The sequence below is a fragment of the Entelurus aequoreus genome, linkage group LG17 (assembly GCF_033978785.1).
Source record: "Entelurus aequoreus isolate RoL-2023_Sb linkage group LG17, RoL_Eaeq_v1.1, whole genome shotgun sequence".
Lineage (NCBI taxonomy): Eukaryota > Metazoa > Chordata > Actinopteri > Syngnathiformes > Syngnathidae > Entelurus > Entelurus aequoreus.
In genome coordinates this window covers 14,365,827-14,501,014 of record NC_084747.1, presented here as the reverse complement: position 1 = coordinate 14,501,014, position 135,188 = coordinate 14,365,827, and the positions used below count along the sequence as shown (strand labels likewise).

The 135,188-nt window shown below is 39.9% G+C and overlaps 5 protein-coding genes across 8 annotated transcripts; all 5 read left to right on the top strand.

The window, feature by feature from the left end:
* Positions 1-30,249: 30,249 nt before the first annotated feature.
* On the top strand, positions 30,250-32,952 carry LOC133632552 (oocyte zinc finger protein XlCOF22-like). The gene has a single exon (XM_062025024.1). The coding sequence runs from the start codon at positions 31,229-31,231 to the stop codon at positions 32,207-32,209; it is 981 nt and encodes a 326-aa protein (XP_061881008.1). The 5' UTR covers positions 30,250-31,228; the 3' UTR covers positions 32,210-32,952.
* Positions 32,953-39,105: 6,153 nt separating this feature from the next.
* Positions 39,106-112,461, top strand: LOC133632483 (gastrula zinc finger protein XlCGF57.1-like). Of its 3 annotated transcripts, XM_062024926.1 has the most exons (3): positions 39,106-39,411; positions 91,126-91,722; positions 110,184-112,461. In XM_062024926.1, the coding sequence occupies exons 1-3, from the start codon at positions 39,297-39,299 to the stop codon at positions 111,062-111,064; spliced, it is 1,593 nt and encodes a 530-aa protein (XP_061880910.1). In that variant the 5' UTR covers positions 39,106-39,296; the 3' UTR covers positions 111,065-112,461. The 3 variants fall into 3 exon arrangements, with proteins under 3 accessions (XP_061880910.1, XP_061880908.1, XP_061880909.1); XM_062024924.1 differs by lacking the exon at positions 110,184-112,461 and having other exon boundaries at positions 91,126-93,199; XM_062024925.1 differs by lacking the exons at positions 39,106-39,411; positions 110,184-112,461 and adding an exon at positions 90,272-90,490 and having other exon boundaries at positions 91,126-93,199.
* On the top strand, positions 55,051-57,574 carry LOC133632549 (zinc finger protein 501-like). Its single transcript, XM_062025021.1, has one exon. The coding sequence runs from the start codon at positions 55,367-55,369 to the stop codon at positions 56,348-56,350; it is 984 nt and encodes a 327-aa protein (XP_061881005.1). The 5' UTR covers positions 55,051-55,366; the 3' UTR covers positions 56,351-57,574.
* On the top strand, positions 64,857-85,582 carry LOC133632563 (zinc finger protein OZF-like). Its single transcript, XM_062025036.1, has 2 exons — positions 64,857-65,766; positions 83,946-85,582. The coding sequence occupies exons 1-2, from the start codon at positions 65,174-65,176 to the stop codon at positions 84,670-84,672; spliced, it is 1,320 nt and encodes a 439-aa protein (XP_061881020.1). The 5' UTR covers positions 64,857-65,173; the 3' UTR covers positions 84,673-85,582.
* A 3,930-nt stretch (positions 112,462-116,391) lies between the features above and the next one.
* Positions 116,392-126,367, top strand: LOC133632481 (gastrula zinc finger protein XlCGF57.1-like). 2 transcript variants are annotated; one of them, XM_062024918.1, is made up of 3 exons: positions 116,392-116,597; positions 123,696-124,064; positions 125,600-126,367. In XM_062024918.1, exons 1-3 carry the CDS (start codon positions 116,495-116,497, stop codon positions 125,605-125,607), a joined length of 480 nt encoding a protein of 159 aa, XP_061880902.1. In that variant the 5' UTR covers positions 116,392-116,494; the 3' UTR covers positions 125,608-126,367. The 2 variants fall into 2 exon arrangements, with proteins under 2 accessions (XP_061880902.1, XP_061880901.1); XM_062024917.1 differs by having other exon boundaries at positions 123,696-126,367.
* The last annotated feature ends 8,821 nt before the right edge of the window (positions 126,368-135,188 follow it).

The following is a 135,188-nucleotide window of genomic DNA, read 5'->3' as shown; positions in this document are numbered from 1 at the left end:
GGTCAGACCGTGCCCATCTTAATCACATGGCTAATTTCTATATAATAAATTGCGATGTAACACAATTGTATATCTTATATGCTCAGACAGTAATGTGTTTATATAAGTTTAGATTGTGTTATGATGTTTGTAATGGGGAAATACGTAAATGTGTCTTGTTTTCATTATTGCATTTAAGACAATATTAAAATGCCTTTATTTTGAAAAACAACTGCTGCGGAGTAGAAAACGGAAGTTGCTGGATTCTAGCGCATGCGCAAATGTACTTGAAGAAAAGAAAAGACGAAGACCGCAGGCTATGGTCTTTCGGAGATTCTTCGAATTCACGATCTTAAAGTCATATGATTCACAGCAATTATAGCAACAAATATCTCAATTCGTGTTTCCCAAAGCCACGAAATGTGCATTGAGTTTGGAGCGATATCTGAAGGGAAAATTGAAGACGTGATAGAAGATGGACGACTACTGCTATGCTAAGATGGCGACGTCCGCTAAAAGAGAACATGAAAGAGAATCAGCGCCACCAACGGAGAACAATCTGAAAAGCGAAGATGAAGGTGAGTGTGTTGCGTTCCCTCATTTGAAAGCTGTTTGAATTCCAAGCCCTAAAAATAGAAATTAGCCGACTTTGTTGAACAATGTAAACAAAGAACCTCGATCCAAAATGGCGGAAATGTCTGTTAGAAGTTACCGGTCGGTTAGAAGGGCCGGCCCGTGCCATAGGCCGTATAGGCAAATGCTAAGGGCGCCGTCCATCAGGGGGCGCCACGCCAGTGCCAGAAATGTTGGAGAAAAAAAAAAGTTGGTACTATTATTTCTAAATACAAAAAATAATCCCACGTTAATTAAAATGCAAAGTAAAGCCTATTTAATAGAAATATTATTTGTTACTACATTACGCCCCCCTTCCCCCGCACGGTGCGCCCCCTCCCTTCCCGTATCATGACTCTTTTTGGACGTCACCACATCAAAAAATCAACACAAGATGTCAAAACGGCCAAAACTGTCAGGTGCCCAGGGAAGAAAAAATAGAAAAGAAGAGGAGGAGAAACGAGAAAAAGACAGAGGTAGCAGGTAGGTAACGTTAGCCTACATGAAATTATTTGTCTTGACAGAATGTGATAGTAACCTGGCTTTTTAGCATTAAGCTAATGTTACATGATTCGGCAATTGCTAATCAATAAATAGCTAGTTCTGTTTTAACGTCGGATTAATATTGTGGAGGGGGCTAAATTGTTATGGAAAATAATAATGTAACGTTAGGTAATTACAGTACTCCCACCTTACATTCCTCAGGGACATTTGTATTAGATCTTTTAAGCAGGTGTTTTTTGTTTACAGTGTTATTGCCTTCTGGTTAGCTAATGTTTGCCCTGCAGGTAACAGTCACTTTTCCACCCCTTTATATATTAGGTATAGTTGTAAGCCTAGTTGTTAAAGGCCTACTGAAACCCACTACTACTGACCACGCAGTCTGATATATATATATATATATATATATATATATATATATATATATATCAATGATGCAATCTTAACATTGCAGCACATGCCAATACGGCCGGGTTAACTTATAAAGTGCAATTTTAAATTTCCCACTAAACTTCCGGTTGAAAACGTCTATGTATGATGACGTATGCGCTTGACGTCACCAGTTAAACGGAAGTATTGGAACACCATTGAATCCAATACAAAAAAGCTCTGTTTTCATCTCAAAATTCCACAGTATTCTGGACATCTGTGTTGGTGAATCTTTTGCAATTTGTTTAATGAACAATGAAGACTGCAAAGAAGAAAGTTGTAGGTGGGATCTGTGTGTTAGCGGCTGGCTGCAGCCACATAACCAGGAGGACTTTGACTTGGATAGCAGACGCGCTAGCCGACGCTAGCCGCCGACCGCACGGATGATCGGGTGAAGTCCTTCGTCCTTCCGTCGATCGCTGTAACGCAGGTGAGCACGGGTGTTGATGAGCAGATGAGGCCTGGCTGGCGTAGGTGGAGCGCTGATGTTTATCATAGCTCTGTGAGGTCCCATTGCTAAGTTAGCTTCAATGGCGTCGTTAGCAACAGCATTTTTAAGCTTCGCCAAGCTGGAAAACATTAACCGAGTAGTTACAGGTCCATGGTTTAATAGTATTGTTGATTTTCTGTCTATCCTTCCAGCCAGGGGTTTATGTATTTTGTTTCTATCTGCATTTGAGCCCGATGCTATCACGTTAGCTCCGTAGCTAAAGTGTTTCGCCAATGTATTGTCGTGGAGATAAAAGTCACTGTGAATGTCCATTTCACGTTCTCGACTCTCATTTTCAAGAGGATATAATATCCAGTGTTTCCCATAAACTGCCAAGATACCTGTGGCGGTGGGGGCGTGGCTATGGGCGTGGTCACCATGACATCATCGATTCATTTGCATAATTTACTACAATGATATGATTTTCTCTAAAAAGGCTAAAAAAATGTATACATACTAATTAATAATAACAGTTTTGTTTTAAACGTCCATCCATACATCCATTTTACAATATAATTACAACACTTTATGTACATATTTATATACAGATTTGAACAATAAGTTATTCACTGAAATATATTTATTAATTGTGGTTCTTACAAAAAATATATCTTATAAAATATAAAAGCTAAAATGTCTCAAAGCTCTGCCCCTTTAATTAGTGCATACTAAATAATTTAACTTTAGACTACTACTACAACCATATTATTTACCAGCAACATAAAGTGAAACAGAGGCAGAGGTGTCCTGCCACAGTCAGTAACAAATAAACAGAAAACAGTAGTGGTCAAATACAAATAAGGCAACAAGAGAAGTATCCTACACTTCTCTTTTGTAAAGTAAATCTGAACAGCCGATATGGGCATCTACATTAACTATATGATTTGCCTGAGAAGCTGGACAGGGAAAAAAAATAAAATAAAATAATTTTTTTTAAATTTGTGGCGGACGTAATTATTTTGTGGCGGGCCGCCACAAATAAATGAATGTGTAGGAAACACTGGTATCCGAGGTGGTTTAAAATACAAATCCGTGATCCACAATAGAAAAAGGAGAAAGTGTGGAATCCAATGAACCCTTGTACCTTAGTTACGGTCAGAGCGAAAAAAGATACGTCCTCCACTGCACTGTAGTCCTTCATTCTCACTTTCCTCATCCACAAATCTTTCATCCTCGCTCAAATTAATGGGGTAATCGTCGCTTTCTCGGTCCGAATCGCTCTCGCTGCATTGTAAACAATGGGGAAATGTGAGAAGCCTTTCAACCGGTGACGTCACGCTACTTCCGGTAGAGGCAAGGCTTTTTTTTATCAGCGAGCAAAAGTTGCGAACTTTATCGTCGATGTTCTATACTAAATCCTTTCAGCAAAAATATGGCAATATCGCGAAATGATCAAGTATGACACATAGAATGGATCTGCTATCCCCGTTTAAATAAAAACAATTCATTTCAGTAGGCCTTTAAAGTGCACATCATTCATGTTAATTAAGCAATATCACATGAGAGGGAATGCTGTTTTTTAATTTGAGCACTGCTGTGATTCGGTTAAAGATAATCATAACATAACATTCTCATATAATATATTATACTGTTACTTTGCATTCTGCTATTCAGCATTTCACTGTAATGATGGCAATAAATTGAATCTAATCTAATTTGCATATCAGTTAACATCATACATATATCTCTTTGGTTTTTCATCTATATTATATCATTTCATTTTATTCCTGGAATCATATGTTTTTATTATTAGACTGTAATAGTCAATGGTGTCACATACTCCTCTCTTCAGATGCACTGTTGAAGTTTCTAAATCCCACCCCTGGGCCATCTACCACATCTACCGCTGCTGCCTCCACTTCAGCAGCACAACCCAGCCATGATGCAGCAGCATCAAGCGCTCCTCCTGCTGCACCAATAGACCCTGCTGACTGGCCTTCGGCTTTAACTGAAAAAGTACGAACAGAGTTAGTTCACAGAGGTCCATTTGTAATTGATAGTGACTTCACATTCCCGAAACAGAAAGACGGACGAAGGTGTCAGCATGATTATTTAAACAGACTCTTAATCAATGGGGAAAAGGTGAGAAGAACCTGGCTTATGTACTCGAAAAAAGAAGATAGCTTGCACTGCTTCTGCTGCAAAATGTTTTCCAAGAGAGATTACAAACTGAGTAGGGAAGGTCTGAAGGACTGGAAAAATGCAAGCCACTTGCTCAAGGTCCATGAGGAAAGCCAGGAGCATAATGCTCACATGGCAACATGGAAGGACTTGGAGGTCCGTTTTGCGAAAGGACTCACAATAGATAAACAAGAGATGGCACTTGCTGAGGCTGAGAGAAAAAGGTGGCGTGAAGTTCTACATCGTTTGGTGGCAATAATTCAGTCCTTAGCTGAAAGAAACGTGGCTTTCAAATTCAGGGGGTCCACGGACACATTAAATAAACCAGACAATGGCAATTTTCTGAAAGAAGTGGAGCTTATGGCCAAATTTGATCCAGTGATGAAGCAGCATGTCAGTAGAGTAGAAAGTGGAGCTGGCAGTCACGTACATTATCTGGGAAAAAGAAAAACAATCCAAAATGAACTGATTGACTCCATCAGTTCAAGAATACTAAAACGCATTGTGGAAGAGATCAAAACATCAAAGTATTTCTCCATCATTTTAGATTGCACACCTGATCTGAGTCATAAGGAACAGCTCTCTGTCATAGTCAGGATAGTGTCACAAGAAGACATACCACAAGTTAAAGAGCATTTCCTGGGCTTTCTTGTTGCAGAGGAATCAACAGGAGATCATTTGTCAACTCATCCTAAAACAGTTAGAGGAGCTTAACATTCCTTTTGAAGACTGCAGAGGACAGTCTTATGACAATGGGGCCAACATGAAGGGAAACAATAAAGGGGTTCAGGCAAGGTTGCTTTTTTTGTCCCATGTGGTGCCCACACTTTAAATCTGGTAGTAGCTGATGCTGCAAAAAGCTCACCAGATGCCCTTGGCTACTTTGGGCATTTAGCAAAGTTATTCAAGCTCTTCTCAGCCTCCACCCATAGGTGGGGTGTCCTCCTGAAACATGTTAAAACCACTTTGAAATCATGGGCTGAGACCAGATGGGAAAGCAGGATAAAAAGCATTGAGGCAGTCAGATATCAGGCTCGGCAAGTCAGAGAGGCTCTTCTGGAGGTGAGGGAAACAACTACAGACACTGTGGTGAGAGTTGAAGCCCAGTCTTTGGCTGAGGAGATTGGATCCTATCGTTTTTGCATTTGTACAGCCATCTGGTATGACATTCTCAGCAAGATCCAGTATGTGAGTAAACTCATGCAGCTCGATGTGGCTGTCGACTTGCTGAAGAAAACCAAAGATTCCCTCACCAGCTACAGAAACACTGGATTTTCTGATGCACAGACAATGGCAAAGGAGATGTGTGATGAAATGAATGTGGAGGCTGAACTCAAACAAAAGCGATTGAGAACCACCAAAAGGCACTTCGGTTATGAGTCTCCAGATGAGCCCATACAAGATGCACTTAAAAAAATGGAAACCACATTTTTTAATGTGGTGGTGGATACAGCCATCTCTTCACTCGATGAGAGATTTCAGAGCCTTGGAGAGGTGAATGACAAGTTTGGAGTACTCCTCAATTTCCACAACTTACAAAAAGAAGAGCTGCTACAGCAGTGCCAAACCCTGAGTACTACTCTGACCCATGACAGCCAGCTGGACATTGATGGCACAGAACTTGCAATGGAATTGCAGAATTTCCCACCATTGCCATCAAAGAACATGACAAACATGGAACTCTTGAGCTTCCTGCATGAGAAGAAGCTGGCAGAAATTTACCCCAACATGGAGGTTGCTCTGAGAATCTCTGCCACTCTTCCTGTTACAGCGGCTGCTGCTGAAAGAAGCTTCTCTAAGCTCAAACTCATTCAAACCTACCTGAGATCTACTATGATGCAAGAACGTCTCAGTGGACTTTCCATCATAAGCATAAATCATGTGGTCTCAAATCAGTTGTCATAGGATGATGTTGTAGATGACTTTGCTGCAAGAAAGACTAGGAGAGTAAGGCTGTAGCAGGTGATGTGAGGTTGATGAGGGGGTGGTGTACAGTCATTTGTAAGTCATTCTAGTTAATGCAATATTAAAAAGCACAAATAGAGAACTCTGTAGGATTCCCTTTTTTTGTAATATAGTTGTTAAAGTCATACTGGTTTGATATCTTGTTTTGTGCAGTGCCTTATTTATATAGTATTTTTAATGTATTTTATGCAACTTGTTGACACATTTTATTTTGTGTTTATGGATGTAAAAAATATTGTATTTCGTATATTCATTTTTTATTTTTTGTATTCATTTATTTATTCATTTTTTTTTATCTTGTTAACTATTCTGATTGTTGATTTGCTTTCTTTAAGTAAAAAAAAAGGTCAAAGACAAAGCTATTCGGTTTCTTGTGAGTATATACACTTCACTGCCGATGTGGGGGGCGCCACCTAAAATTTTGCCTAGGGTGCCAGATTGGTTAGGGCCGGGCCTGACCGCAGTAGTAAACAGTAGGCAAGCAACGATACTTGGTATAATCCTGCGTGAATCCGCCTTTATTGACCGTGATCCTGTGTGTCTGAGAATGTGTGTGTGTTTGTGTACGTTACACAACATGTACTAAAGAACTCTGCAGACCCTTTTTTTTTTTTTTTTATACATTTTGAGTTTGTGGATAAAAACATTTTGTCCCTGAAATAGTCATTAAACTTGTTTAATGTGTATTTTACCTCACATTCAAACTGCACTTTCATGTACTTTTATTAAATATAAAACTCCACAATCGGGGCACCGCTTGCCTTTTTCCAAGCTCTGGTAAAAAGTACTGACGTTTTCAAGTCATTAAAGAATACAAATTATTATTTGAAAATATTGTTTAGTAAATGTTAACTTGAAATAAAAATCCTACAGTATTCAATACACCACTAATACTTTGTTTCCTGCAGAATGTTTGTGGTGACAAGCAAAACAAAACTAAAGAACCTTGAGAGGAAAAAAGGTTGTTCTTTTTACCCCCACAAAATGTACAGAAAAGAAGCAAAACGATGGTCTTAAAACCAGGTACGGCCTGAAGCGTGGGTGACCTGTACCGTTACACCTCTAGTAAACACAATTATAGATATGAACAAAATGACAGTTGTCAGCTGTGAGCATATATTACCTCCATCAAACATGGCGGAAATGTCTGTTACAAGATACTGTGGTAGTAAATAGTAGGGATGCAACTGTACTCGCTATTATCCTGCACGGGACAATACGCTTTTAATGTAAAAAATATATATATATATTTATATTAATCGAGATTGGATGGCATTTACTTTGTATTTTTTTGTTTAGCACTTAGCAATAGTGCTTCTTGCTTTATCTGCTTATCAGTCAGCTTCTAAAACTTGTAGCTCATCCTCCTTATATTCAGGCTCAAAAATATAAGGTTCTGGATCATAATTAGTCCCAAAGTATTCTTTGATGGCACTCATGAAGTCTGCCTTTATTAGTAATAGTTGGTGGTGTTGTTGAAGGAAATAGCGAACGTTGTTATGCGTCTGTGAAAATAATGCGCCGCCGTTTGCTTAAAATGATAAAAAATTATAAAAATACGTAAATATTACATGTTATTATGAATGTGCCTGTTATTACATCACATATATACTTACAGCGTGTATATAAAAAGTTAATGGAAGCTTTTGGCAATTTGTTAGTTTTTTATAGGCGAAATAGAGTGCATCCCCATTACCTGCATTGTTAGCTGACTTTTGCTAACGTTTATTTATGAGTTAGAATGAGTGATGGGCAGTAGTGCACAACAAGTAGCGACGTTATGTAGCTTAACTACAGTTCCCAGTAGCGTGGCGTTAGCCTCACTCCTTTTTGAACCCGTAGTGATTCCTGTAGCTTAGCTATTTTCCACCCATGTAGTGACGTAGCATCCATCAAACGCTACAAAGAGAGAAAATAGACTGCTAATCAAGGGCTGGGAAAACACCAAAAAATATTGCTATAATAATTGTAATTTATTGTTACTATGATTGTTAGATTACGTGTTATTTATGTGTTACTAATGTATATCTGGTTGTTCTTTTAGATTATATTCAATATTTAGTTTTGGTGGTACTGTTTTTACGTTTCCAAAATAATAAATAATGGTGTTATTTATCGTGATTCCAAAATCACTCAAAATAATTGTCATTATGTTTTGCCATAATTGTCCAGCCAGTTTATCGTGAAGTCCTTTCCAATACCTCGTCTAGGGCTGGACGAGGTATTGGAAAGGACTTCACGATAAACTATGTATCACGGTACTTGAGTCACGATACAATAGTCTATTCTAATATTGTGACATGGAGTTTTACTGTGATTTTTACAAAGTCACTGAGAAATTTAAATGTAAAGAGCTTAAAGTAAATGTGGTAAATATGTACACTAGATGCCAGTTATAATTTATTGGACAAATTGTGTCAAAAACAAAGTAAATGAAATTATAATTCTTTTTCTTGAATTTAATATGTAAAAAAGTCCTCTACTTCTTAACTACAGACTTCTTTCAGATAGAATGCACTACAAAGACAAGATATTTGATGTTCAAACTGATAAACTTTTTTTTTTTTTTTTGCAAATAATAATTTACTTAGAATTTCATGGCTGCAACACCTGCCAAAGTAGTTGGGAAAGGGCATGTTCACCACTGTGTTACATCACCTTTTCTTTTAACAACACTCAATAAACGATTGGGAACTGAGGAAACTAATTGTTGAAGCTTTGAAAGTGGAATTCTTTCCCATTCTTGTTTTATGTAGAGCTTCAGTCGTATTTTACGCTTCATAATGCGCCACACATTTTCGATGGGAGACAGGTCTGGACTGTAGGCGGGCCAGGAAAGTACCCGCACTCTTTTTTTACGAAGCCACGCTGTTGTAACACGTGCTGAATGTGGCTTGGCATTGTCCTGCTGAAATAAGCAGGGGCGTCCATGAAAAAGACGGCACTTAGATGGCAGCATATGTTGTTCCAAAACCTGTATGTACCTTTCAGCATTAATGGCGCCTTCACAGATGTGTAAGTTACCCATGCCTTGGGCACTAATGCACCCCCATACCATCACAGATGCTGGCTTTTGAACTTTGCGTCGATAACAGTCTGGATGGTTCGCTTCCCCTTTGGTCCGGATGACACGATGTCGAATATTTCCAAAAACAATTTGAAATGTGGACTCGTCAGACCACAAAACACTTTTCCACTTTGCATCAGTCCATCTTAGATGATCTCGGGCCCAGAGAAGCCGGCGGCGTTTCTGGGTGTTGTTGATAAATGGCTTTCGCTTTGCATAGTAGAGCTTTAACTTGCACTTACAGATGTAGCGACCAACTGTATTTAGTGACAGTGGTTTTCTGAAGTGTTCCTGAGCCCATGTGGTGATATCCTTTAGAGATTGATGTCGGTTTTTGATACAGTGCCGTCTGAGGGATTGAAGGTCACGGTCATTCAATGTTGCTTTCTGGCCATGCTGCTTACGTGGAGTGATTTCTCCAGATTCTCTGAAACTTTTGATGATATTATGGACCGTAGATGTTGAAATCCCTAAATTTCTTGCAATTGCACTTTGAGAAACGTTGTTCTTAAACTGTTTGACCATTTGCTCACGCAGGTGTGGACAAAGGGGTGTACCTCGCCCCATCCTTTCTTGTGAAAGACTGAGCATTTTTTGGGAAGCTGTTTTTATACCCAATCATGGCACCCACCTGTTCCCAATTAGCCTGCACACCTGTGGGATGTTCCAAATAAGTGTTTGATGAGCATTCCTCAACTTTATCAGTATTTATTGCCACCTTTCCCAACTTCTTTGTCATGTGTTGCTGGCATCAAATTCTAAAGTTAATGATTATTTGCACAAAAAAAAACGTTTATCAGTTTGAACATCAAATATGTTGTCTTTGTAGCATATTCAACTGAATATGGGTTGAAAAGGATTTGCAAATCATTGTATTCCGTTTATATTTACATCTAACACAATTTCCCAACTCATATGGAAACGGGGTTTGTATAAATAAAGTGAGCAAGTTGTAACTAATCGACGGCCTCGTCCTTCCGACCAAAGAGCGGAGCTTTATGGACCCAGTGTTACCCCCGACAAAACATGGGCCCTGGAGGGAACGTCTCCCCTGCGCTCCTCGACCACGGTCTGGGAGCCCACAAACAGGAAAGGTGTAAAGCAACCCTTGCAGAGCGGCTCCCTTTTTAAAGTGTCACCTTTATTGTTAGTTTAGAAGCCCAAATACCTCCATATTGCACTTCACGCACCCTCTTTATTAACCAGTAGAATTGTCCTTTGTTGCCTTTCTTCCTCTCCACCATGTTATTGCTTGTATGCACTTTGTGTGTGCGTTTTGACACACTCAACATTAGCGGCATTCAGATTAAAGAACGGTATCAGCATTGAGATTAAAGAACGGTACAGGTACCTTTCAAAAGTGGTATAGTACCGATTTCAATTGATTAGTACTGCAATACTTTATTAGTAGCAGTATACTGTACAACCCTACTACACACATATACAGTACATAGACGAAATTGTGTTTTTGTTGTTTGTGTCTTGCAGACGTCCAGCAGCTGATCGGTAATCCAGAAGAAGTTTCCCCTCAGTTAGGGGGGAGCTCCACTTTGAAGCAGGAGACTCCACAACCACCCTGCATTAAAAAGGAAGAGGAGGAACTCTGCATCACTCAGGAGGGAGAGTGTCTTCTAGGACGAGAGGAAGCTGATTACACCAAGTTTCCACTGAGTATTCTCTCTGTGAAGACTGAAGATGATGAAGAGAAACCACAAGTAGACAACCTCTTAGCTCCACTATCAGATAGTGAGGCTGAAGACGAGGTTGAAGAACCTTTGAGCAGCGATACAGACTGTGAAGGTGATATGAGGACTCACATTGACAACAAACACTCTGAATGCTCTACAAAGAAGACAGGTGAAAAATGTTTGAGCTGCTCAGTTTGTGGCAAAAGCTTTTCTCAAAATAGCTATTTGACTCAACACATGAGAACACACACAGGTGAAAAACCATTTAGTTGTTCAGTTTGTGGCAACAGCTTTTCTCAAAATAGCTCTTTGAAGCGACACATGAGAACACACACAAGGGAAACACCATGTAAGTGTTCAGTTTGTGGCAAAAGCTTTTCTCAAAATTGCTCTTTGGAGCGACACATGAGAACACACACAAGGGAAAAACCATGTAAGTGTTCAGTTTGTGGCAAAAGCTTTTCTCAAAAAAGCCATTTGACTCGACACATGAGAATGCACACAGGAGATAAACCATTTAATTGTGCAGTTTGTGGCGAAAGCTTTTCCCGAAATTTGACTCAACACATGAGAACACACACAGGTGAAAAACCATTTAATTGTTCAGTTTGTGGCAAAAGCTGTTCTGTTAAAAGATATTTGACTCAACACATGAGAACACACACAGGTGAAAAACCATTTAATTGTTCAGTTTGTGGCAAAAGCTTTTCTTTTAAGGGCAGTTTGATTGAACATGAGAACACACACAAATGAAAAACCATATAAGTGTTCAGTTTGTGGCAAAAGCTTTTCTGTTAAGAGAATATTGACTCGACACATGAGAACACACTGGACTAAGACCATTTAATTGTTCAGTGTGTGGTAAAAGCTTTCCTCTAAGCGGCTCTTTGTGTCGAGAACACACACTGGAGAAAAACCATTTAGTTGTTCAGTGTGCTGTAAAAGGTTCCCACATAATGCAGCCGCAGTAAAACACATAAGAACACACAAGGGAAAATAACCAATTAGCTGTTTAGTTTGTGGTATGTTGCTCATATGTGGCGACATCCACCCTACCCAGGACCTTCTCACTGCTTCTTTCACAAATATCTGAGGTATTCATACAAACTTGGATTATTTGAAGCATAATCTTATCTACTCATGACCCCATGTCTTCTCTGTATCTGAAACCTTCCTGAACAGTAAGATAGATGATGCTTCAAGTGCTTGGTTACTCCTTCTTCAGTCCAGGGACCTGGGGCCTCATGTGTAGTTTGCGCACGCTCAAAAACCTGCACTACACCCTTTTTCACTGCAAAGTTGAGATGTATCAAAACTGACGTTGACGCATAAGTGATGCTGGGTAACTGTTCCCATAAAAAAGTGCCAACTTTTACTCCTCAGACTGATTTATGTGCAAATCAAAGACATATGAACAATTAACCCCCAACCCAACCCCCAACCCAACCCCCACCTCCCTCGACATTCGGGCATAACAGGTTCAATCCGGCCCACAAGATGAGTTTGCGAAGTGTAAAATTCAGCTGCATTTTTTTAATGAAAGAAACTGCTGTTCTAAATGTGTCCACTGGATGTCACAATAGCAATTCTGTTAGGTAAGCAAAAACGTTATACAGGGGTGAGCAAGTATACCAAGCAAGAGGTACACGGTAAAGCGGGGCTGTGACTCCTCCCCCTCCACCCAACAGGAGTAAAATAACCCATCAGCATAGTTCTGTGAAAATGATTGTCTTCTGTGCAAATGTAAAGAAAGTGAACAGTGTGTGATTTACTGCAATACTGTCAGTCTTTTAACTTTTTATTTGTGCTTTGTTGAAATTGTTCACACATTGCACAGCTTTTATTTTCCTATCAATACACATTATGTCTAGAAGACAGGAAGTAACTCAACACTCTTGAATAGTTTCTACCTCAGTGTGTATGGTTTGTTGAGTTAGCACAGGATTAATATGTGGAAATGACAAATGAGGTAGTTGATACATAGAATAGTTTTTATTCATGCTTTATTTTGTTTTTTGTTCAATCCTAGATGGGTTGTGACTTAAAGTTTAATTGCTTTGTAGAAACACTGAGATTAAGTCTAAATTCATTGTGTTCTTCAAGCATACTTGCCAACCTTGAGACCTCCGAATTCAGGAGATGGGGGGGAGGGGTTAAGGGGGCATGATGTCACTAAGATGACAAATCAAAACAACACTAAATTAAAGTGCACTTTTTGTACAGAACGCCACTACAATAGTTTAAAACAACTAAAGTGCACTTTTGTGCATGATGTCACACAAGATATTTCAATAAGTGTCAAATAAAAATGAGCTGCATAATAGGAAATCAAATAGTGCATGTGGTAGGTTCATGCGGACGTTATCTCCTTCTGTTGTTGACTATTTTTTTCATACGGTGTTGATCTTGAAATGTTTGCCTCGGCATTTTTATGGTGTGGGCGTGTGGCACCGAATGGAGATGTTGACATGCTGAGTAAGCACTCTTCATTCTCTAGCGGGTGACTTTTCAAATGATGCTACACATTAGCAGTAATGCTACTTTTTGTAGCAATGCTTTTTCCCCACACTTGACAAATTACGGTTGTCTGTTCGACATATTCCCACTTGAAGCCAAACCACCGCCAGACGATGGACCCCCTGCTGTTTTTCTTGGGAATTAATTCTTCCTTCATTTGCTACCAGATTTGCAACTTCTTTCTCTCGTATTACCACTCGCACCACAGCTAGCTTTAGCCATGCTGCTACCTCTCTGCTGCGCGAGGGCGTATACGTATGTGACATATGACGTGACAGTATGCTACATATGTAAGAAGGTGCGCTCGCTGCCTGTGAGAAGGAGAGACGAGAAAGAGTGGGAAGAGCCTGCAGTGTAATGTCCGCAGCTAAAAGCAACTGCGTGAGAACGTATACTCAAATATCCCGGTATAGTCATTTTCTATATCGCACAGAGACAAACCCGCGATGTATCGCATATATCGATATATCGCCCAGCCCTAGCTCATCCTCCTTATATTCAGGCTCAAAAATATAAGGTTCTGGATCATAATTTGTCCCAAAGTATTCTTTGATGGCACTCATGAAGTCTGCCTTTTATAAGTAATAGTTGGTGTTGTTGTTGTTGAAGGAAGTAGCAAACGTTGTGATGCATCTGTGAAAATAATGCGCCGCCGTTTGCTTAAAATGATGAAAATACGTAAATATTACATGTTATTATGAATGTGCCTGTTATTACAGTACATATATACTTACAGCGTGTATATACAAAGTTGCTGGAAGCTTTTGGATATTTCAGTTCCCAGTAGCGTGGCGTTAGCCTCTCTCCTTTTTGAACCCGTAGTGATTCCTGTAGCTTAGCTATTTTTTGACCCATGTAGTGACGTAGCGTCCATCAAACGCTACAAAGAGAGAAAATAGACTGCTAATCAAGGGCTGGAATGAAGACAAAAAATATTCCTACAATCATTATAATTTCTTGGTGTTGAAGGAAATAGCGAACGTTGTGATGCGTCTGTGAAAATAATGCGCTGCCGTTTGCTTAAAATGATAAAAAAATTATGAAAATATGTAAATATTACATGTTATTATGAATGTGCCTGTTATTACATTACATATATACTTACAGCGTGTATAAAAAAAGTTGATGGAAACTTTTGGCTATTTGTTAGTTTTTATAGGCGAAATAGAGTGCATCCCCATTACCTGCATTGTTAGCTGACTTTTGCTAGTGTTTATTTACGAGTTAGAATCAGTGATGGGCAGTAGTGCACAACAAGTAGCGACGCTATGTAGCTTAACTACAGTTCCCAGTAGCGTGGCGTTAGCCTAGATCCTTTTTGAACCCGTAGTGATTCCTGTAGCTTAGCTATTTTTCGACCCATGAAGTGACGTAGCGTCCATCAAACGCTACAAAGAGAGAAAATAGACTGCTAATCAAGGGCTTGGAAAACACCAAAAAATATTGCTATAATAATTGTAATTTATTGTTACTATGATCGTTATTTTACGTGTTATTTATGTTACTAATGTATATCTGGTTGTTCCTTTAGATTATATTTAAAATTGAGTTTTGGTGGTACTATTTTTACAATTTGTGATTCCAAAATCACTCAAAATAATTGTGATTATTATGTTTTGCCATAATTGTCCAGCCCTAGACGAGGTATTGGAAAGGACTTCATGATAAACTATGTATCACGGTACTTGAGTCACGATACAGTAGTCTATTGTAATATTGTGACATGGAGTTTTACTGCCATTTTTACAAAGTCACTGAAAAATGTAAATTTAAACAGCTTTAAATGATGTTGTAAATATGTACACTAGATGTAAGTTATAATATATTGTACAAATTGTGTCAAAACCAAAGTAAATAAAATGATCATTGCAATTGTATAGAAAGTGGATCACATTTTTTGCATTTAATATCTAAAAAAGTCCTCTACTTCTGAACTACAGACTTCTTTGAGATATATATTATCTTTATTAGTTTTGTGATGTACACTATATTGCCAAAAGTATTTGGCCACCCATCCAAATGATGAGAATCAGGTGTCCTAAACACTTGGCCCGGTGTATAAAATCAAGCACTTAGGCATGGAGACTGTTTCTACAAACATATGTGAAAGAATGGGCCGCTCTCAGTGATTTCCAGCGTGGAACTGTCATAGGATGCCACCTGTGCAACAAATCCAGTCGTGAAATGTCCTTGCTTCTAAATATTCCAAAGCCAACTTTATTATAAGAAAAAAAAAGAGTTTGGGAACAACAGCAACTCAGCCACCAAGTGGTAGGCCACGTAAACTGACAGAGAGGGGTCAGTATTGTAGTGGATTGTCCGAAGCTTAAACAGGCAACAAAAGTAGTTTAGTACAAACAGTTTATTTACCCATTAGTCAAAAGTGCAAGTCAGATTGAGTTGTTGACAACCGTCCTCCGGAGGACACAAGAATCAAACAAAATCTCTCCCTTGTCCTGGTCTCCTCTCCATTTTTATCTGTCCTTCGTGCGTCAGTCAGTTCTCTTCTCGTGCGTCACAGATTTGTTGTTTTTGATCTGTCTGTTCCATAACAACCTCGTATCTCTTAGTCATACTTAGACAATTTAAACATTCTGTAGACAGGTTGGCATGACTCCATATTCACTTTTGTCCCACATCCTGGTCCATTCAATGGCACAGAATAGAAGAGGAATGAAATGAGCAGACATTCTTAATACACACGAAATATAGTTCAAAGGTCAGAAATTCCACAACAGCATAGTGCAAAGACTTTCTGCACAGTCAGTTGCTACAGAGCTCCAAACTTCATGTGACCTTCCAATTAGCCCACGTACAGTACGCAGAGAGCTTCATGGAATGGGTTTCCATGGCCGAGCAGCTGCATCTAAGCCATACATCACCAAGTCCAATGCAAAGCGTGGGATGCAGTGGTGTAAAGCACGTTGCCACTGGACTCTAGAGCAGTGGAGACGCCTTCTCTGGACTGATGAGTCACGCTTTTCCATCTGGCAATCTGATGGACCAGTCTGGGTTTGGAGGTTGCCAGGAGAACATTTTACATTTCAGACTGCATTTTGCCGAGTGTGAAATTTGGTGGAGGAGGAATTATGGTCTGGGGTTGGTTTTTCAGGAGTTTTTCAGCCCCTTAGCTCCGGTGAAAGGAGCTTTGAATGCTCCAGGACACCAAAACATTTTGGACAATTCCATGGGATGACACTTCCAGTTCATATGTGAGTAAAGGCAGGTGGCCAAATACTTTTTTTTTTTACAATATAGTGTATTTCAATATTGTCGAAGCAAATGTTTTCTACTTTCTGTGACTCTAGCTTAGCTTTTCTGAGTCTATGACAAGTCATGTAAACATTGATCCATCATTCTGGCAAGGCACTAAATGAATGGCCATGAAACACTACACACTAGGGTTGTCCCTATACCAATAATGTAGTACTTTAACTTTAACTTACATGTATAGATACTTTTCCAAATAAAGGGAACTACGAACATTTTCAATATTGGGTTTATTTTAACCAAAAATCTTAAACTACATTGAACACTTACAGTCAAAGAACAATTTTACAAGGTTAAAAAACAAATTAAAAGGCATTAAACACATCGGGCTTTTCTTGTTGCACTCAAATAACAGTTTACAATTTCCCATATTACATATAGTCTGCTATAATCAAGGATTAGATTAGAACAAAAAGTTCTACTGACATATTAAATGATTCATGATTTATGGTTGCCACTCCTGGTCTGTGCTTTAAAGGCCTACTGAAAGCCACTACTACCGACCACGCAGTCTGATAGTTTATATATCAATGATGAAATCTTAACATTGCAACACATGCCAATACGGCCGGGTTAACTTATAAAGTGCAATTTTAAATATCCCGCTAAACTTCCGGTTGAAAATGTCTATGTATGATGACGTATGCGCGTGACGTCAATCGTTGAAACGGAAGTATGCGGATACAAAAAACTCTGTTTTCATCCCAAAATTCCACAGAATTCTGGACATCTGTGTTGGTGAATCTTTTGCAATTTGTTTAATGAACAATGGAGACTGCAAAAAAGAAAGTTGTAGGTGGGATCAGTGTATTAGCGGCGGACTACAGCAACACAACCAGGAGGACAGAGATGGATAGCAGACGCACTAGCCGCCGAACTCACCTTAACTTCCTCCGTCTCGCCGACAGCATCTGTGATCGGGTGAAGTCCTTAGTCGCACCGTCGATCGCTGGAACGCAGGTGTGCACGGGTGTTGATGAGCAGATGAGGGCTAGCTGGCGTAGGTAGATAGCTAATGTTTTTAGCATAGCTCTGTGAGGTCCGGTTGCTAAGTTAGCTTCAATGGCGTTGTTAGCAACAGCATTGTTAAGCTTCGCCAGGCTGGAAAGCATTAACCGTGTAGTTACATGTCCATGGTTTAATAGTATTGTTGATCTTCTGTCTATCCTTCCAGTCAGGGGTTTATTTATTTTGTTTCTATCTGCATTTAAGCACGATGCTATCACGTTAGCTCCGTAGCTAAAGACCTTCGCCAATGTATTGTCGTGGAGATAAAAGGCACTGAATGTCCATTTCGCGTTCTCGACTCTCATTTTCAAGAGGATATAGTATCCGAGGTGGTTTAAAATACAAATCCGTGATCCACAATAGAAAAAGAGAGTGTGGAATCCAATGAGGACTAGTACCTAAGTTACGGTCAGAGCGAAAAAAGATATGTCTTACACTGCATTCTAGTCCGTCACTCTAACGTCCCTCATCCACAAATCTTTCATCCTCGCTCAAATTATGGGGTAATCGTCGCTTTCTCGGTCCGAATCGCTCTCGCTGCATTGTAAACAATGGGGAAATGTGAGGAGCCTTTCAACTGTTGACGTCACGCTACTTCCGGTACAGGCAAGTTTTTTTTTTTATCAGCGACCAAAAGTTGCGAACTTTATCGTCGATGTTCTCTACTAAATCCTTTCAGCAAAAATATGGCAATATCGCGAAATGATCAAGTGTGACACATAGAATGGATCTGCTATCCCCGTTTAAATAAAAAAAATTCATTTCAGTAGGCCTTTAAGAAAAATACAATTATTAATGATTAATTAAGTACTAAAAACGAAACTATGAATAAATGTACACAGATAAGCCATGTAGCAGGTAAAACACATTTATTAAAGACAAAACACAAAATGTAGAAATGTCTTACAAAATGTAGTCATTTCACTTGCATTAGTTGACTGCTAATTGGGCAGTTTTAACTGTGCTAATATTTGGCATCAAGTTCTACGTATCTACATGTGCACAGCAGGGGAGCTGGTTAACTTATGAGAGTAGTATGTGTGTTTGTGAGAATGTCAACGTGTTGTCTGAGTGACGTCAGTGAGTGAGCGGGCGAGTAAAGAGAGAGCAGCAGGACAGGTGTAACAACTACATTATACCTGTCACTATTTAAACTCCTTGTGCAGATCTGAATGCTTATTATTTAAATGTTGACCTAAGTCTGAAGCAAAGGTGGTAATACTAATCACCACATTTGGCAAGGCATGTTTTAAAGCAGCTGTTGTGAGAGTAGTGTATGTGTGTGTGCACCTTTAAGAGTGGCAGTATGTGGGCTGAGTGACGTGAGTAAGTGTAAGACCCAGTGTTACCCCCGACAAAACATGGGCCCTGGAGGGAACGTCTCCCCTGCACTCCTCGACCACGGTCTGGGAGCCGACAAACAGGAAAGGTGTACAGCAACCCTTGCAGAGCGGCGGCTCCGTGTTTAAAGTGTCACCTTTATTGTTAGTTTAGAAGCCCAAATACCTCCATATTGCACTTCACGCACCCTCTTTATTAACCAGTAGAATTGTCCTTTGTTGCCTTTCTTCCTCTCCACCATGTTATTGCTTGTATGCACTTTGTGTGTGCGTTTTGACACACTCAACATCATGCGCCTCAGCTCTGTAGTCACCGCCACACAGCAACATTCAGATGAAAGAACGGTTCCGGTACTTTTCAAAGGTGGTATAGTACCGATTTCAATTGATTAGTACAGCGGTACTTTATTAGAAGCAGTATACTGTACAACCCTACTACACACACATACAGTACATAGAAGAAAGTGTGTTTTTGTTGTTTGTGTCTTGCAGACGTCCAGCAGCTGATCGGTAATCCAGAAGAAGTTTCCCCTCAGTTAGGGGGGAGCTCCACTTTGAAGCAGGAGACTCCACAACCACCCTGCATTAAAAAGGAAGAGGAGGAACTCTGCATCACTCAGGAGGGAGAGTGTCTTCTAGGACGAGAGGAAGCTGATTACACCAAGTTTCCACTGAGTATTCTCTCTGTGAAGACTGAAGATGATGAAGAGAAACCACAAGTAGACAACCTCTTAGCTCCACTATCAGATAGTGAGGCTGAAGACGAGGTTGAAGAACCTTTGAGCAGTGATAAAGACTGTGAAGGTGATATGAGGACTCACATTGACAACAAACACTCTGAATGCTCTACAAAGAAGAGAGGTAAACAATGTTTGAGCTGTTCAATTTGTGGTCAAAGTTTTACTAAAAAGAGCCGTTTGACTCGACACATGAGAACACACACAGGTGAAAAACCATTTAAATGTTCAGTTTGTGGCAAAAGCTTTTCTCGAAATAGCCATGTGGCTCAACACATGAGAACACACAAAGGTAAAAAACATTTAACTGTTCGATTTGTGGTAAAAACTATTCTATTTTGAGCAGTTTGACTCGACACATGAAAAAACACAGAAATGAAAAAACATTTAATTGTTCAGTTTGTGGCAAAAGCTTTTCTGTTAAGAGCCATTTGACTCAACGCATGAGAACACACACAGGTGAAAAACTATTTAATTGTTCAGTTTGTGGCAAAAGCTTATCTCAAAATAGCTGTTTGACTCGACACATGAGAACACACACAGGAGAAAAAACATTTAGTTGTTCAGTGTGCTGTAAAAGGTTCACACATAATGCAGACGCAGTAAAACACATAAGAACACACAAGGGAAAATAACTGTCCATCCATTTTCTAACACTTGTCCCGTTCGGTATTGCGGGGTACAACACTCACATTTATCCCCTGGGCCCATTTAGTGTTGCCAATCAACCTATCCCCAGGTGCATGTTTTTGGAGGTGGGAGGAAGCCAGATTACTCGGAGGGGGGTAAAAATAACTGTTTAATTTGTGGTATGTTGCTCATATGTGGTGACATCCACCCTACCCAGGACCTCCTCACTGCTTCTTTCACAAATATCTGAGGTATTCATACAAACTTGGATTATTTGGAGCATAATCTTATCTACTCATGACCCCATGTCTTCTCTGTATCTGAAACCTTCCTGAACAGTAAGATAGATGATGCTTCAAGTGCTTGGTTACTCCTTCTTCAGTCCAGGGACCTGGGGCCTCATGTGTCAAGTTTGCTCAGGCTCAAAAACCTGCACTACACCCTTTTTCACTGCATAACAAACTGCCAACTTTTACTCCTCAGACTGATTGATGTGCAAATCAGAGACATATGAACAATTAACACCCAACACCCACAACCCAACCCCCACCTGCCTCGACATTCGGGCATAACAGGTTCAATCCGGCCTGCGAGATGAGTTTGCGAAGTGAAAAATTCAGCTGCATTTTTTTAATGACAGAAACTGCGGTTCTAATTGTGTCCACTGGATGTCGCAATAAATGTTTTATTTGTGATACGTACATTTTCAGAATGTGCTTGTTCTATTTTGGGCCGAAGTAAAACAAAAAAAACAATCTGAATTTGTCGTACTTGTATTTTTAAGTTATCATGCCATGGTTTTATTTGTCCCGCCCACGTGGAAATAGATTTTCCTCCATGCGGCCCCTGAGCTAAAATGAGTTTGACACCCCTGCTGTAATGTGACTCATGTGAGCAGGTTACTGTATAAACACAATTTGTTATAAGTTACAAAAATGTGTTCATTTCTCAGAGACACATCAATGTCAGGCTGACAATCGCTCTTCCGCTTTCTCCAAACACGAGAACAAAGCAGCTCCTACTGACTTGTGATTGGTCAGACCGTGCCCATCTTAATCACATGGCTAATTTCAATATAACAAATTGCGATGTAACACAATTGAATATCTTATATGCTCAGACAGTAATGTGTTTATATAAGTTTAGATTGTTTTATGATGTTTGTAATGGGGAAAGACGTTAATGTGTCTTGTTTTCATGTTTGACATTTAGCATGATAGCTGTTAACTGGCGATTAGTGATGTTAAGTGCCTAAAATGGTAGTTATTGATTAGCAGTGTGATGAGGGCTTTCTGCTGGTGAGTGATTAGCACTACAGTTAGAGCCACCTATCGCTAGGTAGAAATGAGCAGTTTCACCAACATTTTTATGTGAAACCATATTACTAACTGTCTGGTGTTTTACAGGATTCATGGAAGTTTATTGTCATACCAGCACACGATACACATGAGATGGCACACAATTTAGTATCACATGAACAATCGCAAAAAGCCGCTGCCTGACCAGGGCTCAGCAAATCTGTAGAGACTTTTCCCACCCCCACCAAGGACTGTTTTCACTGCTGGACTCTAGAAAGAGGTTCCGCACTCTCCGTAGCAGAACCTCCACGTTCTGTAACAGCTTCTTCCCTCAGGCCACAAGACTCTTGAATGCATCATAATAATCCCCTCAATTCCCCCCAAAAACAGATTAACTCGCTGGAATAAAAAAGACAATATAACATACATCCATAAACGTGGATGCATATGCAAAAGTGCAATATATTTGTCTGTACAGTAATCTATTTATTTATATCTGCACCTTATTGCTTTTTTATCCTGCACTACCATGAGCTAATGCAACAAAATTCTGTACTTATCTGTACTGTAAAATTCAAATTTGAATGACAATAAAAGGAAGTGTAAGTCTAATAGGATTGGTCCTGGTGGAGATCTACACTCTTAGTTATTTTCTTGTTTATTCAGAGTAATGATTTGATATTCTAAAGGTTTTTAACTAAAACAACTAAGTAGGTTGAAAAATATTTCTGTTTCGTGTAGTATTTAAAATGTATAATATTTTTCTTAGATGTATGCCCTTTTTCTGGTTTGAACAACAGCCATCGAAAATGTCTTTGCACGTGCTTGTATATATATATTTTTTAGTTTCAAAAAGTAGTTGTCGATTATTTAATGTTAGATACTGTAACAAACAGTTCAGGGTGTCCCAAGTTACCGGACAGTAGAGATGCGCGGTTCGCGGACACAACCGCGGAGTCCGCGGATAATCCGCGGGTCGGGCGGATGCATGACGAAAAAAATAGATTTTAAATAGATTCGGGCGGGTGGCGGTTGAACCAATTCGGAAATATATATACATAGTTAAATGTTGTTACCCACATACGAAAAACGAGCAGCACTCCTTGAAACAAGCAATTATTCATCAGGCACTGCTGCAGCTGTCACGCCGGGGGTCCTTAACGGCACGCGACTGTCCTGTTTCGCGCCTGTACAAAAAAAAACAATCGATTTCTTCAGATTCCAGCAGCTGTCAAAGACGAAGTATCCTTCCAGCGACGGGCAGTCAAAGCCGAAGTGCTATCGATCGCTGTCAATGACGGACGAGGAAACATGACCACGGAAGTAAATTGGGGGGGTTGTAGGGGGAAGAAATTTGGCGTGACACAGCACACCACAACACAACACAACAGCAGAAGAAGAAAAAGATAAAAAGATGGCAACGTGGTATGCGACAAACTAAAAAAGGAAATACTAAAGAGCAGGGGGAAAAAATAACAATAATAGTCAACACTTTCTTAATGGAAATGACAATAATATTATAATAGTAATAAATAATATTATCACGCATTAATATCTCTTAGCCTCTAATGCGTGGCCAAGAGACATTCGTTGTGGCTTGTGCAGCCTTTTGAGACACTTGTGATTTAGGGCTATATAAATAAACATTGATTGATTGATTGATTCAATGCGTGGCACGCATTGAATGTCTCTGCTGCATTGGATCAGTCTCCTTTCTTTAACAGGCAAAAGCTTCCTAACCTCACTAATGCCTTGCATCGTCTATATTAGATATATAACAACGGGTGGGTGGCGGGTGGCGGGCGGTTGTGGTTTTGATAAAATGTTAGTTCGGGTGGATGGCGGGTGGATGACGACTTTTGTGATGCGGTTGCGGATGAAATAATTGCCTAGCCGCGCATCTCTACCGGACAGTGTTATGTAAGGAGGAGGAGTTTTGTCCCTCCAGAGTTGCCATAGGGCTGTGACGTAGGTGGGGGAGTGGTTGTTGAAGAAGGTGTGAAGATAACATTAAAGAACATATTTATTTTTGTTAGCCACGCAATTGTTATCTGTTTATATAAAAACTAGTCATTTAAAGGGGATCTCTAAATTAGACAGAGACACAACTATCAGCCAACGACACAACATTCTTTTTGAAGGACTCTTCTCAAATTCCTCTTGCCTTGGAGTGATTCATGTATTCTCTTTGGCTTCTGGTCTCCGTCTGAATGTGAATACGTGTGAACTAACGGCTGTGAAGAGATGTGAAATGATGTCTATATGTACAATTCCAGTTAAGGATAATATTAATTACCTAGGAATACTTATCACTAAAAATCAGAGCTCAAGATCGGTCTTGAACTTTGTAGAAAAACTAAGAAAAGATTTAACCAATGGCCACAGAGAGATTTATCCTTAAAAGGCAGAACCTTGCTTTCCAAAGCAGAAGGTATCTCCAGGATTACGTATAAGGCTATTTCTTTAGATGTTAACCAAAAAATATGTGAGACTATTGACAAAATATTTGTTGAATTTATTTGGAAAAACAAAATTCATTATATAAAGAAATATGTTATAATGAACAATTACAATCAGGGTGGTCTAAACCTTCTGGATTTCACTACACGAAACAACACCTTCAAGATTAATTGGATAAGACACTATTTGGAAGACCCTACCTCAATTTGGAACTTCATTTCTCATCATGTATTTTCTAACCTTGGAGGCCTAAAAGTTTTGCTATTGTGTAACTACAACATTGATAAGATTCCTGTTGCTCTTTCAAACTTCCACAAACAAGCCCTTCTGGCATGCTCTCTTATATACAAGCACTATTTCTCACCTACCAAATATTTCATTTGGAACAATAAAGACATATGTTACAAAAGGAAATCTCTTTTCCTCAACAATTGGTTCAAGAATGATATTATTTTAGTGAGTCAGCTTTTCAATAAGGAAGGTCAACTTTTTAATTACCAATAGTTTCTCAACCAATTTGCCATTGTATTTGATGCCATTCCAACAGGTGTTGTTATGTCGTACAGGGCTTACTCGTCTCCTCTTTCTGCTGTAAGACTTGACACTCCTGTGGGGAAGCTTTGCTTTGATCAGAAAAATAACAGAAAAACCCGCAGCTTATTCCAAAATGATTGTGTGTCTGTCTCCTATGTAATTGCGCTCTGGAATGATATTGTGAATGACATCTGCTGGGTCAAAACGTGGTCCCTTCCTAACAGATATTTACTTACCAACAAAGTCAAAGAGATACCTTTTTAAAATCATTCCTGGTTATTACCCTGTAAAGACTGTGATGGTTAGATACAAGAAGGACATTGATGTTACCTGCACCTTATGTAACATGCATCCAGAGACTGTTTACCACCTGTTTTGGACTCGTGAAAGCACTCCATCACTATGGCAGGCATCTGTCGCTTCATCCTGGACAATATTCATGACAAATGTGTGCTTTGTTTTAAAAACGTGCTATTTGGATTTACACTGTATGAAAAACAATTTGAAAATTTACCATGAATTGATTTACGTGGACCCCGACTTAAAGGCCTACTGAAAGCCACTACTACCGACCACGCAGTCTGATAGTTTATACATCAATGATGAAATCTTAACATTGCAACACATGCCAATACGGCCAGGTTAACTTACAAAGTGCAATTTTAAATTTCCCGCTAAACTTCCGGTTCAAAACGCCTTTGGAGGATGACGTATGCGCGTGACGTTGAGAGATCCACGGAAGTGTTTGGACCATATTGGACACAATACACAGAGCTCTGTTTTCTTCGACAAAATTCCACAGTATTCTGGACATCTGTGTTGGTGAATCTTTTGCAATGGAGGCTGCAAAGAAGAACGTTGTAGGTGGGATCGGTGTATGCGGCTGGCTGTAGCAACACAACAAGGAGGACTTTGACTTGGATAGCAGACGCGCCAGCGGCGAACTCACCTTGACTTCCTACGTCTCCGGGCCGCCGACCGCATCGTCAAACGCTGGAACGCAGGTGAGCACGGGTGTTGATGAGCTGAGGAGGGCTGGCTGGCGTAGGTGGAGCGCTAATGTTTTTATCATAGCTCTGACGAGGTCCCGTTGTTAAGTTAGCGTCGTTAGCAACAGCATTGCTAGGCTTCGACAGGCGTCGAATACACATTAACCGTGTATTTACATGTCAAGTGTTTGGTTCGGTGTCTCCTGATAGTAGTATTGTTGATCTTCTGTCTATCCTTCCAGTCAGGGGTTTATTTATTTTGTTTCTATCTGCATTTGAGACAGATGCTATCACGTTAGCTCAGTAGCTAAGTGTGTCACCGATGTATTGTCGTGGAGATAAAAGTCACTGTGAATGTCCATTTCGCGTGCTCAACTCTCATTTTCAAGAGGATATAGTATCCGAGGTGGTTTAAAATACAAATCCGTGATCCACAATAGAAAAAGGAGAGAGTGTGGAATCCAATGAGCCAGCTTGTACCTAAGTTACGGTCAGAGCGAAAAAAGATACATCCGGCACTGCACTCTAGTTCTTCACTCTAATGTGCCTCATCCACGAATCGTTCATCCTCGCTCAAATTAATGGGGTAATCGTCACTTTCTCGCTCCTAACATCTCTCGCTCCATTGTAAACAACAGGGAATTGTGAGCAGCACTACCGCTTGTGACGTCACGCTACTTCCGGTAGGGGCAAGGTTTTTTTTATCAGCGAGCAAAAGTTGCGAACTTTATCGTCGATTTCCTCTACTAAATCCTTTCAGCAAAAATATGGCAATATCGCGAAATGATCAAGTATGTCACATAGAATGGATCTGCTATTCCCGTTTAAATAAAAAAAATTCATTTCAGTAGGCCTATAAACAAGTTGAAAAACTTATTCGGGTGTTACCATTTAGTGGTCAATTGTACGGAATATGTACTGAACTGTGCAGTCTACTAATAAAAGTTTCAATCAATCAATCAAAAAAGGAGTTTTACCTTTGCAACCTCATTATACTATTGGCTAAGTTTTATATTCATAAAAGTAAGTTTCTCAATACCCGACCTGTTTTTTGTGCCTTTAAAAAAGAATTAGAACTCTACATTAAAACACTCTCTACCTCTAACAACCAAAAAGCTGTGAAAACGATGATGCTGTGTTCCAATTTAAGTTATTTACCCAAAGGGAATAAGCGGTAAAAAATGGATAGGATGGAATATTAAAATGCCTTTATTTTGAAAAACAACTGCTGCGGAGTAGAAAACGGAAGTTGCTGGATTCTAGCGCATGCGCAAATGTACTTGAAGAAAAGAAAACAAAAGACGAAGACTGCATGCTATGGTTGTTCGGAGATTCTTCGAATTCACGATCTTAAAGTCATATAATTCACAGCAAATATAGCAACAAATATCTCAATTTGTATTTTCCAAAGCCACGAAACGTGCATTGAGTTTGGAGCGATATCTGAAGTGAAGAATGAAGACGTGATAGAAGATGGACGACTACTGCTATGCTAAGATGGCGACGTCCGCTAAAAGAGAACATGAAAGAGAATCAGCGCCACCAACTTCCAGCAAATCACCAACGGAGATAAAGACGAAAGATGAAGGTGAGTGACTTGAGATCCGTAATTTGAAAGCTATTTGAATTCCAAACCCGAAAAATAGAAACTATAGCCGACTTTGTTGAACAATGTAAACAAATAAGCTGTTAGCATTTTTACTTCGACCCAAAATGTCGGAAATGTCTGTTAGAAGTTACCGCAGTAGTAAACAGTAGGCAAGCAACGATACTTGGTATAATCCTGCGTGAAGCCGCCTTTATTGACCGTGATCCTGTGTGTCTGAGAATGTGTGTGTTTTTGTGTACATTACACAACATGTACTAAAAAACTCTGCAGACACTTTTTTTTAATCAATTTTGAGTTTGTGGATTAAAAACATTTTGTCCCTGAAATAATCATTAAACTTGTTTAATGTGTTGGTACACATTATTTTACAGTACCTCAAATTCAAACTGCACTTTCATGTACTTTTATTAAATATAAAACTCCTCAATCGGGGCACCGCTTGCCTTTTTCCAAGCACTGGTAAAAAGTACTGACGTTTTCAAGTCATTAAAGAATACAAATTATTATTTGAAAATATTGTAAATGTTAACTTGAAATAAAAATCCTACAGTATTCAATACACCACTGATACTTTGTTTCCTGCAGAATGTTTGTGATGACAAGCGAAACAAAACTTAAGAACTTTGAGAGGGAAAAAAAGGTTGTTCTTTTTACCCCACAAAATGTACAGAAAAGAAGCAAAACTGTGGTCCTAAAACCAGGTACGGACCGAAGCGTGGGTGACCTGTACCGTTACACCTCTAGTAAACACAATTATAGATATGAACAAAATGACAGTTGTCAGCTGTGAGCATATATTACCTCCATCAAACATGGCGGAAATGTCTGTTACAAGATACTGTGGTAGTAAATAGTAGGGATGCAACTGTACTCGCTATTATCCTGCACGGGACAATCTGCCTTTAAATGTAAAAAATATAAATATAGATATTAATCGAGATTGGATGGTATTTACTTTGTATTTTTTTGTTTTATTTTGCACTTCTTGCTTGATCTGCTTATCACCCAGCTTCTAAAACTTGTAGCTCATCCTCCTTATATTCAGGCTCAAAAATATAAGGTTCTGGATCATAATTTGTCCCAAAGTCTTCTTTGATGACACTCATGAAGTCTGCCTTTATTAGTAATAGTTGGTGATGTTGTTGAAAGAAATAGCGAACGTTGTGATGCGTATGTGAAAATAATGTGCCGCCGTTTGTTTAAAATGATAAAAAAATGATGAAAATACGTAAATATTACATGTTATTATGAATGTGCCTGTTATTACATTACATATATACTTACAGCATGTATATAAAAAGTTGATGGAAGCTTTTGGCAATTTGTTAAGAGTTTTTTATAGGCCAAATAGAGTGCATCCCCATTACCTGCATTATTAGCTGACTTTTGCTAGCGTTTATTCATTAGTTAGAATCAGTGATGGGCAGTAGTGCACAACAAGTAGCGACGCTATGTAGCTTAACTACAGTTCCCAGTAGCGTGGCGTTAGCCTCGCTCCTTTTTAAACCCGTAGTGATTCCTGTAGCTTAGCTATTTTCGACCCATGTAGTGACGTAGCGTCCATCAAACGCTACAAAGAGAGAAAATAGACTGCTACTCAAGGGCTGGAAAAGAAAATATTGCTATAACCATCTTAATTATTGTTACTATGATTGTTAGATTACGTGTTATTTATTTGTTACTAATGTATATCTGGTTGTTCATTTAGATTATATTTAAAATTGAGTTTTGGTGGTACTGTTTTTACGTTTTCAAATTAATAAATAATGGTGTTATTTATCGTGATTCCAAAATCCCTCAAAATAATTGTGATTTTTATGTTTTGCCATAATTGTCCAGCCCTAGACGAGGTATTGGCAAGGACTTCACGTAAACTATGTATCACGGTACTTGAGTCACGATACAATTGTCAGGGTTGTCCCTAACAGTTTGTTTGTTTTTTGCTATAGTGTTTAATTAAATCATGTTTTCCTGTTCAATGCCTGCCGTCTCTGCATCTTGGGGTTCGCCACCTACAAACTCTGACAACAATAGTCTATTGTAATATTGTGACATGGAGTTTTACTGCCATTTTTACAAAGTCACTGAAAAATGTAAATGTAAATAACTTAAAGTAAATGTGGTAAATATGTACACTAGATGCCAGTTATAATTTATTTGACAAATGTGTCAAAAACAAAGTAATAAATAAAATAATTATTTTTCTTGCATTTAATATGTAAAAAAGTCCTCTACTTTTTAATTACAGACTTCTTTCAGATAGATATTATCTTTTTTAGTCTTACAAATCTGTATTTCAATATTGTCGAAGCAAATGTTTTCTACTTTCTGTGACTCTAGCTTAGCTTTTCTGAGTCTATGACAAGTCATGTAAACATTGATCCATCATTCTGGCAAGGCACTAAATGAATGGCCATGAAACACTACACACTAGGGTTGTCCCCATACCAATAATTTAGTACCGTACCGGTGGTACTTTAACTTTAACTTAAATGTATGGATACTTTTCCAAATAAATGTACACGGATAAGCCATGTAGCAGGTAAAACACATTTATTAAAGACAAAACACAAATGGTAGGAATTTGTTTCAAAATGTAATAATTTCACTTGCATTAGTTGACTGCTAATTGGGCAGTTTTAACTGCGCTAATATTTGGCATCAAGCCAAGCAGCTGTGTGCGCGTCTACGTATCTACATGTGCACAGCAGGGGAGCTGGTTAACTTATGAGAGTAGTATGTGTGTTTGTGAGAATGTCAACGTGTTGTCTGAGTGACGTCAGTGAGTGAGCGGGCGAGTAAAGAGAGAGCAGCAGGACAGGTGTAACAACTACATTATACCTGTCACTATTTAAACTCCTTGTGCAGATCTGAATGCTTATTATTTAAATGTTGACCTAAGTCTGAAGCAAAGGTGGTAATACTAATCACCACAAGGTGTGTTTTAAAGCAGCTGTTGTGAGAGTATTGTATGTGTGTGTGCACCTTTAAGAATGGCAGTATGTGGGGTGAGTGATGTGAGTAAGTTAGGAGAGGTAGTGGTAGCATGTGCAGGAGTGTTAATAGCATGGTGGATGTCCGGTTGTGCCCTGTGGAAATAATAAATAAAGTGAGCAAGTTGTAACTAATCGACGGCCTCGTCCTTCTGACCAAAGAGCGGAGCTTTATGGACCCAGTGTTACCCCCGACAAAACATGGGCCCTGGAGGTGTACGTCTCCCCTGTGTTCCTCGACCACGGTCTGGGAGCCCACAAACAGGGTGTAAAGGTGTAAGGCAACCCTTGCAGAGCGGCGGCTCCCTGTTTAAAGTGTCACCTTTGTTAGTTTAGAAGCCCAAATACCTCCATATTGCACTTCACGCACCCTCTTTATTAACCAGTAGAATTGTCCTTTGTTGCCTTTCTTCCTCTCCACCATGTTATTGCTTGTATGCACTTTGTGTGTGCGTTTTGACACACTCAACATCATGCGCCTCGGCTCTGTAGTCACCGCCGCACAGCAGCATTCAGATGAAAGAACGGTAGCGGTACTTTTCAAAGGTGGTATAGTACCGGTTTCAATTGATTAGTACCGCGATACTTTATTAGTAGCGGTATACTGTACAACCCTACTACACACACATACAGTACATAGAAGAAAGTGTGTTTTTGTTGTTTGTGTCTTGCAGACGTCCAGCAGCTGATCGGTAATCCAGAAGAAGTTTCCCCTCAGTTAGGGGGGAGCTCCACTTTGAAGCAGGAGACTCCACAACCACCCTGCATTAAAAAGGAAGAGGAGGAACTCTGCATCACTCAGGAGGGAGAGTGTCTTCTAGGACGAGAGGAAGCTGATTACACCAAGTTTCCACTGAGTATTCTCTCTGTGAAGACTGAAGATGATGAAGAGAAACCACAAGCAGACAACATCTTAGCTCCACCATCAGATAGTGAGGCTGAAGACGAGGTTGAAGAACCTTTGAGCAGCGATACAGACTGTGAAGGTGATATGAGGACTCACACTGACAACAAACACTCTGAATGCTCTTCAAAGAAGAGAGGTAAAACATGTTTGAGCTGCTCAGTTTGTGCTGAAAGTTTTACTAAAAAGAGCCTTTTGACTGTACACATGAGAACACACAAAGGTGAAAAACCATTTAATTGTTCAGTTTGTGGCAAAAGCTTTTCTCAAAAAGGCCATTTGACTCAACACATGAGAACACACACAGGTGAAAAACCATATAAGTGTTCATTTTGCGGCAAAAGCTTTTCTAAAAAAAGCTCTTTGACTGAACACATGAGAACACACACAGGCGAAAATACATTTAAGTGTTCAGTTTGTGGCAAAAGCTTTTCTATTAAGAGGTATTTGACTGAACACATGAGAACACACACAGGTGAAAAACCTTTTAGTTGTTCAGTTTGTGGCAAAAGCTTTTCTCTAAAATGCCATTTGACTCCACACATGAGAACACACACAGGTGAAAAACCTTTTAGTTGTTCAGTTTGTGGCAAAAGCTTTTCTGATAAGGGCCATTTGACTCAACACCTGAGAACACACACAGGAGAAAAACCATTTAGTTGTTCAGTTTGTGGCAAAAGCTTTTCTGATAAGAGCCATTTGACTCAACACATGAGAACACACACAGGAGAAAAACCATTTAGTTGTTCAGTTTGTGGCAAAAGCTTTTCTGATAAGAGCCATTTGACTCAACACATGAGAACACACACAGGAGAAAAACCATTTAGTTGTTCAGTTTGTGGCAAAAGCTTTTCTGATAAGAGCCATTCGATTCAACACATGAGAACACACACAGGTGAAAAATTTAGTTGTTCAGTTTGTAGCAAAAGCTTTTCTGTTAAGAGCCATTTGACTGAACACATGAGAACACACACAGGTGAAAAACCATTTAGTTGTTCAGTGTGCTGTAAAAGGTTCCCACGTAATGCAGACGCAGTAAAACACATGAGAACGCACAAGGGAAAATAACCAATTAGCTGTTTAGTTTGTGGTATGTTGCTCATATGTGGTGACATCCACCCTACCCAGGACCTCCTCACTGCTTCTTTCACAAATATCTGAGGTATTCATACAAACTTGGATTATTTGGAGCATAATCTTATCTGCTCATGACCCCATGTCTTCTCTGTATCTGAAACCTTCCTGAAAAGTAAGATAGATGATGCTTCAAGTGCTTGGTTACTCCTTCAGTCGAGGGACCTGGGGCCTCGTGTTAAGTTTGTGCACGCTCAAAAACCTGGTTTGTTGAGTTAGCACAGGATTAATATGTGGAAATGACAAATGAGGTAGTTGATACATAGAATAGTTTTTATTCATGGTTTTTGTTTTTTGTTCAATCCTAGATGGGTTGTGACTTAAAGTTTAATTGCTTTGTAGAAACACTGAGATTAAGTCTAAGTTCATTGTGTTCTTCAAGGTGTTTTTGAAGGGTTTTGTTTCCTCAAAATGTTTAACTAACTTGAAGTGTTTTGTCAAGAGGATTGTTTGTGATATGTACATTTTCAGAATGTGCTTGTTCTATTTTGGGCTGAATTAAAATAAAGAAAACAATCTGAAGTTGTTGTAGTCGTATTTTTATTTTTATTTTTTTTATTTTTTTATTTTTATTTTTTTTATAATGTCCTGCCCAGCTTCTCGGGCAAATCATATAGCAGATGTAGATGCCCATATCGGCTGTTCAGATTTACTTTACAAAAGAGAAGTGTAGGATACTTCTCTTGTTGCCTTATTTGTATTTGACTTTATTAAATGTATTTATATTATCATTTGGTGCAGCCGGGCCGGAGCAGGAGGGGATAGAAAGAGAGAAAAAGGAAGACAGAGGGGGGAATTGTGGGGACAAGAGGGGGATTAGACAGAGAGACAAAAACAACAACAGCAAACACAACAACAACAACAGAGCAACATCAGCAAATACGACATATACAAATATGATGGTAAAAGTAATAGCAAATAAGCAGTTAGCGAAAATTTTAAAAAAAATACAGAAATGACAATGAGCATTATTACACTAAAAATGGAGCAATATGAATACCAATATAAATAGTGCTATTGATAATAAACAATACCAGTACTTTACCTTTATTATCAACAATACAATTGTTCAAATGCAACAATACATATACATAATGATAACTTGAGATACGAAAGAATGCAGAAAAATAGAGGGGAAGAAAGAGAAGCAACCTACATTAACCTTGTAGATTGTTATAGTAACAATAGGTTAAGCTTTGTCAGTGTGCCATGTGTTATACCCAGTTTACCCTAGGGCAACAACGTTAATATATGTTTGATGAAACGTGATTATGTGCATGAGTGTATGTGTGCATATGTACTTGTATATGTACAGTATGTGTATGTGTGCTTGTACAGCGAATGTATATGTACAGTATGTGTATATGTGTGTTTGAACAGTGAATGTATATGTACAGTATGTGTATATGTGTGTTTGTACAGTGAATGTATATGTACAGTATATGTATGTGTGTGTTTGTACAGTGAATGTATGTGTAGTATGTGTATGTGTGTGTTTGTACAGTGAGTGTATATGTACAGTACGTGTATATGTATGTTTTTACAGTGAATGTATATGTACAGTATGTGTATACAGTATGTTTGTATAATGAATGTGCGTGTGGATGTACGAACGTTGAGTGTGTAAATATGTACTGTATTTATTTGTATATGTATGTGGGAGCGTAGGTACCTATGTATGTCTGTATGTATGTGTGTGAGTATATGTGAATTTGCATGTACAATACATTTGACTCCCAGTGTGTGCGGGAGCCAGAGTACGGCCCCAGCCTCCCCGAGAACCCATCCCACAAACAGTAGGTGTGTTGCCCAGGGAACCAGGGGCCACCGCCCCCATGCAGCCAAGCCGGACAGCGACAGGAACCCCAGAGCCTGGCCCACCGTGCCGCCCACAAGGGCCAGCAGCAGGCCGCAGACAGACGCACCCGGCAGAGGACAAGGCACGAGAAAAACAGGGGGCAGCCAGACCCCAAGCCAGCGAGAGACCACACCCCACACGGACAGAAAGGCGGGACGCCCCGCCCGAGGGGCCCGGAGACCCCCCGCAACTGGACGGGAAGACCGCCCCCGCCCCACCGGCAACAGGGCCCCCACGAGCCCCCCCCCCACCCCCCCCCCCACCCCCGGAGAGCGCGGTTAGGCCAGCCCACGGCCACCCCACCCAAGCCGGCCGCCACAGGACCACCCAGCACGGGGCCACAGGAACCACCCACCCCACCCGCAGGGACCCCAACGATGGAGATGGAACAACCAGCAACCGCCCCGCCGAGTCCCCCCCTGAGGTAGGGGAATAAATAAATAAAATAAATAAATACATAATAATAATAATAATATTAATAAAATATATTTAAAAAAAAAATAAAAATAAGGAAAAAAAATGAATAAATAATTAAATCTATTTATAAAAAAAAAAATAAATAAATAAATAAAATCAAAAAAAGAATTAAAAGAAGATCACAGACATGCTGACACACAAGGTCGCTACCCCAACAACTGGCCGACTCGCAGCACCTCGGAATACCCTGCAGCACCAAGCCACCACAGTAGACGCAGGGACCAGACCCAGCAGGCCCCAACCAAGACGGCCACCCGGAAGGGATGGACGGCGGGACCCAGGAGCTCCAGACACGCAGTCCGGATGCAGTAGCCTGAGGCGCCGACCCCCACCCGACAGGCAGGCCCAGAACGTACCCCCAGAAATATACATACATATATATATACATACACATAAACATACACATGTACACATACACACACATACACATGCATACACATACACATATATATACATACATACATACATACATACATACATACATACATACATACATACATACATACATACATACATACATACATACATACATACATACATACATACATACATACATACATACATACACACACACATACACATACATATACACAGTTTGTCAGCCCCGACAACCACCACGTGCGCGCGCTGCCACCAGTCACAACATCAGCCACCCCCCTGCACCAGACCCAGCAGCCACGGGCGCCCACACCACAAACAAACGGCAGCAGAAACAGCAGCCACAACACCCCCAGACAGCCAGCACCACCCAATCAAATCAAAGCGATCAAAAAAAAAAACGCGACCGGCAACCACACGCCAACAGGATCACAGATACCAGCCAGCGCCAGCCCGCCAGCAAGCCCAAACGCCAACACGCAAACAAGAGACACCAACACCCCCCCCCCCCCCCCCACACACCAAAAGACCCCACCACCCCAACCCAAACCCGCACAAACACACCACCGCCCAAACAACCGAGACACAGTATCCAGACCAGACACAGGCGCCGTGCCGCCACCACATCAAGTCGCCAACAGAGACCCCACAGCGCAAGAACGGGCACGGACCCCACCCAACAGGAAGCGAGACCCGCGCGACGCCACACACAAATAAATAATAAGATTAAACAAAAATAACAATAATTAAAAAAAAATATAATAATAATAATAAAATGAAATACAAATTAAATTAAAAATAACAAATACAAATAATTAAATAAAATAAAGTAAGTAAATAACACAAATTATTTAAAAAAAAAAAATAAATAAAAAAATAAATAAATAAATAAATATATATATATATATATACATACATATACACATACACATACATACATACACACATACACACACACACATATATATATATATATATATATATATATATATATATATATATATATATATATATATATATATATATATATATATATATATATATATACATACACACATATACACACACATATATACACATAAAAAAAAAATAATAAATTAATAAAAGCCTGGCAGGCCACCAGAATGCAGTCCCCGGAATCCGCGCCGGCCGACGAGGCAATGAGGGGTGCGCCGAACCCCAACCCCCCCACATGCATGTGTACAAGGCCCCCAAAGTGTCTACTGTGTAGTTAAAATTAGGAGGTCAGCCATTACAGCCGACCTCCAGTCCCTATTGATGCGTGTACTGTAGCGTGAGTGAGATATGTATGCTTGTGGGAACTAATAATGCGATTAAAATTGGGGGACATCAAGGTCTTGGTGGGTCCCAACCAAGCCGAGCCCTCCAAATCCTAAGTGTCTAATATGCAGCTAAGATTGAGGGATGGACGAGCAGGGGACAAGACAGGAGGACCGGAGCCCCATAGGAGGCATCCTCAACCCCCCGCCATGCCTCCCCGCAGGACAATCCCCCAAAGTCCTATATTTGTGTGACTGTGTGCGCTATAAGTAGGAGGAGTAGAGGGCCCGGACATCCCCCCCAGTCCATGCGGCCGACAACCAGGAACTACGGCCAGGAAGCCGCCCCCCCCACGGCCCGTGACCCACACCAGACCACTTTAGCGTGACGTCACGCGAGCCCACCCCCCGCCAAACAAAGCCAGCCCCCGCCCGCCCCAACCCAACCCCGCAGAGCCCATACCAGCAACCAAACGCAGAAAAACTGCACAGCCCCATGCCCAATGCAAACACCGCATCCCGGCCATCCACACAGCAACGCACCCATACGAGTTCCGGCCAGGGGATGGCGCCCCCCAACCGGGGAAGAAGCCAATGCACCCCGTCCGCACGCCAGCCCCCAAACCAGCCGGCAAGCCAACGCCAGCCAGCCCCCACAACCCCACAAGCGCACAGATACCAGCCACAGTCCCCCAACCACTCCAACCCAACACAGCGACGCCAACCGCCGGCAGTACCACAGCAACCATCACAACCACCGCCCGTCCACAGTACAAACACCCGCGGCCGCCGAAACCTGAAACAAAAAAAAAAGCGACCTACCCCGTAAACCACAACAACGCACACCCCCAGCTACCACAGAGGCCGCCAACCCACCTACCCCAACTCATCCACATACAGGCCAATCGATCCACCGGACATCCACACCCATACACACACCTACACATATATACACACATACATACACACATACATACACACCTACACATATACATACATATATGCATATACACATACACACATACACACACACACACACACACATATATACACCTACATACATATACATATGCACACATATACACACACATACATACACCAAAACAAAACAAAAACAAAAACAAAAAATATAAAAAATAAAAATAAAAATAATAATAATAATAATAATAAATAAAATAAAATAAACCCTTTAAATGAAATAAAATAAAAATAAACATGAGGCCTGGTTGCCAACAGTGTCCAGCGACACCAAACCCCGCAGCCATACCCGCACGTCCAGGCCCCCCCGCCCACCACCCACCAGGCACCCCATCCGGCAAAAAGCCATAAGGGCCCAGCCCCGCACCCACAGCCGGCATGCCATGGCATCTCTGCAGGCCAGGTGCCGCGATCAGCAATGCACACCGGGGCAGCGACACACACACATGTACCTACATACTTACACACAGATTCCACCATACATACATACAAACGTGTACACACACACACACACACACACACACACACACACACACACACACACACACACACACACACACACACACACACACACACACACACACACACACACACACACACACACACACACACACACACACACACACGAAGGGTTTTGTTTCCTCTAAATGTTTAACTAACTTGAAGTGTTTTGTCAAGAGGATTGTTTGTGATATGTACATTTTCAGAATGTGCATGTTCTATTTTGGGCTGAATTAAAATAAAGAAAACAATCTGAAGTTGTTGTAGTCGTATTTTTAAGTTATGATGCCATGATTTTACCCGTCCCGCCCACGTGGAAATAGATTTTCCTCTATGCAGCCCCTGAGCTAAAATGAGTTTGACACCCCTGCTGTAATGTGACTCATGTGAGCAGGTTACTGTATAAACACATTTTGTTATAAGTTATAAAAATGTGTTCAGTTCTCAGAGACACATCAATGTCAGGCTGACAATCGCTCTTCCGCTTTCTCCAAACACGAGAACAAAGCAGCTCCTACTGACTTGTGATTGGTCAGACCGTGCCCATCTTAATCACATGGCTAATTTCAATATAATAAATTGCGAAGTAACACAATTGAATATCTTATATGCTCAGACAGTAATGTGTTTATATAAGTTTAGATTGTGTTATGATGTTTGTAATGGGGAAATACGTTAATGTGTCTTGTTTTCATGTTTGACATTTAGCATGATAGCTGTTAACTGGCGATTAGTGATGTTAAGTGCCTAAGATGGTAGTTATTGATTAGCAGTGCGATGAGGGCTTTCTGCTGGTGAGTGATTAGCACTACAGTTAGAGCCACCTATCGCTAGGTAGAAATGAGCAGTTTCACCAACATTTTTATGTGAAACCATATTACTAACTGTCTGGTGTTTTACAGGATTCATGGAAGTTTATTGTCATAGCAGCACACGATACACATGAGATGGCACACAATTTAGTAGCACGTGAACAATAGGATTGGTCCTGGTGGAGATCTACACTCTTAGTGCTTTTCTTCTTTATTCAGAGTAATCATTTGACTTTCTAAAGGTTTTTTAACTAAAACAACTAAGTAAGTTGAAAAATATTTGTGTTTCTTGTAGTATTTAAAATGTATGATTTTTTCTTCGATGTATGCCCTTTTTCTGGTTTGAACAACAGCCATCGAAAAAGTCTGTGCACGTGCTTGTATTTAATTTTTTTTATTTTTAAAGAGTAGTTGTCGATTATTTGGTGTTAGATAATTTTGCCAACCATTGTTTTAAAACAAGATTAAAATGCCTTTATTTTTGAAAAACAACTCCTGTGGAGCAGGAAACGGAAGTGGCTGACTTCTAGAGCATGCGCAAATGTACTTGAAGCAGAACAAAAAGACGAAGACCGCATCCTATGGTTGTTCGGAGATTCTTCGAATTCACGATCTTAAAGTCATATGACTCACAGCAAATATAGCAACAAGTATCTCAATTGGTATTTTCCAAAGCCACGAAACGTGCATTGAGTTTGGAGCGATATCTGAAGTGAAGATTGAAGACGTGATAGAAGATGGACGACTACTGCTATGCTAAGATGGCGACGTCCGCTAAAAGAGAACATGAAAGAGAATCAGCGCCACCAACTTCCAGCAAATCACCAACGGAGATAAAGACGAAAGATGAAGGTGAGTGACTTGAAGTTTTGTCATTTGAAAACTATTTGAATTTCAAGCCCTTAAATTAGAAATTAGCCGACCTTGTTGAAGAATGTAAAGAAAGAGCCGCCATGATTGTTAGCTTGAAGAAGGCAGTGGAGTTCACATCAGAGGAGATGAAAGAATGCAAAAGTCAAATGAAGAAACTGGAAGAGCAAAACATCCATCCATTTTCTACTGCGTATTCCCTTCGGGCGCCGGAGCGTGTCTCAGGTTCAATCGGGCGGAAGGCGGGGTACACCGTGGACAAGTCGCCACCTCATCGCAGGGCCAACACAGATAGACAGACAACATTCACACACTAGGGCCCATTTAGTGTTGCCAATCAACCTATCCCCAGGTGCATGTCTTTGGAGGTGGGAGGAAGCCGAAGTACCCGGAGTGAACCCACGCAGTCACGGGGAGAACATGCAAACTCCACACAGAAAGATCCCGAGCGCAGGATCGAACCCAGGACCTTCGTGTTGTGAGGCAGACGCACTAACCCCTCAACCGCTCCCTATTTTTGGCAAGCGCCACATTTAAAATATTTAGCTTGCATTACTAAGCTAAGTTATTCATCGAGTCTATTAAGTTATTGGATGGATGTTAGAGTGGACATAACAGCCACTATCTCTAAGTCATCCTCCATCTTGTAAACACTGTAGCAGCTAGTGAAAGAATAAAATGATGTTGTTGTGCCAGGATTTGGTTTCAAGCATTTTTCAAATGTATTTCCTAGTTCTTAGTAGGGCTGAGTTAGGGCTGGACAATTATTCCCATTTTAATCTCAATTTGGATTAAGACATGTCACGATCATAAAAATGGCCCGCTGAACTTGCATGCAAATTCTTGAGTCTGTAACGGCTAAAGGGATGAGTGAGCGTATGATTGAAAAAAAGACCATGTCTACTAGAATGTGCTACTTTTTATTTGACACAGTGCTAGTATGTCTAATCAGTAATCACTGAACTCAACAAAAAAGTAAGACCACATGATTTTCGCTTCAATGTAACTTCGGAATTGGCCACTAAAACAGAATCTGCTGGTAAACGCAGAATTTCACGGAAATACAATCAATCAATCAATCAATGTTTATTTATATAGCCCTAAATCACAAGTGTCTCAAAGGGCTGTACAAGCCACAACGACATCCTCGGTACAGAGCCCACATACGGGCAAGGAAAACTCACCCCAGTGGGACGTCAATGTGAATGACTATGAATGACCTTGGAGAGGACCGCCCCCCCTCTAGGGGAGACCGAAAGCAATGGATGTCGAGTGGGTCTGACATAATATTGTGAAAGTCCAACACATCAGCGAAAGTCCTGTCCATAGTGGGGCCAGCAGGAACCATCCCGAGTGGAGACGGGTCAGCAGCGTAGAGATGTCCCCATCCGATGGACAGGCTAGCGGTCCACCCCGGGTTGGGAGCAGAGTAGAAAAGAAAAGAAACGGCAGATCAACTGGTCTAAAAAGGGAGTCTATTTAAAGGCTAGAGTATACAAATGAGTTTTAAGATGAGACTTAAATGCTTCTACTGAGGTAGCATCTCTAACTTTTACCGGGAGGGCATTCCATAGTATTGGAGCCCGAATAGAAAACGCTCTATAGCCCGCAGACTTTTTTTGGGCTCTGGGAATCACTAATAAGCCGGAGTTCTTTGAACGCAGATTTCTTGCCGGGACATATGGTACAATACAATCGGCAAGATAGGCAGGAGCTTGACCGTGTAGTATTTTATACGTAAGTAGTAAAACCTTAAAGTCGCATCTTAGGCGCACAGGAAGCCAGTGCAAGTGAGCCAGTATAGGCGTAATATGATCAAACTTTCTTGTTTTTGTCAAAAGTCTAGCAGCCGCATTTTGTACCATCTGTAATCTTTTAATGCTAGACATAGGGAGGCCCGAAAATAAAACGTTACAGTAATCGAGACGAGATGTAACGAACGCATGGATAATGATCTCAGCATCGCTTGTGGACAAAATGGAACAAATTTTAGCGATATTACGGAGATGAAAGAAGGCCGTCTTAGTAACACTCTTAATGTGTGACTCAAACGAGAGAGTTGGGTCGAAGATAATACCCAGATTCTTTACCAAGTCGCCTTGTTTAATTGTTTGGTTGTCAAATGTTAAGGTGGTATTATTAAATAGATGTCGGTGTTGAGCAGGACCGATAATCAGCATTTCCGTTTTCTTAGCGTTGAGTTGCAAAAAGTTAGCGGACATCCATTGTTTAATTTCATTAAGACACGCCTCCAGCTGACTACAATCCGGCGTGTTGGTCAGCTTTAGGGGCATGTAGAGTTGAGTGTCATCAGCATAACAGTGAAAGCTAACACCGTATTTGCGTATGATGTCACCTAGCGGCAGCATGTAAATACTAAAGAGTGCAGGGCCAAGAACCGAACCCTGGGGAACTCCGCACGTTACCTTAACATAGTCCGAGGTCACATTGTTATGGGAGACACACTGCATCCTGTCAGTAAGATAAGAGTTAAACCAAGACAAGGCTAAGTCTGACATCCCAATACGCGTTTTGATACGCTCTAATAAAATATTATGATCAACAGTATCGAAAGCGGCGCTAAGATCAAGAAGCAGCAACATAGATGACGCATCAGAATCCATCGTTAGCAATAGATCATTAGTCATTTTTGCGAGGGCTGTCTCCGTAGAGTGATTTGCCCTGAAACCGGATTGAAAAGGTTCACAGAGATTGTTAGACGCTAAGTGTTCATTTAGCTCAGGGGTCACCAACGCGGTGCCCGCGGGCACCAGGTCGCCCGTAAGGACCAGATGAGTCGCCCGCGGGCCTGTTCTAAAAAATAAAAAAAATAAAAAAAAAATTAACTTTTTTTTTTTTTTTTTTTTTTCTTTTTTAAATTAAATCTACATAGAAAAAATACAAGATACACTTTCAATCAGTGCATCAACCCAAACAACCTCCCCCATGCACACTCATCCACACCCACTCACACAAAAGGGGTTCTGCTACCAATATTATGGTTCCCACAACATAGACAACACATCTGCAAGGGACACAACACATCTGAAGCACACATGATTGTATAGGCTGCTGGTCCACTAGCATTTTCATTAATTACTATTTTTTATGTAATTTTTTTTAATATTGTTTTACTTTCTTTTTTATCCAAGAAAGTGTTTTTTATTTATTTATCTTATTTTATTTTATTTTTTTAAAAAGGGCCTTATCTTCAACAGACCAGGTTGTCAATGAAATTAGATTTGTTTAAAGGGTTTTTTAAACCAGGCCCAGTCCAGATAATGTCCAAGTCGGACTCAGCAACACACACCTTCATTCATGTACACAGAAAAAAATTAGGGAACACAACAGATTGCATATAATTTATAAACAAAATTACATTTTCAAAATAAGCATTTATGTACAGTCCAGATTATGTCCAGGTCACTCAAATTAGGGAACACAACAACAGATATCATATAATCTATAAACATAATTCTACTTTCAAAATAAGCCTTTGAGGACTTCTCATCTTTTTTTAAATGTTTTTTGGCATCATTATCGTTTTCAACCATGTAACTTTCTAAAGTTAGAAAATACTGAATAAATGTTTTAAAGAAAGTAATACTAAGTGAATATCTGTTTTTGGCCTTAAAAATAAACATTTTACCGAGTACTATAATTAAATTGACTAAATCATGATTGTCAATGAACTCTCCTAAAATAACAGAAACCACATTAAGCTTCATAAACAAACCAATCCTTAAACACATTTTTTCAACTTCCACCCAAAACAAAGACACAATATGACAATACCAAAACAAATGCAGGGTGGATTCAGGCTCCTGACAACAAAATTGGCAATCATCTGACTCTGTCATATTCCATAATTTTAACATTTTCCCTGTGGGTAAGAAGTTATAAATCATTTTAATTTGAAAATAACGATTTTGCACATCGATAGTGGTTTTATAGATTAGTTTGAATATGGCATCCCATGGCAACGGGCAGTCAAAAAAGTCCTCCCATTTTCCATTTGTGTTGTATGAGGCAGCCTTCAAAGATTTCTTTATTAAATAAAAATTATATATTTTTCTATTTATTTTAGTTCCTTTTTGCCAACTAGAATTTCTTATTAGAGGTTTACAAACTAATAATTTAGTAGTTCCATAATTAATTATTTGTTTCCATCTTTTCCCAATTACTCCAGTTAGTTGATAAAATGAAAAGCTTGAGCAAGCATCACCATACATAGCTCTAAATTCATCATACTTCATAATTTTACCATTCTCATTGATAATATCATTGACAAAAATGATTCCTCTTTCAAACATATTTTTCCAAAAGAAAGGTTTTCCATCTATTACAATATTAGAGTTCATCCATATTAACTGCTGCAAAATATCGTCTCTTTTTTCTGGCACATAAAATTGAAAACACCACTATGAGTGGATTGTTTCCTTTATGATCCCCGCCATGTTTCCCAGCAGACTCTCTGGGAGGGGATCACTTGTAAAAAAGGATACAATTTCTTTTGATACAGTACATGTTTTTTGTCCAACAGGACATTTGTGTACCACTCAATGTTTAAATACATCTTTGGAACAATTGATGCTTTTAAAGACAGACACATAGCTTCAAGGTTGAGAAGTTTCAGGCCCCCATATTCATACTCTTTGTACAAAACCTTTCTTTTAATCTTTTCTGGTTTGCCGTTCCAGACAAAATCGAAGAACCTCCGCTCATAAATCTTAAAAAAGTTTTGTGATGGAGCTGGTAATGACAAAAACAAATAAATAAATTGAGGAATAATTAACAAGTTGGCAATAGACATTTTACCATACAAGGTTAGGGATTTCCCTTTCCATAATTGCATAATTTTGTCCAGCTTTCTTAGTCGATTATCATAATTTACTGAGCCTAGATCTTCCAGATTTTCTGGGACAACAACACCAAGTATGTTAACTGGTCCATCTGTCCACAAAACAGGCACTTTGCATTCCATTCGAAAGGACGTTCCCTTTATATTTCCGATCCTTAACATTTTACATTTATCATAATTAAGCTTAAGGCCAGATTGCTGTGAAAATATGTCCAAAAGATTAAGAAGGTTCCGCAAACAATGAGGAAAAATCTTATCTTTGTGAATCAGCCTTTTCTGACATGAACTTCATCAAGAACACGCCTCACTGATGCACATCTGCAAGACTCACTCAGAGTTGCAGTGTCAAGTTACACACCAGAGTACAACACACTAGTTAACAGCATGCAATGCCAGGCTTCCCACTAACTGACAAAGAAACAGATAACAGATTTGGCGTCCAGTTCAAAGTGTGACATGATTTAAAAATTTGAGAGTTTACTTTTGTATTTTACATGAGTTATTATTTGTACAAACATGGTGCAAAGTAATTCATGATTTGTTAAAAAATGTTAGTGGCTAGCTAGTTAAAATGGGATATTGTGATTTCACAAGACTGTCTTAGAAGTGATCATTTGAAAATGTTCAATTTGAAAAATGTGCACTTAGAGAAAATATAAAAATAAAGTGTTGCATATTGATATTTATCTGTTTCTATATATATTTATTGTGAGAAATCCTTAAGATGATCAGTGTTTCCACAAAGATAAATATCATTAATTATTAATAATAACAGAGTTAAAGGTAAATTGAGCAAATTGGCTACTTCTGGCAATTTATTTAAGTGTGTATCTAACTGGTAGCCCTTCGCATTAATCAGTACCCAAGAAGTAGCCATTGGTTTCAAAAAGGTTGGTGACCCCTGATTTAGCTGCTGTGCGACAATTTTTTCGAGGATTTTCGAGATAAACGGAAGGTGGGACACAGGTCGGTAGTTTACCATGAGGTCAGGATCGAGGTTAGGTCTTTTGAGTAGAGGATGAATAACCGCTTTTTTGAATGCTAGGGGAACAGTGCCAGAGGAAAGTGATAAGTTTATGATATTTAACACTGATGGACCTAATAATACAAAAAGCTCCTTTATAAGTTTCCCAGGAATTGGGTCAAGTAAACATGTTGTTTGTTTTGTCCCATTTACACATTTTGACAATTCCTCCAATGTTATTTCATCAAAGAGAGAGAAACTATTTTGGAGGGCGTTATCCGTCGTATATACAGTCGTATCTGTGTTAATAGAACCCAGTTGTAGCTGAGATGCATTGTCTTTAATCTCCTTTCTAATGAGTTAAATTTTCTTATTAAAGAAATTCATAAAGTCATCTGCTGAGTGGGTGGAGCTACTGGGAGGAGTCCCTTGTTGGGTTAGCGATGCTACTGTACTAAACAGAAATTTAGGATCATTTTTGTTGAGGTGGATGAGATTTGAGTAATATCTAGCTTTAGCTGAGGTAAGCATGCGTTTATAAGTTATTAAACTATCACACCATGCTTGATGGAAAACATCAAGTTTAGTCGCACGCCATTTGCGTTCCAGCTTTCTACATGATAATTTCTGGGCTTTAGTTTCTTCTGTAAACCATTGGGTACGCCTTTTAGGGGCCCTTTTTAGCTTTAGCGGTGCTACACTATCAATGGTGTCGCGCAGGGCGTCGTTAAAGTTGTTAGTGAGGTTATCAATAGAGCCCACATAATTTGGGAATGGTACCATTACCGAAGGCAGTAGGTCAGTAAGAGTCGTCGTTGTGGCAGCATTAATGTTGCGGCTGCTATAGTAGTTATTATTATTATTATTAGTTTGTTGACAATGAGTCAGAACTTCGAATTTTATAAGGTAATGATCGGACATTACTTTAGTGTACGGGAGTATCGTAACTTTAGAGGTGGTGACACCCCTGACAAGCACTAGATCTATCGTATTACCGTTGCGATGCATGGGTTCATTTATTATTTGTGTAAGACCACAGCTATCAATTATAGTCTGGAGGGTCCGATGGGGTATTCATATGGATATTAAAGTCCCCCATTATGATTATATTGTCGGCGTGCGTCACTAGATCAGCAACAAACTCTGAGAATTCACTGATGAAGTCCGAATAGGGCCCAGGGGGGCGGTAGATAACAGCCAGGTGGAGAGGCAGCGGTGTGACAAACCTCAAAGGGAGCACCTCAAACGAGTTATATTTATTATTTAGGTTAGGTGTAAAATTATAGTTTTCATTGTATATTAGTGCGACACCCCCTCCCCTTTTAAGAGGACGGGCAACATGTGCATTGGTATAGTTAGGAGGAGATGCCTCATTTAGCGCAAAAAAATCGTCTGGTTTGAGCCAGGTCTCGACGAGACCAACGACGTCAAGTTTGTTGTCTCTAATGACCTCATTAACTAATAACGTTTTGGAAGATAATGACCTTATGTTTAAAAAGCCCATATTATAGGTAGTGGGCTGTTTTGAGGATTGTTTGTTGAAATTATCCGAAGTAGCAATATTAATAACGTTGCGTTTATTATGCGTAGTGCACTTTAAATAGTTTCGACCATATCTAGGAATTGATACGACGGGAATTGTCCGATTGTTTGCTAGATGTTGCGATAAACTGAACGCATCATAGTTAGCCACCTCAGTAGATTGCATGTCTGCCTCTGACACGGTCACAAAAGAAAAAACATTATGTGAGTTGTGTTTTATTCTAAGAGAATTGCTATGTGTGCAGGGATTATCCAGCCTGACGCCGGCTAGTTCTAGTTTAAATGGCTTCTTACCCGGACACTCCACGCTTCTTTGGTTAGCTTTTCCCTTTGTTGTTAGCCCCGCTCGGCATCCCCGCTTCTGCTTCCGCTCACACCGCTTACGTCGTCTCCATTGGCGGTCACCGCTAGCACTTGACTCCGCTGCTACAAAGGCCGCTCGATGTAGCCCGCGAAGTATTCCCATGCTAGCGAGGAGGTCCACCGTACATGCATCTTTCAGTCTATAACGACCCGATCCATCCACATCCAGAATTGTCTGTCGGTCGTATGTGATCACAGAGTGTTCACGCTTTGAGCCAGCCATGAAATTGACAGAAATGACAAAAGCTCACTTTTATTATATAACAAAAAAATAAAATCTAATAAATAAAATAAATATTGACTGTTACCCCCCTACAAAAATAAAATAAATAAATATTGACTGTTGTTACCCAAAGTATATTAACTAGGATTTATCAGAAAAACTAATATATACAGTAACACAAAAACAACCTGTCTCTGTGTTAACTATAGAGGCTTCGCAGCTGACGTCATCAGCCACGCCCATTAGCTTGGCGGCCATCTTGCCGGTCACCAGTTCAGTGCCGGTCAACGACTCACACACGCTTTCTTGTTAGATCTGCTGCTATTTGAGCTTGGAAATGCCGGAAACCTGCTGTGCTGTTGGATGTAGCAATAGACGAGGCGATAAACCAAATCTTAGCTTCTATAGATTCCCGGCAAACAACAAAAAACGCGATAAATGGATCGCGATGATTTGTCGTGAACGATGGAAACCTACGATTTACACAAGGATATGCAATGAACACTTCATATCAGGTATGTAAACAAACTATTCACCCCTGATTTGTTTCACAAAATGTGAAATAATACAATATGGGATGATACAAATATGATTGTTGAAAATGCTGGGTGCATTTTCCTTACCTTGGTCATGAGAAGAAATCGATTCTTGTTTGGAATCTGCCATATCAGCCCATTATGCACAAAACCTGCTGTAAAATACTTGTAGGCATCCAGACTCTTGTATGCCTTAAGGTCCTTTCCAGTGTACGGAGATGGTGAATCGACGAGGTAATTATAAATGTCTGGATATGAGAGATCAGGCAGGTCGGCTGTTGCAAAATGCTCAGGTGATTTTAGCATGCTTCTCGGTAAAAGGTACGGATCCGTTGTGCCAACAAGGTTCAACTTCTCTCGGTAACGTTTCTTGGACTCTTCATCCAAATGCACAACTTCATTGGATAGCAAATCAGCCATAATTCGGATGAAATCGGTGAAAATGTAGCGCAGAAATCAAACTGAATCTGTACGAACACGTAGGAACGAGCTGACCGGTTGACCGGTTGACCGGCAAGATGGTGGCATAACACAAAGTCACATGATAAAACCACGTGACTGCAAAGCCTCTATAGGTGTATAGATAATAATAGTGTTAAATAAAATCAGTCCCTTGGGCACAAAACTGAAAATAATACAGCTCTCCAAAAAGTGCACTTCTGCTGCTATTTGACATAACTGTTTGTTATGATGCTTTGACATTTTTGCACTTTATTTATTTATTGAAAGAAAATTCTATGAAGAGAAAAGTTGTTTGCAAATGTGGTTGCAATGCTAAAAAATGAAAAGTTAAAGCTAAAAAAAGAAATACAATTGATTGAGTTTCAATCTTTCTTTATAGGGGGAAAAATGTGAAGTTATGAGCTAGGGAAAATAACAACTACACTACCCAGCATGCAACGGGAGTGACAAGCATGCGCGGTAGCCCCGAAAAGTGTTGTTGCATGTCGTCACCCGGCAGCTAATTATGAGGTTACGAGCACGCTGTGAAAGTAAACGTCAAGAACTCAGCCAACACGCCTCGTCTGCATTATTTATAATTAGACAGACAACACATATACAGTGTGATTTTGATTTGTTTACAAGGAAAGAAAAACAAAAGTTAAAAAAGGGATATGTGTTGTATATATATATGTATGTGCTGCGGTTGCTTTAAGAACGTTGCGACAGCTGCCGTAAAGGAGGTGCGTTGCTAGCCTGGTTGCTATGTTTCCGGTTGGTCGTAAAAGTGTTGGTCATGTGTTTGTACCCTGCTCAAATCTCTCAGTAAAGTTATTCATTGGATTATACCTTTTGTTTTGAACTTTATTACACCTTGGAGCGCTTTTTCCGGTCTCTTGTTTTCCTGCTTTCGCTATCTGCTCCTAATGACTGAGCTACGTGACGTCATTTCTTGTGATGTCACACGGAGCATTTCTGGTCGGGACGGGATTCCAGGGATTCGAATAAAGAACCAACTCTTTTTCTTTACTATAGTGGTCTTGATAACGGGTACCGGTTCTCAAAAAGGGATTCGAGTCTGAGGACTCGGTTCTTTTCTTATCGAACAACCGGGAAAACCGGTTTCGAGTATCTTCCCTAAATTATGGTGTTATTTATCATGATTCCAAAATCACTCAAAATAATCTTCATTATTATGTTTTGCCATAATTGTCCAGCCCTAGACGAGGTATTGGCAAGGACTTCACGATAAACTATGTATCACAGTACTTGAGTCATGATACAATAGTCTATTGTAATATTGTGACATGGAGTTTTACTGCAATTTTTACAAAGTCACTGAAATATGTAAAAAACAGCTTAAAATAAATGTTGTATATAAGTCATACTTGCCAACCCTCTTGTCCCAATACCAATAATTTTGTACTGGTACTAAATGTATAGATACATTTCCAAATAAAGGGAACTACGAAAAATGTCAATATTGGCTTTATTTTCATCAATCAATCAATCAATGTTTATTTATATAGCCCTAAATCACAAGTGTCTCAAAGGGCTGCACAAGCCACAACGACATCCTCGGTACAGAGCCCACATACGGGCAAGGAAAACTCACCCCAGTGGGACGTCAATGTGAATGACTATGAGAAACCTTGGAGAGGACCGCATATGTGGGTAAACCCCCCCCCCCCCCCCCCCCCCCCCCCTCTAGGGGAGACCGAAAGCAATGGATGTCGAGTGGGTCTGACATAATATTGTGAAAGTCCAGTCCACAGTGGATCCAACACATCAGCGAAAGTCCAGTCCATAGTGGGACCAGCAGGAAACCATCCCGAGCGGAGACAGGTCAGCAGCGTAAAGATGTCCCCAACCAATGCACAGGCTAGCAGTCCACCCCGGGTCCTGACTCTGGACAACCAGCACTTCATCCGTGGCCACCGGACCTGTGTCCTCCCCCTCCATAAGGGAGAGGGGAGCAGAGGAGAAAAGAAAAGAAAAGAGAGGGCAGATCAACTGGTCTAAAAAGGGAGTCTATTTAAAGGCTAGAGTATACAAATGAGTTTTAAGATGGGACTTAAATGCTTCTAATGAGGTAGCATCTCTAACTTTTACCGGGAGGGCATTCCAGAGTATTAGAGCCCGAATAGAAAACGCTCTATAGCCCGCACACTTTTTTTGGGCTCTGGGAATCACTAATAAGCCGGAGTTCTTTGAACGCAGATTTCTTGCCGGGACATATGGTACAATACAATCGGCAAGATAGGCAGGAGCTTGACCGTGTAGTATTTTATGCGTAAGTAGTAAAACTTTAAAGTCACATCTTAAGTGCACAGGAAGCCAGTGCAGGTGAGCCAGTATAGGTGAAATATGATCAAACTTTCTTGTTTTTGTCAAAAGTCTAGCAGCCGCATTTTGTACCAACTGTAATCTTTTAATGCTAGACATAGGGAGGCCCGAAAATAATACGTTACAGTAATCGAGACGAGATGTAACGAACGCATGAATAATGATCTCAGCGTCGCTTGTGGACAATATGGAACGAATTTTAGCGATATTACGGAGATGAAAGAAGGCCGTTTTAGTAACACTCTTAATGTGTGACTCAAACGAGATAGTTGGGTCGAAGATAATACCCAGATTCTTTACAGAGTCGCCTTGTGTAATTGTTTGGTTGTCAAATGTTAAGGTGGTATTATTAAATATGTGTTGGTGTCTAGCAGGACCGATAATCAGCATTTCCGTTTTCTTAGCGTTGAGTTGCAAAAAGTTAGCGGACATCCATTGTTTAATTTCATTAAGACACGCCTCCAGCTGACTACAATCCGGCGTGTTGGTCAGCTTTAGGGGCATGTAGAGTTGAGTGTCATCAGCATAACAGTGAAAGCTAACACCGTATTTGCGTATGATGTCACCTAGCGGCAGCATGTAAATACTAAAGAGTGCAGGGCCAAGAACCGAACCCTGGAGAACTCCGCACGTTACCTTAACATACTCCGAGGTCACATTGTTGTGGGAGACACTGCATCCTGTCAGTAAGATAAGAGTTAAACCCAGACAAGGCTAAGTCTGACATACCTATACGTGTTTTGATGCGCTCTAATAAAATATTATGATCAACAGTATCGAAAGCGGCGTTAAGATCAAGGAGCAGCAACATAGATGACGCATCAGAATCCATCGTTAGCAATAGATCATTAGTCATTTTTGCGAGGGCTGTCTACGTAGAGTGATTTGCCCTGAAACCGGATTGAAAAGGTTCACAGAGATTGTTAGACGCTAAGTGTTCATTTAGCTGCTGTGCAACAACTTTTTCGAGGATTTTCGAGATAAACGGAAGGTGGGACACCGGCCGCTAGTTTACCAAGAGATCAGGATCGAGGTTAGGTCTTTTGAGTAGAGGATGAATAACCGCTTTTTTGAATGCTAGTGGAACAGTGCCAGAGGAAAGTGATAAGTTTATAATATTTAACACTGATGGACCTAATAATACAAAAAGCTCCTTGATAAGTTTCCCAGGAATTGGGTCAAGTAAACATGTTGTTTGTTTTGTCCCATTTACACATTTTAACAATTCCTCCAATGTTATTTCATCAATTTGTTTTGTCCCATTTACACATTTTAACAATTCCTCCAATGTTATTTCATCAAAGAGAGAGAAACTATTTTGGAGGGCGGTATCCGTCGTATATACAGTCGTATCTGTGTTAATAGAACCAGTTGTGACTGGGATGCGTTGTCTTTAATCTCTTTTCTAATGAGTTCTATTTTCTTATTAAAGAAATTCGTAAAGTCATCTGCCGAGTGGGTGGAGCTACTGGGAGGAGTCCCTTGTTGGGTTAGCGATGCTACTGTACTAAACAAAAATTTAGGATAATTTTTGTTGAGGTGGATGAGATTTGAGTAATATTTAGCTTTAGCTGAGGTAAGCATGCGTTTATAAGTTATTAAACTATCACTCCATGCTTGATGGAAAACCTCAAGTTTAGTCGCGCGCCATTTGCGTTCCAGCTTTCTACGTGATAATTTATGGGCTTTAGTTTCTTCTGTAAACCATGGGGTACGCCTTTTAGGGGCCCTTTTTAGCTTTAGCGGTGCTATACTATCAATAGTGTCGCGCAGGGCGTCGTTAAAGTTGTTAGTGAGGTTATCAATAGAGCCCACATAATTTGGGAATGGTGCCATTACCGAAGGCAGTAGGTCAGCAAGAGTCATCGTTGTGGCAGCATTAATGTTGCGGCTGCTATAGTAGTTATTATTATTATTATTAGTTTGTTGACAATGAGACAGAACTTCAAATTTTATAAGGTAATGATCGGACATTACTTTAGTGTACGGTAGTATCGTAACTTTAGAGGTGGTGACACCCCTGACAAGCACTAGATCTATCGTATTACCGTTGCGATGCGTGGGTTCATTTATTATTTGTGTACGACCACAGCTATCAATTATAGTCTGGAGCGCCACGCCACGCACGGAGGGTCCGATGGGGTATTCATATGGATGTTAAAGTCTCCCATTATGATTATATTGTCGGCGTGCGTCACTAGATCAGCAACGAACTCTGAGAATTCACTGATAAAGTCCGAATAGGGCCTTGGGGGGCGGTAGATAACAGCCAGGTGGAGAGGCAGCGTTGTGACAAACCTCATAGTAAGCATCTCAAACTAGTTATATTTATTATTTGGGTTCGAAGTAAGGTTAAAGTTTTTGTTGTATATTAGTGCGACTCCCCCACCCCTTTTAAGAGGACGGGCAACATGTGCATTCGTATAGTTAGGAGGAGATGCCTCACCCAGCGCAAAAAACTCATCTGGTTTGAGCCAGGTCTCGGCTAGACCAACGACGTCAAGATTGTTGTCTCTAATGACCTTATTAACTAATAACGTTTTGGAAGATAATGATCTTATGTTTAAAAAGCCCATATTATAGGTAGTGGGATGTTTTGAGGATTGTTTGTTGAAATTATCCGTAGTAGCAATATTAATAATGTTACATTTATTATGCGTAGTGCACTTTAAATAGTTTCGACCATATCTAGGAATTGATATGACAGGAATTTTCAGATTGTTTGCCACCTCAGCAGAATGCATGTCCACCTCTGACGCAGAAAAAACATTATGTGAGTTGTATATTATTCTAAGAGAATTGCTATGTGTGCAGGGATTATCCAGCCTGGCGCTGGCTAGTTTAACATAGTCCTTATTAGCGCTTCTTTGAGGATTAGCCTTTAGCTTTGTTAACAGAACATCTTACACTACATTAAACACTCACAGTCAAATAACAATTTTACAAGGTTAAAATATAAAATAAAAGGCATTAAACACATTGGGCTTTTCTTGTTGCACTCAAATAACAATTTACAATTTTCCATATTACATATAGCCTGCTATAATCAAGGATTAAATTAGAATATGAATTAAGTTTGACTGAGATATCAAATTTTTCATGATTTATGGTTGCCACTCCTGGTCTGTGCTTTAAGAAAAATACAATTATTAATTATTAATTAAGTACTAAAAACGAAACTATCGATAAATGTACACAGATAAGCCATGTAGCAGGTAATCCAAAACACAAATTGTAGGAATTTGTTACAAAATGTAGTCATTTCACTTGCATTAGTTGACTGCTAATTGAACAGTTTTAACTGCGCTGATATTTGGCATCAAGCTAAGCAGCTGTGTGCACGTCTACGTATCTACATGTGCACAGCAGGGGAGCTGGTTAACTTATGAGAGTAGTATGTGTGTTTGTGAGAATGTCAACGTGTTGTCTGAGTGACGTCAGTGAGTGAGCGGGCGAGTAAAGAGAGAGCAGCAGGACAGGTGTAACAACTACATTATACCTGTCACTATTTAAACTCCTTGTGCAGATCTGAATGCTTATTATTTAAAAGTTGACCTAAGTCTGAAGCAAAGGTGGTAATACTAATCACCACATTTGGCAAGGCGTGTTTTAAAGCAGCTGTTGTGAGAGTAGCGTATGTGTGTGTGCACCTTTAAGAGTGGCAGTATGTGGGGTGAGTGACGTGAGTAAGTGAGTGTGCAAGTAAGGAGAGGTAGTGGTAGCATGTGCAGGAGTGTTAATAGCATGGTGGAAGTCCGGTTGTGCCCTGTGGAAATAATAAATAAAGTTAGCAAGTTGTAACTAATCGACGGCCTCGTCCCTCGGATCAAAGAGCGGAGCTTTATGGACCCAGTGTTACCTCCGACAAAACACGGGCCCTGGAGGGAACGTCTCCCCTGTGCTCCTCGACCACGGTCTGGGAGCACACAAACAGGAAAGGTGTAAAGCAACCCTTGCAGAGCGGCGGCTCTGTGTTTAAAGTGTCACCTTTATTGTTAGTTTAGAAGCCCAAATACCTCCATATTGCACTTCACGCACCCTCTTTATTAACCAGTAGAATTGTCCTTTGTTGCCTTTCTTTCTCTCCACAATGTTATTGCTTGTATGCACTTTGTGTGTGCGTTTTAACACACTCAACATCATGCGCCTCGGCTCTGTAGTCACCGCCACACAACAGCATTCAAATGAAAGAACGGTACCGGTACTTTTCAAAGGTGCTATAATACCGATTTCAATTGATTAGTATCACAATACTTTATTAGTAGCAATATACTGTACAACCCTACTACACACACACATACAGTACATAGAAGAAATTGTGTTTTTGTTGTTTGTGTCTTGCAGACGTCCAGCAGCTGATCGGTAATCCAGAAGAAGTTTCCCCTCAGTTAGGGGGGAGCTCCACTTTGAAGCAGGAGACTCCACAACCACCCTGCATTAAAAAGGAAGAGGAGGAACTCTGCATCACTCAGGAGGGAGAGTGTCTTCTAGGACGAGAGGAAGCTGATTACACCAAATTTCCACTTAGTATTCTCTCTGTGAAGACTGAAGATGATGAAGAGAAACCACAAGTAGACAACTTCTTAGCTCCACTATCAGATAGGGAGGCTGAAGACGAGGTTGAAGAACCTTTGAGCAGCGATAAAGACTGTGAAGGTGATATGAGGACTCACACTGACAACAAACACTCTGAATGCTCTTCAAAGAAGAGAGGTAAAAAATGTTTGAGCTGCTCAGTTTGTGCTAAAAGATTTACTCAAATGAGCCATTTGACCCGACACATGAGAACACACACAGGTGAAAAACCATTTAGTTGTTCAGTTTGTGGCAAAAGCTTTTCTGTTAAGTGCTATTTGACTGGACACATGAGAACACACACAGGTGAAAAACCATATAAGTGTTCAGTTTGTGGCGTAAGCTTTTCTAAAAAAAGCAATTTGACTAAACACATGAGATCACACACAGGTGAAAAACCATTTAACTGTTCAATTTGTGGTAAAAACTATTCTTTAAAGAGCCGTTTGAGTCAACACATGAGAACACACACAGGTGAAAAACCATTTAGTTGTTCAGTTTGTGGCAAAAGCTTTTCTGTTAAGAGCCATTTGACTGGACACATGAGAACACACACAGGTGAAAAACCATATAAGTGTTCAGTTTGTGGCAAAAGCTTTTCTGATAACAGTTATTTGAATCGACACATGAGAACACACACAGGTGGAAAAGTATTTAAGTGTTCAGTTTGTGGCGAAAGTTTTTCTCAAAATATCTGTTTGACTCGACACATGAGAACACACACAGGTGAAAAACCCTTTAATTGTTCAGTTTGTGGCAAAAGCTTTTCTCAAAATAGCTGTTTGACTCAACACATGAGAACACACACAGGTGAAAAACCATTTAATTGTTCAGAGTGTGGCAAAAGCTTTTCTGTTAAGGGCCATTTGACTGGACACATGAGAACACACACAGGTGAAAAACCATATAAATGTTCAGATTGTGGCAAAAGCTTTTCTAATAAGAGCCATTTGACTCGACACAAGAGAACACACACAGGTAAAAAACCATTTAGTTGTTCAGTGTGCTGTAAAAGGTTCCCACGTAATGCAGACGCAGTAAAACACATGAGAACACACAAGGGAAAATAACCAATTAGCTGTTTAGTTTTGCTCATATGTGGTGACATCCACCCTACCCAGGACCTCCTCACTGCTTCTTTCACAAATATCTGAGGTATTCATACAAACTTGGCTTATTTGGAGCATAATCGTATCTACTCATGACCCCATGTCTTCTCTGTATCTGAAACCTTCCTGAACAGTAAGATAGATGATGCTTCAAGTGCTTGGTTACTCCTTCTTCAGTCCAGGGACCTGGGGCCTCATGTGTCAAGTTTGTGCACGCTCAAAAACCTGCACTACACCCTTTTTCACTGCAAAGTTGAGATGTATCAAAACTGACGTTGTGATGCTGGGTAACTGTTTACATGACCAAGTGCCAACTTTTACTCCTCAGACTGATTGATGTGCAAATCAGAGACAAATGAACAATTAACCCCCAACCCCCACCTCCCTCGACATTCGGGCATAACAGGTTCAATCCGGCCCGCCAGATGAGTTTGAGAAGTGTAAAATTCAGCTGCATTTTTTAATTAAATAAACTGCTGTTCTAAATGTGTCCACTGGATGTCGCAATAGCAATTCTGTTAGGCAAGCAAATAGTTTATACCGGGGCGAGCAAGTATACCAAGCAAGAGGTACACGGTAAAGCGGGGCTGTGACTCCTCCCCCTCCACCCAACGTAAAACAGGAGTAAAATAAGCAATCAGTAACCCACTTAAAATGCAGCATGAGACACTGCACACTGATATAGTTCTGTGAAAATGATTGTCTTCTGTGCAAATGTAAAGAAAGTGAACAGTGTGTGATTTACTGCAATACTGTCAGTCTTTTAACTTTTTATTTGTGCTTTGTTGAAATTATTAATACATTGCACAGCTTTTATTTTTCTATCAATACACATTATGTCTAGAAGACAGGAAGTAACTCAACACTCTTGAATAGTTTCTACCTCAGTTTGTATGGTTTGTTGAGTTAGCACAGGATTAATATGTGGAAATGAAGAATGAGTTAGTTGATACATAGAATCGTTTTTATTCATGCTTATTTTGGTTTTTGTTCAATCCTAGATGGGTTGTGACTTAAAGTTTAATTGCTTTGTAGAAACACTGAGATTAAGTCTAAGTTAATTGTGTTCTTTAAGGTGTTTTTGAAATGCACCATTTTTCCCCTCTAAATGTTTAACTAACTTGAAGTGACTTGTCAAGAGGGTTATTTGTGATATGTACATTTTCAGAATGTGCTTCTTCTATTTTGGGCCGAAGTAAAATAAAGAAAACAACTTGAAGTTGTCGTAGTCGTATTTTTAAGTTATCATGCCATGATTTTGCCCGTCCCGCCCACGTGGAAATAGATTTTCCTCCATGCGGCCCCTGAGCTAAAATGCGTTTGACACCCCTGCTGTAATGTGACTCATGTGAGCAGGTTACTGTATAAACACATTTTGTTATAAGTTATAAAAATGTGTACAGTTCTCAGAGACACATCAATGTCAGTGTAGCTGCTGACAGAAGCAACATGTATATTTGATATAAAATGTCATAGTTGGTGAGAATAAATAAATACAATGCATAAAGATAAGTTCATATTGTACACATAATGTGATTAAAAAGGTATTTCTTTGGGTTTATTCATGCAAGTTTATGTTAACTTTATTTTTGTTACAAACCCATGTCAATTGAGTGGGGAATATATTTTTTGATTCCGGTTTGGTCACGTTGTTGGGGGGCGAATTAATATGTGAGGGAATTAAGGAAGCAGCATGAGACGACAAGTGTTTGATGTGGAAGACGTTGATGGAGTCTCGGATTGAAAATAAACTTTATTCCCTTGGAGTTCATGAGGCCAACAATCTCGACCTCAGTCTCAACATCTCCTTTCGTGCTGTCTGGCAAATATGCCCTACTCAAAGTATCCGCTAGTAGCATTTCTCGCCCAGGCAAATACACAACATTTATGTCATACTTTTGTAGCCTAAGTAGCATCCGCTGCAATCTTTTAGGTGCACTAAGGAGTGGCTTTTTGAGAATATTCTCTAGTGGCTTGTGATCACTCTGCACTGTCACTTTCCTGCCATAGGTATACTGATGGAACTTCTCCATACCAAAAACAATAACCAAACATTCCTTCTCTATCTGCGCGTATCCTCTTTCGGTAGGAGTGAGAGCTCTACTACCAAACGCCACAGGATTGCCTTCCTGAGTTAAAGGCCTACTGAAACCCACTACTACCGACCACGCAGTCTTATAGTTTATATATCAATGATGAAATCTTAACATTGCAACACATGCCAATACGGCCGGGTTAACTTATAAAGTGACATTTAAAATTTCCCGGGAAATATCCGGCTGAAACGTCGCGGTATGATGACGTATGCGCGTGACGAAGTCAGAGTAATGGAAGTTATGGTACCCCGTAGAATCCTATACAAAAAGCTCTGTTTTCATTTCATAATTCCACAGTATTCTGGACATCTTTTGCAATTTGTTTAATGAACAATGAAGGCTGCAAAGAAGACAGTTGTAGGTGGGATCGGTGTAGTAGCAGCGGACTACAGCAACACAACCAAGAGGACTTTGTTGGAGCGCTAGCCGCGCTAGCCGCGCTAGCCGCGCTAGCCGCGCTAGCCGCCGACCTCACCTTGACTTCCTACGTCTCCGGGCCGCCAAACGCATCGGGTGAAGTCCTTCGTCCTTCTGCCGATCGCTGGAACGCAGGTGAATACGGGTGTTGATGAGTAGATGAGGGCTGGCTGGCGTAGGTGGAGAGCTAATGTTTTTAGCATAGCTCTGTGAGGTCCCGTTGCTAAGTTGCTAAGTTAATTTCAATGGCGTCGTTAGCACAGCATTGTTAACCTTCGCCAGCCTGGAAAGCATTAACCGTGTATTTACATGTCCACGGTTTAATAGTATTGTTGATTTTCTATTTATCCTTCCAGTCAGGGGTTTATTTTTTTGTTTCTACATGCAGTTAAAGCACGATGCTATCACGTTAGCTCGTAGCTAAAGCATTTCGCCGATGTATTGTCGTGGAGATAAAAGGCACTGAATGTCCATTTCGCGTTCTCAACTCTCATTTTCAAGAGGATATAGTATCCGAGGTGGTTTAAAATACAAATCCGTGATCCACAATAAAAAAAGGAGAGTGTGGAATCCAATGAGCCAGCTTGTACCTAAGTTACGGTCAGAGCGAAAAAAGATTCGTCCATCACTGCCTCTCAAGTCCTTCACTGTAACGTTCCTCATCTACGAATCTTTCATCCTCGCTCAAATTAATGGGGTAATCATCACTTTCTCGGTCCGAATCTCTCTCGCTCCATTGTAAACAATGGGGAATTGTGAGGAATACTAGCTCCTGTGACGTCACGCTACTTCCGGTACAGGCAAGGCTTTTTTTTATCAGCGAGCAAAAGTTGCGAACTTTATCGTCGATTTTCTCTACTAAATCCTTTCAGCAAAAATATGGCAATATCGCGAAATGATCAAGTATGACACATAGAATGGATCTGCTATTCCCGTTTAAATTTAAAATAATCATTTCAGTAGGCCTTTAAAGCAGCCCCTAGGCCAGTGTCTGACGCATCTCACTGTAGTGTCAGTTCCATATCCTGGTCATAATACTTTAACACCGGTGCCTTAGTTATTTTGTCTTTAAGTCTCTGGAATGCTGACTCTTGCACATCTGTCCATTCCCACATATTGTCTCTGTGTGTAAGTTGTCTCAAAACTTCACAGTCATCAGATAGATGATCGAAAAATTTGGACAAGTAGTTTACCATACCTACAAGCCTCGGTACCCCTTTAACATCAGTTGGACGGGGCAGTTCGCTAATTGCTCGCACTTTATCAAGGTCAATCTGAAGACCATCTGCAGTCAGCAGATGACCAATGTATGGCACTGACTGTTGCCTCAGTTTAAACTTGTCTGCATTTAGTCTAATGTTTTTCTCCCTGCATCTAGTCAGGAAACACCTCAAGGTTGCATCATGATTTCTTTCTGCTTCTTCCTTTGTCTCACCTTCCCCAGTAATAAGCACATCATCAGCAATAACATATATACCATGCAGACCCTCAAGCGCCTGTATGAGTTTCCTTTGAAAAGCTTCAGGAGCCGGACTGATTCCCATCGACATTCTGAGGCAACGGAACCGGCCAAAGGGAGTATCAAAGGTTGTGACGTAGCTGGATTCTTCGCTCAGCTTCACATGCCAAGAGCCATGCTTGACATCGCACACTGTGAACACTTTTGCTACGAGTCGGTGGTGGCGGGCGCCTTCTTGTACGCCGTGGCCTGCTGGGGCAGCGGGCTGAGAGCGAGGGACGCAAACAGACTGGACACGTTGGTAGAGAAGGCCAGTAACGTGGTGGGAGTGGAGCTAGACTCTCTGGCGGTGGTGTCAGAGAGGAGAAGTCTAGCAAAGCTCCTAGCTTTATGGACAACACCTCACCACCCACTACACTCGGACCTTGCGGGGAGAATGAGCACGTTCAGGGGAAGGCTCAGACTCCCAAGATGCAACACGGAACGACACAGTAGGTCCTTCATGCCGACAGCCATCAGACTGTATAATGCATATGTTCCTTTTTGACTGCACTTAAATGTAGACTATATGTAGAATATATTTATAATATTTATATATTATATATATAATATATTATATGTAAAATATTATTTAGTTATTTAAAAGGTATTTTAAATAACTAGTTATTTAAAAGGTATTTTATTTTTTAAAGTCCGGCGCATGCGCAAACACATCGAACAATGGTCCAATGCCAAGATGGCGGACTAAGCGGCGTGGCTTTCCGTTTCCGGAGAAGTTTCACATTTACGATCTTATAGATTCAAAAATAGCATCAAATACCTCAACTATTCACCTTTTCTTAAGCCCAGGAAACGGACTTTGAGTGTGGAGCGACGGCGTCTTATCTGAAGTGAAGATTGAAGACGTGATAGAAGATGGACGACTACTGCTATGCTAAGATGGCGACGTCCGCTAAAAGAGAACATGAAAGAGAATCAGCGCCACCAACGGAGAACAATCTGAAAAGCGAAGATGAAGGTGAGTGTGTTGCGTTCCGTCATTTGAAAGCTGTTTGAATTTTAAGCCCTAAAAATAGTAATTAACCGACTTTGTTGAACAATGTAAACAAAGAACCTCGATCCAAAATGTCGGAAATGTCTGTTAGAAGTTACCGCAGTAGTAAACAGTAGGCAAGCAACGATACTTGGTATAATCCTGCGTGAATCCGCCTTTATTGACCGTGATCCTGTGTGTGTGAGAATGTGTGTGTGACTGAACTACTGTATTCGTCCTAACTGGGAGATTAAACACACCCACTAATTTAATCAGAAAAAGGCATTTTTACATGTAAATATTTTTGTACTAAAAACTCTGCAGACACTCTTTTTTAAAATCATTTTTGAGTTTGTGGATAAAAACATTTTGTCCCTGAAATAATCATTAAACTTGTTTAATGTGTTGGTACACGTGTACTTTTAATAAATATAAAATCGGGGCACCACTTGCCTTTTTCCAAGCACTGGTAAAAAGTACTGACGCTTTCAAGTAATTAGATTATATAAATAGTGTATTATTTGAAAATATTGTTTAGTAAATGTTAACTTGAAATAAAAATCCTACAGTATTCAGTACACCACTGATACTTTGTTTCCTGCAGAATGTTTGTGATGACAAGCAAAAAAAAAGAGGAAAAACCCCCACAAAATGTACAGAAAATAAGCAAAACTGTGGTCCTAAAACCAGGTACGGACCGAAGCGTGGGTGACCTGTACCGTTACACCTCTAGTAAACACAATTATAGATATGAACAAAATGACAGTTGTCAGCTGTGAGCATATATTACCTCCATCAAACATGGCGGAAATGTCTGTTACAAGATACTGTGGTAGTAAATAGTAGGGATGCAACTGTACTCGCTATTATCCTGCACGGGACAATCTGCCTTTAAATTTAAACAAATTATATGAATCGAGATTGGATGGTATTTACTTCGTAATTTTTTTGTTAAGCACTTAGCAATAGTGCTTCCTGCTTTATCTGCTTATCACTCAGCTTCTAAAACTTGTAGCTCATCCTCCTTAAATCCAGGCTCAAAAATATAAGGTTCTGGATCATAATTTGTCCCAAAGTATTCTTTGATGGCACTCATGAAGTCTGCCTTTATTAGTAATAGTTGGTGGTGGTGTTGAAGGAAATAGTGAACGTTGTGATGCGTCTGTGAAAATAATGCGCCACCGTTTGCTTAATCTTAAGGCCCAAGCTGTTTGTTTCCATGCTTTATTTTTTCTCTTTCCTATTTGGGCTAATTGGACCATAATTAAAATAAAAACTAAGAATCATCTTTGATAGGATGTACTTAGTCCATAAGTAACAAACGTGTACTTCATGTTTAGTGACATGACAATTCTTATTTTTACACTTTTGTTTTCCCCCAATTCCATTGTATGTTATACTCTTCTGACAACACCAGATGGCAGTATAAGTGTTCACATAAGGGCCAAAAGACCCCAATTCAGTAGTGTACACAATTTTGGAAATACGAGCTAAAAGGTGTTGTCCACGCATGTGGCCACTAAGGCCTTTAGAGGTGTTAAAATGATGATAGTCTATTGTAATATTGTGACATGGAGTTTTACTGTGATTTTTACGAAGTCACTGAAAAATGTAAATGTAAAGAACTTAAAGTAAATGTGGTAAATATGTACACTAGATGCCATTTATAATTTATTGGACAAATTGTGTCAAAAACAAAGTAATAAATAAGATAATTATTTTTCTTGCATTTAATATGTAAAAAAGTCCTACTTTTTAACTACAGACTTCTTTCAGATATATATTATCTTTTTTAGTCTTACAAATCTGTATTTCAATATTGTCGAAGCAAATGTTTTCTACTTTCTGTGACTCTAGCTTAGCTTTTCTGAGTCTATGACAAGTCATGTAAACATTGATCCATCATTCTGGCAAGGCACTAAATGAATGGCCATGAAACACTACACACTAGGGTTGTCCCCATACCAATAATTTAGTACCTTTACCGGTGGTACTTTAACTTTAACTTAAATGTAATAAATAAATAATAAATAAATGGCTTATACTTGTATAGCGCTTTTCTACCTTCAAGGTACTCAAAGCGCTTTGACAGTATTTCCACATTCACCCATTCACACACACATTCACACACTGATGGCGGGAGCTGCCATGCAAGGCGCTAACCAGCAGCCATCAGGAGCAAGGGTGAAGTGTCTTGCCCAAGGACACAACGGACGTGACTAGGATGGTAGAAGGTGGGGATTTAACCCCAGTAACTAGCAACCCTCCGATTGCTGGCACGGCCACTCTACCAACTTCGCCACGCCGGATACTTTCCAAATAAATGTACACAGATAAGCCATGTAGCAGGTAAAACACATTTATTAAAGACAAAACACAAATTGTAGGAATTTGTTACAAAATGTAATAATTTCACTTGCATTAGTTGACTGCTAATTGGGCAGTTTTAACTGCTAATATTTGGCATCAAGTTCTACGTATCTACATGTGCACAGCAGGGGAGCTGGTTAACTTATGAGAGTAGTATGTGTGTTTGTGAGAATGTCAACGTGTTGTCTGAGTGACGTCAGTGAGTGAGCGGGCGAGTAAAGAGAGAGCAGCAGGACAGGTGTAACAACTACATTATACCTGTCACTATTTAAACTCCTTGTGCAGATCTGAATGCTTATTATTTAAAAGTTGACCTAAGTCTGAAGCAAAGGTGGTAATACTAATCACCACATTTGGCAAGGCGTGTTTTAAAGCAGCTGTTGTGAGAGTAGTGTATGCGTGTGTGCACCTTTAAGAGTGGCAGTATGTGGGGTGAATGACGTGGGCAAGTAAGGAGAGGTAGTGGTAGCATGTGCAGGAGTGTTAATAGCATGGTGGATGTCCGGTTGTGCCCTGTGGAAATAATAAATAAAGTGAGCAAGTTGTAACTAATCGACGGCCTCGTCCTTCCGACCAAAGAGCGGAACTTTATGGACCCAGTGTTACCCCCGACAAAACATGGGCCCTGGAGGGAATGTCTCCCCTGCGCTCCTCGACCACGGTCTGGGAGCCCACAAACAGGAAAGGTGTAAAGCAACCCTTGCAGAGCGGCGGCTTCCTGTTTAAAGTGTCACCTTTATTGTTAGTTTAGAAGCCCAAATACCTCCATAATGCACTTCACGCACCCTCTTTATTAACCAGTAGAATTGTCCATTGTTGCCTTTCTTCCTCTCCACCATGTTATTGCTTGTATGCACTTTGTGTGTGCGTTTTGACACACTCAACATCATGCGCCTCGGCTCTGTAGTCACCGCCACACAGCAACATTCAGATGAAAGAACGGTACCGGTACTTTTAAAAAAAGGTGTCATAGTTCTGATTTCAATTGATTAGTACCACAATACTTTATTAGTAGCAGTATACTGTACAACCCTACTACACACACATACAGTACATAGAAGAAAGTGTGTTTTTATTGTTTGTGTCTTGCAGACGTCCAGCAGCTGATCGGTAATCCAGAAGAAGTTTCCCCTCAGTTAGGGGGGAGCTCCACTTTGAAGCAGGAGACTCCACAACCACCCTGCATTAAAAAGGAAGAGGAGGAACTCTGCATCACTCAGGAGGGAGAGTGTCTTCTAGGACGAGAGGAAGCTGATTACACCAAGTTTCCACTGAGTATTCTCTCTGTGAAGACTGAAGATGATGAAGAGAAACCACAAGTAGACAACCTCTTAGCTCCACTATCAGATAGTGAGGCTGAAGACGAGGTTGAAGAACCTTTGAGCAGCGATAAAGACTGTGAAGGTGATATGAGGACTCACGCTGACAACAAACACTCTGAATGCTCTTCAAAGAAGAGAGGTAAAAAATGTTTGAGCTGCTCAGTTTGTGCTGAAAGTTTTACTATAAAGAGCCATTTGACTCAACACATGAGAACACACACAGGTGAAAAAACATTTCAGTGTTCAGTTTGTGGCAAAAGCTTTTCTCAAAAAAGCCATTTGACTCAACACATGAGAACGCACACAGGAGAAAAACCATTTAGTTGTTCAGTTTGTGGCAAAAGCTTTTCTGTTAAGAGCTATTTGACTGGACACATGAGAACACACACAGGTGAAAAACCATTTAGTTGTTCACTTTGTGGCAAAAGCTTTTCTGAAATGAGCCATTCGACTCGACACATGAGAACACACACAGGTGAAAAACCATATAAGTGTTCAGTTTGTGGCAAAAGCTTTTCTCAAAAAAGCCATTTGACTCAACACATGAGAACACACACAGGAGAAAATTCATTTAGTTGTTCAGTTTGTGGCAAAAGCTTTTCTGTTAAGAGCCATTTGACTGAACACATGAGAACACACACAGGTGAAAAACCATTTAGTTGTTCAGTGTGCTGTAAAAGGTTCCCACATAATGCAGACGCAGTAAAACACATAAGAACACACAAGGGAAAATAACCTATTAGCTGTTTAGTTTGTGGTATGTTGCTCATATGTGGCGACATCCACCCTACCCAGGACCTCCTCACTGCTTCTTTCACAAATATCTGAGGTATTCATACAAACTTGGATTATTTGGAGCATAATCTTATCTACTCATGACCCCATGTCTTCTCTGTATCTGAAACCTTCCTGAACAGTAAGATAGATGATGCTTCAAGTGCTTGGTTACTCCTTCTTCAGTCCAGGGACCTGGGGCCTCATGTGTCAAGTTTGTGTACGCTCAAAAACCTGCACTACACCCTTTTTCACTGCAAAGTTGAGATGTATCAAAACTGACGTGATGCTGGGTAACTGTTTGCATAAATAATTGACAACTTTCCTCAGACTGATTGATGTGCAAATCAGAGACATATGAACAATTAACCCCCAACACCCACAACCCAACCCCCACCTCCCTCGACATTCGGCCATAACAGGTTCAATCCGGCCCACGAGATTGGTTTGCGAAGTGTAAAAATCAGTTGCATTTTTGTCGCAATAGCAATTCTGTTAGGCAAGCAAATCGTTTATACCGGGGCGAGCAAGTATACCAAGCAAGAGGTACACGGTAAAGCGGGGTTGTCACTCCTCCCCCTCCACCCAACGTAAAACAAGAGTAAAATAAGCAATCAGTAACCCCACTTAAAATGCAGCATGAGACACTGCACACTGATATAGTTCTGTGAAAATGATTGTCTTCTGTGCAAATGTAAAGAAAGTGAACAGTGTGTGATTTACTGCAATACTGTCAGTCTTTTAACTTTTTATTTGTGCTTTGTTGAAATTGTTCACACATTGCACAGCTTTTATTTTTCTATCAATACACATTATGTCTAGAAGACAGGAAGTAACTCAACACTCTTGAATAGTTTCTACCTCAGTTTGTATGGTTTGTTGAGTTAGCACAGGATTAATATGTGGAAATGACAAATGAGGTAGTTGATACATAGAATCATTTTTATTGATGCTTTATTTTGTTTTATGTTCAATCCTAGATGGGTTGTGACTTAAAGTTTAATTGCTTTGTAGAAACACTGCGATTAAGTCTAAATTCATTGTATTCTTCAAGGTGTTTTTGAACATGTACTTTTTTCTTTCTTTTAAATGTTTAACTAACTTGAAGTGTTTTGTCAAGAGGATTATTTGTGATATGTACATTTTCAGATTTGACTTGTTCTATTTTTGGCCATAGTAAAATAAAGAAAATAATCTGAACTTGTCATAGTTGTATTTTTAAGTTATCATGCCATGATTTTACCCGTCCGGCCTACGTGGAAATAGATTTTCCTCCATGCGGCCCCTGAGCTAAAATGAGTTTGACACCCCTGCTGTAATGTGACTCATGTGAGCAGGTTACTGTATAAACACATTTTGTTATAAGTTATAAAAATGTGTTGTTCAGTTCTCAGAGACACATCAATGTCAGTGTAGCTGCTGACAGAAGCAACATGTATATTTGATATATAATGTCATAGTTGGTGAGAATAAATAAATACAATGCATGAAGATAAGTTAATATTGTACACATAATGTGATTAAAAAGGTATTTCCTTGGGTTAATTCATGCAAGTTTATGTTAACTTTATTTTTGTTACAAACCCATGTCAATTGAGTGGGGAATATATGTTTTAATTCCGGTTTGGTCATGTTGTTGGGGGGACAATTAATATGTGAGGGAATTAAGGAAGCAGCATGAGACGACAAGTGTTTGATGTGGAAGACGTTAATGGAGTCTCGGATTGAAAATAAACGTTATTCCCTTGGAGTTCATGAGGCCAATGAGGTATGATTACTTCTGATATGTTTGTGAAATCTATGTGTTTTGTTTTTTGGATGTCAGACTAATTGTAAGTTCTGTTTGCTTATTTTATTACTTCTGACGGCATTATATTTGGCATCGTTGGTAACGTGAAGAAGACTTGGCTGAAATAAATGTCTGTGAGAAAAACGAACAACTTGAGTCTTGATTAAGACCTCGGAGGGAGTAACACTGATAATGGGCCACAATTTACAGGTCAGCGATTTGATGAGTTTTCAAAAAAAGTAAGGGTTTCAGCTAAGGCTGTCAATGTTAACGCATGTGATTATTAAAAAGAATATATTGCGTTACCATAAATGAATGATGATTAATCACAGTGTTGGTTTTGACCGGCGCAGGAAGGCAGTGCGCATCGCACAGGCAGCGATGACGTCACACACCAGTGGTAGAGGGATGTGCTCTGAGCCCACTTTCTCTTCAAAACAAACCTCGATGGAACTTCAGATAAAAGTGAGGTTATTAGTCAGTAATGCAGCGACAAACTTTCTTATCATCGGCACACATCAAGTTTAAAATAGAATCAAAGAATCAGGACGCACTTTGTCCTGTATGTTTATTAAGTAAGTGGCCAACAGAGCCCATTATTTTGTTTTCATGTTCCCGGGTTGGTGTAAAAGAAAAAGGTCAATGGTGACGTCACACGGCAGTTTTGACACAGCAGTTTGGCTACAGTCGCCAACACGCACCGAGCAGGCATCTTGTCAGTGCAGCAGATAACTAAAGTCAGTGTACAAAAGTGAAAATAGAAGTGTTCTGCTGTCTATGCTTGCAATAAGAGCAATATTTATGTGAGCGTGTTTGTTTCCTCACTGAGTGCAGTTGGTCCTGTTTCACTCTAGTCCGTTATATTCCCAACCATAAAGAGTGGACGGTTAGAGCAGTATTGTTGCTCACTTGTACTTTATTGTCAACTTCAGTGCAGTTACAATTCCAGGTGACTCACTCACACTAGCCCGCTTACTTCCTGTACATTGTGTCTCACTCTAAATGTTCCCCCCTGCAACATGTATTAATATGCTGAAGTATCAACATAACAATCATATTGTAACATCCTTTGTCTTTTTTTATAGTTTTTTTCCCCAAAAGAGATTACTTTACCCTAACCCTATCCTGCCTAATTATATAGAAAAAAACATAGTATTGCAAAATACAATAAAACTTAGATTGTAGACATTCGATAAAACAGTTACAGTAGAAAATGAAAGTATCATCTTACTTACAAACCAACCCAGGATAAAAACAAAAAATAATAACAGTATCACCTGTCATTCTTTACTTTTACAGTATGGTTTTCTTTTCGTCTTAACAGAGAAATTTCACATCAAATAGCAAGATATTTGCATCTTCCCTTTTTGTTTCCTAACACAACCAAAATAACATGTAACCCAGCAACTTGTTACAACTGTTTTCAAGCTTCAAAAGTCATTGTGTATAGTCTTTCAGAAAATGTGGACGAAAAACTCTACGACCTGCTCTGGTCACAGCAACCGACTGGTCATCTCTACGTTGTTGAATATCCATCGTAGTCGTGTCACTGAACAGGTGCTTCATGGCTGCGCCTGAGGTGTCGACGGTTCCTCCGCAGAACAGCACCTAACTCCAACTTCACCTCGTAAGACCTGGCATGCACCTCCTTCACCACCTTTGCGACTTTCCAGACTTTACACGGCTCGAAAGGCTGGACTCTAACACTGTCTCCACTCTTGAGACCATCGGTTGTTGAATATCCGTCGTAGTCGTGTCACTGAACAGGTGCTTCATGGCTGCGCCTAAGGTGTCGACGGTTCCTCCGCAGAACAGCACCTAACTCCAACTTCACCTCGTAAGACCTGGCATGCACCTCCTTCACCACCTTTGCGACTTTCCAGACTTTACACGGCTCGAAAGGCTGGACTCTAACACTGTCTCCACTCTTGAGACCATCCAAGTCCTTGACTGAGCGGTTGTAATATCTTTCCTGCCTCAGTCTGTTGCCTTTCAATCCCTGCTCACAGTCCATGACCCTTGGTGTCAAGAGGGTATCTTTTGTTGGCAGTAGGGTCCGAGTCCTCCTACTAAACAGTCTCTGTGCAGGGTTTGTCTCCAGGCCTTGACTGGGTGTGTTACGATGATCCAGCATAGCCAAGTACGGATCTGGCCCGGCAGCTTCAGCTTTTAGCATAAGTCGCTTGGCTGTCTTTACGGCGGACTTGGCCATCCCATTGCTCTGTGGGTATCCCGGTGATGAAGTTCTGTGCACAAACTCCCACCTTAGGCTGAATCTCTGGAACTCTTCGGACGAATATTGTGGCCCATTGTCTGACACAACCACATCCGGTATGCCATGTCTTGCAAAGTGAGCCTTCAGTTTATGAATTACAGTGCTGCTTTTTGTGTCCGGCAGGTAATCTACCTCCCAGAAATTGGAGTAATAATCTACTGTAATCAAATAATCCCTGTTTTTCCATTTGAACAAATCCGTTACAACTTTGGCCCATGGTCTAAACACCATATCATGTGGTTTAAAGGCCTACTGAAACCCACTACTACCGACCACGCAGTCTGATAGTTTATACATCAATGATGAAATCTTAACATTATAACACATGCCAATACGGCCGGGTTAACTTATAAAGTGACATTTTAAATTTGCCGCTAAACTTCCGGTTCGAAACGCCTCTGAGGATGACGTATGCGCGTGACGTGGCCCGGCGAACACGGGTATGCCTTCCACATTGAAGCCAATACGAAAAAGCTCTGTTTTCATTTCATAATTCCACAGTATTCTGGACATCTGTGTTCGTGAATCTGTTGCAATCATGTTCATTGCATTATGGAGAAGGAAGCTGAGCAAGCAAAGAAGAAAGTTGTCGGTGCGAAATGGACGTATTTTTCGAACGTAGTCAGCAACAACAGTACACAGCCGGCGCTTCTTTGTTTACATTCCCGAAAGATGCAGTCAAGATGGAAGAACTCGGATAACAGAGACTCTAACCAGGAGGACTTTTGACTTGGATACACAGACGCCTGTAGAGAACTGGGACAACACAGACTCTTACCAGGATTACTTTGATTTGGATGACAAAGACGCAGACGTGCTACTGTGAGTATGCAGCTTTGGCTTCTAAACATTTGATCGCTTGACCGTATGTGCGCAACTTTTTTTTTGCGTATGTACGTAACTTTTTTAAAATATATAAGCTTTATGAACCTTGGGTTAGGTGAACGGTCTTTTGGGCTGAGTGATTGTGTGTGTTGATCAGGTGTTTGAATTGTATTGGCGTGTTCTATGGAGCTAGGAGCTAGCAGAGGAGCTAGGAGCTAGCATAACAAACACGCAGGTGTTTTTATGCAGGATTAATTTGTGGCATATTAAATATAAGCCTGGTTGTGTTGTGGCTAATAGAGTATATATATGTCTTGTGTTTATTTACTGTTGTAGTCATTCCCAGCTGAATATCAGGTCACCCCCGGCTCTCACAGCATCTTCCCTATCTGAATAGCTTCAACTCCCCACTAGTCCTTCACTTGCACTTTACTCATCCACAAATCTTTCATCCTCGCTCAAATTAATGGGGAAATTGTCGCTTTCTCGGTCCGAATCTCTCTCACTTCATGCGGCCATCATTGTAAACAATAGGGAACTTTGCGTATATGTTCAACTGACTACGTCACGCTACTTCCGGTAGGTGCAAGCCTTTTTTTAATCAGATACCAAAAGTTGCAATCTTTATCGTCGTTGTTCTATACTAAATCCTTTCAGCAAAAATATGGCAATATCGTGAAATGATCAAGTATGACACATAGAATAGATCTGCTATCCCCGTTTAAATAAAAAAAATCATTTCAGTAGGCCTTTAAGTGTCTTTCTTGGCTGCTTGGGGTCTACTGATCTACAAATGTCACACTTTGAAACAAAAGTCTTTACCTGGTCATTCATACTATGCCATATACACATTCACGTGCTCTCCTGAGACATCCCTCAACTCCTAAATGTGATGAATGAATGCGGCGTGTAAGATCAGTTCTCAGTTTATCAGGAATAACTGCCCTTTCGCCCCTAAATACAATACCATCCTGTACACTAAGTTCATCCTGAAATGATAAACGGGTTATACTTGTATAGCGCTTTTCTACCTTCTAGGTACTCAAAGCGCTTTGACAGTATTTCCACATTTACCCATTCACACACTGATGGCGGGAGCTGCCATGCAAGGCGCTAACCAGCAGCCATCGGAGGCAAAGGGTGAAGTGTCTTGCCCAAGGACACAACGGACGTGACTAGGAAGGTAGAAGGTGGGAATTGAACCCCAGTAACCAGCAACACTCCGATTGCTGGCACAGCCACTCTACCAACTTCGCCACGGCGTCCCTTGAAAAATAGCGGTGAATGTCAAGTTGCAGCTCCTGTTTAGTCCTTGGCCAACCTGATAGAATAAAGCCTTCCACTTTCTGCAGTTTAGCATCCTCCCTATTGGCATCTCTAATGGCAGCTAATCTCTCAAGCGATATAGGCAAGTATTCCACCATGTTTACAGTCTCGACCTCAGTCTCAACGTCTCCTTTCGTGCTATCTGGCAAATATGCCCTACTCAAAGTATCCGCTAATAGCATTTCTCGCCCAGGCAAATACACAACATTTATGTCATACTTTTGCAGCCTAAGTAGCATCCGCTGCAATATTTCAGGTGCACTAAGGAGTGGCTTTTTGAGAATATTCTCTAGTGGCTTGTGATCACTCTGCACTGTCACTTTGAATGCGGTTTTACCGCGGCACCGCCGCTGTATATAATCGGTGGGCCAGCTCTAGTGTTAATTTGATATCGCTTCAAGGGCCAAGTGAAATTACACGGCGGGTCAAATGTGGCTTGCGGGCCAGAGTTTGACACCCATGAGATAGATGATCAAAAAATTTGGACAAGTAGTTTACCATACCTACAAGCCTCGGTACCCCTTTAACATCAGTTGGACGGGGCAGTTCGCTAATTGCTCGCACTTTATCAAGGTCAATCTGAAGACCATCTGCAGTCAGCAGATGACCAATGTATGGCACTGACTGTTGCCTCAGTTTAAACTTGTCTGCATTTAGTCTAATGTTTTTCTCCCTGCTTCTAGTCAGGAAACACCTCAAGGTTGCATCATGATTTCTTTCTGCTTCTTCCTTTGTCTCACCTTCCCCAGTAATAAGCACATCATCAGCAATAACATATATACCATGCAGACCCTCAAGCGCCTGTATGAGTTTTCTTTGAAAAGCTTCAGGAGCCGGACTGATTCCCATCGACATTCTGAGCCAACGGAACCGGCCAAATGGAGTAGCAAAGGTTGTGATGTAGCTGGATTCTTCGCTCAGCTTCACATGCCAAAAGCCATGCTTGACATCGCACACTGTGAACACTTTTGCTACGAGTCGGTGGTGGCGGGCGCCTTCTTGTACGCCGTGGCCTGCTGGGGCAGCGGGCTGAGAGCGAGGGACGCAAACAGACTGGACAAGTTGGTAGAGAAGGCCAGTAACGTGGTGGGAGTGGAGCTAGACTCTCTGGCGGTGGTGTCAGAGAGGAGAAGTCTAGCAAAGCTCCTAGCTTTATGGACAACACCTCACCACCCACTACACTCGGACCTTGCGGGGAGAATGAGCACGTTCAGGGGAAGGCTCAGACTCCCAAAATGCAACACGGAACGACACAGGAGGTCCTTCATACCGACAGCCATCAGACTGTATAATGCGTATGTTCCTTTTTGCATACTTGCCAACCCTCCAGATTTTACCGGGAGATTCCCGGAATTCAGTGCCTCTCCCGATAACCTCCTGGAAGAAATTTTCTCCCGATAAACTCCCGGAATTCAGCCGGAGCTGGAGGCCCCGCCCCCTCTGTCATGTTCGTGTTTGAAGGATGAGGCTGTTGATAGCAAGTGACTTAACTTTTAATGCTCCATGTTCTCAACAACATACATGTGTCTTTTAATGCATTCTTGCTCTACCACTTTATGTGGTACGGTAAGCAGCATACTAACCAGTACTGCCCCCTAGCGGTCATACCTGTAATAACATCTGATCACAACATCCCCCTTTTTCTAAGACAAAATGTATTGACCTAACTAATCACATTAGCTGGGTCAGTTATTTTAACAAATTCTCATTTAGTCTAACTCTGACACATATGTGCAGTATGAACAATTTCAAATTGCATAGGCTATCTCAAATCTAAGCCAATACTATTTATAACACTTTCACAACAATCAATATACATTTTGTTCAACATATTTAACATGCATATTGACTTTTCTTTGTTTACAAGTTCAGTCTATCAGGTCTTTTGATTTCTCTTGTGGACCTTCTTAACTCAGGTTCATTTGGAGTAGGTGTGTTACAGTCAGCGTTACAGTCCATAACAGGTGTGGGTATTACCTGAGATTCACCACAAGTTACACTAAGCTCACCAACAGTCCCTTGAGGAGTCTTTAACAGACTGCGACGATTGCGTCTGAGGATTTGTCCATCATCAGTTCTCACCGTGTACGATCTTGGAGCAACTTCTTGCAGGACTGTTGCTTTTGTACTCCATCCATCAGTATCCTCAATCCTGACTGTGTTGTTGGTAGTCAGTGGAGGAAGTCGCTTGGTTGTTTTGTCATAAAATGACTTTTGCATCATCTTCTGTTGTCGTAGCTTATGTTCAATATTTGAGGGATTATTTTGCTTTATTATATTGTTTGAATGACTCGGCAAGGTTGTTCGTAGCTTCCTCTTCATCAGCAGTTCAGCTGGTGATAGTCCGCACTGAAGAGGTGATGCTCTGTAGCTCAATAAAGCCAGATACGGATCAGAGTCACTGTCAGCTACTTTCTTTAGGAGTTGCTTTAGAATGTGAACTCCTTTTTCCGCTTGCCCGTTTGATTGTGCATAATGTGGGCTTGACGTCACATGCTGGAAATCATATTGCACCGCAAACTTCTGCCATTCTTTGCTGCTGAAGCATGGGCCGTTGTCGCTCACTACAGTGTGTGGAATGCCATGCCTGGCGAATATAGATTTAGCATGTGTTATTACACAAGTTGACGTTAAGCCTGCTAGTAGCGCCATTTCAGGGAAGTTTGAGTAGTAATCTACTACCACTAAATAGTCTTTACCTCTGAGATGAAACAAGTCCATTCCTACTTTGTGCCATGGTGCGGTTGGCACCTCAGCAACCACCATAGGCTCTTTGCTCTGCTTGTTCCTGTGTTTCTGGCATGTTTCACATTTATTTATGAGTGTTTCAATGTCTTTATTCAGTCCGGGCCAGAAAACCGACTCTCTCGCCCTCCTTTTGCATTTTTCAATGCCGAGATGGCCTTCATGTATCCTGTGCAAAATGTCCATTCTCAAAGCCTGTGGAATAACAATTCTGCCTTTTTTCAACAGCAGTCCCTCCACAGTACTGAGCTCACCTCTGACGTGATAAAATTGTGGACATGAGCCAGCCGGCCATCCCTCATCCATGTTCCTCATGACATGTTGTAACTCAGCATCCGTTGCTGTAGCCTCAGCGATTTGTCTTGACTTTGTGTCTGACACAGGCAGTGTAGCAGACACCATGTTCACATGACACTGTACGTCCTCATCTGTTGCACTCACACTGTCGCCTGTAGTTGCTCTGGATAGGGCATCAGCAAGGATTAGGTGTTTACCTGGAGTATATATCAGTTCAAAATCATACCTTTGCATTTTCATCATCAACCGTTGAATCCGCGGTGACATTTCATTCAGATTCTTTTTGATGATGGCAACCAGCGGTCGGTGATCAGTTTCAACTGTGAAGGACGGCAGGCCGTACACATAGCTATGAAACCGCTCCAAACCATATGCCAGTCCCAAACATTCTTTTTCGATCTGAGCGTACCGACATTCCGATTTTGTCATAGCCCGAGATGCATAGGCTACCGGTTTCCAGTGCTCACCCTCAGCCTGGAGTAGAACGGCACCAATACCATCTTTGGAAGCATCGGTTGACACTTTTATCCTCTTTGTGTGGTCATAAAATGACAACACAGGTGCTGTAGTCAGTGTGTTTTTGAGTTTTTGCCACTCATGCTCATGTTTCACTGTCCATTTAAAATCACAGTCCTTGTGCAGAAGCTCTCGTATGCAAGATGTCTTTGCTGTCAAATTGGGAATGAATTTACCTATAAAATTGACCATCCCCATGATGCGTAGCACACCGGTTTTGTCTGTGGGCCTTGGCATGTTCTGTATTGCACATATTTTTTCTTGATCTGGTTGGACACCACGTGCAGACAGCTTGTCTCCAAGGAAAAGGATCTCCTGAACACCAAACTCACATTTACTTTTGTTTAGTTTTAGTCCATACTTTTTTATGCGTTCCATAACTCTGCTTAGTCTCTCATTGTGCTCTTGGGCTGTGGATCCCCATATGATGATGTCATCAATGTAGACTCGAACTCCATCCAAGCCCTCGATGATCTGCTCCATCGCTCTGTGAAATATTTCAGGTGCTGACTTTATTCCAAAAGGCAGTCTGAGAAAACAGTGTCTGCCAAAGGGCGTATTAAAGGTACAGTACATTGTGCTGCTTTCACTCAGTTTCAGCTGCCAGAAACCTTGTGAGGCGTCAAGCTTTGTGAAGTAGCTGGCACCTGACATTTCACTGATGATCTCTTCACGTGTAGGTATTTGATAATGTTCACGCTTAATGCTCTCATTTAGATCTTTAGGGTCCATACATATTCTCAACTCACCATTCTTTTTCTTTGTGATGACCATTGAGTTGACCCAGTCTGTAGGCTCATTAACCTTTTTGATCGCCCCCAGCATGATCATTCTGTCGAGTTCCTTCTTTAGGCTGTCTTTCAGTGGGGCTGGAACTCTGCGTGCTGCATGCACAACTGGTTGGGCATCTTCTTTCAATTGTATTTTATATGTGAAGGGCAAAACACCAAAACCCTTGAAAACATCTGAAAAGTTCTGAACAATTGTTTCCATAGAGTCATTTTTTGGGATAATGCTATACACTCTTTTCACAAGTGCTAGTTCTTCACAGGCTCTGTCACCCAGAAGTGATTCACGTCCCTCATTCACAACAAAGAAGCATAGGTGGTGCACTTTTCCTTTAACTGTGACACTCAGCCTGCATGTGCCCAAACATTTAATTGGTTGTCCATTGTAGTCTTTAAGTCCAGATTCTTTTCTTTTTATTTGTGGCTTGTTTTTCATTGCCTTTACATCACACATGCTTATTAGATTTGCTTTTGCACCCGTGTCCAATCTCATGGTGACTACAGTCCCATTTATCATTAGAGGAGCTATCCATTTATCTTCTCCAGTGACGTCATTTACATTGTCTGGTTTACTTATTTGTTCACTTTCCAAATTTACCATGCCAACAAAGAACGTGTCACTGAGATCAGGCTCATCTACTATGTTTACAGTTTTTCCTTTCTTCCCCTCTTTCCATTTGGAGAAGCACTGTTTAGCAAAATGATTCTTGCCTTGGCAACTTGAGCATTGCTTACCAAACGCTGGACATTGTCGGGGCTTGTGCTTTGTGCCGCAGCGCTTGCAGCTTATCATCACGTCCTCCGTCTGCCGTGCAGGCCGGGTCTGTGTGCGCTGTCTCCGCTGATACGACACTGCTCCTACCGCTGCCGCGTTGTCGCTCTGCGCCGAGGCGACTGCAGACATCTCGCTGAACGTCCTCACGTGCTTTTGGGACAGCTCACTCGCCTGGCAGATCTTAATGGCTCCCGCCAGCGTCAACTCCATCTCTCGTAGTAGCCTCTCTCTGACTTTTTTATCCTCCACGCCGAAGACTATCTGGTCCCGGATCATGGAGTCCTTCAGCGTCGCGAAGTTGCAGGACTGCGCCTTTAGCCGCAAGTCCGTCAGGAAGCTATCAAATGGCTCTTGCTGCCGCTGCGTACGAGACCGAAACACGTACCTTTCGTACGTCTCGTTCTTCTTCGGAGAACAGTGAGCGTCAAATTTGCTAAGCACTACATCCAACTTTCCATTATCGTCAGGATTGTCAAACACAAACGTGTTAAATACTTCTATGGCCTGTGGCCCTGCTATTGTTAGCAGCAGCGCTACCTTTCTCGCCTCCGGCTTTGTCTCGTGTCCCATAGCCGCAATGTACAGGTGAAACTGCTGTTTGAAGGTGCGCCAGTTCTCGTCGACATTCCCCGTTAGTTTCAAACTCTCCGGTGATTTTAAATCCATGTCGTCAAGTCGAGTTTACTCCTGGTACCATGTCATGTTCGTGTTTGAAGGATGAGGCTGTTGATAGCAAGTGACTTAACTTTTAATGCTCCATGTTCTCAACAACATACATGTGTCTTTTAATGCATTCTTGCTCTACCACTTTATGTGGTACGGTAAGCAGCATACTAACCAGTACTGCCCCCTAGCGGTCATACCTGTAATAACATCTGATCACAACACCCTCCAGCTCAATGCGGACCTGAGTGTGGACAGCGGCGACAGTCTGTTTTCACGTCCGCTTTCCCACAATATAAACAGCGTGCCTGCCCAATCACGTTATAGCTGTAGAATGATCGAGGGCGAGTTCTTGGTTTCTTATGTTGGTTTATTGTTAGGCAGTTTCATTAACGTCCTCCCAGCGCGGTAACAACATACAACAACAGCAGTCACGTTTTCGCTACCGTAAAGCAGTTTGTCTGCCGTAAACAGCAATGTTGTGACACTCTTAAACAGGACAATACTGCCATCTACTGGCTAGCCTCCGGTACACTGAAATTCAAGTATTTATTTTATTTATATGTATAATAAAAAAAATAAAAAATAAAAAATATATATATATATATATATATATATATATATATATATATATATATATATATATATATATATATATATATATATATATATATATATATATATATATATATATATATATACCTAGAATTCACTGAAATTCAAATATTTCTTTTATTTATATGTATAATAGAATAAATATATATATATATATATATATATATATATATATATATATATATATATATATATATATATATATATATATATATATATACATAGCTAGAATTCACTGAAAGTCAAGTATTTCATATATATATATATATATATATATATATATATATATATATATATATATATATATATATATATATATATATATATATATATATATATATATATATGAAATACTCGAGTTGGTGAATTCTAGCTGTAATATACTCCTCCCATATTAACCACGCCCCCCTCCCCCAACCACGCCCCACCCCACCCCCACCCCCCACCTCCTGGAATCGGAGGTCTCAAGGTTGGCAAGTATGCTTTTTTGACTGCACTTAAATGTAGAGTATATGTAGAATATATTTATAATATTTATATATTATATATATAATATATTATATGTATTATATTATTTATTATTATTCTTGTCTATTGTGAGCGAACTGTGGTGCTGAATTTCCCCCAGGGATCAATAAAGTACTTTCTATTCTATTGTATTCTATTCTATTGTCGATTTTTGTTTCATTTCTATCTCCAAAGTATTTGTTTTCGCGATAAGGAGCACTTCAATTATTAGCCAGAAATGTAAGAAAAGATGAAAAGGGCCGCTAGTTATTTAAAAGGTATTTTATTTTTTAAAGTGCAGTTGTCGATCGGAAGTTGCAAAATTCCGGCGCATGCGCAAACACATGGAACAGTGGTAAAGCGGAAAGTCCAAGATGGCGGACTAAGCGGCGTGGCTTTCCGGAGAAGTTTCACATTTACGATTTTATAGATTCAAAAAAAGCATCAAATACCTCAACTATTCACCTTTTCTTAAGCCCACCAAACGGACTTTGAGTGTGGAGCGATGGCGTGTTATCTGAAGTGAAGATTGAAGACGTGATAGAAGATGGACGACTACTGCTATGCTAAGATGGCGACGTCCGCTAAAAGAGAACATGAAAGAGAATCAGCGCCACCAACGGAGAACAATCTGAAAAGCGAAGATGAAGGTGAGTGTGTTGCGTTCCCTCATTTGAAAGCTATTTGAATTCCAAGCCCTAAAAATAGAAATTAGCCGACTTTGTTGAACAATGTAAACAAAGAACCTCGATCCAAAATGTCGGAAATGTCTGTTAGAAGTTACCGCAGTAGTAAACAGTAGGCAAGCAACGATACTTGGATTAATCCTGCGTGAATCCGCCTTTATTGACCGTGATCCTGTGTGTGTGAGAATGTGTGTGTGAGTGAACTACTGTATTCGTCCTAACTGGGAGATTAAACACACCCACTAATTTAATCAGAAAAAGGCATTTTTACATGTAAATGTTTTTGTACTAAAAACTCTGCAGACACTCTTTTTTTAAATAATTTTTGAGTTTGTGGATTAAAACATTTTGTCCCTGAAATAATCATTAAACTTGTTTAATGTGTTGGTACACGTGTACTTTTAATAAATATTAAATCGGGGCACCACTTGCCTTTTTCCCAGCACTGGTAAAAAGTACTGATGTTTTCAAGTAATTAAATTATATAAATAATGTATTATTTGAAAATATTGTTTAGTAAATGTTTACTTGAAATAAAAATCCTACAGTATTCAGTACACCACTGATACTTTGTTTTCTGCAGAATGTTTGTGATGACAAGCAAATAAAAGAGGAAAACCCCCACAAAATGTACAGAAAATAAGCAAAACTGTGGTCCTAAAACCAGGTATGGACCGAAGCGTGGGTGACCTGTACCGTTACACCTCTAGTAAACACAATTATAGATATGAACAAAATGACAGTTGTCAGCTGTGAGCATATATTACCTCCATCAAACATGGCGGAAATGTCTGTTACAAGATACTGTGGTAGTAAATAGTAGGGATGCAACTGTACTCGCTATTATCCTGCACGGGACAATCTGCCTTTAAATTTAAAAAAATTATATGAATCGAGATTGGATGGTATACACTTTGTAATTTTTTTGTTTACCACTTAGCAATGGTGCTTCTTGCTTAATCTGCTTATCACTCAGCTTCTAAAACTTGTAGCTCATCCTCCTTAAATCCAGGCTCAAAAATATAAGGTTCTGGATCATAATTTGTCCCAAAGTATTCTTTGATGGCACTCATGAAGTCTGCCTTTATTAGTAATAGTTGGTGGTGGTGTTGAAGGAAATAGCGAACGTTGTGATGCGTCTGTGAAAATAATGCGCCGCCGTTTGCTTAATCTTAAGGCCCAAGCTGTTTGTTTACATGCTTTTTTTTTATTTCTCTTTGCTATTTGGGCTTATTGGACCATAATTAGAATAAAAACTAAGAATCATCTTTTGATATGATGTACTTAGTCCAAAAGTAGCAAACGTGTACTTCATGTTTAGTGACATGACAATTCTTATTTTTACACTTTTTCCCCCAAATTCCATTGTATGTTATACTCTTCTGACACCACCAGATGGCAGTATAAGTGTTCACATAAGGGCCAAAAGACCCCAATTCAGTAGTGTACACAATTTTGGAAATACGAGCTAAAAGGTGTTGTCCACGCATGTGGCCACTAAGGCCTTTAGAGGTGTTAAAATGATAAAAAATGATGAAAATACGTAAATATTGCATGTTATTATGAATGTGCCTGTTATTACATTACATATATACTTACAGCGTGTATATAAAAAGTTAATGGAAGCTTTTGGCTATTTGTTAGAGTTTTTTATAGGCGAAATAGAGTGCATCCCCATTACCTGCATTGTTAGCTGACTTTTGCTAGCGTTTATTTATGAGTTAGAATGAGTGATGGGCAGTAGTGCACAACAAGTGGCGACGCTATGTAGCTTAACTACAGTTCCCAGTAGCGTGGCGTTAGCCTCGCTCCTTTTTGAACCCGTAGTGATTCCTGTAGCTTAGCTATTTTCGACCCATGTAGTGACGTAGCGTCCATCAAACGCTACAAAGAGAGAAAATAGACTGCTAATCAAGGGCTGGAAAAAAATATTGCTATAACCATCTTAATTTATTGTTACTATGATTGTTAGATTACGTGTTATTTTTTTGTTACTAATGTATATCTGGTTGTTCTTTTAGATTATATTTCAAATTTAGTTTTGGTGGTACTGTTTTTACGTTTTCAAATTAATAAATAATGGTGTTATTTATCGTGATTCCAATATCCCTCAAAATAATTGTGATTATTATGTTTTGCCATAATTGTCCAGCCCTAGACGAGGTATTGTCAAGGACTTCATGATAAACTATGTATCACGGTACTTGAGTCACGATACAATAGTCTATTGTAATATTGTGACATGGAGTTTTCATGCCATTTTTACAAAGTCACTGAAAAATGTAAATGTAAAGAACTTAAAGTAAATGTGGTAAATATGTACACTAGATGCCAGTTATAATTTATTTGACAAATGTGTCAAAAACAAAGTAATAAATAAAATAATTCTTTTCTTGCATATAATATGTAAAAAAGTCCTCTACTTCTTAACTAAAGACTTCTTTCAGATAGATAATATCTTTTTTAGTCTTACAAATCTGTATTTCAATATTGTCGAAGCAAATGTTTTCTACTTTCTGTGACTCTAGCTTAGCTTTTCTGAGTCTATGACAAGTCATGTAAACATTGATCCATCATTCTGGCAAGGCACTAAATGAATGGCCATGAAACACTACACACTAGGGTTGTCCCCATACCAATAATTTAGTACCGTACCGGTGGTACTTTAACTTTAACTTAAATATATGGATACTTTTCCAAATAAATGTACACAGATAAGCCATGTAGCAGGTAAAACACATTTATTAAAGACAAAACACAAATGTTAGGAATTTGTTACAAAATGTAGTCATTTCACTTGCATTAGTTGACTGCTAATTGGGCAGTTTTAACTGTGCTAATATTTGGCATCAAGCCAAGCAGCTGTGTGCGCGTCTACGTATCTACATGTGCACAGCAGGGGAGCTGGTTAACTTATGAGAGTAGTATGTGTGTTTGTGAGAATGTCAACGTGTTGTCTGAGTGACGTCAGTGAGTGAGCGGGCGAGTAAAGAGAGAGCAGCAGGACAGGTGTAACAACTACATTATACCTGTCACTATTTAAACTCCTTGTGCAGATCTGAATGCTTATTATTTAAATGTTGACCTAAGTCTGAAGCAAAGGTGCTAATACTAATCACCACATTTGGCGAGGCGTGTTTTAAAGCAGCTGTTGTGAGAGTAGCGTATGTGTGTGTGCACCTTTAAGAGTGGCAGTATGTGGGGTGAGTGACGTGAGTAAGTGAGTGTGCAAGTAAGGAGAGGTAGTGGTAGCATGTGCAGGAGTGTTAATAGCATGGTGGATGTCCGGTTGTGCCCTGTGGAAATAATAAATAAAGTGAGCAAGTTGTAACTAATCGACGGCCTCGTCCTTCCGACCAAAGAGCGGAGCTTTATGGACCCAGTGTTACCCCCGACAAAACATGGGCCCTGGAGGGAACGTCTCCCCTGCGCTCCTCGACCACGGTCTGGGAGCCCACAAACAGGAAAGGTGCAAAGCAACCCTTGCAGAGCGGCGGCTCCCTGTTTAAAGTGTCACCTTTATTGTTAGTTTAGAAGCCCAAATACCTCCATATTGCACTTCACACACCCTCTTTATTAACCAGTAGAATTGTCCTTTGTTGCCTTTCTTCCTCTCCACCATGTTATTGCTTGTATGCACTTTGTGTGTGCGTTTTGACACACTCAACATCATGCGCCTCGGCTCTGTAGTCATCGCCGCACAGCAGCATTCAGATGAAAGAACGGTACCGGTACTTTTCAAAGGTGGTATAGTACCGATTTCAATTCATTAGTACCACTATACTTTATTAGTAGCAGTATACTGTACAACCCTACTACACACACATACAGTACATAGAAGAAAGTGTGTTTTTATGGTTTGTGTCTTGCAGACGTCCAGCAGCTGATCGGTAATCCAGAAGAAGTTTCCCCTCAGTTAGGTGGGAGCTCCACTTTGAAGCAGGAGACTCCACAACCACCCTGCATTAAAAAGGAAGAGGAGGAACTCTGCATCACTCAGGAGGGAGAGTGTCTTCTAGGACGAGAGGAAGCTGATTACACCAAGTTTCCACTGAGTATTCTCTCTGTGAAGACTGAAGATGATGAAGAGAAACCACAAGTAGACAACCTCTTAGCTCCACTATCAGATAGTGAGGCTGAAGACGAGGTTGAAGAACTTTTGAGCAGCGATACAGACTGTGAAGGTGATATGAGGACTCACACTGACAACAAACACTCTGAATGCTCTACAAAGAAGAGATGTAAAATATGTTTGAGCTGCTCAGTTTGTCCTAAAAGATTTACTAAAATGAGCCATTTGACTCGTCACATGAGAACACACACAGGTGAAAAACCATATAAGTGTTCAGTTTGTGGCAAAAGCTATTCTCAAAAAAGCCATTTGACTCAACACATGAAAACACACACAGGTGAAAAACCATTTAGTTGTTCAGTTTGTGGCAAAAGCTTTTCTGTTAAGAGCAATTTGACTGGACACATGAGAACACACACAGGTGAAAAACCATATAAGTGTTCAGTTTGTGGCAAAAGCTTTTCTCAAAATAGCTGTTTGACTCAACACACGAGAACACACACAGGTGGAAAAGTATTTAAGTGTTCAGTTTGTGGCAAAAGCTTTTCTCAAAATAGCTGTTTGACTCAACACATGAGAACACACACAGGTGAAAAACCATTTAATTGTTCAGAGTGTGGCAAAAGCTTTTCTGTTAAGAGCCATTTGACTCGACACATGAGAACACACACAGGTGAAAAACCATATAAGTGTTCAGTTTGTGGCAAAAGCTTTTCTGATAAGAGCCATTTGACTCGACACAAGAGAACACACACTGGACTAAGACCATTTAATTGTTCAATTTGTGGCACAAGCTTTTCTCATAACGACTCTTTGTGGCGACACATGAGAACACACACTGGAGAAAAAACATTTAGTTGTTCAATGTGCTGTAAAAGGTTCACACATAATGCAGATGCAGTAAAACACATAAGGACACACAAGGGAAAATAACCAATTAGCTGTTTAGTTTGTGGTATGTTGCTCATATGTGGCGACATCCACCCTACCCAGGACCTCCTCACTGGATTATTTGAAGCATAATCTTATCTACTCATGACCCCATGTCTTCTCTGTATCTGAAACCTTCCTGAACAGTAAGATAGATGATGCTTCAAGTGCTTGGTTACTCCTTCTTCAGTCCAGGGACCTGGGGCCTCATGTGTCAAGTTTGTGCACGCTCAAAAACCTGCACTACACCCTTTTTCACTGCAAAGTTGAGATGTATCAAAACTGACGTTGTGGTGCTGGGTAACTGTTTGCATAACCAAGTGCCAACTTTTTCTCCTCTGACTGATTGATGTGAAAATCAGAGACAAATGAACAATTAACTGTCAGTATTTTAACTTTTTATTTGTGTTTTGTTGAAATTGTTCACACATTGCACAGCTTTTATTTTTCTATCAATACACATTATGTCTAGAAGACAGGAAGTAACTCAACACTCTTGAATAGTTTCTACCTCAGTTTGTATGGTTTGTTGAGTTAGCACAGGATTAATATGTGGAAATGACAAATGAGGTAGTTGATACATAGAATAGTTTTTATTCATGCTTTATTTAGTTTTTTGTTCAATCCTAGATGAGTTGTGACTTAAAGTTTAATTGCTTTGTAGAAACACTGAGATTAAGTCTAAGTTCATTGTGTTCTTCAAGGTGTTTCTGAAAATGCACCATTTTTCCCTTCTAAATGTTCAACTAACTTGAAGTGTTTTGTCAAGAGGATTATTTGTGATATGTACATTTTCAGAATGTGCTTCTTCTGTTTTGGGCCAAAGTAAAACAAAGAAAACAATCTGAAGTTGTCATAGTTGTATTTTTAAGTTATCATGCCATGATTTTACATGTCCCGCCCACGTGGAAATAGATTTTCCTCCATGCGGCCCCTGAGCTAAAATGAGTTTGACACCCCTGCTGTAATGTGACTCATGTGAGCAGGTTACTGTATAAACACATTTTGTTATAAGTTATAAAAATGTGTTCAGTTCTCAGAGACACATCAATGTCAGTGTAGCTGCTGACAGAAGCAACATGTATATTTGATATATAATGTCATAGTTGGTGAGAATAAATAAATACAATGCATAAAGATAAATTCATATTGTACACATAATGTGATTAAAAAGGTATTTCCTTGGGTTGATTCATGCAAGTTTATGTTAACTTTATTTTTGTTACAAACCCATGTCAATTGAGTGGGGAATATATTTTTTGATTCCGGTTTGGTCACGTTGTTGGGGTGCAAATTAATATGTGAGGGAATTAAGGAAGCAGCATGAGACGACAAGTGTTTGATGTGGAAGACATTAATGGAGTCTCAGATTGAAAATAAACTTTATTCCCTTGGAGTTTATGAGGCCGACAATCTCGACCTCAGTCTCAACATCTCCTTTCGTGCTGTCTGGCAAATATGCCCTACTCAAAGTATCTGCTAATAGCATTTTTCACCCAGGCAAATACACAACATTTATGTCATACTTTCGCAGCCTAAGTAGCATCCGCTGCAATCTTTTAGGTGCACTAAGGAGTGGCTTTTTGAGAATATTCTCTAGTGGCTTGTGATCACTCTGCACTGTCACTTTCCTGCCATAGGCATCCTGGTGGAACTTTTCCACACCAAAAACAATAGCCAAACATTAATTCTCCATCTGCGCATATCTTCTTTCGGTAGGAGTGAGAGCTCTACTACCAAACGCCACAGGATTGCCTTCCTGAGTTAAAGCAGCCCCTAGGCCAGTGTCTGACGCATCTCACTGTAGTGTCAGTTCCATATCCTGGTCATAATACTTTAACACCGGTGCCTTAGTTATTTTGTCTTTAAGTCTCTGGAACGCTGACTCTTGCACATCTGTCCATTCCCACATATTGTCTCTGTGTGTAAGTTGTCTCAAAACTTCACAGTCATCAGATAGATCAGGGGTGTCAAACTCAAATACAGAGTGGGCCAAAATTTAAAACTGAACAAAGCCGCGGGCCAAAGTTGAACAAATTCACCTTTTAATAGGGACCCAAACAAGTTTTGCATTGAATATTGAACAAGCAAGGCTTATATAACTTCATAGTGACATGCAAAATCCAGTTTCAAATAATAATAATTAAAAAATATCAATGGCATATCAAATACAATTTAAATAAAGATTGAATGCCTCTTTTCTATTTGCAGCCTTCTGAAGTAAATATCAACATTAACTTTTTCCACAGGCTAATAAATTTGAAAATAAAATAACAATGAATAAACCAACCATTCAGGACTTTAAACGGCTCAGTTTGCAACACACTGATCTAATCTGATGTGCCCAAGCCAGATACCTGCCATCTTTTCTTGGATGCTAGTGCATTAATGTCGGGGCTCAGGCTTTGAGCTGAGGCAACCTTCATTATCGAACGAAGGTGCACAGTCTTGGGGGCGTGCCTTGCCTTTAACGTCCTCTATGAGCTGTCGTCACATCCGCTTTTCATCCTTTCTAACATTGTGCCAGCTCAGTCAAGATATGTGCGGCTTCTGTGCGCATCCTTGACCAACAGCGATACAGGTTACACTGAGCGTGCACGTATAAACAACTTTAACACTGTTAGAAATATACGCCACACTGTGAATCCACACCAAAAAAAAAGAATGACAAACACATTTCGGGAGAACATCCGCACCGTAACACAAAATAAACACAACAAAACAAATACCCAGATCCCTTTGCAGCACTAACTCTTCTGGGACGCTACAAAATACACCCCCCCCCCCCACCCCCCCCCACCCCCCACACACACACACACGCACACACCTTGTAGCTGTTTATCAAGTATGCGTTGCATTCACTTGTGTGTGCGTCCAGAAGCCGCATATATTATATGACTGGGCAAGCACTCGTTGGACTGGGTGAAAAGCGGACGTGACGATTTTCGGGAGGGGCACTGAAATTTAGGAGTCTCCCGGAAGGGTTCGCAAGTATGAGAAATAGCGGTGAATGCGGTGTTATCGCGGCACCGTCGCTGTATATAATCGGTGAGCCAGCTCTAGTGTTAATTTGATATCGCCTCAATGGCCAAGTGAAATTACACGGCGGGCAAAATGTGGCCCGCGGGCCAGAGTTTGACTCCCATGAGCTAGACTCTCTGGCGGTGGTGTCAGAAAGGAGAAGTCTAGCAAAGCTCCCAGCCATTATGTACAACACCTCCCACCCACTACACTCTGACCTTGCGGGGAGAATGAGCACTTTCAGTGGAAGGCTCAGACTCCCAAAATGCAACACGGAACGACACAGTAGGTCCTTCATACCGACAGCCATCAGACTATATAATGCATATGTTCCTTTTTGCATACTTGCCAACCCTCCCGGTTTTACCGGGAGACTCCCGGAATTCAGTGCCTCTCCCGATAAACCTCCCGGAAGACATTTTCTCCCGATAAACTCCCGGAATTCAGCCGGAGCTGGAGGCCACGCCCCCTCCAGTTCAATGCGGACCTGAGTGGGGACAGCGGCGACAGTCTGTTTTCACGTCCGCTTTCCCACAATATAAACAGCGTGCCTGCCCAATCACGTTATAACTGTAGAATGATCGAGGGCGAGTTCTTGGTTTCTTATGTGGGTTTATTGTTAGCCAGTTTCATTAACGTCCTCCCAGCGCGGTAACAACACACAACAACAGCAGTCACGTTTTCGCTACCGTAAAGCAGTTTGTCTGCCGTAAACAGCAATGTTGTGACACTCTTAAACAGGACAATACTGCCATCTACTGGATAGCCTTCGGAACACTGAAATTCAAGTATTTATTTTATTTATATGTATAATAAAATAAATAAATATATACATATATATATATATACCTAGAATTCACTGAAATTCAAGTATTTATTTTATTTATATGTATAATAAAATATATATATATATATATATATATATATATATATATATATATATATATATATATATATATATATATATATATATATAGCTAGAATTCACTGAAAGTCAAGTATTTCATACATATATATATATATATATATATATATATATATATATATATATATATATATATGTATATATATATATATATATATATATGTATATATATACATATATATATATATATATATATATATATATATATATATACATATATATATATGTATGAAATACTTGACTTTCAGTGAATTCTAGCTATATATATATTTATTTATTTATTTTATTATACATATAAATAAAATAAATACTTGAATTTCAGTGAATTCTAGGTATATATATATATATATTTATTTATTTTATTATACATATAAATAAAATAAATACTTGAATTTCAGTGTTCCGAAGGCTATCCAGTATATATATATATATATATATATATATATATATATATATATATATATATATATATATATATATATATATATGTATATATGTATATATGTATATATATATATATATGTATATATGTATATATATATATATGTATATATATATATATATATATATATGTATATATATATATATATATATATATATATATATATATATATATATATATATATATATATATATATATATGAAATACTTGACTTTCAGTGAATTCTAGCTATATATATATATATATATTTTTTTTTTTTATTATTATTATTTTTTTATTATACATATAAATAAAATCGAGTTGGTGAATTCTAGCTGTAAATATACTCCTCCCATCTAGAGGGGGGGTTTACCCACATATGCGGTCCTCTCCAAGGTTTCTCATATTCATTCACCGACGTCCCACTGGGGTGAGTTTTTCCTTGCCCGTATGTGGGCTCTGTACCGAGGATGTCGTTGTGGCTTGTGCAGCCCTTTGAGACACTTGTGATTTAGGGCTATATAAATAAACATTGATTGATTGATTGATTGAAGTAGAGGACTTTTTTACATATTAAATGCAAGAAAAATAATTATTTTATTTATTACTTTGTTTTTGACACATTTGTCAAATAAATTATAACTGGCATCTAGTGTACATATTTACCACATTTACTTTAAGTTCTTTACATTTACATTTTTACCCAGTCCCACCCCCAACCACGCCCCACCCCACCCCCCACCTCCCGGAATCGGAGGTCTCAAGGTTGGCAAGTATGCCTTCTTGACTGCACTTAAATGTAGAGTATATGTAGAATATATTTATAATATTTATATATTATATATATAATATATTATGTGTATTATATTATTTATTATTATTCTTGTCTATTGTGAGCGAACTGTGGTGCTGAATTTCCCCCAGGGATCAATAAAGTACTTTCTATTCTATTCTATTGTCGATTTTTGTTTCATTTCTATCTCCAAAGTGTTTTGATACCAAAAATGTTTTCGCGATAAGGAGCACTTCAATTATGAGCCATACATGTAAAAAGATGAAAAGGGTCGCTAGTTATTTAAAAGGTATTTTATTTTTTAAAGTGCAGTTGTCGAACGGAAGTTGCAAACTTCTGGCGCATGCGCAAACACATCGAACAGTGGTAAAGCGGAAAGGCCAAGATGGCGGACTAAGCGACGTGGCTTTCCGGAGAAGTTTCACATTTACGATCTTATAGATTCAAAAAAAGCATCAAATACCTTAATTATTCACCTTTTCTTAAGCCCACGAAACATGCATTGAGTGTGGAGCGACGGCGTGTTATCTGAAGTGAAGATTGAAGACGTGATAGAAGATGGACGACTACTGCTATGCTAAGATGGCGACGTCCGGTAAAAGAGAACATGAAAGAGAATCAGCGCCACCAACGGAGAACAATCTGAAAAGCGAAGATGAAGGTGAGTGTGTTGCGTTCCCTCATTTGAAAGCTGTTTGAATTCCAAGCCCTAAAAATAGAACAAACAATGTTGAACAATGTAAACAAAGAACCTCGATCCAAAATGGCGGAAAGCAATGATACTTGGTGTAATCCTGCGTGAGTCCGCCTTTATTGACCGTGATCCTGTGTTTTGATATTTGATATTGATATTTTGTTTGTGTCTGCAAATTTTCTCATCCTCCGATACAACATGTACTAAAAAACTCTGCAGACACTTTTTGTTGAAATCATTTTTGAGTTTGTGGATAAAAACATTTTGTCCCCGAAATAATCATTAAACGTGTTTAATGTGTTGGTACACAATATTTTACAGTACCTCAAATTCAAACTGCACTTTAATGTACTTTTATTAAATATAAAACTCCACAATCGGGGCACCGCTCACTCAACATCATGCGCCTCGGCTCTGTAGTCACCGCCACACAGCGGCATTCAGATGAAAGAACGGTACCGGTACTTTTCAAAGGTGGTATAGTACCGATTTCAATTGATTAGTACCACGATACTTTATTAGTAGCGGTATACTGTACAACCCTACTACACACACATACAGTACATAGAAGAAAGTGTGTTTTTGTTGTTTGTGTCTTGCAGACGTCCAGCAGCTGATCGGGAATCCAGAAGAAGTTTCCCCTCAGTTAGGGGGGAGCTCCACTTTGAAGCAGGAGACTCCACAACCACCCTGCATTAAAAAGGAAGAGGAGGAACTCTGCATCACTCAGGAGGGAGAGTGTCTTCTAGGACGAGAGGAAGCTGATTACACCAAGTTTCCACTGAGTATTCTCTCTGTGAAGACTGAAGATGATGAAGAGAAACCACAAATAGACAACCTCTTAGCTCCACTATCAGATAGTGAGGCGAAAGACGAGGTTGAAGAACCTATGAGTAGGAAAACTGACTGTAAAGAACTTCCCCTTCAGCCTAAGGAGGGCAGCTCCCCTTTGAAGCAGGAGGCTTCACAGCCCCCTCACATTAAAAAGGAAGAGGAGGAACTCTGCATCACTCAGGAGGGAGAGTGTCTTCTAGGACGAGAGGAAGCTGATTACACCAAGTTTCCACTGAGTATTCTCTCTGTGAAGACTGAAGATGATGAAGAGAAACCACAAGTAGACAACCTCTTAGCTCCACTATCAGATAGTGAGGCTGAAGACGAGGTTGAAGAACCTTTGAGCAGTGATAAAGACTGTGAAGGTGATATGAGGACTCACACTGACAACAAACACTCTGAGTGCTCTTCAACGAAGAAAGGTAAACCATCTTTGAGCTGCTCAGTTTGTGCTAAAAGTTTTACTAAAAAGTGCCATTTGACTCGACACATGAGAACACACACAGGTGAAAAATCATTTAGTTGTTCAGTTTGTGGCGTAAGCTTTTCTGAAAATAGCCATTTGACTGCACACATGAGAACACACACAGGAGAAAAACCATTTAATTGTTCAGTTTGTGGCGTAAGCTTTTCTCAAAATAGCCATTTGACTCGACACATGAGAACACACACAGGAGAAAAACCATTTAATTGTTCAGTTTGTGGCGTAAGCTTTTCTGAAAATAGCCATTTGACTGCACACATGAGAACACACACAGGAGAAAAACCATTTAACTGTTCAGTTTGTGGTCATACTTTTTCTGTTAAGAGGAATTTGACTGAACACATGAGAACACACACAGGTGAAAAACCATTTAGTTGTTCAGTTTGTGGCAAAAGCTTTTCTGTTAAGAGAAGTTCGATTATACACATGAGAACACACACAGGTGAAAAGCCATATATGTGTTCAGTTTGTGGCAGAAGATTTTCTGTTAAGAACATATTGACTCGACACATGAGTACACACAATGGAGAAAAAACATTTAGTTGCTCAGTTTGTGGCAAAAGCTTTTCTTGTAAGAGGAATTTGACTGAACACATGAAAACACACACAAGAGAGAAAACATTTAGTTGTTCAGTTTGTGGCAAAAGCTATTCTATTAAGAGCATATTGACTCTACACATGAGAACACACACTGGAGAAAAACCATTTTCTTGTTCAGTTTGTGGCAAAAGCTTTTCTGTTAAGATGAATTTGATTGAACACTTTAGATCACACACAGGTGAAAAACCATATAAGTGTTCAGTTTGTGGCAAAAACTTTTCTTATAACAGCTCTTTGTGTCGACACATGAGAAGAACACCCTGTAGAAAAAAACATTTAGTTGTAAAACAGGAGTAAAATAAGCAATCAATAACCCCACTTAAAATGCAGCATGAGACACTGCACACTGATATAGTTCTGTGAAAATGATTGTCTTCTGTGCAAATGTAAAGAAAGTGAACAGTGTGTGATTTACTGCAATACTGTCAGTCTTTTCACTTTTTATTTGTGCTTTGTTGAAATTGTTCACACATTGCACAGCTTTTATTTTTCTATCAATACACATTATGTCTAGAAGACAGGAAGTAACTCAACACTCTTGAATAGTTTCTACCTCAGTTTGTATGGTTTGTTGAGTTAGCACAGGATTAATATGTGGAAATGACAAATGAGGCAGTTGATACATGGAATAGTTTTTATTGATGCTTTATTTTGTTTTTTGTTCAAACCTTGATGGGTTGTGACTTAAAGTTTAATTGCTTTGTAGAAACACTGAGATTAAGTATAAATTCATTGTGTTCTTCAAGGTGTTTTTGAAAATGTACCTTTTATTTCCTCTAAATTTTCAATTAACTTGAAGTGTTTTGTTAAGAGGATTATTTTTTAATATGTTCATTTTCAGAATGTGCTTGTTCTATTTTAGGTTGAAGTAAAATAAAGAAAACAATCTGAAGTTGTTGTAGTCGTAGTTTTAAGTTATTATGCCATGATTTTACCCGTGCCGCCCACGTGGAAATATATTTTCCTCCATTCGGCCACCTATCGCTAGGTAGAAATGAGCAGTTTCACCAACATGTTTATGTGAAACCATATTACTAACTGTCTGGTGTTTTACAGGATTCATGGAAGTTTATTGTCATACCAGCACACGATACACATGAGATGGCACACAATTTAGTAGCACGTGAACAATAGGATTGGTCCTGGTGGAGATCTACACTCTTAGTGCTTTTCTTCTTTATTCAGAGCAGGGGTTCTTAACCTGGGTTCGATGGAACCCTAGGGGTTCGGTGAGTTGGGCTCAGGGGTTCGGCGCAGGTCAAGACACGCCCGACTCATCGTGTAAGTAAAAACTTCTCTCTATCGGCGTATTACGGATACGGCAACAGCAGAAGTCACACTGATTTGCAGGTGTGTAATTGGTTGTGAGTTTATGCACAACAAGGTGATGTTCATGCACGGTTCATTTTGTGCACCAGTAAAAAAAACATGGTAACACTTTAGTATGGGAAACATATTCACCAATAGTTAGTTGCTTATTAACATGCAAATTAGTAACATATTGGCTCTTAACTAGTCATTATTAAGTACTTATTAATGCCTTATTCGGCATGGCCTTATTATATAACCCTGGCCCTAACCCTAACCTAATAACTCTAAATTAAGTCTTTGTTACTTAGAATATGTTCCCCTTACTAAAGTGTTACCAAAAACATATAACTTGTCTTGAATTAAAAAAAAAAAACAACATTTTATTTTTCACTAAAGAAGGGTGCGGTGAATGTGCATATGAAACTGGTGGGGTTTGGTACCTCCAACAAGGTTAAGAACCACTGATTTAGAGTAATGATTTGACTTTCTAAAGGCTTTTAACTAAAACAACTAAGTAGGTTGAAAATTATGTATGTTTCTTGTATTATTTAAAATGTATGATTTTTTTTCCTCGATGTATGCCCTTTTTCTGGTTTGAACAACAGCCATCGAAAAAGTCTGTGCACGTGCTTGTATATATATATATTTTATTTTCAAAGAGTATTTGTCGATTATTTGATGTTAGATACAAGATTAAAATGCTTTTATTTTGAAAAATAACTGCTGTGGTGTGGGAAACGGAAGTTGCTGGCTTCTAGCGCATGCGCAAATGTACGTAAAGCCAAGCAAAAAGACGAAGACTGCATGCTATGGTTGTTCGGAGATTCTTCGAATTCACGATCTTAAAGTCATATGATTCACAGCAAATATAGCAACAAATATCTCAATTGGTATTTTCCAAAGCCACGAAACGTGCATTGAGTTTGGAGCGATATCTGAAGTGAAGATTGAAGACGTGATAGAAGATGGACGACTACTGCTATGCTAAGATGGCGACGTCCGCTAAAAGAGAACATGAAAGGGAATCAGCGCCACCAACTTCCAGCAAATCACCAACGGAGATAAAGACGAAAGATGAAGGTGAGTGACTTGAAGTTTTGTCGTTAGAAAATTATTTCAAGCCCTTAAAAAAGAGACATTTGCCGACCTTGTTGAAGAATGTAAAGAAAGAGCCGCCATGATTGTTAGCTTGAAGAAGGCAGTGGAGTTCACATCAGAGGAGATGAAAGAATGCAAAAGTCAAATTTAGAAACTAAAAGCAAAACAACAACTCTGTTAGGCTCGTTTGGTGTGTTTTTATATTCATCATGTCGTGGTTTTGAGGCAAGGTGAGTATTTAGTCACATTTAACAAAGTCTCTGTACAGTTTGTCGTGTCGTCAAGTAACAGAAAAGAATGGACGTGTTCAAGTCGCCAGCAACGACTCGTTAGCAGCGTGTTTTGAAGACTAGCCTACAGTTGTTTGGTCGATGTCTGATTTTTTAAACCAAAACAGAAGAGTTCCTCTTTCCTATGTTTGGCAAATGCCACTAATCAAATATTTAGCTCGCATTAGTAAGCTGAATTATTCATCTAGTCCATCAAGTTATTCGATGGATTTTTAAAGGCCTACTGAAAGCCACTACTACCGACCACGCAGTCTGATAGTTTATATATCAATGATGAAATCTTAACATTGCAACACATGCCAATACGGCCGGGTTAACTTATAAAGTGACATTTTAAACTTCCCAGGAAACTTCCGCTTGAAAACGTCGCGGTATGATGACGTATGCGCGTGACGTCACAAAGGGCAAGGGAAGTGTTTGGACCCAATTCAAATACCTCTGTTTTCTTCGACAAAATTCCACAGTATTCTGGACATCTGTGTTGGTGAATCTTTTGCAATTTTTTTAATGGACAATGGAGACTGCAAATAAGAAAGTTGTAGGTGCGATCGGTGGAGCGGCGGACTACAACAACACCAACACCAGGAGGTTGTGTTGTGTTTTGAGCAGGATAGCAGACGCACTACAGTGAGTAAGCCCGCCGCTGCATCTAAGTTAGCTTCTTTTTTTTAGCTTTGCCAAGCTGAATATTATTAATCGTGTATTTACATGTTCATGGTTTAATAGTATTTTTGATCTTCTGTCTATCCATCCAGTCAGGGTTTTTTTTAATTTAGTTTCTATCTGCATTTGAGACTGCTATGCTATCACGTTGGCTACGTAGCTAGGTTAGCTTCTATTTTTTTAGCTTCGAAAAGCTGAATATTATTAATCGTGTATTTACATGTTCATGGTTTAATAGTATTTTTGATCTTCTGTCTATCCATCCAGTCAGGGTTTTTTTAAATTTAGTTTCTATCTGCATTTGAGACTGATGCTATCACGTTGGCTACGTTGCTAGGTTAGCTTCTATTTTTTTAGCTTCGCAAAGCTGAATATTATTAATCGTGTATTTACATGTTCATGGTTTAATAGTATTTTTGATCTTCTGTCTATCCATCCAGTCAGGGTTTTTTTTAATTTAGTTTCTATCTGCATTTGAGACTGCTATGCTATCACGTTGGCTACGTAGCTAGGTTAGCTTCTATTTTTTTAGCTTCGAAAAGCTGAATATTATTAATCGTGTATTTACATGTTCATGGTTTAATAGTATTTTTGATCTTCTGTCTATCCATCCAGTCAGGTTTTTTTTTAATTTAGTTTCTATCTGCATTTGAGACTGATGCTATCACGTTGGCTACGTTGCTAGGTTAGCTTCTATTTTTTTAGCTTCGCAAAGCTGAATATTATTAATCGTGTATTTACATGTTCATGGTTTAATAGTATTTTTGATCTTCTGTCTATCCATCCAGTCAGGTTTTTTTAAATTTTGTTTCTATCTGCATTTGAGACTGCTATGCTATCACGTTGGCTACGTTGCTAGGTTAGCTTCTATTTTTTTAGCTTCGCAAAGCTGAATATTATTAATCGTGTATTTACATGTTCAGTCACTGTGAATGTCCATTTCGCGTTCTCGACTCTCATTTTCAAGAGGATATAGTATCTGAGGTGGTTTAAAATACAAATCTGTGATCTACGATAGAAAAAGGAGAGAGTGTGGAATCCAATGAGCCAGCTTGTACCTAAGTTACGGTCAGAGCGAAAAAAGATACGTCCATCACTGCCTCTCAAGTCCTGAACTGTAACGTTCCTCATCTACGAATCTTTCATCCTCGCTCAAATTAATGGGGTAATTGTCGCTTTCTCGGTCCGAATCTCTCTCGCTCCATTGTAAACAATGGGGAATTGTGAGGAATACTAGCTCCTGTGACGTCACGCTACTTCCGGTACAGGCAAGGCTTTTTTTTTTATCAGCGAGCAAAAGTTGCGAACTTTATCGTCGATTTCCTCTACTAAATCCTTTCAGCAAAAATATGGCAATATCGCGAAATGATCAAGTATGACACATAGAATGGATCTGCTATAAAAAAATTAGTTTCAGTAGGCCTTTAAGTCATCCTCCATCTTGTAAACACTGTAGCAGCTCGTGAAAGATTAAAATGATGTTGTTGCGCCAGGATTTGATTTTGAGCATTTTTGAAGATTATTCCTGTAGAAATCAATGACACACACACACACACTGTCTACTTCAGTGGTGTAAACTTTACCGAACCAACTGCGCATGCGCCAAACATCCATACACAACTACGGACGCCCATAAGGCACATATCCACTACATCTCCTCTTCAATGTACAACAAGGAATGAACAATCATTGCAATGTATTTATAAATAAGCATCACCATTTTTAACAAATCAACCTAACACCGTATAAAGGCCAGGGCCGGCCCGTGGCATAGGCCGTATAGGCAAATGCTAAGGGCGCCGTCCATCAGGGGGCGCCACGCCAGTGCCACAAATGTTGGAGAAAAAAAAGTTGGTACTATTATTTCTAAATACAAAAAATAATCCCACGTTAATTAAAATGCAAAGTAAAGCCTATTTAATAGAAATATTATTTGTTACAACATTACCCCCCCCCCGCCCCCCCCGCACGGTGCGCCCCCTCCCTTCCCGTATCATGACTCTTTTTGGACGTCACCACATCAAAAAATCAACACAAGATGTCAAAACGGCCAAAACTGTCAGGTGCCCAGGGAAGAAAAAAGAGAAAAGAAGAGGAGGAGAAAGGAGAAAAAGACAGAGGTAGCAGGTAGGTAACGTTAGCCTACATGAAATGTTTTATCTCTAACAGAATGTGATAGTAACCTGGCTTTTTAGCATTAAGCTAATGTTACATGATTCGGCAATTGCTAATCAATAAATAGCTGGTTCTGTTTTAACGTCGGGTTAATATTATGGAGGGGGCTAAATTGTTATGGAAAATAATAATGTAACGTTAGGTAATTACAGTACTCCCACCTTACATTCCTCAGGGACATTTGTATTAGATCTTTTAAGCAGGTGTTTTTTGTTTACATTGTTATTGCCTTCTGGTTAGCTAATGTTTGCCCTGCAGGTAATAGTCACTTTTCCACCCCTTTATATATTAGGTATAGTTGTAAGCCTAGTTGTCAAAGTGCACATCATTAATGTTAATTAAGCAATATCACATAAGAGGGAATGCTGTGTTTTAATTTGAGCACTGCTGTGATTCGGTTAAAGATAATCATAACATAACATTCTCATATAATATGTTAATTTGCTTTCTATAAGTAAAAAAAAAGGTCAAAGACAAAGCTATTCGATTTCTTGTGAGAATATACACTTCACTGCCGATGTGGGGGGGCGCCACCTAAAATCTTGCCTAGGGCGCCAGATTGGTTAGGGCCAGGCCTGATAAAGGCATTAAGTATGAGAATTGCATAACAAATTCCTTACCATCCAAAAAAAACAAACAACAACAACAGTGTTGCAAACTTACAATCAAACAGTAATTGCCTTTTAGGCTTCAAGATAACACGAGGTGCGTTTTGTTATGTCCTGTCCTTTCACGAGATATAGTCTTTAAGCTTCACTTGCCGTCTTGGAGCATCTCTTGCTCTACGACTATGCGGTCACGTATTAACTCCTCCCGAAGCACTCCAAAGTTACAGTGTTCAGCCAGTTTATGTATTGCTGTTATAAAGCTATCTGCCGACTCACCAGGCTCCTGTTTTCATACATTAAACTGCGCGCGCTCGAATATGACATTGTGTCTCCCAACAAAATAATCAGCAAAACTTTTTATCACCGCAGCATAGCTGTTTCTGATCCGATGTCAATGGAGAAGCATCCAAAATGAGCGTCCCTTTTCTTGTCCAGTCCTGACGCCACTCCATACCTCTCGAATATTTTGCTCCATCTGGGGCATTTCTTCCCGTCCCCGCAGTCGAACTTTTCTGGCGGGCTAACTTGAAAGTTGTCTCCATCCGTGCATTGCCTTCACTCATTGTAATAGCGAACTTGGGAACTAACTTCAGTCGTACTAATAAAACAAAAACCACTACCTTTCGCCGTCGGTATACAGTTGTGCTCATAGGTTTACATACCCTGAGAGAATTTATGATTTCTTGACCATTCTTCAGAGAATATGAATGATAACACAACAACCTTTCTTCCACTCATGCTTAATGGTTGTGTGAAGCTATTTATTGGCAAACAACTGTCTTTACTCTTTTTAAATCAAAATGACAAAAGAAAGTACCCAAATGACCCTGATCAAAAGTTTACATACCCCAGTGACTTTGATCTGATAACATGCACAAAAGTTGACACAAACAGGTTTGAATGGCTAATCAAGGTTCCAATCCTCACCTGATACCTGTTTGTTTGTAATTAATGTGTGTGTATAAAAGGTCAGTGAGTTTCTGGGCTTCTGACAGACCATTGCATCTTTCATCCAGTGCTGCACAGATGTTTCTGGATTCTGAGTCATGGGGAAGGCAAAAGAATTGTCAAAGGATCTGCGAGAAAAGGTAATTGAACTGCATAAGACAGGAAAGGGGTATAAAAGGATATCCGAGGAATTGAGAATGCCAATCAGCAGTGTTCAAACGCTGATTAAGAAGTGGAAAATGAGAGATTCAGGTAGACCAGCAAAGATTTCAACCACAACTGCCAGGAAAATTGTTCGAGATGCAAAGAAAGATCGACAAATAACTTCAGCTGAAATACAGGACTCTGAAAAATTGTGGTGTGACTGTTTCAAGATGCACAATAAGGAGGCACTTGAAGAAAAATTAGCTGCATGGTCGAGTCGCCAGAAGAATGCCATCACTCCAAATTACTTTGTTCCAGAAGTTTTGAGGCTTGTTTCTGGGCTTTTTGGCGTAATGTAAGCAGGATACTTTGTGACATTTGCGCAGAAATGGCTTTCTTCTGGCGACTCGACCATGCAGCCCATGTTTCTTCAAGTGCCTCCTTATTGTACATCTTGAAACAGCCACACCACAATTTTTCAGAGAGTCCTGTATTTCAGCTGAAGTTATTTGTGGATTTTTCTTTGCATCTCGAACAATTTTCCTGGCAGTTGTGGCTGAAATCTTTGCTGGTCTTCCTGAATCCCTCATTTTCCACTTCTTAATCAGCGTTTGAACACTGCTGATTGGCATTCTCAATTCCTTGGATATCTTTTTATACCCCTTTCCTGTTTTATGCAGTTGAATTACCTTTTCTTGCAGATCCTTTGACAATTCGTTTGCCTTCCCCATGACTCAGAATCCAGAAACCTCTGTGCAGCACTGGATGAAAGATGCAATGGTCTGTCAGAAGCCCAGAAACTCACTGACCTTTTATACACACACATTAATTACAAACAAACAGGTCACAGGTGAGGATTGGAACCTTGATTAGCCATTCAAACCTGTTTGTGTCAACTTTTGTGCATGTTATCAGATCAAAGTCACTGGGGTATGTAAACTTTTGATCTGGGTCATTTGGGTACTTTCTTTTGTCATTTTGATTTAAAAAGACACAGTTGTTTGCCAATAAATAGCTTCACACAACCATTAAGCATGAGTGGAAGAAAGGTTTTTGTGTTATCATTCATATTCTCTGAAGATTGGCCAAGAAATCATAAATTCTCCCAGGGTATGTAAACTTATGAGCACAACTGTATGTCTTCATGTGTCCTGTCTGACACATTTAATAACTTGGCGCGGTTGTTTTGGCGTTTCTGACACCGTGTAGAAGTCAGTGACACACACACTTGTGTCCACTTCAGTAGTGTTAACGTTACTGAACCAACTGCGCATGCTCCAAACATACATACACAACTACGGATGCCCATAAGGGACATCCACTATAACTAACACTAGCATAGAAGTTGAAACACAGTATTGAAAAGAAGCAGAAACTTTAGTGACAGACTTCAGTTTCACTATCTGCTGCAGCTCACACTAATTCTGCCCCGATTGCGGACTTGCAGGCAATTAGAGAATGTGTTTGTGAGTGAACTACTGTATTCGTCCTAACTGGGAGATTAAACACACCCACTAATTTAATCAGAAAAAAACATTTTTACATGTAAATATTTTTCAATCAGAATTTTTGTTTGTGTCTGCAAAGTTTCTCATCCTCTGACACAACATGTACTCAAAAACTCTGCAGACACTTTTTGTTCAAATCATTTTTTTTGAGTTTGTGGATGAAAACATTTTGTCCCTGAAATAATCATTCAACTTGTTTAATGTGTTGGTACACATTATTTTACAGTACCTCAAATTCAAACTGCACTTTAATGTACTTTTATTAAATATAAAACTCCACAATCGGGGCACCGCTTGCCTTTTTCCAAGCACTGGTAAAAAGTACTGACGTTTTCAAGTAATTAAAGAATATAAACAATTTATTATTTGAAAATATTGTTTAGTAAATGATAACTTGAAATATGAATCTTGTAGTATTCAGTACACCACTGATACTTTGTTTCCTGCAGAATGTTTGTGATGACGAGCAAAAAAAAACTTAAGAACTTTGAGAGGAAAAAGGGTTGTTCTCTTTACCCCCACAACATGTACAGAAAATAAGCAAAATTGTGGCCCTGAAACCAGGTATCCTGCTCAGAAAAATCTGCCCTTAATTTAAATAAAAAGTTATATTAATCGAGATTGAATGATGTGCAAAAGATAGTTGTGATAATTTTGTTTCCCGTATTCCATCAGCATTTCAGTTCAGTTTCAGCATTAGGGCAGTTTCTACAGAAATTAGTTATGTTCATACTTCTTATTTTTTGTTTAGCACTTAGCAATAGTGCTTCTTGCTTTATCTGCTTATCACTCAGCTTCTAAAACGTGTAGCGCATCCTCTTTATATTCAGGCTCAAAAATATAAGGTTCTGGATTATAATTTGTCCCAAAGTATTCTTTGATGGCACTCATGAAGTCTGCCTTCATTAGTAATAGTTGGTGGTGTTGTTGAAGGAAATAGCGAACGTTGTGATGCGTCTGTGAAAATAATCAATCAATCAATCAATCAATGTTTATTTATATAGCCCTAAATCACTAGTGTCTCAAAGGGCTGTACAAGCCACAACGACATCCTCGGTGTCGAGTGGGTCTGACATAATATTGTGAAAGTCCAACACATCAGCGAAAGTCCAGTCCATGGTGGGGCCAGCGGGAACCATCCCGAGTGGAGACGGGTCAGCAGCGTAGAGATGTCCCCATCTGATGGACAGGCTAGCGGTCCACCCCGGAGCAGAGTAGAAAAGAAAAGAAAAGAAAAGAAACGGCAGATCAACTGGTCTAAAAAGGGAGTCTATTTAAAGGCTAGAGTATACAAATGAGTTTTAAGATGAGACTTAAATGCTTCTACTGAGGTAGCATCTCTAACTTTTACCGGGAGGGCATTCCATAGTATTGGAGCCCGAATAGAAAACGCTCTATAGCCCGCAGACTTTTTTTGGGCTCTGGGAATCACTAATAAGCCGGAGTTCTTTGAACGCAGATTTCTTGCCGGGACATATGGTACAATACAATCGTCAAGATAGGCAGGAGCTTGACCGTGTAGTATTTTATACGTAAGTAGTAAAACCTTAAAGTCGCATCTTAGGTGCACAGGAAGCCAGTGCAAGTGAGCCAGTATAGGCGTAATATGATCAAACTTTCTTGTTTTTGTCAAAAGTCTGGCAGCCGCATTTTGTACCATCTGTAATCTTTTAATGCTAGACATAGGGAGGCCCGAAAATAATACGTTACAGTAATCGAGACGAGATGTAACGAACGCATGGATAATGATCTCAGCATCGCTTGTGGACAAAATGGAACGAATTTTAGCGATATTACGGAGATGAAAGAAGGCCGTTTTAGTAACACTCTTAATGTGTGACTCAAACGAGAGAGTTGGGTGGAAGATAATACCCAGATTCTTTACCGAGTCGCCTTGTTTAATTGTTTGGTTGTCAAATGTTAAGGTGGTATTATTAAATAGATGTCGGTGTTGAGCAGGACCGATAATCAGCATTTCCGTTTTCTTAGCGTTGAGTTGCAAAAAGTTAGCGGACATCCATTGTTTAATTTCATTAAGACACGCCTCCAGCTGACTACAATCCGGCGTGTTGGTCAGCTTTAGGGGCATGTAGAGTTGGGTGTCATCAGCATAACAGTGAAAGCTAACACCGTATTTGCGTATAATGTCACCTAGCGGCAGCATGTAAATACTAAAGAGTGCAGGGCCAAGAACTGAACCCTGGGGAACTCCGCACGTTACCTTAACATAGTCCGAGGTCACATTGTTATGGGAGACACACTGCATCCTGTCAGTAAGATAAGAGTTAAACCAAGACAAGGCTAAGTCTGACATCCCAATACGTGTTTTGATACGCTCTAATAAAATATTATGATCAACAGTATCGAAAGCGGCGCTAAGATCAAGAAGCAGCAACATAGATGAAGCATCAGAATCCATCGTCAGCAATAGATCATTAGTCATTTTTGCGAGGGCTGTCTCCGTAGAGTGATTTGCCCTGAAACCGGATTGAAAAGGTTCACAGAGATTGTTAGTCACTAAGTGTTCATTTAGCTGCTGTGCGACAATTTTTTCGAGAATTTTCGAGATAAACGGTAGGTGGGACACCGGCCGGTAGTTCACCATGAGGTCAGGATCGAGGTTAGGTCTTTTGAGTAGAGGATGAATAACCGCTTTTTTGAATGCTAGAGGAACAGTACCAGAGGAAAGTGATAGGTTTATAATATTTAACACTGATGGACCTAATAAAACAAAAAGCTCCTTGATAAGTTTCCCAGGAATTGGGTCAAGTAAACATGTTGTTTGTTTTGTCCCATTTACACATTTTAACAATTCCTCCAATGTTATTTCATCAAAGAGAGAGAAACTATTTTGGAGGGCAATGTCCGTCGTATATACAGTCATATTTGTGTTAATAGAACCCAGTTGTGGCTGGGATGCGTTGTCTTTAATCTCTTTTCTGATGAGTTCAATTTTCTTATTAAAGAAATTCATAAAGTCATCTGCTGAGTGGGTGGAGCTACTGGGAGGAGTCCCTTGTTGGGTTAGCGATGCTACTGTACTAAACAAAAATTTAGGATCATTTTTGTTGAGGTGGATGAGATTTGAGTAATATTTAGCTTTAGCTGAGGTAAGCATGCGTTTATAAGTTATTAAACTATCACTCCATGCTTGATGGAAAACCTCAAGTTTAGTCGCACGCCATTTGCGTTCCAGCTTTCTACATGATAATTTCTGGGCTTTAGTTTCTTCTGTAAACCATGGGGTACGCCTTTTAGGGGCCCTTTTTAGCTTTAGCGGTGCTACAATATCAATGGTGTCGCGCAGGGCGTCGTTAAAGTTGTTAGTGAGGTTATCAATAGAGCCCACATAATTTGGGAATGATGCCATTACTGAAGGCAGTAGGTCAGTAAGAGTCGTCGTTGTGGCAGTATTAATGTTGCGGCTGCTATAGTAGTTATTATTATTATTATTAGTTTGTTGACAATGAGTCAGAACTTCGAATTTTATAAGGTAATGATCGGACATTACTTTAGTGTACGGGAGTATCGTAACTTTAGAGGTGGTGACACCCCTGACAAGCACTAGATCTATCGTATTACCGTTGCGATGCGTGGGTTCATTTATTATTTGTGTAAGACCACAGCTATCAATTATAGTCTGGAGCGCCACGCATGGAGGGTCCGATGGGGTATTCATATGGATGTTAAAGTCTCCCATTATGATTATATTGTCGGCGTGCGTCACTAGATCAGCAACAAACTCTGAAAATTCATTGATAAAGTCCGAATAGGGCCCAGGGGGGCGGTAGATGACAGCCAGGTGGAGAGGCAGCGGTGTGACAAACCTCATAGTGAGCACCTCAAACGAGTTATATTTATTATTTAGGTCCGAGGTAAGGCTAAAGTTTTTGTTGTATATTAGTGCAACACCCCCACCCCTTTTAATGGGGCGGGCAATATGCGTTCCCGCATAGCCAGGAGGAGACGCCTCACCCAGCGCAAAAAATCCGTCTGGTTTGAGCCAGGTCTCGGCTAAACCAACGACATCAAGATTGTTGTCTCTGATGACTTCATTAACTAATAACGTTTTGGAAGACAATGACCTTATGTTTAAAAAGCCCATATTATAGGTAGTGGGCTGTTTTGAGGAGTTTTTGTTGAAAGTATCCGTAGTAGCAATATTAATAATGTTACGTTTATTATGCATAGTGCACTTTAAATAATTTCGACCATATCTAGGAATTGATATGACAGGAATTTTTAGATTGTTTGCCACCTCAGTAAAATGCATGTCCACCTCTGACGCAGAAAAAACATTATGTGAGTTGTATATTATTCTAGAAGAATTGCTATGTGTGCAGGGATTATCCAGCCTGGCGCTGGCTAGTTCTATCTTAACAGACTCCTTATTAGCGCTTCTTTGTGGATTAGCATTTAGCTTTTTCGTTAGCCCCGCTAACAACAAAGCATTTAGCTTTGTTGTTAGCCCCGCCCGACACCCCCGCTTCTGCTTCCGAGCGCACCGCTTACGTCTCTTTCGCTGACCGTCTCCGCTGGAAGTCGACGCCGCTGCTTCAAAGGCCACTGCTGGATGTAGCTCGCGAAGAATTCCCAAGCTAGCGAGCAGGTCCATCGTACACGCATCTATCAGCCCAAAATGGCCCGATCTCTCCACAGCCGCCGTTTACTTAAAATGATAAAAAATGATGAAAATATGTAAATATTACATGTTATTATGAATGTGCCTGTTATTACAGTACATATATACTTACAGTGTGTATATAAAAAGTTGCTCGAAGCTTTTGGATATTTCTTACAGTTTTTCATAGGCAGAATAGAGTGCATCCCCATTACCTGCATTGTTAGCTGACTTTTGCTAGCGTTTATTTACGAGTTAGAATGAGTGATGGGCAGTAGTGCACAACAAGTAGCGACGCTATGTAGTTTAACTACAGTTCCCAGTAGCGTGGCGTTAGCCTCGCTCCTTTTTGAACCCGTAGTGATTCCTGTAGCTTAGCTATTTTTCGACCCATGTAGTGACGTAGCGTCCATCAAACGCTACAAAGAGAGAAAATAGACTGCTAATCAAGGGCTGGAAAAAAACAAAAAATATTGCTATAATCATTTTAATTTATTGTTACTATGATTGTTATTTTACGTGTTATTAATTTGTTACTAATGTTGTTATGCTTATTCTTTTATATTTAAAATGGAGTTTTGGTGGTACTGTTCCAAAATCACTCCAAATAATTGTGATTATTATGTTTTGCCATAATTGTCCAGCCCTAGACGAGGTATTGGAAAGGACTTCATGATAAACTATGTATCACGGTACTTGAGTCACGATACAATAGTCTATTGCAATATTGTGACGTGGAGTTTTACTGCGATTTTTACAAAGTCACTGAAAAATGTAAAAAAAACACGTTAATATAAATATATGTACACTAGATGCCAGTAATAATTTATTGGCCAAATTGTGACGAAAACAAAGTAATTCCAATTATCATTACAATTGTACAGAAAGTGCAAATTGTTTGCATTTAAGTTCTAAAAAAGTCCTCTACTTCTTAACTGCAGACTTCGTTGAGATAGATATGATCTTTTTTAGTTTTGTGATGTATTTCAATATTGACTTTTCCCCCACTGTTATTTGTATTATTCTAATGTCCATCGAAGCAGATGTTTTCTACTTTCTGTGATTCCAGTTGAACTTTTCTGAGTCTATGACAAGTCATGTAAACATTGATCCATCATTCTGGCAAGGCACTAAATGAATGGCCATGAAACACTACACACTAGGGTTGTCCCCATACCAATAATTTAGTACCGGTACTAAATGTATAGATACTTTTCCAAATAAAGGGAACTGTGAAAAACGTCAATATTGGCTTTATTTTAACAGAAAATTTAATTAAACACACTCACAGTCAAATAACAATTTTACAAGGTTAAAATATAAATTAAAAGGCATTAAACACATTGGGCTTTTCTTGTTGCACTTAAAGAACAATTTACAATTTTTCATATTGCATATATCCATCCATCCATCCATTTCCTACCGCTTATTCCCTTTGGGGTCGCGGGGGGCACTGGAGCCTATCTCAGCTACAATCGGGCGGAAGGCGGGGTACACCCTGGACAAGTCGCCACCTCATCGCAGGGCCCATATTACATATAGTCTGCTATAATCAAGGATTAGAATAGAACATAACGTTTTACTGACATTATATTAAATTAATCATGATTTATGGTTGCCACTCCTGGTCTGTGCTTTAAGAAAAATACAATTATTAATCATTATTTAAGTACTAAAAACAAAACTATGGATAAATGTACACAGATTAGCCATGTAGCAGGTAAAACACATTTATTAAAGACAAAACACAAATTGTAGGAATTTGTTGCAAAATGTAGTCATTTCACTTGCATTAGTTGACTGCTAATTGGGCAGTTTTAACTGTGCTAATATTTGGCATCAAGCCAAGCAGCTGTGTGCGCGTCTACGTATCTACATGTGCACAGCAGGGGAGCTGGTTAACTTATGAGAGTAGTATGTGTGTTTGTGAGAATGTCAACGTGTTGTCTGAGTGACGTCAGTGAGTGAGCGGGCGAGTAAAGAGAGAGCAGCAGGACAGGTGTAACAACTACATTATACCTGTCACTATTTAAACTCCTTGTGCAGATCTGAATGCTTATTATTTAAATGTTGACCTAAGTCTGAAGCAAAGGTGGTAATACTAATCACCACATTTAGCAAGGCGTGTTTTAAAGCAGCTGTTGTGAGAGTAGCGTGTGTGTGTGTGTACCTTTAAAGGCCTACTGAAAGCCACTACTACCGACCACGCAGTCTGATAGTTTATATATCAATGATAAAATCTTAACATTGCAACACATGCCAATATGGCCGGGTTAACTTATAAAGTGCAATTTTAAATTTCCCGCGAAACTTCTGGTTGAAAACGTCTATGTATGATGACGTATGCACGTGACATGAATGGTTGAAACGGAAGTATTCAGACCCAATGGATCCAATACAAAAAGCTCTGTTTTCACCACATAATTCCACAGTATTCTGGACATCTGTGTTGGTGAATCTTTTGCAATTTGTTTAATGAACAATACAGACTGCAAAGAAGAAAGTTGTAGGTGGGATCGGTGTATGAGCGGCGGACTACAGCAACACAACCAGGAGGACTTTGAGATGGATAGCAGACGCGCTAGCCGCCGACCTCACCTTGACTTCCTCCGTCTCCGGGCCGCCGACCGCATCTATGATCGGGTGAAGTCCTTCGTCGCTCTGTCGATCGCTGGAACGCAGGTGAGCACGGGTGTTGATGAGCAGATGAGGGCTGGCTGGCGTAGGTGGAGCGCTAATGTTTTTAGCATAGCTCTGTGAGGTCCCGTTGCTAAGTTAGTTTCAATGGCGTCGTTAGCAACAGCATTGTTAAGCTTCGCCAGGTCCATTCTATGTGTCATACTTGATCATTTCGTGATATTGCCATATCTTTGCTGAAAGGATTTAATAGAGAACATCGACGATAAAGTTTGCAACTTTTGGTCGCTGATAAAAAAGCCTTGCCTGTACCGGAAGTAGCAGACGATATGCGCGTGACGTCACCGGTTGTGGAGCTCCTCACACCTGCACATTGTTTACAATCATGGCCACCAGCAGCGAGAGCGATTCGGACCGAGAAAGCGACGATTTCCCCATTCATTTGAGCAAGGATGAAAGATTTGTGGATGAGGAAAGTGAGAGTGAAGGACTAGAGGGAATGCCACAAATTAATCCCGCATAACAAACACCTCCCCCCTCCCGTCCATATAACCCGCCAATACAACTCAAACACCTGCACAACACACTCAATCCCACAGCCCAAAGTACCGTTCACCTCCCCAAAGTTCATACAGCACATATATTTCCCCAAAGTTACGTACGTGACATGCACATAGCGGCACGCACGTACAGGCAAGCGACCAAATGTTTGGAAGCCGCAGCTGCGTACTCACGGTACCGCGTCTGCGTATCCAACTCAAAGTCCTCCTGGTAAGAGTCTCTGTTGTCCCAGTTCTCCACAGGCCAATGGTAAAGCTTGACTGTCATCTTTCGGGAATGTAAACAATGAAACACCGGCTACGTGTTTGTGTTGCTGCAGCCGGCCGAAATACACCGCTTCCCACCTACAGCTTTCTTCTTTGCTGTCTCCATTGTTCATTGAACAAATTGCAAAAGATTTACCAACACAGATGTCCAGAGTACTGTGGAATTTTGCAATGAAAACAGACGACTTAATAGCTGGCCACAATGGTGTCCCAAAATGTCCTCTACAATTCGTGACGTCACGCGCAAACGTTATCATACCGAGACGTTTTCAGCAGGATATTTGGCGCAAAATTTAAAATTGCACTTTAGTAATTGGCATGTGTTGCAATGTTAAGATTTCATCATTGATATATAAACTATCAGACTGCGTGGTCGGTAGTAGTGGCTTTCAGTAGGCCTTTAAGATTGGCAGTATGTGGGGTGAGTGACGTGAGTAAGTGAGTGGGCAAGTAAGGAGAGGTAGTGGTAGCATGTGCAGGAGTGTTAATAGCATGGTGGATGTCCGGTTGTGCCCTGTGGAAATAATAAATAAAGTGAGCAAGTTGTAACTAATCGACGGCCTCGTCCTTCCGACCAAAGAGCGGAGCTTTATGGACCCAGTGTTACCCCCGACAAAACATTGTTGCCTTTCTTCCTCTCCACGATGTTATTGCTTGTATGCACTTTGTGTGTGCGTTTTGACACACTCAACATCATGTGCCTCGGCTCTGTAGTCACCGCCGCACAGCAGCATTCAGATGAAAGAACGGTACCAGTGGTATATTACCGATTATTATATCAAAGGTGGTATATTACCGATTTCAATTGATTAGTACCACGACACTTTATTAGTATTAGTATACTGTACAACTCTACTACACACACATACAGTACATAGAAGAAAGTGTGTTTTTGTTGTTTGTGTCTTGCAGACGTCCAGCAGCTGATCTGTAATCCAGAAGAAGTTTCCCCTCAGTTAGGGGGGAGCTCCACTTTGAAGCAGGAGACTCCACAACCACCCTGCATTAAAAAGGAAGAGGAGGAACTCTGCATCACTCAGGAGGGAGAGTGTCTTCTAGGACGAGAGGAAGCTGATTACACCAAGTTTCCACTGAATATTCTCTCTGTGAAGACTGAAGATGATGAAGAGAAACCACAAGTAGACAACCTCTTAGCTCCACTATCAGATAGTGAGGCTAAAGACGAGGTTGAAGAACCTTTGAGCAGCGATACAGACTGTGAAGGTGATATGAGGACTCACATTGACAACAAACACTCTGAATGCTCTACAAAGAAGAGAGGTAAAACATGTTTGAGCTGCTCAGTTTGTGCTAAAAGCTTTTCTGTTAAGAGGTATTTGACTCAACACATGAGAACACACACAGGTGCAAAACCATTTAATTGTTCAGTTTGTGGCAACAGCTTTTCTCAAAATTGCCGTTTGACTCAACACATGAGAACACACACCGGTGAAAAACCATTTAACTGTTCAATTTGTGGTGAAAATTATTCTATAAAGAGCCGTTTGACTCGACACATGAGAACACACACAGGTGAACAAACTTGTAATTGTTCAGTTTGTGGCAAAATCTTTTATCGAAATACCTCTTTGACTGAACACATGAGAACACACACAGGTGAAAAACCATATAAGTGTTCAGTTTGTAGCAAAAGCTTTTCTGTTAAGAGCCATTTGACTCGACACATGAGAACACACACTGCAGAAAAACCATTTAGTTGTTCAGTGTGCTGTAAAAGGTTCGCACATAATGCAGCCGCAGTAAAACACATAAGAACACACAAGGGTGAATAATTAATTAGCTGTTTATATTGTGGTATGTTGCTCATATGTGGTGACATCCACCCTACCCAGGACCTCCTCACTGCTTCTTTCACAAATATCTGAGGTATTCATTCAAACTTGCATTGTTTGAAGCATAATCTTATCTACTCATGACCCCATGTCTTCTCTGTATCTGAAACCTTCCTGAACAGTAAGAAAGATGATGCTTCAAGTGCTTGGTTACTCCTTCTTCAGTCCAGGGACCTGGGGCCTCATGTGTCAAGTTTGTGTACGCTTAAAAACCTGCACTACGCCCTTTTTCACTGCAAAGTTGAGATGTATCAAAACTGATGTTGATGCATAAGTGATGCTGGGTGACTGTTTGCATAAAAAAGTGCCAACTCTCCTCAGACTGATTGATGTGCAAATCAGAGACATATGAACAATTAACCCCCAACACCCACAACCCAACCCCCACTTCCCTCGACATTCGGGCATAACAGGTTCAATCCCTTCAGCGAGATGAGTTTGTGAATTGTAAAATTCAGCTGCATTTTTAAATTAAAGAAACTGCTGTTCTGAATGTGTCCACTGGATGTCGCAATAAAAATTCTGTTAGGCAAGCAAATAGTTTATACCGGGGCGAGCAAGTATACCAAGCAAGAGGTTCACTGTAAAGCGGGGCTGTGACTCCTCCCCCTCCACCCAACATAAAAAAGGAGTAAAATAGGCAATCCGTAACCCCACTTAAAATGCAGCATGAGACACTGCACACTGATATAGTTCTGTGAAAATGATTGTCTTCTGTGCAAATGTAAAGAAAGTGAACAGTGTGTGATTTACTGCAATACTGTCAGTCTTTTAACTTTTTATTTGTGCTTTGTTGAAATTGTTCACACATTGCACAGCTTTTATTTTTCTATCAATACACATTATGTCTACAAGAGAAGAAGTATTTCAGCACTTTTTAATAATTTCTACCTCAGTTTGTATGGTTTGTTGAGTTAGCACAGGATTAATATGTGGCAAAGACAAATGAGGTAGTTGATACATAGAATAGTTTTTATTCATGCTTTATTTTGTTTTTTGTTCAATCCTAGATGGGCTGTGACTTATTTTTAATTGCTTTGTAGAAACACTGAGATTAAGCCTAAATTAATTGTGTTCTTCAAGGTGTTTTTGAAGCCTCACCATTTTTTTCCTTTAAATGTTCAACTAAATTGAAGTGTTTTGTCAAGAGGATTATTTGTGATATGTATATTTTCAGAATGTGCTTGTTCTATTTTGGGCCAAAGTAAAATAAAGAAAACAATCTGAAGTTGTCATAGTTGTATTTTTAAGTTATCATGCCATGATTTTACCCGTCCCGCCCACGTGGGAATAGATTTTCCTCCATGTGGCCCCTGAGCTAAAATGAGTTTGACACCCCTGCTGTAATCTGACTCATGTGAGCAGGTTACTGTATAAACACATTTTGTTATAAGTTATAAAAATGTGTTCAGTTCTCAGAGACACATCAATGTCAGTGTAGCTGCTGACAGAAGCAACATGTATATTTGATATATCATTTCATAGTTGGTTAGAATGATTAAATACAATGCATAAAGATAAGTTCATAATGTACCAATAATGTGATTAAAAAAGTATTTCCTTGGGTTAAGTTTATGTTAACTTTATTTTTGTTACAAACCCATGTCAATTGGAATATGTTTTGTTCTGGTTTGGTCATGTTGTTGGGGGGACAATTAATATGTGAGGGAATTAAGGAAGCAGCATGAGACGACAAGTGTTTGATGTGGAAGACGTTAATGGAGTCTCGGATTGAAAATAAACGTTATTCCCTTGGAGTTTATGAGGCCAACGAGGTATTATTACTTCTGATTTTTTTGGATGTCAGACTATTTGTAAGTTCTGTTTGCTTGTTTTATTACTTCTTACGGCATTATATTTGGCATCAAAAATGTGGCAAATTAAATGTCTGTCAGAAAAACAAATGGCTTGAACCTTGATTAAGACCTCGGAGGGAGTAACACTGATAATGTATGGAAGTAGTATTGTCCCACATCAACTTATATATTTCAATATGATATTAATACATATGCAAATATTAATAAATATACAAATACAAATGTGATATACAAATAAATAATTTGTATAAATAAACGCGTATTTGTCAATATATTTTTGAGATTTGAAAATATGTACAAATAAAATTTAGAAACATAAAAATGTAACGTACAAATAAATCAAGAATTTGTATATATAAACGTGTAAATATATTTTTGAGATTTGAATATAAATATCCTTGATTTTGTATTTGTATTGAATTTGCATATGTGGATCGCCTAATACAACGCTAACATTAGCTAGCTCAGTCCCGTTGTGCGTTTTCTCTGTAAAGACGTGGATTTTTTGTGCGCAGAAAACTCCGCGAATTTTGCATATAATGCTCTGTGACCCAGACCACTCTCTCTGCAGTGCACTCTGCTGGTTGTTCAGGGGAGTGTGTAGGTCACATGTATTTGTGCATCTGGTTTGTGGTAGAAATGTCTCAACACAAAGCAAAAAAGCGATCCACATATGCAAATTCAATACAAATACAAAATCAAGCTTATTTATATTCACATCTCAAAAGTATATTTACAAATACACGTTTATTTATAGAAATTCTTGATTTATTTGTATGTCACAATTTTATATTTATACATTTTATTTGTATATATTTTCAAATCTCAAAAATATACTTACAAATATGCGTTTATTTACAAATACACGTTTATTTATAGAAATTCTTGATTTATTTGTATGTCACATTTTTATATTTATACATTTTATTTGTATATATTTTCAAATCTCAAAAATATACTTACAAATATGCGTTTATTTACAAATACACGTTTATTTATAGAAATTCTCGATTTATTTGTATGTCACATTTTTATATTTATACATTTTATTTGTATATATTTTCAAATCTCAAAAATATACTTACAAATATGCGTTTATTTATTTCATTTGTATATATTTTCAAATCTCAAAAATATACTTATAAATATGCGTTTATTTATACAAATTATTTATTTATCACATTTGTATTTGTATATTTATTAATATATGCATATGTATTAATATCATATTGATATATATATAAGTTGATTTGAGACAATCCTACTTCCATAATAATTGGCCATAATTTACAGGTCAATGATTTGCTGAGTTAAAAAAAATAAAGTATGGGTTTCAACTAAGGCTGTCAATGTTAATGCGTTACCATAAATGAATGATGATTAATCACAGTGTTGGTTTTGACCGGCGCAGGAAGGCAGTGCGCATCGCACAGGCAGCGATGACGTCACACACCAGTGGTAGAGGGATGTGCTCTGTGCCCACTTTCGCTTCAAAACAAACCTCGATGGAACTGCAGATAAAACTGAGGTTATTAGTCAGTAATACAGCGACAACTTTCTTATCATTGGCACACATCAAGTTTAAAATAGAATCAAAGAATCAGGACGCACTTTGTCCTGGCCACCAAAGCAATGTTTTGGCCCTTTCTCTGCACTTTGTGAGCCCTTGATGTCCATTGTGTATTTTCTGCAAAATGTCTGCTGTTAATGACTTTGGAATAACAATTCTGTTTCCTCGTGTGACCAAGCCATCAGGTTCTGATAGTTCATTTTTCAATTTTAGAAAAAGTCTCTGGCACACGGTGGGACAGTATAGCAATGTGTTCTGGCCATCCTGACCTGATTAGTTTGATGACAGCCTGTAGCTGGCTGTCTGCCATTGTTGCTGTCCTGATGCTCTCCGTTCTGGTTGGACATGCTGGGATGCCCTGCATCACTGTGGCTACGTAGCACGCCACATCATCCTGAGGGTCAGTCTCTCCTTTTGTGTGTGTTTGTGGGCTACGAGACAGGGAGGTCTCAAGGTTGGCAAGTATGTCGTATATATGTATGTATATATATATATATATATATATATATATGTATATATATATATATATGTATATATATACATGTACACTACCGTTCAAAAGTTTGGGGTCACCCAAACAATTTTGTGGAATAGCCTTCATTTCTAAGAACAAGAATAGACTGTTGTGTTTCAGATGAAAGTTCTCTTTTTCTGGCCATTTTGAGTGTTTAATTGACCCCACAAATGTGATGCTCCAGAAACTCAATCTGCTCAAAGGAAGGTCAGTTTTGTCGCTTCTGTAACGAGCTAAACTGTTTTCAGATGTGTGAACATGATTGCACAAGGGTTTTCTCATCATCAATTAGCCTTCTGAGCCAATGAGCAAACACATTGTACCATTAGAACACTGGAGTGATAGTTGCTGGAAATGGGCCTCTATACACCTATGTAGATATTGCACCAAAAACCAGACATTTGCAGCTAGAATAGTCATTTACCACATTAGCAATGTATAGAGTGTATTTCTTTAAAGTTAAGACTAGTTTAAAGTTATCTTCATTGAAAAGTACAGTGCTTTTCCTTCAGAAATAAGGACATTTCAATGTGACCCCAAACTTTTGAACGGTAGTGTATATATGTATGTATATATATATGTATGTCGTAAATAGTAATAGATTACTTCTTATGGTTATGTTCTGAAAATAAGCTAAAGCTAAGGTACATTGTTCGGTAACTAAAAGAAAGAAAAGTTATGCACTGTGAAACTGAGTGTAATATTTGTTTTGCACTAAGAATGTTTTAAATAAGAAGCAATTTGAAAATGCATACTATTTTGAGTTTGTTTAGTAGCAACTTAAAAGTTAATTTGGTTGGATTCAATATTTGAAAATAATACTGTCTTTTTTTTTTAAAGAAATGGGATGTAGCAATATGATTAGCTTGTTTGTGTGTTGTTCCTACCCGGAAGGTTTAGAGTGACGCACCGGAAGAAGTGTGCCGGTTATGTGGTATGACAACTGCTGAATAAAAGTTCCCTGTGAGTAGGGTAAAGCTCAACCGTCCAGTTTGTAGAGTCATTGAAGACAGAACAAGTGTATCTGATAAAACAGCAATGTTGTGACACTCTTAAACAGGGCAATACTGCCATCTACTGTACATGCATTAATTTCTATCTCCAAATTATTTTGATAGCAAAAAAAATTTCGCGATTAGGAGCACTTCAATTATGAGCCATAAATGTAAGAAAATATGAAAAGGGTCGCTAGTTATTTAAAAGGTATTTTATTTTTTAAAGCGCAGTTGTCGATTGTTAATGGCCGGAAGTTGCACACTTCTGGCGCATGCGCACACACATCGAACAGTGGTAAAGCGGAAAGTCCAAGATGGCGGACTAAGCGGCGTGGCTTTCCGGAGAAGTTTCACATTTACGATCTTATAGATTCAAAAATAGCATCAAATACCTCAACTATTCGCCACCAAACGGACTTTGAGTGTGGAGCGACGGCGTGTTATCTGAAGTGAAGATTGAAGACGTGATAGAAGATGGACGACTACTGCTATGCTAAGATGGCGACGTCCGCTAAAAGAGAACATGAAAGAGAATCAGCGCCACCAACGGAGAACAATCTGAAAAGCGAAGATGAAGGTGAGTGTGTTGCGTTCCCTCATTTGAAAGCTGTTTGAATTCCAAGCCCTAAAAGTAGAAATCAGCCGACTTTGTTGAACAATGTAAACAAAGAACCTCGATCCAAAATGTCGGAAATGTCTGTTAGAAGTTACCGCAGTAGTAAACAGTAGGCAAGCAACGATACTTGGTATAATCCTGCGTGAATCCGCCTTTATTGACCGTGATCCTGTGTGTGTGAGAATGTGTGTGTGAGTGAACTACTGTATTCGTCCTAACTGGGAGATTAAACACACCCACTAATTTAATCAGAAAAAGGCATTTTTACATGTCAATATTGTTGTACTAAAAACTCTGCAGACACTCTTTTTTAAATCATTTTTGAGTTTGTGGATGAAAACATTTTGTCCCTGAAATAAACATTCAACTTGTTTAATGTGTTGGTACACATTATTTTACAGTACCTCAAATTCAAACTGCACTTTAATGTACTTTTATTAAAAATAAAACTCCACAATCGGGGCACCGCTTGCCTTTTTCCAAGCACTGGCAAAAAGTACTGACGTTTTCAAGTAATTAAAGAATATAAATAATTTATTATTTGAAAATATTGTTTAGTAAATGTTGACTTGAAATAAGAATCCTACATTATTTAGTACACCACTGATACTTTGTTTCCTGCAGAATGTTTGTGATGACAAGCAAAAAAAAGGAAAAAAGTTTGTTCTCTTTACCCCCACAAAATGTACAGAAAATAAGCAAAACTGTGGTCCTAAAACCAGGTATGGACCGAAACGTGGGTGACCTGTACAGTTACACCTCTAGTAAACACAATTATAGATATGAACAAAATGACAGTTGTCAGCTGTGAGCATATATTACCTCCATCAAACATGGCGGAAATGTCTGTTACAAGATACTGTGGTAGTAAATAGTAGGGATGCAACTGTACTCACTATTATCCTGCACGGGACAATCTGCCTTTAATTAAACAAAAAAAGTGACATTAATCAAGATCGGATGGTATGCAAAAAATAATCGTGATAATTTTTTTGGCCATATTGCCCTGCCCTATTCCATCAGCATTTCAGCAGTTTCTACAGAAATGAGTTATGTTCATACGTTGTATTTTTTGTTTAGCACTTAGCAATAGGGCTAGTTGCTTGATCTGCTCATCAGTCAGCTTCTAAAACTTGTAGCTCATCCTCCTTATATTCAGGCTCAAAAATATAAGGTTCTGGATCATAATTTGTCCCAAAGTATTCTTTGATGGCACTCATGAAGTCTGCCTTTATTAGTAATAGTTGGTGGTGTTGTTGAAGGAAATAGCGAACGTTGTGATGTGTCTGTGAAAATAATGCTGCCACCGTTTGCTTAAAATGATGAAAATACGTAAATATTACATGTTATTATGAATAGGCTTGGGTATCGTTTGAATTCGACCGATTCCGATTTTTTGTTTCGATTCCGATTCCTGACTATTCTCGATTCCGATTCTTTTAAGAGGTAGGGTCAAAAAAAAGTTTAGGATATTTTAAATGAGCTAGCTAACCTACAGTCTTTCTGAATGAAATAGTCTGACATTCTCCATCAATTTGAATTCTATTAACTTTTTATGAACTTTACTATACATTCCTCACAGGGCTGTTTTCAACTAGAATATAAATATCAAATCTATGAACTTGAATATAAATATTATAAATTATGAATACATTTTCCCAGGGGTACACTTTCCTCAAGAGAGCTTTATTTTTGAAAACCTCATGAAAACACATTTACACATAAGTGTATGATGCTGCAGGAAACCTCATGAAAACACATTTACACATAAGTGTATGATGCTGCAGGAAACCTCATGAAAACACATTTATACATAAGTGTATGATGCTGCAGGAAACCTCATGAAAACACCTTTACACATAAGTGTATGATGCTGCAGGAAACCTCATGAAAACACATTTACACACAAGTGTATGGTGCTGCAGGAAACCTCATGAAAACACATTTACACATAAGTGTATGATGCTGCAGGAAACCTCATGAAAACACATTTACACATAAGTGTATGATGCTGCAGGAAACCTCATGAAAACACATTTACACATAAGTGTATGCTGCTGCAGGAAACCTCATGAAAACACATTTACACACACAAGTGTATGATGCTGCAGGTACTTAAACATGTTACCGTGCTCCCACTGATGGGCTAACCTGGTGCACAAAAGCAAATAAACAATAAGAAACAACTTGCAAAACCCAGTCCAGATTAGCAGCAGGTACAGTATAAAATCAGAGGCAGTTCTTGTTTAGGAAAATGACCATACCCGCCTTCTCAGGCAGGATGCGTGAGCGTTCTGGACAGATAGTGTCTCCTGCTGTGGAAAATACACGTTCGCTGGGTGTGGAAGAAGCTTGAACGCATAAATAGGAGAAAGCGCGATCTGACAGCAAAGGATAAGTCTTTTGTTGGTTCCACCGGACCACCACCATGCAGCAGGGTCGTCAGACATAAGTATCGGTGAAACGTCCTGGTACATCTGCAGCTCTCTCTCCACTCGTTTCTTGATGGACATGGAGCTCTGTTATTTTGCGGTTATTTCATTTTTTTTTGTAAAGTAAAGCCACACTTTCGACCGCAGACGCCCGCTATCCATGCTTGAGCTTGACTGACTCGCTCGGCTATGCTAACACTTCCGGCGGTGGGCGCTTCTTCGTTGGTGCTCAGCGGCTTCTTCTTCCGGTTCGGCGGACATATTTTTTCCGGTCGGCGGACTGGGTATTGTCACGCCAATTCGTGACAGTATCGAAAATAGGAATCGAAATTTAAACTTTTGAACGATTCCGGGAGAATCGGAAAGTTAGTCCCGGTTCCAATCGATACTCGATACCCAACCCTAATTATGAATGTGCCTGTTATTACATTATATATATACTTACAGCGTGTATATAAAAAGTTGCTGGAAGCTTTTGGATATTTTTTAGAGTTTTTTATAGGCGAAATAGAGTGCATCTCCATTACCTGCATTGTTAGCTGACTTTGCTAACGTTTATTTGCGAGTTACAATGAGTGATGGGCAGTAGTGCACAACAAGTAGCGACGCTATGCAGCTTAACTACAGTTCCCAGTAGCGTGGCGTTAGCTTCACTTCTTTTTGAACCCGTAGTGATTCCTGTAACTTAGCTATTTTTCGACCCATGTAGTGACATAGCGTCCATCAAACGCTACAAAGAGAGAAAATAGACTGCTAATCAAGTGCTGGGAAAAAAAACCTGTTGTTCTTTTAGATTATATTTAAAATTGAGTTTTTGTGGTATTGTTTTTACGTTTTCTAATTAATAAATAATTGTTTTATTTATTTTGACTCCAAAATCACTCAAAATCATTGTGATTATTATGTTTTGCCATAATTGTCCAGCCCTAGACGAGGTATTGGAAAGGACTTCATGATAAACTATGTATCACGGTACTTGAGTCACGATACAATAGTCTACTGCAATATTGTGACATGGAGTTTTACTGCGATTTTTACAAAGTTACTGAAAAATGTAAATTTAAACAGCTTAAAATAAATGTTTAAATATGTACACTAGATGCCAGTTATAATATATTGTACAAATTGTGTCAAAACCAAAGTAAATAAAATGATCATCGCAATTATACAGAAAGTGAATCACATTTTTTGCATTTAATATCTAAAAAAGTCCTCTACTTCTTAACTATAGACTTCTTTGAGATAGATATTATCTTTTTTAGTTTTGTGATGTTCACTATTTTGCCAAAAGTATTTGGCCACCCATCCAAATGATGAGAATCAGGTGTCCTAATCACTTGGCCCAGTGTATAAAATCAAGCACTTAGGCATGGAGACTGTTTCTACAAACATTTGTGAAAGAATGGGCCGCTCTCAGTGATTTCCAGCGTGGAACTGTCATAGGATGCCACCTGTGCAACAAATCCAGTCGTGAAATGTCCTCGCTCCTAAATATTCCAAAGTCAACTTTATTATAAGAAAAGTGAAGAGTATGGTATGGTGTCAGAGGTCTTGCTCGTGATTGGTTGAAAAGGTATCTTGGTGGCAGAGAACAGTATGTACATATGAACAATGTGGATTCAGATAAAAAAGATTATAACACTTGGAGTACCCCAAGGTTCTGTACTGGGACCAAAATTGTTTTTATTGTATATTAATGATGTCTGTAAAGTCTTTAAAAAACTCAACTGTCTTCTCTTTGCTGATGATACAAGCCTGTACTGTTCTGGGCAAGACCTTGGCCAGCTCCTAGAGATCGTAGAGAGTGAACTCCACATACTAAAGCAATGGTTTGATGCCAATAAACTATCAATCAACCTAAATAAAACAAAATATATAATTTTTGGAAATAAGAAAAATAACATACAGTGTCACATAAGAGTTGATGATCTGGAGATAGAAAGGGTGTATTCTACAACATTTTTGGGAATCTATATAGATGATAAATTAAATTGGAAACTGGACATAAATATTCCCAAGACAAAGATGGCAAAATGATTGCTATGTTACATAAAATTAAAAACTCTGTAAATCAAAAGGCTCTTAACATGTTATACAATTATTTTGTACTCCCATATCTTAATTATTGTGTTGAAATCTGGGGTAGCAATTACAAATCAAACATCAACTCTATGTTCTTACTTCAAAAGAAAGCCATTAGAATTGTAAATTATGCGGATTATCATGACCATACCAATGCTCTTTTCATTAAAGTAAAAACATTAAAACTGCACGATCTTGTTGACCTCAACACTGCTATTGTGACGTATAAAGCTCATAACCACATGCTGCCTGGGTGTCTACAGGAGAGGTTCAAACCTAGGGAGAGTCCCTATGACCTCAGAGGTTCAGTTGTCTTTTAGCAAGCAAACATAAGAAGGAGCTTAAAAAGTAGATGTTTCTGTCAGGGGGGTTCATCTGTGGAACAGCTTGGATGATTCCTTAAAATGTTCCAGTTCCATTCACACATTTAAAAAACACTTTAAGACCAATGTCTTGGAAAAATATATCACTCTTGAATCAACACTGTAGTTAATACTATGATCAATGTTAATTACAAACTAAACGTGGGATATAAATAATAATGGAAGTATAATAGTTTGTATATAGTATATAATTGGTACAAAGGTTTAACTAACACGTGTACAAGGATATTTCACATGTCTTTACTGTGTATATAATTGAACAGTGTTTATGTTGTGTACAAGGTGTATTTATAATATGTTGTGCAAAGGAAATTTCATATTTTTAGGAAACTCATCTTGTATTTGACATTGTTTATAGGGTTAGGCGCAATAAGTATTCAACTTCAGCCTAAACCCTTTCGGTCTGCAACATTTTCAATTTATGAATGTACAACTGTTTGTTTTTGTAAAGCTGTTTGTTAGATTTGTTGACCACTGACCGAATAAATAATAAACTAAACTAAACTAAACTAAGAGTTTGGGAACAACAGCAAGTCAGCCACCAAGTGGTAGGCCACGTAAACTGACAGAGAGGGGTCAGCTGATGCTGAAGCGCATAGTGCAAAGACTTTCTGCACAGTCAGTTGCTACAGAGCTCCAAACTTCATGTGACCTTCCAATTAGCCCACGTACAGTACGCAGAGAGCTTCATGGGTTGGGTTTCCATGGCCGATCAGCTTTATCTAAGCCATACATCACCAAGTCCAATGCAAAGCGTGGGATGCAGTGGTATAAAGCACGTCGCCACTGGACTCTAGAGCAGTGGAGACGCCTTCTCTGGACTGATGAGTCACACTTTTCCATCTGGCAATCTGATGGACCAGTCTGGGTTGGGAGGTTGCCAGGAGAACGCTACATTTCGGACTGCATTGTGCCGAGTGTGAAATTTGGTGGAGGAGGAATTATGGTGTGGGGTTGGTTTTTCGGGAGTTGGTGCTTGGCCCGTTAGTTCCGGTGAAAGGAACTTTGAATGCTCCAGGATACCAAACATTTTGGGACAATTCCATAGAATGGCACTTCAAGTTCATATGTGAGTAAAGGCAGGTGGCCAAATACTTTTTTTTACAATATAGTGTATTTCAATATTGTCGAAGCACATTTTTTCTACTTTCTGTGACTCTAGCTTAGCTTTTCTGAGTCTATGACAAGTCATGTAAACATTGATCCATCATTCTGGCAAGGCACTAAATGAATGGCCATGAAACACTACACACTAGGGTTGTCCCTATACCAATAATTTAGTACCGGTACCGGTGGTACTTTAACTTTAACTTAAATGTTTGGATACTTTTCCAAATAAATGTACACAGATAAGCCATGTAGCAGGTAAACCACATTTATTAAAGACAAAACACAAATTGTAGACATTTGTTACAAAATGTAGTCATTTCACTTGCATTAGTTGACTGCTAATTGGGCAGTTTTAACTGCACTAATATTTGGCATCAAGCCAAGCAGCTGTGTGCGCGTCTACGTATCTACATGTGCACAGCAGGGGAGCTGGTTAACTTATGAGAGTAGTATGTGTGTTTGTGAGAATGTCAACGTGTTGTCTGAGTGACGTCAGTGAGTGAGCGGGCGAGTAAAGAGAGAGCAGCAGGACAGGTGTAACAACTACATTATACCTGTCACTATTTAAACTCCTTGTGCAGATCTGAATGCTTATTATTTAAATGTTGACCTAAGTCTGAAGCAAAGGTGGTAATACTAATCACCACATTTGGCGAGGCGTGTTTTAAAGCAGCTGATGAGAGGGTAGTATGTGTGTGTGTGCACCTTTAAGAATGGCATTATGTGGGGTGAGTGAAGTGAGTAAGTGAGTGGGCAAGTAAGGAGAGGTAGTGGTAGCATGTGCAGGAGTGTTAATAGCATGGTGGATGTCCGGTTGTGACCTGTGGAAATAATAAATAAAGTGAGCAAGTTGTAACTAATCGACGGCCTCGTCCTTCCGACCAAAGAGCGGAGCTTTATGGACCCAGTGTTACCCCCGACAAAACATGGGCCCTGGGGGGAACGTCTCCCCTGCGCTCCTCGACCACGGTCTGGGAGCCGATATACTGTACAACTCTACTACACGTACAGTACATAAAAGAAAGTGTGTTTTTGTTGTTTGTGTCTTGCAGACGTCCAGCAGCTGATCGGTAATCCAGAAGAAGTTTCCACTCAGTTAGGGGGGAGCTCCACTTTAAAGCAGGAGACTCCACAACCACCCTGCATTAAAAAGGAAGAGGAGGAACTCTGCATCACTCAGGAGGGAGAGTGTCTTCTAGGACGAGAGGAAGCTGATTACACCAAGTTTCCACTGAGTATTCTCTCTGTGAAGACTGAAGATGATGAAGAGAAACCACAAGTAGACAACCTCTTAGCTCCACTATCAGATAGTGAGGCTGAAGACGAGGTTGAAGAACCTTTGAGCAGCGATAAAGACTGTGAAGGTGATATGAGGACTCACACTGACAACAAACACTCTGAGTGCTCTTCAACGAGGAGAGGTAAAACATGTTTGAGCTGCTCAGTTTGTGCTGAAAGTTTTACTAAAAAGTGCCATTTGACTCAACACATGAGAAGACACACAGGTGAAAAATCATTTAGTTGTTCAGTTTGTGGCGTAAGCTTTTCACAAAATAGCCATTTGACTCGACACATGAGAACACACACAGGAGAAAAACCATTTAATTGTTCAGTTTGTGGCGTGAGCTTTTCTCAAAATAGCCATTTGACTGCACACATGAGAACACACACAGGAGAAAAACCATTTAACTGTTCAGTTTGTGGCAAAAGCTTTTCTGTTAAGAGGAATTTGACTGAACACATGAGAAGACACACAGGAGAAAAAACATTTAGTTGTTCAGTTTGTGGCAAAAGTTTTTGTGGTAAGAGCAATTTGACTCAACACATGACAACACACACAGGAGAAAAAACATTTAGTTGTTCAGTTTGTGGCAAAAGTTTTTGTGGTAAGAGCAATTTGACTCAACACATGACAACACACACAGGAGAAAAAACATTTAGTTGTTCAGTTTGTGGGAAAAGCTTTTCTAAAAATAGCAAATTGACTCAACACATGAGAACACACACAGGAGAAAAAACATTTAATTGTTCAGTTTGTGATGTAAGCTTTTCTCAAAATAGCCATTTGACTCGACACATGAGAACACACACAGGAGAAAAACCATTTAATTGTTCCTTTTGTAGCAATAGCTATTCAGTTAAGAGGAATTTGATTGAACACATGACAACACACACAGGAGAAAAAACATGTAATTGTTCAGTTTGTGGCAAAAGCTTCTCTGTTAAGAGGAATTTGACTGAACACATGAGAAGACACACAGGAGAAAAAACATTTAGTTGTTCAGTTTGTGGCAAAAGTTTTTTTGGTAAGTGCAATTTGACTCAACACATGAAAACACACACAGGAGAAAAAACATTTAGTTGTTTAGTTTGTGGCAAAAGCTTTTCTGTTAAGAGGAATTTTACCGAACACATGAGAACACACACAGGAGACAAAACATGTACTTGTACGGTTTGTGGCAAAAGCTTTTCTGTTAAGAGGAATTTGACTGAACACATGAGAACACACACAGGTGAAAAACCATTTAGTTGTTCAGTTTGTGGCAAAAGCTTTTCTGTTAAGAGCACTTTGCTTGAACACATGAGAACGCACACGGGTGAAAAACCATATAAGTGTTCCATTTGTGGCAAAAGCTTTCCATATAATAGCTCTTTGTGTCGACACATGAGAACACACCCTGGAGAAAAAAACATTTAGTTGTTCCGTGTGCTGTAAAAGGTTCCCACATAATGCAGACGAAGTAAAACACATAAGATCACACAAGGGAAAATAACCAATTAGCTGTTTAGTTTGTGGTATGTTGCTCATATGTGGTGACATCCACCCTACCCAGGACCTCCTCACTGCTTCTTTCACAAATATCTGAGGTATTCATACAAACTTGGCTTATTTGGAGCATAATCTTATCTACTCATGACCCCATGTCTTCTCTGTATCTGAAACCTTCCTGAACAGTAAGATAAATGATGCTTCAAGTGCTTGGTTACTCCTTCTTCAGTCCAGGGACCTGGGGCCTCATGTGTCAAGTTTGTGCACGCTCAAAATCCTGCACTACACCCTTTTTCACTGCATAACTAACTGCCAACTTTTACTCCTCAGACTGATTGATTGATGTGCAAATCAGAGACATATGAACAATTAACCCCCAACACCCACAACCCAACCCCCACCTCCCTCGACATTCGGGCATAACAGGTTCAATCCGGCCCCCGAGATGAGTTTGCGAAGCGTAAAATTCAGCTGCATTTTTTAATGAAAGAAACTGCTGTTCTAATTGTGTCCACTGGATGTCGCAATAGCAATTCTGTTAGGCAAGCATTGATACCGGGGCGAGCAAGTATACCAAGCAAGAGGTACACGGTAAAGCGGGGCTGTGACTCCTCCCCCTCCACCCAACGTAAAACAGGAGTAAAATAAGCAATCAGTAACCCCACTTAAAATGCAGCATGAGACACTGCACACTGATGTAGTTCTGTGAAAATGATTGTCTTCTGTGCAAATGTAAAGAAAGTGAACAGTGTGTGATTTACTGCAATACTGTCAGTCTTTTAACTTTTTATTTGTGCTTTGTTGAAATTGTTCACACTTTGCACTGCTTTTATTTTCCTATCAATACACATTATGTCTAGAAGACAGGAAGTAACTCAACACTCTTGAATAGTTTCTACCTCAGTTTGTATGGTTTGTTGAGTTAGCACAGGATTAATATGTGGAAATGACAAATGAGGTAGTTGATACATAGAATAGTTTTTATTCATGCTTTATTTAGTTTTTTGTTCAATCCTAGATGGGTTGTGACTTAAAGTTTAATTGCTTTGTAGAAACACTGAGATTAAGTCTAAGTTAATTGTGTTCTTTAAGGTGTTTTTGAAAATGCACCATTTTTTTCCTTCTAAATGTTTAACTAACTTGAAGTGTTTTGTCAAGATGATTATTTGTGATATGTACATTTTCAGAATGTGCTTCTATTTTGTGCCAAAGTAAAACAAAGAAAACAATCTGAAGTTGTCATAGTCGTATTTTTAAGTTATCATGCCATGATTTTACCCGTCCCGCCCACGTGGAAATAGATTTTCCTCCATGCGGCCCCTGAGCTAAAATGAGTTTGACACCCCTGCTGTAATGTGACTCATGTGAGCAGGTTACTGTATAAACACATTTTGTTATAAGTTATAAAAATGTGTTCAGTTCTCAGAGACACATCAATGTCAGGCTGACAATCGCTCTTCCGCTTTCTCCAAACACGAGAACAAAGCAGCTCCTACTGACTTGTGATTGGTCAGACCGTGCCCATCTTAATCACATGGCTAATTTCAATATAATAAATTGCGATGTAACACAATTGAATATCTTACATTCTCAGACAGTAATGTGTTTATATAAGTTTAGATTGTGTCCAATCAATCAAGCAATGTTTATTTATATAGCCCTAAATCACAAGTGTCTCAAAGGGCTGCACAAGCCACAACGACATCCTCGGTTCAGAGCCCACATAAGGGCAAGGAAAAACTCACAACCCAGTGGGATGTCAATGTGAATGACTATGAGAAACCTTGGAGAGGACCACAGATGTGGGTGACCCCCCGCCCCCATCTAGGGGAGACCGGATGCAATGGACGTCGAGTGGGTCTGACATAATAGTGTGAGAGTCCAGTCTATAGTGGATAATAGTGTGAGAGTCCAGTCTATAGTGGATCTTTAATCTCTTTTCTAATGAGTTCGATTTTCTTATTAAAGAAATTCATAAAGTCATCTGCCGAGTGGGTGGCGTTACTGGGAGGAGTTCCTTGTTGGGTTAGCGATGCTACTGTACTGAACACATATTTAGTATCATTTTTGTTGAGGCGGATGAGATTTGAGTAGTATTTAGCTTTAGCTAAGGTAAGCATGCATTTATATATTATTAAAGGCCTACTGAAACCCACTACTACCGACCACGCAGTCTGATAGTTTATATATTAATGATGAAATCTTAACATTGCAACACATGCCAATACGGCCGGGTTAACTTATAAAGTGCAATTTTAAACTTCCCAGGAAACTTCCGCTTGAAAACGTCGCGGTATGATGACGTATGCGTGTGACGTCACGAGGGCAAGGGAAGTGTTTGGACCCAATTCAAATACCTCTGTTTTCTTCGACAAAATTCCACAGTATTCTGGACATCTGTGTTGGTGAATCTTTTGCAATATGTTTAATGGACAATGGAGACTGCAAATAAGAAAGTTGTAGGTGCGATCGGTGGAGCGGCGGACTACAGCAACACCAACACCAGGAGGTTGTGTTGTGTTTTGAGCAGTATAGCAGACGCACTACAGTGAGTATGCCCGCCGCCGCATCTAAGTTAGCTTCTGTTTTTTTAGCTTCGCCAAGCTGAATATTATTAATCGTGTATTTACATGTTCATGGTTTAATAGTATTTTTGATCTTCTGTCTATCCATCCAGTCAGGGTTTTTTTTAATTTAGTTTCTATCTGCATTTGAGACTGCTATGCTATCACGTTGGCTACGTAGCTAGGTTAGCTTCTATTTTTTTAGCTTCGAAAAGCTGAATATTATTAATCGTGTATTTACATGTTCATGGTTTAATAGTATTTTTGATCTTCTGTCTATCCATCCAGTCAGGGTTTTTTTTAATTTAGTTTCTATCTGCATTTGAGACTGCTATGCTATCATGTTGGCTACATAGCTAGGTTAGCTTCTATTTTTTTTAGCTTCGAAAAGCTGAATATTATTAATCGTGTATTTACATGTTCATGGTTTAATAGTATTTTTGATGTTCTGTCTATCCATCCAGTCAGGGTTTTTTTTTATTTAGTTTCTATCTGCATTTGAGACTGATGCTATCACGTTGGCTACGTTGCTAGGTTAGCTTCTATTTTTTTAGCTTCGCAAAGCTGAATATTATTAATCGTGTATTTAGTCAAAGTCAAAGTCAAAGTCAGCTTTATTGTCAAACAACTGTTTGTACAGGACATACAGGTGGACGAAATTACGTTCCTCTCACAACCACGGTGTCTATAAATATAAAGTGTAAAAGAAGAATAAAAAAGACAACAATTTAAACAGTCGCATGAGGGGGGGGAAAAATATACAGGGGAAGAAGATATTACCAGAATATCTATAATATCTATCTATTGTATATACAGTATTGCAACGTAAGTATTCAAGTATTCAGATGGGAGTGCAAAGTGCAATGTAAACAGTGTAAACAGTTAAAACAGTTAGCAGCATTTTGAGTCCGGAGTAAAGTGGCTAAGTGATAGATGGTGTGTGTGTGTGTGTGTGTGTGTGTGTGTGTGTGGGTGAGTGGGGGGGGGGGGTGTAGTGTCTCAGTTCACAGTTCAGTTCAGATTGCAGGGCAGAGTGAGAAGGGGGGGGGGGGCCGGGAGAGAGTTCAGCTTCCTGACAGCCTGATGGATGAAGCTGTCTCTCAGCCTACAGCTTCGAGCTCGGAGGCTTCTCAGTCGTCTGCCGGATGGCAGCAGTCTGAAGAAGCCGTGTGAGGGGTGTGTGATGTCGCCTGCCACGCGGAGTGCTTTGCGTGACAGGCGTGTGTTGTAAATGTCCTGGAGGGAGGGGAGGGGGGCACCGACGATCTTCTCAGCTGCCCTAACTGTGCGCTGCAGCGTCCTGCGGCAGGACGCCGTGCAGCCTCCGTACCACACAGTTATGCAGCTGGTCAGGATGCTCTCAATGACGCCCCGGTAGAAGGAGTGCATGATGGAGGCTGAGGCTTTTGCTCTTCGCAGTTTGCGGAGGAAGTAGAGGCGCTGTTGAGCCCTCTTGGCCAGTGATGCAGTGTTGGTTTTCCAGGAGAGGTCATCTGTGATGTGCACACCCAGGTATTTGGTGCTGCTCACTCTCTCCACCACCGCACCGTTGATGGTCAGAGGAGGGTGCTGGGTGTGCGCTCTCCTGAAGTCCACAACAATCTCCCTTGTTTTCTCTACATTGAGAGAGAGATTGTTGTCACCGCACCATGTGGCCAGTTGGCTCACCTCGTCTCTGTAGCCGGTCTCATCGTTATTGTGGATGAGACCTACCACAGTTGTGTCGTCCGCAAACTTGACGAAGAGGTTGGTGCTGTGCTTCGGCGTGCAGTCGTGGGTCAGCAGGGTGAAGAGAAGGGGGCTCAGCACACATCCTTGAGGGGCCCCTGTGTTCATGATGATGGTGCTGGATGTGTCCCTGCCGACCCGGACTGCCTGTGGTCTCCCAGTCAGGAAGTCCAGCAGCCAGTTGCACAGCGACATGTTCAGCCCCAGCCGGTCCAGTTTGTGAATCAGCTGCTGTGGGATGATGGTGTTAAATGCTGAACTGAAGTCTATGAACAGCATCCTGGCGTAGGAGTCTTTAGTGTCCAGGTGGGTGAGAGCTGAGTGGAGGGCTGTGGAGATTGCATCATCGGTCGATCTGTTGGCCCGATATGCAAACTGGTAGGGGTCCAGGGTGGGGGGGAGGATGGACTTGATGTGCTGCAAGACTAGCCGTTCGAAGCACTTCGTGATGATGGGCGTCAGTGCAACGGGACGGTAATCGTTGTAGCTGGATGGGGAAGCCTTCTTGGGAACCGGGATGATGGTGGTGGCTTTGAGGCACGTGGGAACAGCAGCTTGGCTCAGGGAGGTGTTGAAGATGTCCGTGAAGACATCTGTGAGCTCCGCTGCACAGTCTCTCAGCACACGACCAGGTATGTTGTCCGGGCCTCCAGCTTTGCGTGCGTTGACTCTGGAGAGGGAACGCCTCACGCTGGCCGAAGACAGGGACAGCACCTGGTCATCCGGAGGGGGTGGAGTCTTCCGTGCAGGCGTGCTGTTTTTTGCCTCAAAGCGTCCAAAGAACTCGTTCAGGCTGTTCAGCAGAGCGGTGTCACTGTCACAGGTCTGTGGTCGGGGTTTATAGTCCGTGATGGTCTGGATCCCCCGCCACAGGCTCCTGGTGTCTCTGCTGTCACTGAAGCGGTGGGCTATCCTGCTGCCGTACTGCCTCTTAGCATCTCTGATGCCACGGTTCAGGTTGGCCCTGGCTGTTCTCAGGCCAGCCTCATCTCCTGCTCTGAAGGCAGCGTTCCGGGCTCTCAGCAACCTATGGACTTCCCCCGTCAGCCATGGTTTCTGATTTTCCCGTACCGTGATGGTCCTGGTCTCTGTGACATCATCGATGCATTTAGTGATGTATGCAGTGACAGTCTCTGTATATTCCTGTATGTCGATGTGGTGGTTGTAGGTGGCTGCCTGCTTGAAAATGTCCCAGTCTGTGGTGTCAAAACAGTCCTGCAGAGCAGAGGAGGCATCCACTGGCCACACCCTCACTTGCTTCTGAACTGGTCTGGTGACTTTAGCCCTCGGCCTGTATGCTGGCATTAGCATGACAGTGAGGTGGTCAGAAGCACCCAGGTGGGGGAGGGGTGACGCCTTGTAAGCTCCTCTCTGAGTGGTGAAGACCATGTCCAGTGTGTTATTACCTCTTGTAGGAAAGTCAATGTGTTGATGTAGCTGTGGACACACTGACTTGAGGTTAGCCTGGTTGAAATCACCAGCCACGATGAGGAAGCCGTCTGGATGGGCTGTCTGGTGTTCGGTGATGGCACAGTTCAGTTCAGATAGTGCCCTGTCTCTGTCCTTGTTGTTAGAGCAGGGGGGAATATAAACAGCAGCTAGTAGAATGGCTGTAAACTCCCTCGGTAGGTGGAAAGGCCGACACTTTAAAAACATGAACTCCACCAGGGCTGAGCAGTGCTTCTGTGTAACAACAGTGTCCTTACACCATGCATCACTGATGTAAACACAGACCCCGCCACCGCGGGTCTTACCTCCTGCAGTGAGGGCCCTGTCTGCCCGATAGCATGTTAGCTGGTCGAGCTGGATGGCGGAGTCCGGGATGCCGTCGTGGAGCCACGTTTCAGTGAACACAAAAGCACAACACTCTCTCACCGTCTTCTGTGTGGATCGGATGAGCTGTATGTGGTCCCGTTTGTTGTCCAGGGAGCGTACGTTGGCTAGGAGGATGGATGGAATAGCCGGCTTGTTTGGGCTAGCCGCTAGCCTGGCTCGGATACCTCCGCGCTTGCCGCGCTTCCGCCTTCTCGCACACCGCTTGCGGCGCCTCCTCTGCGGGCACGGAGCAGCTGTGGGGGTCGGTGTTGTGGTGGGCCGCCGGAGTAATCCGAGGCTTCGTAGCACCTCGACGTCCGCCGGGTTTAAGTCCTTAACTCCGGTGCTGCCTATGGCGAGCAGTCCCTCACGGCTGTATGTTTGCCGTGGGGCAGAAAAACGCGACGAACACTTACACACACGAGACGAAAAAACACACGTAAAACAAGAAAACACCGCATTATCAGGAGAGAGAGTGGTCGCTGCATGTACACGCGCCGCCATCTTGGATGGTACATGTTCATGGTTTAATAGTATTTTTGATCTTCTGTCCATCCATCCAGTCAGGTTTTTTTTAATTTAGTTTCTATCTGCATTTGAGACTGATGCTATCACGTTGGCTACGTAGCTAGGTTAGCTTCTATCTTTTTTAGCTTCGCAAAGCTGAACATTATTAATCGTGTATTTACATGTTCAGTCACTGTGAATGTCCATTTCGCGTTCTTGACTCTCATTTTCAAGAGGATATAGTATCTGAGATGGTTTAAAATACAAATCTGTGATCCACAATAGAAAAAGGAGAGAGTGTGGAATCCAATGAGCCAGCTTGTACCTAAGTTACGGTCAGAGCGAAAAAAGATACGTCCATCACTGCCTCTCAAGTCCTTCACTGTAACGTTCCTCATCTACGAATCTTTCATCCTCGCTCAAATTAATGGGGTAATCATCACTTTCTCGGTCCGAATCTCTTTCGCTCCATTGTAAACAATGGGGAATTGTGAGGAATACTAGCTCCTGTGACGTCACGCTACTTCCGGTACAGGCAAGGCTTTTTTTTATCAGCGAGCAAAAGTTGCGAACTTTATCGTCGATTTTCTCTACTCAATCCTTTCAGCAAAAATATGGCAATATCGCGAAATGATCAAGTATGACACATAGAATGGATCTGCTATTCCCGTTTAAATAAAAAAAATTCATTTCAATAGGCCTTTAAACTATCACTCCATGCTTGATGGAAAACCTCAAGTTTAGTTGCGCGCCATTTGCGTTCCAGCTTTCTACATGATAGTTTAGGAGCTCTAGTTTCTTCCATAAACCATGGGGTACGCCTTTTAGGGGCCCTTTTTAGCTTTAGCGGTGCTATACTATCAATGGTTTCGCGCAGGGCGTCATCAAAGTTGTTAGTGAGGTTATCAATATGTTCACACAATATGTTCAATATGTATCAATATGAGGTTATGATGTTTGTAATGAGGAAAGACGTTAATGTGTCTTGTTTTCATGTTTGCATTTAAGATAGTTGACATTTAGCATGATAGCTGTTAACTTGCGATTAACATGCACCTGGGGATAGGTTGATTGGCAACACTAAATGGAATGGTGAATGTGAGTGTGAATGTTGTTTGTCTATCTGTGTTGGCCCTGCGATGAGGTGGCGACTTGTCCAGGGTGTAACCTGCCTTCCGCCCATGTGCAGCTGAGATAGTCTCCAGCACTCCCCGCTACCCCGAAAGGGACAAGCGGTAGAAATTGGATGGGATGGATGGATATAGATGTTAAGTGCCTAAGATGGTAGTTATTGATTAGCAGTGTGATGAGGGCTTTCTGCTGGTGAGTGATTAGCACTACAGTTAGAGCCACCTATCGCTAGGTAGAAATGAGCAGTTTCACCAACATTTTTATGTGAAACCATATTACTAACTGTCTGGTGTTTTACAGGATTCATGGAAGTTTATTGTCATACCAGCACACGATACACATGAGATGGCACACAATTTAGTAGCACGTGAACAATAGGATTGGTCCTGGTGGAGATCTACACTCTTAGTGCTTTTCTTCTTTATTCAGAGTAATCATTTGACTTTCTAAAGGTTTTTAACTAAAACAACTAAGTGGGTTGAAAAATATTTCTGTGTTTCTTGTAGTATTTAAAATGTAGGTGATTTTTGTCTTCGATGTTTGCCCTTTTTCTGGTTTGAATAACAGCCATCGAAAAAGTCTGTGCACGTGCTTGTATATATATATATTTTTATTTTCAAAGAGTCGTTGTTGATTATTTGATGTTAGATACAAGATTAAAATGCTTTTATTTTGAAAAATAACTGCTGTGGTGTGGGAAACGGAAGTTGCTGGCTTATAGCGCATGCGCAAATGTACGTAAAGCGAAGCAAAAAGACGAAGACTGCATGCTATGGTTGTTCGGAGATTCTTTGAATTCACGATCTTAAAGTCAAATATCAACAAATATCTCAATTCATATTTTCCAAAGTAACGAAACGTGCATGGAGTTTGGAGTGATATCTGAAGTGAAGATTGAAGACGTGATAGAAGATGGACGACTACTGCTATGCTAAGATGGCGACGTCCGCTAAAAGAGAACATGAAAGAGAATCAGCGCCACCAACTTCCAGCAAATCACCAACGGAGATAAAGACGAAAGATGAAGGTGAGTGACTTGAAGTTTTGTCATTTGAAAACTATTTGAATTCCAAGCCCTTAAAATAGAAATTAGCCGACCTTGTTGAAGAATGTAAAGAAAGAGCCGCCATGATTGTTAGCTTGAAGAATTTGAGTTTGAGTTTATTTCGAACATGCAAGCATACAACATGGTACATCACAATTTCCAGTTTCTCTTTTCAACATGTTCGAAAAGGAGTAGGAAGAAGCAGAGCTTATTTAATCCTACCCCTTTTCTATACATAACAGTTGCTAAAACTTTTTGTTCACTTCCTGTTCACTTTGTAGTTCAGGTTCTTCATCACGTACACAGCTACTCCTCCTCTATTTGTGTTGGTTCTGTTGATGTAGTTTAGTTCATATTCTTCCAGATCAAAATCTATTCCTTTTTTTATCATCAATCCATGTTTCTGTGACAGCAATCACCTTGAAGGGTTCGTTGATGTGTTCCAAAAAGTTCTTAATGTTGTTGTAGTTTGCATACAAGCTTCTGCTATTAAAATGAATAATTGACAATTTGTTATCACATTTATTGTTGCTATTATATTGATCATCTGTATAATAAAAACAATTACTGATGTGGGAGAAAAATGTTGTATCTGGATCTATATCATTTTCCAAATCCTGGTTTTTGTGATCTTTGTTGCAGACATTTTTTTAGTTCCATATTTTCTTGTTCAACAATCTTTGATGTTGTTTCAATAATCTCTATAAGTGTAGATGGATGCGATCCTGAATGTATGTCCTCTTGTTTAGTCGTCCCTTGGAACATACTCGTGTCCATGCTGAATTTAGGTGCTTGTTTTCTGTCAGAGTCCATTATCATCGTTGTTGTGGTAGCTGTGTAAACTTGAAAAATTGTCCAGGTCTTTGATGTCATGGACAACAATTACTCTTGCTTCTGGACCTCCATTCAGCTTGATGTAGATTTTACAGTTGGTGCTCCAAGTTCCCTGAAATGTTCCCTGCTTTCTCAAGTCGCGTGCTTTCTT

Bases quoted from the DNA above. Each gene is read 5' to 3' on its own strand.
- LOC133632552 (XM_062025024.1), top strand. From the start codon at position 31,229: ATGAGGACTCACACTGACAACAAACACTCTGAATGCTCTTCAAAGAAG.
- LOC133632483 (XM_062024924.1), top strand. From the start codon at position 39,297: ATGGACGACTACTGCTATGCTAAGATGGCGACGTCCGCTAAAAGAGAA. The intron at 39,412-91,125 runs GTGAGTGACTTG...TGTGTCTTGCAG, and splicing joins GATAAAGACGAAAGATGAAG to ACGTCCAGCAGCTGATCGGG.
- LOC133632549 (XM_062025021.1), top strand. From the start codon at position 55,367: ATGAGGACTCACACTGACAACAAACACTCTGAATGCTCTTCAAAGAAG.
- LOC133632563 (XM_062025036.1), top strand. From the start codon at position 65,174: ATGAGGACTCACGCTGACAACAAACACTCTGAATGCTCTTCAAAGAAG. The intron at 65,767-83,945 runs GTTCCCACATAA...TTGTCCTAAAAG, and splicing joins TGTTCAGTGTGCTGTAAAAG to ATTTACTAAAATGAGCCATT.
- LOC133632481 (XM_062024917.1), top strand. From the start codon at position 116,495: ATGGACGACTACTGCTATGCTAAGATGGCGACGTCCGCTAAAAGAGAA. The intron at 116,598-123,695 runs GTGAGTGTGTTG...TGTGTCTTGCAG, and splicing joins TCTGAAAAGCGAAGATGAAG to ACGTCCAGCAGCTGATCGGT.